This window comes from Oncorhynchus mykiss, chromosome 5 (genome assembly GCF_013265735.2).
Source record: "Oncorhynchus mykiss isolate Arlee chromosome 5, USDA_OmykA_1.1, whole genome shotgun sequence".
Classification (NCBI taxonomy): domain Eukaryota; kingdom Metazoa; phylum Chordata; class Actinopteri; order Salmoniformes; family Salmonidae; genus Oncorhynchus; species Oncorhynchus mykiss.
Window position 1 is genome coordinate 49,641,383 of NC_048569.1, and position 144,179 is coordinate 49,785,561.

The window sequence follows — 144,179 nt, forward strand, 5'->3', positions numbered from 1 at the left end:
CACAGACAGACAGTGACAACAGAGGACGACAAGTATAAGCACAGACAGACAGTGAAAACAGAGGAGGACAAGGAGAAGCACAGACAGACAGTGACAACAGAAGACGACAAGGAGAAGCACAGACAGACAGTGAAAACAGAGGAGGACAAGTAGAAGCACAGACAGACAGTGACAACAGAAGAGGACAAGGAGAAGCACAGACAGACAGTGAAAACAGAGGAGAACACGATAAAGCACAAACAGACGGTGACAACAGAGGAGGACAAGGAGAAGCACAGACAGACAGTGACAACAGAGGACGACAAGGAGAAGCACAGACAGACAGTGACAACAGAGGAGGACAAGGAGAAGCACAGACAGACAGTGAAAACAGAGGAGAACACGATGAAGCACAGACAGACAGTGAAAACAGAGGAGAACACGATGAATCACAGACAGACAGTGACAACAGACGAGGACAAGAAGAAGCACAGACAGACAGTGACAACAGAGGACGACAAGTATAAGCACAGACAGACAGTGAAAACAGAGGAGGACAAGGAGAAGCACAGACAGACAGTGAAAACAGAGGAGAACACGATGAAGCACAGACAGACAGTGACAACAGAGGAGGACAAGGAGAAGCACAGACAGACAGTGAAAACAGAGGAGGACAAGGAGAAGCACAGACAGACAGTGAAAACAGAGGAGGACAAGGAGAAGCACAGACAGACAGTGAAAACAGAGGAGAACACAATTAAGCACAGACAGACAGTGACAACAGAGGAGGACAAGGAGAGGCACAGACAGACAGTGACAACAGAGGAGGAAAAGGGGAAGCACAGACAGACAGTGAAAACAGAGGAGGACAAGGAGAAGCACAGACAGACAGTGACAACAGAGGAGGAAAAGGGGAAGCACAGACAGACAGTGACAACAGAGGAGGACAAGGAGAAGCACAGACAGACAGTGACAACAGAGGAGGACTAGGAGAAGCACAGACAGACAGTGACAACAGAGGAGGACTAGGAGAAGCACAGACAGACAGTGACAACAGAGGAGGACAAGGAGAAGCACAGACAGACAGTGACAACAGAGGAGGACTAGGAGAAGCACAGACAGACAGTGACAACAGAGGAGGACAAGGAGAAGCACAGACAGACAGTGACAACAGAGGACGACAAGGAGAAGCACAGACAGACAGTGAAAACAGAGGAGGACAAGGAGAAGCACAGACAGACAGTGACAACAGAGTATGACAAGGAGAAGCACAGACAGACAGTGACAACAGAGGAGGACAAGGGGAAGCACAGACAGACAGTGACAACAGAGGAGGACTAGGAGAAGCACAGACAGACAGTCACAACAGAGGAGGACAAGGAGAAGCACAGACAGACAGTGACAACAGAGGAGGACAAGGAGAAGCACAGACAGACAGTGAAAACAGAGGAGGACAAGGAGAAGCACAGACAGACAGTGAAAACAGAGGAGAACACGATGAAGCACAGACAGACAGTGACAACAGAGGAGGACAAGGAGAGGCACAGACAGACAGTGACAACAGAGGACGACAAGGAGAAGCACAGACAGACAGTGAAAACAGAGGACAAGGAGAAGCACAGACAGACAGTGACAACAGAGGAGGACAAGGAGAAGCACAGAAAGACAGTGACAACAGAGGAGGAAAAGGGGAAGCACAGACAGACAGTGACAACAGAGGAGGACTAGGAGAAGCACAGACAGACAGTGACAACAGAGGAGGACAAGGAGAAGCACAGACAGACAGTGACAACAGAGGAGGACTAGGAGAAGCACAGACAGACAGTGACAACAGAGGAGGACAAGGAGAAGCACAGACAGACAGTGACAACAGAGGAGGACTAGGAGAAGCACAGACAGACAGTGACAACAGAGGAGGACAAGGAGAAGCACAGACAGACAGTGACAACAGATGAGGACAAGGAGAAGCACAGACAGACAGTGACAACAGAGGAGGACAAGGAGAAGCACAGACAGACAGTGACAACAGAGGAGGACTAGGAGAAGCACAGACAGACAGTGACAACAGAGGAGGACAAGGAGAAGCACAGACAGACAGTGACAACAGAGGAGGACAAGGAGAAGCACAGACAGACAGTGACAACAGAGGAGGACTAGGAGAAGCACAGACAGACAGTGACAACAGAGGAGGACAAGGAGAAGCACAGACAGACAGTGACAACAGAGGAGGACTAGGAGAAGCACAGACAGACAGTGACAACAGAGGAGGACAGGGAGAAGCACAGACAGACAGTGACAACAGAGGACGACAAGGAGAAGCACAGACAGACAGTGAAAACAGAGGAGGACAAGGAGAAGCACAGACAGACAGTGACAACAGATGAGGACAAGGAGAAGCACAGACAGACAGTGACAACAGAGGAGGACAAGGAGAAGCACAGACAGACAGTGACAACAGAGGAGGACTAGGAGAAGCACAGACAGACAGTGACAACAGAGGAGGACAAGGAGAAGCACAGACAGACAGTGACAACAGAGGAGGACAAGGAGAAGCACAGACAGACAGTGACAACAGAGGAGGACTAGGAGAAGCACAGACAGACAGTGACAACAGAGGAGGACAAGGAGAAGCACAGACAGACAGTGACAACAGAGGAGGACAAGGAGAAGCACAGACAGACAGTGACAACAGAGGAGGACTAGGAGAAGCACAGACAGACAGTGACAACAGAGGAGGACAAGGAGAAGCACAGACAGACAGTGACAACAGAGGACGACAAGGAGAAGCACAGACAGACAGTGAAAACAGAGGAGGACAAGGAGAAGCACAGACAGACAGTGACAACAGAGGAGGACAAGGAGAAGCACAGACAGACAGTGACAACAGAGTATGACAAGGAGAAGCACAGACAGACAGTGAAAACAGAGGAGGACAAAGAGAAGCACAGACAGACAGTGACAACAGAGTATGACAAGGAGAAGCACAGACAGACAGTGACAACAGAGGAGGACAAGGGGAAGCACAGACAGACAGTGACAACAGAGGAGGACTAGGAGAAGCACAGACAGACAGTGACAACAGAGGAGGACAAGAAGAAGCACAGACAGACAGTGACAACAGAGGAGGACAAGGAGAAGCACAGACAGACAGTGAAAACAGAGGAGGACAAGGAGAAGCACAGACAGACAGTGAAAACAGAGGAGAACACGATGAAGCACAGACAGACAGTGACAACAGAGGAGGACAAGGAGAGGCACAGACAGACAGTGACAACAGAGGACGACAAGGAGAAGCACAGACAGACAGTGAAAACAGAGGAGGACAAGGAGAAGCACAGACAGACAGTGACAACAGAGGAGGACAAGGAGAAGCACAGACAGACAGTGACAACAGAGGAGGAAAAGGGGAAGCACAGACAGACAGTGACAACAGAGGAGGACTAGGAGAAGCACAGACAGACAGTGACAACAGAGGAGGACAAGGAGAAGCACAGACAGACAGTGACAACAGAGGAGGACTAGGAGAAGCACAGACAGACAGTGACAACAGAGGAGGACAAGGAGAAGCACAGACAGACAGTGACAACAGAGGAGGACTAGGAGAAGCACAGACAGACAGTGACAACAGAGGAGGACAAGGAGAAGCACAGACAGACAGTGACAACAGAGGAGGACAAGGGGAAGCACAAACAGACAGTGACAACAGAGGAGGACAAGGAGAAGCACAGACAGACAGTGACAACAGATGAGGACAAGGAGAAGCACAGACAGACAGTGACAACAGAGGAGGACAAGGAGAAGCACAGACAGACACTGACAACAGAGGAGGACTAGGAGAAGCACAGACAGACAGTGACAACAGAGGAGGACAAGGAGAAGCACAGACAGACAGTGACAACAGAGGAGGACAAGTAGAAGCACAGACAGACAGTGAAAACAGAGGAGGACAAGGAGAAGCACAGACAGACAGTGACAACAGAGGAGGACAAGGAGAAGCACAGACAGACAGTGACAACAGAGGAGGACAAGGGGAAGCACAGACAGACAGTGACAACAGAGGAGGACTAGGAGAAGCACAGACAGACAGTGACAACAGAGGAGGACAAGGAGAAGCACAGACAGACAGTGACAACAGAGGAGGACAAGGAGAAGCACAGACAGACAGTGAAAACAGAGGAGGACAAGGAGAAGCACAGACAGACAGTGAAAACAGAGGAGAACACGATGAAGCACAGACAGACAGTGACAACAGAGGAGGACAAGGAGAGGCACAGACAGACAGTGACAACAGAGGACGACAAGGAGAAGCACAGACAGACAGTGAAAACAGAGGAGGACAAGGAGAAGCACAGACAGACAGTGACAACAGAGGAGGACAAGGAGAAGCACAGACAGACAGTGACAACAGAGGAGGAAAAGGGGAAGCACAGACAGACAGTGACAACAGAGGAGGACTAGGAGAAGCACAGACAGACAGTGACAACAGAGGAGGACAAGGAGAAGCACAGACAGACAGTGACAACAGAGGAGGACTAGGAGAAGCACAGACAGACAGTGACAACAGAGGAGGACAAGGAGAAGCACAGACAGACAGTGACAACAGAGGAGGACAAGGGGAAGCACAGACAGACAGTGACAACAGAGGAGGACTAGGAGAAGCACAGACAGACAGTGACAACAGAGGAGGACAAGAAGAAGCACAGACAGACAGTGACAACAGAGGAGGACAAGGAGAAGCACAGACAGACAGTGAAAACAGAGGAGGACAAGGAGAAGCACAGACAGACAGTGAAAACAGAGGAGGACAAGGAGAAGCACAGACAGACAGTGAAAACAGAGGAGAACACGATGAAGCACAGACAGACAGTGACAACAGAGGAGGACAAGGAGAGGCACAGACAGACAGTGACAACAGAGGACGACAAGGAGAAGCACAGACAGACAGTGAAAACAGAGGAGGACAAGGAGAAGCACAGACAGACAGTGACAACAGAGGAGGACAAGGAGAAGCACAGACAGACAGTGACAACAGAGGAGGAAAAGGGGAAGCACAGACAGACAGTGACAACAGAGGAGGACTAGGAGAAGCACAGACAGACAGTGACAACAGAGGAGGACAAGGAGAAGCACAGACAGACAGTGACAACAGAGGAGGACTAGGAGAAGCACAGACAGACAGTGACAACAGAGGAGGACAAGGAGAAGCACAGACAGACAGTGACAACAGAGGAGGACTAGGAGAAGCACAGACAGACAGTGACAACAGAGTATGACAAGGAGAAGCACAGACAGACAGTGACAACAGAGGAGGACAAGGGGAAGCACAGACAGACAGTGACAACAGAGGAGGACTAGGAGAAGCACAGACAGACAGTGACAACAGAGGAGGACAAGAAGAAGCACAGACAGACAGTGACAACAGAGGAGGACAAGGAGAAGCACAGACAGACAGTGAAAACAGAGGACAAGGAGAAGCACAGACAGACAGTGAAAACAGAGGAGGACAAGGAGAAGCACAGACAGACAGTGAAAACAGAGGAGAACACGATGAAGCACAGACAGACAGTGACAACAGAGGAGGACAAGGAGAGGCACAGACAGACAGTGACAACAGAGGACGACAAGGAGAAGCACAGACAGACAGTGAAAACAGAGGAGGACAAGGAGAAGCACAGACAGACAGTGACAACAGAGGAGGACAAGGAGAAGCACAGACAGACAGTGACAACAGAGGAGGAAAAGGGGAAGCACAGACAGACAGTGACAACAGAGGAGGACTAGGAGAAGCACAGACAGACAGTGACAACAGAGGAGGACAAGGAGAAGCACAGACAGACAGTGACAACAGAGGAGGACTAGGAGAAGCACAGACAGACAGTGACAACAGAGGAGGACAAGGAGAAGCACAGACAGACAGTGACAACAGAGGAGGACTAGGAGAAGCACAGACAGACAGTGACAACAGAGGAGGACAAGGAGAAGCACAGACAGACAGTGACAACAGAGGAGGACAAGGGGAAGCACAGACAGACAGTGACAACAGAGGAGGACAAGGAGAAGCACAGACAGACAGTGACAACAAATGAGGACAAGGAGAAGCACAGACAGACAGTGACAACAGAGGAGGACAAGGAGAAGCACAGACAGACAGTGACAACAGAGGAGGACTAGGAGAAGCACAGACAGACAGTGACAACAGAGGAGGACAAGGAGAAGCACAGACAGACAGTGACAACAGAGGAGGACAAGTAGAAGCACAGACAGACAGTGAAAACAGAGGAGGACAAGGAGAAGCACAGACAGACAGTGACAACAGAGGAGGACAAGGAGAAGCACAGACAGACAGTGACAACAGAGGAGGACAAGGGGAAGCACAGACAGACAGTGACAACAGAGGAGGACTAGGAGAAGCACAGACAGACAGTGACAACAGAGGAGGACAAGGAGAAGCACAGACAGACAGTGACAACAGAGGAGGACAAGGAGAAGCACAGACAGACAGTGAAAACAGAGGAGGACAAGGAGAAGCACAGACAGACAGTGAAAACAGAGGAGAACACGATGAAGCACAGACAGACAGTGACAACAGAGGAGGACAAGGAGAGGCACAGACAGACAGTGACAACAGAGGACGACAAGGAGAAGCACAGACAGACAGTGAAAACAGAGGAGGACAAGGAGAAGCACAGACAGACAGTGACAACAGAGGAGGACAAGGAGAAGCACAGACAGACAGTGACAACAGAGGAGGAAAAGGGGAAGCACAGACAGACAGTGACAACAGAGGAGGACTAGGAGAAGCACAGACAGACAGTGACAACAGAGGAGGACAAGGAGAAGCACAGACAGACAGTGACAACAGAGGAGGACTAGGAGAAGCACAGACAGACAGTGACAACAGAGGAGGACAAGGAGAAGCACAGACAGACAGTGACAACAGAGGAGGACAAGGGGAAGCACAGACAGACAGTGACAACAGAGGAGGACAAGGAGAAGCACAGACAGACAGTGACAACAGATGAGGAGGACAAGGAGAAGCACAGACAGACAGTGACAACAGAGGAGGACAAGGAGAAGCACAGACAGACAGTGACAACAGAGGAGGACTAGGAGAAGCACAGACAGACAGTGACAACAGAGGAGGACAAGGAGAAGCACAGACAGACAGTGACAACAGAGGAGGACAAGGAGAAGCACAGACAGACAGTGACAACAGAGGAGGACTAGGAGAAGCACAGACAGACAGTGACAACAGAGGAGGACAAGGAGAAGCACAGACAGACAGTGACAACAGAGGAGGACTAGGAGAAGCACAGACAGACAGTGACAACAGAGGAGGACAAGAAGAAGCACAGACAGACAGTGACAACAGAGGAGGACAAGGAGAAGCACAGACAGACAGTGAAAACAGAGGAGGACAAGGAGAAGCACAGACAGACAGTGAAAACAGAGGAGAACACGATGAAGCACAGACAGACAGTGACAACAGAGGAGGACAAGGAGAGGCACAGACAGACAGTGACAACAGAGGACGACAAGGAGAAGCACAGACAGACAGTGAAAACAGAGGAGGACAAGGAGAAGCACAGACAGACAGTGACAACAGAGGAGGACAAGGAGAAGCACAGACAGACAGTGACAACAGAGGAGGAAAAGGGGAAGCACAGACAGACAGTGACAACAGAGGAGGACTAGGAGAAGCACAGACAGACAGTGACAACAGAGGAGGACAAGGAGAAGCACAGACAGACAGTGACAACAGAGGAGGACTAGGAAAAGCACAGACAGACAGTGACAACAGAGGAGGACAAGGAGAAGCACAGACAGACAGTGACAACAGAGGAGGACTAGGAGAAGCACAGACAGACAGTGACAACAGAGGAGGACAAGGAGAAGCACAGACAGACAGTGACAACAGAGGAGGACAAGGGGAAGCACAGACAGACAGTGACAACAGAGGAGGACAAGGAGAAGCACAGACAGACAGTGACAACAGATGAGGACAAGGAGAAGCACAGACAGACAGTGACAACAGAGGAGGACAAGGAGAAGCACAGACAGACAGTGACAACAGAGGAGGACTAGGAGAAGCACAGACAGACAGTGACAACAGAGGAGGACAAGGAGAAGCACAGACAGACAGTGACAACAGAGGAGGACTAGGAGAAGCACAGACAGACAATGACAACAGAGGAGGACAGGGAGAAGCACAGACAGACAGTGACAACAGAGGACGACAAGGAGAAGCACAGACAGACAGTGAAAACAGAGGAGGACAAGGAGAAGCACAGACAGACAGTGACAACAGAGGAGGACAAGGAGAAGCACAGACAGACAGTGACAACAGAGTATGACAAGGAGAAGCACAGACAGACAGTGAAAACAGAGGAGGACAAAGAGAAGCACAGACAGACAGTGACAACAGAGTATGACAAGGAGAAGCACAGACAGACAGTGACAACAGAGGAGGACAAGGGGAAGCACAGACAGACAGTGACAACAGAGGAGGACAAGGAGAAGCACAGACAGACAGTGACAACAGAGGAGGACAAGGAGAAGCACAGACAGACAGTGACAACAGAGGAGGACAAGGAGAAGCACAGACAGACAGTGAAAACAGAGGAGGACAAGGAGAAGCACAGACAGACAGTGAAAACAGAGGAGAACACGATGAAGCACAGACAGACAGTGACAACAGAGGAGGACAAGGAGAGGCACAGACAGACAGTGACAACAGAGGACGACAAGGAGAAGCACAGACAGACAGTGAAAACAGAGGAGGACAAGGAGAAGCACAGACAGACAGTGACAACAGAGGAGGACAAGGAGAAGCACAGACAGACAGTGACAACAGAGGAGGAAAAGGGGAAGCACAGACAGACAGTGACAACAGAGGAGGACTAGGAGAAGCACAGACAGACAGTGACAACAGAGGAGGACAAGGAGAAGCACAGACAGACAGTGACAACAGAGGAGGACTAGGAGAAGCACAGACAGACAGTGACAACAGAGGAGGACAAGGAGAAGCACAGACAGACAGTGACAACAGAGGAGGACAAGGGGAAGCACAGACAGACAGTGACAACAGAGGAGGACAAGGAGAAGCACAGACAGACAGTGACAACAGATGAGGACAAGGAGAAGCACAGACAGACAGTGACAACAGAGGAGGACAAGGAGAAGCACAGACAGACAGTGACAACAGAGGAGGACTAGGAGAAGCACAGACAGACAGTGACAACAGAGGAGGACAAGGAGAAGCACAGACAGACAGTGACAACAGAGGAGGACAAGGAGAAGCACAGACAGACAGTGACAACAGAGGAGGACTAGGAGAAGCACAGACAGACAGTGACAACAGAGGAGGACAAGGAGAAGCACAGACAGACAGTGACAACAGAGGAGGACTAGGAGAAGCACAGACAGACAGTGACAACAGAGGAGGACAAGAAGAAGCACAGACAGACAGTGACAACAGAGGAGGACAAGGAGAAGCACAGACAGACAGTGAAAACAGAGGAGGACAAGGAGAAGCACAGACAGACAGTGAAAACAGAGGAGAACACGATGAAGCACAGACAGACAGTGACAACAGAGGAGGACAAGGAGAGGCACAGACAGACAGTGACAACAGAGGACGACAAGGAGAAGCACAGACAGACAGTGAAAACAGAGGAGGACAAGGAGAAGCACAGACAGACAGTGACAACAGAGGAGGACAAGGAGAAGCACAGACAGACAGTGACAACAGAGGAGGAAAAGGGGAAGCACAGACAGACAGTGACAACAGAGGAGGACTAGGAGAAGCACAGACAGACAGTGACAACAGAGGAGGACAAGGAGAAGCACAGACAGACAGTGACAACAGAGGAGGACTAGGAAAAGCACAGACAGACAGTGACAACAGAGGAGGACAAGGAGAAGCACAGACAGACAGTGACAACAGAGGAGGACTAGGAGAAGCACAGACAGACAGTGACAACAGAGGAGGACAAGGAGAAGCACAGACAGACAGTGACAACAGAGGAGGACAAGGGGAAGCACAGACAGACAGTGACAACAGAGGAGGACAAGGAGAAGCACAGACAGACAGTGACAACAGATGAGGACAAGGAGAAGCACAGACAGACAGTGACAACAGAGGAGGACAAGGAGAAGCACAGACAGACAGTGACAACAGAGGAGGACTAGGAGAAGCACAGACAGACAGTGACAACAGAGGAGGACAAGGAGAAGCACAGACAGACAGTGACAACAGAGGAGGACTAGGAGAAGCACAGACAGACAGTGACAACAGAGGAGGACAGGGAGAAGCACAGACAGACAGTGACAACAGAGGACGACAAGGAGAAGCACAGACAGACAGTGAAAACAGAGGAGGACAAGGAGAAGCACAGACAGACAGTGACAACAGAGGAGGACAAGGAGAAGCACAGACAGACAGTGACAACAGAGTATGACAAGGAGAAGCACAGACAGACAGTGAAAACAGAGGAGGACAAAGAGAAGCACAGACAGACAGTGACAACAGAGTATGACAAGGAGAAGCACAGACAGACAGTGACAACAGAGGAGGACAAGGGGAAGCACAGACAGACAGTGACAACAGAGGAGGACTAGGAGAAGCACAGACAGACAGTGACAACAGAGGAGGACAAGAAGAAGCACAGACAGACAGTGACAACAGAGGAGGACAAGGAGAAGCACAGACAGACAGTGAAAACAGAGGAGGACAAGGAGAAGCACAGACAGACAGTGAAAACAGAGGAGAACACGATGAAGCACAGACAGACAGTGACAACAGAGGAGGACAAGGAGAGGCACAGACAGACAGTGACAACAGAGGACGACAAGGAGAAGCACAGACAGACAGTGAAAACAGAGGAGGACAAGGAGAAGCACAGACAGACAGTGACAACAGAGGAGGACAAGGAGAAGCACAGACAGACAGTGACAACAGAGGAGGAAAAGGGGAAGCACAGACAGACAGTGACAACAGAGGAGGACTAGGAGAAGCACAGACAGACAGTGACAACAGAGGAGGACAAGGAGAAGCACAGACAGACAGTGACAACAGAGGAGGACTAGGAGAAGCACAGACAGACAGTGACAACAGAGGAGGACAAGGAGAAGCACAGACAGACAGTGACAACAGAGGAGGACTAGGAGAAGCACAGACAGACAGTGACAACAGAGGAGGACAAGGAGAAGCACAGACAGACAGTGACAACAGAGGAGGACAAGGGGAAGCACAGACAGACAGTGACAACAGAGGAGGACAAGGAGAAGCACAGACAGACAGTGACAACAGATGAGGACAAGGAGAAGCACAGACAGACAGTGACAACAGAGGAGGACAAGGAGAAGCACAGACAGACAGTGACAACAGAGGAGGACTAGGAGAAGCACAGACAGACAGTGACAACAGAGGAGGACAAGGAGAAGCACAGACAGACAGTGACAACAGAGGAGGACAAGTAGAAGCACAGACAGACAGTGAAAACAGAGGAGGACAAGGAGAAGCACAGACAGACAGTGACAACAGAGGAGGACAAGGAGAAGCACAGACAGACAGTGACAACAGAGGAGGACAAGGGGAAGCACAGACAGACAGTGACAACAGAGGAGGACTAGGAGAAGCACAGACAGACAGTGACAACAGAGGAGGACAAGGAGAAGCACAGACAGACAGTGACAACAGAGGAGGACAAGGAGAAGCACAGACAGACAGTGAAAACAGAGGAGGACAAGGAGAAGCACAGACAGACAGTGAAAACAGAGGAGAACACGATGAAGCACAGACAGACAGTGACAACAGAGGAGGACAAGGAGAGGCACAGACAGACAGTGACAACAGAGGACGACAAGGAGAAGCACAGACAGACAGTGAAAACAGAGGAGGACAAGGAGAAGCACAGACAGACAGTGACAACAGAGGAGGACAAGGAGAAGCACAGACAGACAGTGACAACAGAGGAGGAAAAGGGGAAGCACAGACAGACAGTGACAACAGAGGAGGACAAGGAGAAGCACAGAGAGACAGTGACAACAGAGGAGGACAAGGAGAAGCACAGACAGACAGTGACAACAGAGGAGGACTAGGAGAAGCACAGACAGACAGTGACAACAGAGGAGGACAAGGAGAAGCACAGACAGACAGTGACAACAGAGGAGGACTAGGAGAAGCACAGACAGACAGTGACAACAGAGGAGGACAAGGAGAAGCACAGACAGACAGTGACAACAGAGGAGGACAAGGGGAAGCACAGACAGACAGTGACAACAGAGGAGGACAAGGAGAAGCACAGACAGACAGTGACAACAGAGGAGGACTAGGAGAAGCACAGACAGACAGTGACAACAGAGGAGGACAAGGAGAAGCACAGACAGACAGTGACAAAAGAGGAGGACAAGGAGAAGCACAGACAGACAGTGAAAACAAAGGAGAACACGATGAAGCACAGACAGACAGTGAAAACAGAGGAGAACACGATGAATCACAGATAGACAGTGACAACAGAGGAGGACAAGGAGAAGCACAGACAGACAGTGACAACAGAGGACGACAAGGAGAAGCACAGACAGACAGTGAAAACAGAGGAGCACAAGGAGAAACACAGACAGACAGTGAAAACAGAGGAGAACACGATGAAGCACAGACAGACAATGAAAACAGAGGAGAACACGATGAATCACAGACAGACAGTGACAACAGACGAGGACAAGAAGAAGCACAGACAGACAGTGACAACAGAGGACGACAAGTATAAGCACAGACAGACAGTGAAAACAGAGGAGGACAAGGAGAAGCACAGACAGACAGTGACAACAGAGGACGACAAGGAGAAGCACAGACAGACAGTGAAAACAGAGGAGGACAAGGAGAAGCACAGACAGACAGTGACAACAGAGGAGGACAAGGGGAAGCACAGACAGACAGTGACAACAGAGGAGGACAAGGAGAAGCACAGACAGACAGTGACAACAGAGGAGGACTAGGAGAAGCACAGACAGACAGTGACAACAGAGGAGGACAAGGAGAAGCACAGACAGACAGTGACAACAGAGGAGGACAAGGGGAAGCACAGACAGACAGTGACAACAGAGGAGGACAAGGAGAAGCACAGACAGACAGTGACAACAGAGGAGGAAAAGGGGAAGCACAGACAGACAGTGACAACAGAGGAGGACAAGGAGAAGCACAGAGAGACAGTGACAACAGAGGAGGACAAGGAGAAGCACAGACAGACAGTGACAACAGAGGAGGACTAGGAGAAGCACAGACAGACAGTGACAACAGAGGAGGACAAGGAGAAGCACAGACAGACAGTGACAACAGAGGAGGACTAGGAGAAGCACAGACAGACAGTGACAACAGAGGAGGACAAGGAGAAGCACAGACAGACAGTGACAACAGAGGAGGACAAGGGGAAGCACAGACAGACAGTGACAACAGAGGAGGACAAGGAGAAGCACAGACAGACAGTGACAACAGAGGAGGACTAGGAGAAGCACAGACAGACAGTGACAACAGAGGAGGACAAGGAGAAGCACAGACAGACAGTGACAAAAGAGGAGGACAAGGAGAAGCACAGACAGACAGTGAAAACAAAGGAGAACACGATGAAGCACAGACAGACAGTGAAAACAGAGGAGAACACGATGAATCACAGATAGACAGTGACAACAGAGGAGGACAAGGAGAAGCACAGACAGACAGTGACAACAGAGGACGACAAGGAGAAGCACAGACAGACAGTGAAAACAGAGGAGCACAAGGAGAAACACAGACAGACAGTGAAAACAGAGGAGAACACGATGAAGCACAGACAGACAATGAAAACAGAGGAGAACACGATGAATCACAGACAGACAGTGACAACAGACGAGGACAAGAAGAAGCACAGACAGACAGTGACAACAGAGGACGACAAGTATAAGCACAGACAGACAGTGAAAACAGAGGAGGACAAGGAGAAGCACAGACAGACAGTGACAACAGAGGACGACAAGGAGAAGCACAGACAGACAGTGAAAACAGAGGAGGACAAGGAGAAGCACAGACAGACAGTGACAACAGAGGAGGACAAGGGGAAGCACAGACAGACAGTGACAACAGAGGAGGACAAGGAGAAGCACAGACAGACAGTGACAACAGAGGAGGACTAGGAGAAGCACAGACAGACAGTGACAACAGAGGAGGACAAGGAGAAGCACAGACAGACAGTGACAACAGAGGAGGACAAGGGGAAGCACAGACAGACAGTGACAACAGAGGAGGACAAGGAGAAGCACAGACAGACAGTGACAACAGAGGAGGACTAGGAGAAGCACAGACAGACAGTGACAACAGAGGAGGACAAGGAGAAGCACAGACAGACAGTGACAAAAGAGGAGGACAAGGAGAAGCACAGACAGACAGTGAAAACAAAGGAGAACACGATGAAGCACAGACAGACAGTGAAAACAGAGGAGAACACGATGAATCACAGATAGACAGTGACAACAGAGGAGGACAAGGAGAAGCACAGACAGACAGTGACAACAGAGGACGACAAGGAGAAGCACAGACAGACAGTGAAAACAGAGGAGCACAAGGAGAAACACAGACAGACAGTGAAAACAGAGGAGAACACGATGAAGCACAGACAGACAATGAAAACAGAGGAGAACACGATGAATCACAGACAGACAGTGACAACAGACGAGGACAAGAAGAAGCACAGACAGACAGTGACAACAGAGGACGACAAGTATAAGCACAGACAGACAGTGAAAACAGAGGAGGACAAGGAGAAGCACAGACAGACAGTGACAACAGAGGACGACAAGGAGAAGCACAGATAGACAGTGAAAACAGAGGAGGACAAGTAGAAGCACAGACAGACAGTGACAACAGAAGAGGACAAGGAGAAGCACAGACAGACAGTGAAAACAGAGGAGAACACGATAAAGCACAGACAGACAGTGACAACAGAGGACAAGGAGAAGCACAGACAGACAGTGACAACAGAGGAGGACAAGGAGAAGCACAGACAGACAGTGAAAACAGAGGAGAACACGATGAAGCACAGACAGACAGTGAAAACAGAGGAGAACACGATGAATCACAGACAGACAGTGACAACAGACGAGGACAAGAAGAAGCACAGACAGACAGTGACAACAGAGGACGACAAGTATAAGCACAGACAGACAGTGAAAACAGAGGAGGACAAGGAGAAGCACAGACAGACAGTGAAAACAGAGGAGAACACGATGAAGCACAGACAGACAGTGACAACAGAGGAGGACAAGGAGAAGCACAGACAGACAGTGAAAACAGAGGAGGACAAGGAGAAGCACAGACAGACAGTGACAACAGAAGAGGACAATTAGAAGCACGGACAGACAGTGACAACAGAAGAGGACAAGGAGAAGCACAGACAGACAGTGAAAACAGAGGACGACAAGTATAAGCACAGACAGACAGTGACAACAGAAGAGGACAAGGAGAAGCACAGACAGACAGTGACAACAGAGGACGACAAGTATAAGCACAGACAGACAGTGACAACAGAAGAGGACAAGGAGAAGCACAGACAGACAGTGAAAACAGAGGAGAACACGATAAAGCACAGACAGACAGTGACAACAGAGGACGACAAGGAGAAGCACAGACAGACAGTGAAAACAGAGGAGGACAAGGAGAAACACAGACAGACAGTGAAAACAGAGGAGAACACGATGAAGCACAGACAGACAGTGACAACAGAGGAGGACAAGGAGAAGCACAGACAGACAGTGACAACAGATCACATCGTGATCTCCTACTACTATCTAGTGGACGAACTTGGAATCAGACAGAGGATAGATGTACATCAGTGGATAGATAGAGACTTCAGCTTTCTTCTTCTCATAGTTATATCATTCCTGACAGAAAGACAGAAAATAAAGATATGGCACGTTGCATAAGCCCTGCACTTTTAAATGGCTGAGTTCCAATGGGAATATAGACATGTTTAGAGTAAAACATCCAAGATTGTTTAATTATTATTATTATTATTCCTTTTGAAACAGTAATTGATGACATATTTGATCTGAAACCTAGACTTTCAAATCTCTTATTCCCAATGACATTGGGGACCCCCCCCCCCCCCCCCCCCACACACACACACACACAAAACAACACCCAGTTTTGAAAGTAGACTAAATAATACATTGTTTAATTGGAAGAAAGGTGTAGTAGACAGCTTTCTGAACAAAATAAAGCTGAAACTCAAAATGTTGAACGATACGTTTCTCCTTCTTCATAACACTAATGTCCACTGGAGGGAACCGGACACCATGTTCACTTGTTCAGCTCTGCTCTGTGACTTGAGATTTAAATTAAATTAGCAATAAGTGTGAATATAAAACCACTTGTTTTCTAAAAAGTTGAAAGCATTCTGCAAAAGCAATCGTCTTCAAAAAAGAATATTCTATTGTAAGAAATATATATGTCTCTCTTTTTCTCTCCAAACCAAATGTTGACTGAAAACTGATTATGAAGAGTCCTCCAAATCAATAAGAAATGCCCATTGTGCATCTGTGAAGCTATGACACATAACGTGTATGCAACAACACAATACATACATATATCATAGGACATATGACAATTAATGAAATAAGGGATAAGTGTTGATGTAACTATGCAGTTTTATTTCCATAAAATCATTAACGTATGGAGATAAACAACAAATGGACAATTGGTCATGAACATTTGTAAAGTCAGCTGCACAAACTGGAAGAACACTGAAAGAAAGTTATCTAGACAAGGGCTTGGAAACAATAATAAATACAGTGATTAATCCTGGGATGTGATTGTCTTAGCAGAAGTACATATACATAACAGAAGATAATTGTTAAAATAGGGATGCAAATGTCAACATAGAAAACAGGTTGCAGGCAATTTTACATTTTAACATTTCCACTTTCTCTTCAATGGCATCCTTCATTCAGTAAGAGGGGGAATTCTGACCCGAATTAAGAATGCCTAAATGGAACATATAATTCCCCTTTTTCTACACTTTTCTCTTTAAGCATATTCACAACCTATTCAATGCTATTCACAGAAAAGGAGGTGAGACAGAGGTGTGTCTACAGATATTCCGTAGTCAGACCTTGACTTAACTTGCTCATAATTCCACCACTTTAAAAAAACGACAATTATATGTAGAAATAACACCAAAACTCTATGCACTGTAATTTATAAATTGATAAGAGCTATTAATAAGACCTAGGTAAATTAGTCATTAGTTAGGACAAGAGGATTGTAAATATAAATTACAGTTGTTTCAGATCTATTTTATTTTATGATCGTTGGAGACAAATGTGAAACCAGTCATATTTCAGCAAACTGAAAAGCATGTCAACACGACAGGTATTTCGGCCTCTTTTCCACAAGTGAAGTAGAAATAGCTGTATCATTATTCAGAATTTTAATTGTAGGCCTATGGCTTCATCATTTGCAGGAGTTAAATTTGGAGATCCAAGCGGAGGCTGTAGCCTATGGAAACCTGTGTGCACTGATAGTAGAGCAGAACCTACCTAGTTGGTAGGTAAAAAAAAAATGTATAAGTACTTTCCTAACTCTAAATAATATACAAGATCAGAGTATTTTTTTATCTACCAATTGGTGCTGAAAAGGAAAGAAAAATGCATGTATTTACAAGGCTTTTTTTCATTGGTCCCTAACATTCTGAAACATTCTCTCCATAGACAGGTTAGCTGAGAACTTCCCGAAAACCATGTGTTGTTATGAGGTGTTTGACTGTCACGTTTATGCTATGCTATGCTATGCTATGCTAACATGTCAAAAAATTTATTGTGCAACTTTATTCATGTTTTCAATAAACATTGGAGATTCAACATAATTTACATGTTGTCAACAATCTAAGCCAACCCCGTCTGTTTTACCCCATAGTTGTGCATGGGTCAGTTTTGTTGCTAAACAACCAACCCATCTATATGTTCTAGTGAGTCTGTTGAGAAAATTCTAATTAAAGGTACACCAAATTTAAAGGGATGGCTATTGAATAAAAATGTCACTAGAAAATCTGTTGGCCAGCAAGTGGGAGGGTTTTCAGCGGTTGAATTAAATTTATTCAATGCACGCAAGGTAACCTCATCTGCAAAGCCTGTTAAGATCTTATACTTCCCGGTTCTAAACAGTTACTGCATATATTATGACAACATTTTGTGAGGTTTTTGTTTGTTTTGGTGCTTGGCTGTGTTCGTCAGTTTTTTTCCCAGCCTGTTCGAGCACACTTTTTCTTGAGGCAAGCCGAAGTATGCCTTTCGTTGGTGATTGGTCAACATTAGGGATTCTTCAATTAAGTGTTTGTTGGCATTCAACAACAGATGACTAGTCTTCATGCAAAGTTTTTCACTTGAGAAATACTGCACCAAAATCTTAGTTAGATGTAAAATTTTGCGACTAAAACCTCCCTGGCAAAAATGTCAAAATTAATTAAAGATTTCTTGAGCTATCATAATCTTAATTTTGACTATTTTGATGAAGTGTACTGGATATGGCGTCTCAAGAGGAACAAACAGTAATACTGCTAGCATGCTAGTAGATACCATAGACTACCTCTAAGTTCCTTCAAACAAAATGCAGAGACATAAAAATGGTATTCTTGAGTTCATCTGATTCTGGGGAAGTAGTTAAAAGGCTTCATTGCCAAAATCCCAAAGTGTCCCTTTAAGGGAGTATGCAAGCACAGATGTTCACTTCACCTAGTCAACCGAACCTACGCTGCTTATTTGGATACCTTTACACACCTGCACAAGGTAAGTAGGAAAAGTGTACATTTCCTAAGTCAGAACCTAAAAGTAGACCAGAGTAAACCAGATGTATCTTGGTGAATGCAAGCATTTCATTGATGAGGAAAGTACATTATAAAACTTTAATATACTGAGAATGCACAAAAAACACTGACTGGGATGATAATGTAAACCATTGAAGAAGACAAAAAAACTATGTTCATCATCTTGTGGAGAAGAGTCCTCTAGCATATTGGACTTTAATGTCTATGACGCAGCAACAATACATTCAGTAGAAGTCTTTAGTCTTTGCATTGCCTCAGAGGGATGCAAGCCAGCAGCCATCCTCACCATGTTCTCCAATAGACTGAATATGCTCCTTAGCCTTCATCCTCAGAGACACAATACTAGAATTACGAGGATCCAACTCCTCCATAATTAACTTGTCCACGTACCCAGACGCTGAGCACTGGTACGGGGGCGGCGGAGGAGGACACAGAGAACCAATATGCCCGAAACTGGGGGAGTTGAGAAAGGGTGGAGGAGTGTAGCTGGAGGTTCTTTGGAGGCCCTGAGATGGGCTGGTGATGAAGCCGGAAAGGGACTGCAGAGGGGTGGCAGTGGTGGTGGGAGTGCTGAGCCATGGCTCCAGCTGTAGCCCGGAGCCCAGAGACTGGGAGGAGGAGCGGCTGAAGGACAGGAAGGAGGAAGTGTCCTGGAGCTTGATGGAGCTCACCTCCAGCTTTTCCTGGCGACGCCACTTGGCCCGACGGTTCTGGAACCACACCTGGGATGGAATCATCACAACATTCTTTTAAGACATTCTGTAATTCAACATTATGAGAACTGGGGTGATTATACACAGAAACAAGATTCAGGGGCACTTTGACCATATCAGTAAAATATTGAAATACCATACAGATGTAGGATCTTAATTTGAGCGAGTTTGCTACAGCAGGAAATGTATCCTGTAGCAACAGGAAGAATGAATTATTATATGGATTATAATTAACTGTCATTTATGTAGGGTTGATACATTTTTCTTAAGGGAAAATCAAGTCTGAAATTTCAAAGTGGAAATTACAAAGTTCAGAAGGCTTTTTAAACTTCAAATATACATTACAAGTTTTACATTTCCTGCAAAGCAGGAAAGTTCTCCTGCAACATGGTGATGGAATGAAGTTCCTACATCTGCACATGATTTAACCCTAACAATGATAACACTGCTGAAAGGCAGATGAAAGAAAGCTTAATCAGAAAACTTCTCTACTTAGTTCAACCTCTTTGCCAAAATGTACTGTTTATCAACTTAATAAAACTTTGCTGTGTCAAAGAAACTCAATTGCCTATCTCTCCAGATATTAGCACAACAACAGTCTATTGTAAAACTTTGCTTTGGCAGGCTATTTGAAAATATGTAATATCTTTAATGGGAAGATAGCTACTATTTGAATATATGAATGATAACTGTCAACCTTTGTGTAATACATGATCAACTATGATACTGTTAGAAATGAAATGTCTTAAACATAATGATACATCATTGGAATAACTTTAATTATCGAAATAATATCTATACAATGTAAGTATATAGACAGGTCTTGAACTCAATGAGATCTTGCAGATAAAATACATTATTATTTACTTAACATCATTAATGGCTTAGTAGACTCAATTCATAGTTTGAATATAGAATCTTATTGATGATAATTTCAAAGGCTTGAAACAGTTTCAAAGGCTTGAAACTCATAGGTAACAATTATTATATAAAGCCCTGCTCCACAAACTCTCGACATAACTAACATCACTGTTAAGATTTAAAATGCCAAGTCATCAAACCCATTCACATGGTTGGTTAACTCTGGAAACTCATTCGGAGTCTAGAGAATTAGGAGAATCAGCCTTTCATTTCCTTGCATCTTATGTGTGGAATGATAGACAGTACACTTCAAAATGGAGGAATTGGTGTCTCTCGAGCATTTCAAAAGATTAAGGGACCTTTTTTTACCGAAGAATGTATCTGTTTTATTATGATTGTGTTTTGCTTTTGGTGTATTGTTGTGTATAATACCGTGTATTTGATTGTGTATATTGTATTTTGGCGTGTAGTGCTATACATGGCTCATCTAGAAAAGAGACTTTGGTCTCAGCATTGACTTAGTGTCAACATTTATGTAAAAAAAAGGGCTATTATCATCAAATACCGTATGTGACAATTTACTTAATAGTGAAGAAGTTAGGCCTAATATAAATTGCAATAACATATTTTAGTGGTCCTGACATTAGCCTAAGGTTGTAAATTAAAAAGATTAATATTCAACTAAAGACGGTGATTATTTCATGAACCACATTTTATTTAAACTTTATTGATAAGACTCAGACACACAACTTTTGTTAAATGTGTCACAAATAGGATAAGACAATAACTTATGTTGAGCCCATGCTCGAAACATTCATTGATAGACCTCGATGTTTTACTTATTTTACACAGAGTCGAACTTCATACACATTTTCAACAACGGACTCAGTTGCTTGCTCATAATGTACCTGTACTCGGACCTCGGGAAGATGAACTTTGAGCGCGATCTCCTCTCTGCTGTAGACGTCAGGATAGTGCGACTTTTCGAACGCTCTCTCCAGCTCGTGCAGCTGAAAGGTGGTGAACGTGGTCCTATTACGCCGGTGTTTCTTCTTTGGGTTCTCATCAACGGGCAATTTATCCTCCCCTTTAGGTAAGTCAGAACTGACAGAGGCCCCCGAACTGCTGCAGCAGACACCTGAAAAATGCATTGTAGGCTGGATCAATTTATGAACTTCTGAGCTATATTTGCCAACCTTTTACTCTAATTCAAATGGTTACTGGCACACATATGTAGGCCTAAACATGGAATAAATAACTATAAATAGCCTACTGGTATAAAAGATAACATTTTGAATACATTTTGAATCATTTAAAAAAATATTGCCAATGTTACTTACTGTCAAAACATTTTGGGTTGAGTTCTTTCTTCGGGGATGACATAATTCCATTTCCTCTCAGCTCAGCAGGTTTTCCTGATTCATTGTAGGACACAGATTGATGAAACATATTTTCGTCTTTAAATCCCAATATTGCTTCAATACTGTGAACCCTCTTTGCGGCTTGATTTTGGTTATTCCAGGGGCTTCGGACAAAACGTGCAGAAGGCGACAGGCGCTCTTCCATGACTTCGGGAGTTGAACCAAGAAGCCACATTTGATGTATAAAATGTTCTCAAACTAAATTGAAATGACACTGAAAAATACATTTAAACTCCCGAGAAAGTTATATTTAAGAATGCATAACAACATTTTGAAATATAATGAAACACAGACTGTTGACTAACAAATCTGTGTAAGGCATGCATCGCTACTGAGTATAGAGGCCTGACACTCTACGAGAGGTCTTGTCATATAGAGGAGGCTGTATCTTCTGGGGTTTATAAAGTAGTCCCCCCGGTAAGACCCCCGTGTCCCTCAGTCCATGTGACAGTACCCACCTCTCCACTAGACACGTCAAAAGAAGAATGTCACGTTCGATTTGACCCAGCCCTGCGGTTTGGGGGTAACTACATTGTCCTCATTGAACCAATGCAGCAATGCAGAGCTAGACTAACTGGTAGACTACTCTAACTCCTCCCCAAGACAAGTATTCTGCTGTGCTTGTCAGTCAGTCAGTGTTGGTTTATAAACCCCCTTACATAAATCTTAAAACCATCTTTCCCTCCATCTCCAGATGTCATGTGCTGCATCCCAAATGGCAAATCCCTATTCCCTATATAGTGCAATACTTTTGACCATGGGGCCATAGCATTCTGTTCAAAAGTAGTGCTCCATGTAGGTGATAGGGTGTCATTTGGGATGCAACATGCTTATGGTGGCCTGTAAAATTAGCTGGTGGGGTAGAAGAGAATGGTTTAAGGTGTCAGAACAAAATCATAATTATAAATCACAGTATCACAATTCCAGAAGTTTACATATACTAAATAGACTCTGCCTTAATTAAAACAGCTTGGAAAATTCCATCTAATGATGTAATGGATTTAGAAGCTTCTGATAGGCCAATGGACATCATTTGAGTCAATTGGAGGTGTACCTGTGGATGTATTTCAAGGCCTACCTTCAAATTCAGTGCCTCCTTGCTTGACATCATGAGAAAATCCAAATAAAATCAGCCAAGACCTCGGGAAAAAAATTGTAGACCTCCACAAGTCTGGTTCATCCTTGGGATCAATTTCCAAACGCCTAAAGGTGCCACGTTCATCTGTACAAACAATAGTACTCAAGTATAAACACCATGGCACCATGCAGTCATTATACCGCTCAGGTAGGAGACGCGTTCTGTCTCATAGAGATGAACGTACTTTGGTGCGAAAAGTGCAAATCAATCCCAGAACATCAGCAAAGGACCTTGTGAAGATGCTGGAGGAAACAGGTACCAAAGTATCTATATCCATAGTAAAATGAGTCCTATATCAACATAACCAGAAAGGCCGTTCAGCAAAGAAGAAGCCACTGCTCAAAAACCGCCATAGAAAAGCCAGACATGGGGATAAAGATGAGACTTTTTGGAGAAATATCCTCTGGTCTGATGAAACAAAAATAGAACTGTTTGGCCATAATGACCATTGTTATGTTTGGGGGAAAAAGGGGGAGGCTTGCAAGCCGATGAACACATCCCAACAGTGAAGCACGGGGGTGGCAGCATCAAGTTGTGGGGGTGCTTTGCTGCAGGAGGGATTGGTGCACTTCACAAAATAGATGGCAACATGAGGAAGGAAATGTATGTGAATATATTGAAGCAGCATCTCAAGACATCAGTCAGGAAATTAAAGTTTTTTTCTCAAATGGGTCTTCAAATGGACATTGACCCCAAGTATACTTCCAAAGTTGTGGCAAAATGGCTTAAGGACAACAAAGTCAAGGTTGGAGTGAACATCACAAAGCCCTGACCTCAATCCTATAGAACATTTGTGGGCAGAACTGAAAAAGCTTGTGCGAGCAAGGAGGCCAACAAACCTGACTCAGTTACACCAGCTCTGTCAGGAGGAATGGGCCAAAATTCACCCCAATTATTGTGGGAAGCTTGTGGAAGGCAACACGAAACGTTGACCCAAGTTAAACAATTTAAAGGCAATGCTACCAAATACTAATTGAGTGTATGTAAACTTCTGACTCACTGGGAATGTGATGAAAGAAAGAAAAGCTGAAATAAATCATTCTCTCTACTATTATTCTGACATTTCACATTCTTAAATGAAGTGGTGATCAAAACTGACCTAAGAGGATATTTACACTAGGATTAAATGTCAGGAATTTTGAAAAACTAAGTTTAAATGTATTTGGCTAACGTGTATGTAAACCTCTGACTTCAACTGTACATAGCAAATTGTTAAATAGTTATTGATAGGCCTTTTGGCAGCTTACAAACTTTCTCAGAGAGGTAGTTTACATATTCATGATTAAATATTCAATTCAAAACTCTTTAGTTGTCATTAAATGTATTCATTTTTTAGATTTATCTTAACTATGCCCACTTGTTCTGTGAAGGCCAAATAAATAAATAATGAGCAAAAAAAAAAACATTGCTCATAATTTTCTTTGACTTTACAGTCTACAAACATTCAATAATTATTTTACAAAATGAGTTAAACTAAGCAATGAAAACACAAGTTATTATAGTATGTGACTAGTAACAGCTATAAACATCTATAGGCATAGCTGTTCTCCATTTAAGGCCTAATCCAGTCTCGATAATTGGACCTAAAATCCTTATAACGATTTAGCATTTCCCAATTGCTGAAAGTGACATTATCCTCTGTTGGCCATTGGTCCAATAGGCACTACACAAGGAAGCAGAGCTGGATGTGGTATGTTGAGAACTATAGTACAGCTATAGGATCCTCAATTGAGGCAGTTTGCTACAGCAGGAAAATTATCCTGCAGCAACAGGAAATGTGGGTTATAAGTAGTCAACATTTTTGTAGATGTTGATATATTTTTCATAAAGGGAAATCAAGTCGGAATTTTGAAAATGGAAACTTTTACAAACTTCAGAAGCCTTTTTTAAACCTCAAATACGTTACACGTTTTTAATATCCTGCATTGCAGGAACGTTCTCCTGCAACAGGGTGATCAAATTAAGATCCTACATCTGTAATCACAATGAAGCTTGTAATTTCAAACACAACGGTTATAACACAAATCTATTTTTTAGTTTCTATCTTTTTAGATTTTGTATTTTTTTAATTTAGGGGATGGATATTGGATATAAAAAGGGTTCTTTGACTCTTGACTCATTAGCATATTTGTAGTTTACAATATGAGTTACAATATCCAGGGCTGGGTGCAACTTCATTCAACTCCATTTAGTCAATTCATGTCATGCATTTTAACTGAATTCAAGAACTGGAAGAAAGATCATCAATGGGTCTATTGTTCGCAGTTTAGGGGATGGGTACATTGTTGTGCCTTTGCCTTTGACATTGCTCTGTCTGATGAAAAAATACATGAGATAATAGAAAAAAATACAGTTGCAAAGCAAAAATTATTCAAAGAATCGGCAGTTTACCCCATCACCTAGCTCAAACACAAAAAAAATGTTTACCATTTAACCTTTCTGGCGCAGGGGTCCCGCTTAGCGACCCACCTCGACAACATCCGGTGAAATTGCAGAGCACCAATTCAAAATACAGAAAACGTAATATTAAATCTTCATGATAATACAAGTGTCATACATGATTCTTTAGCACAGAATCTTGGCAATCTAACCGCATCGTCAGATTTCAAAAAGGCTTTACGGCAAAAGCACAGCATTCAATTATCTGAGGTCAGCGCTCCACAACAGCACATTATCCAAACAAGCACAGGCGTCACAAAATCCCAAATAGCAATAAAATAAGTGACTTACCTTTGAAGATCTTCCTCGCAATCACAAGAGTCCCAGAAACACAATGAATGGTTGTTTTGTTCGATAAATTCCTATATCCCAAATAGTCCGTTTAGTAGGCATCATTGAGTTCAGTAATCCACCCGTTCAGAATGCAGACATAGGAGTTCCAAAAGTTACCAGTACATTTTATCCAAACAAATCAAACAATGTTTCTAATTCATTATTAGGTACTCTAATATCTAAATAAATGATAAAATTTCATACGGAGCAAACTATTTTCAATAGGACAGGAATGGAACGCAGCGCGCTCCCTCGGTCATGCGCACAATAAGACGAGTTTTGCCATGGAACTTTCTGAGGATAAACAACTATTCCTCATTGGTTTTTCAGAATTCAAGCCTGAAACTATGTAAACATTTTTTTTTACATCTAGTGGAAGTCATAGGAACTGCAATTTGGGAGGCGGAAGTCTTTGGTTTCAATAGTTTAAGCTTGGAATTGGCTGGCAGGTCAACAGAACAAAAAATGGTCCTCGCGTTTTCGTCTGACAAATGTGTTATGCTATGTGTTATACAGACATAATTTTAGAGTGTTTTCTATCCAATACTACCATGCATATGCAAATCCTAGCTTCTGGGCCTGAGTAACAGGCAGTTTACTTTGGACACCTCAGTCATCCAAAATTCTAAATACTGCCCCCTATCACTAAAATTGATGATCTTTCACAATGGCATTTTGTCCGAGAAAACATCAGCTATGTGATTTTTATAATACCGTAGAATGTCACTCCACCATTCTGTGGATTCCTGTCTAGTTTTGTTACTAACGGAGTCCAATCTAAATCATTTAAGAGAGTCTGAGACATGTAGTTAACCTGATGCGATGGGACAACCACCTCATCAACCTTGATCCTATTAACTGCTAATCTTTAACCACCAAATTCCCAATCCATGGCATTGTGAACATTAGACTCACTTGAAATTCTTCAACCGGCTTAACTAGCACCTAACAATAGTTGCTAAATAATCTCGAATTATACTGAACATAAATATAAACGCAACATGCAACAATTTCAAAGATTGTACTGAGTTACTGCTCAAATAAGGAAATCAGTCAAATAAATTAATTCGTTAGGCCCTAATCTATGAATTTCACATGACTGGATAGGGGCGCAGCCATGGGTGGGCCTAGGATGGCATAGGGGCACTGGGGAGCCAGGCCCAGCCAATCAGAATGAGTTTTCTCCCACAAAAAGGGCTTTATTACATACAGAAATACTCCTCAGTTTTATCAGCTGTCCTGCTGGCTGGTCTCAGACTATCCCGCAGGTGATGAAGGCAGATGCAGAGGTCCTGGGCTGACGTGGTTACATGTGGTCTGCAGTTGTGAGGCCGGTTGGTCGTACTGCCAAATTCTCTAAAACGATGTTGGAGGAGGTTTATGGTAGAGAAATGAACATTCAGTTCTGTGGCATACAGCTCTGGTGGACATCCCTGCAGTCAGCATGCCAATTGCACACTCCCACAAAACTTGAGACATCTGTGGTATTGTGTTGTGTGACAAAACTACACATTTTAGAGTGGCCTTTTATTGTCCCCAGCACAAGGTGCACCTGTATAATGATCATGCTGTTTAACTTATTTGGGACTGGGGGGGCAGTATTGAGTAGCTTGTATAAAAGGTGTCCAGAGTAAACCGCCTGCTACTCAGGCCTAAAAGCTAGAATATGCATATAATTTGTAGATTTGGATAGAAAACACTCTGAAGTTTCTACAACTGTTTGAATGATGTCTGTGAGTATAACAGAACTCATATGGCAGGCATAAACTTGAGAAAAATCCAACCAGGAAGTGGGAAATCGGAGGTTTGTAGCATGAGTTGATCAAGCGAGCCCACGTGAGAGCGACCTGTGTTCCATTGCATTTCCAAAGACAAAGGAATTCTCCAGTTGGAACATTACTGAAGATATATGTTAAAAACATCCTAAAGATCGATTCTATACACCGTTTGACTTTATCGAACAAAACAAACATTTGTTGTGGAACTGGGATTCCTGGGAGTGCATTCTGATGAAGATCATCAAAGGTAAGTGAATATTTATAATGCTATTTATAATGCTATACAGATGCACCTATTTCTGACTTCTGTTGACTCCACAACATGGCGGATATCTGTATGGCTTGTTTTTGTGTCTGAGCGCTGTCTCAGATTATTTCATGGTGTGCTTTTTCAGTAAAGTTTTTTTTAAATCTGACACAGCGGTTGCAAGAGGTCAACCTCTCTGGCGCAGGCGTTCCGCTAGCAACCCACTTCGACAACATCCGGTGAACCTGATTAGCGCCAAATTCGAAATACAGAAATAGTCATAATAAAAATTCAAAAAATACAAGGGTTATACATCTTTTTAATCCAGCCGCTTTGTCAGATTTCAAAATGGCTTTACGGCGAAAGCATACCATGCGATTATCTGAGGACAGCGCCCCGCTTACAAAAGCATACAAACATTTTCCAACCAAGTAGAGGAGTCACGAAAGTCAGAAATAGCGATAAATGAATCACTTACCTTTGAAGGTCTTCATCTGGTTGCAGTCACAAGATTCCCAGCTCCACAATAAACGTTTGTTTTGTTCGATAAAGTCCCTCTTCAGATCACAAAAAAATCAGTTTTGTTGGCGCGTTGTGTTCAGTAATCCACTGGCTTAAAGGCAGTCAAAACATGCAGACGAATACATCCTAATAGTACCGGTAAAGTTTGTTGAAAATTGTCAAACGATGTTTATAGTTAATCCTCAGGTTGTCAATTGTCTAAATAATTGACAATATTTCAACCGGACAATAGCGTATTCAATAGAAAGGAAAAACAACGAAGGTTGCACACTCGGTCACACGTTGAAACCAGCACTGCATGCTTCCTCAGTCCACTGACAGAAAGGTCTCATTCTTCTTCATTTTTCAGAAAATAAGCCTGAAACAATGTCTAAAGACTGTTGACATCTAGTGGAAGCCATGGGAACTGCAATCTGGGTCCTAAACATTAGAAACTCAATAGGCATTCAATTGAAAACTACCCACATAAAAAAAATCACACTTCCTGAATTGATTTTCCTCAGGTTTTCGTCTGCCGTATCAGTTCTGTTATACTCACAGACATGATTGTAACAGTTTTGGAAACTTTAGAGTGTTTTATATCCACATCTAAATAAATGCATATCCTAGCTTGTGGGCCTGAGTAACAGGACACGCTTCTCATCCAGACGTCGAAATACTGCCTCCAAGCCATAAGAAGTTAAACATTATTATTGCACACAAGGTAACTTATTATTTGACTTGTTAAAACCTCTTAAAGCTAGCGGGCAGAATTTTCACTTTTGGATAAATAGCGTGCCCAATTTCAACTTCCTGCTACTCATGCCAAGAATATAAGATATGCATATTATTCATAGATTTGGATAGAAAACACCCTGAAGTTTCTAAAACTGTTTGAATGATGTCTGTGAGTATAACAGAACTTATGTAGCAGGCAAAACCCAGAGGACTAACTGTTCAGATTTTTTTTGTTCCCCATCTCTCTTCCCTATATTGTCTTTGCCATTGGGAATTTAATAGCAACCTACTTTCAGTTCCTACCGCTTCCACACGATGTTGCCAGTGTTTGGAATATGGCTGAGGTTAATCCTTTGTTTTAGCAGGAAGTAGGCCAACTCGGAACAGGGGGACACTTTTCTGAGTTGCACAAGATGTGAAGAGCAGAGCTTTTTTCTTTTCGTTCATGTATTGAATACAGATTGCCCCGTCTACAATTTGATCGATTATTAACGTTTAAAAATACCTAACGTTGTATTACAAAAGTAGTTTGAAATATTTTGGCAAAGTTTATAGGCAACTTTTGAAATATTTTGTAGTGACGTTGCATTTTTCTAAGCTGTTTTTTTATGGATCAAACGGGCTTTATAAATGGACATTTTCGATATATATGGACAGAATGAATCGTACAAAAGGACCAATTGTGATGTTTATGGGACATATTGGAGTGCCAACAAAAGAAGCTCGTCAAAGGTAATGCATATTTTATATTTTATTTCAGCGTTTTGTGTAACGCCTGATACGCTAGCTGCTTTGTTTACTGCTGGTGAGGATGGCTGCAGGCTATCAGATAATAGCTTCTTATGCTTTCGCCGAAAATCATTTTAAAAATCTGACATGTTGGCTGGATTCACAACGAATGTAGCTTTAATTGAGTATCTTACATGTGTGATTTAATGAATGTTTGAATTTTATAGCATTTTATTTGAATCTGGCGCTCTGCATTTCCCCTGGCAATTGCCCAGTTAAGACGCTAGCGTCTCCCCTATCCTCAAGAGGTTTTAAGCAGATTTTTACTCCTAATTTAGGCTTGCTATAACAAATGGGTTGAATACTTTTCAGCTTTGAATTATTTTTAATTAAAACACAACAAAAAATTCTAACATAATTCATCTTTGGCAATATGGGTTATTGTGTGTAATCCAGTGACAAACATCTCAATTTAATTCATTTTAAATTCAGGCTGTAATGCAACAACATTTGGAAAAAGTCAAGGGGTGTAAATACTTTCTGAATACACTGATACAGTAGTTGTAGTAAGATGCCTGTTACTCACTAGCTAATCTGATGCTTGCCTTGGCCTCTAAATAGACAGGATTGTATTTGGAAGTTTACAACTGTTTTGGTCTCTCTCTCTACAGAGCAAACAAGAAACAGGAAAGTAGTAGGTTCAGACTGTCTGTCTCACTTGCTTATCAAATGTCTGCATTGGTCTTTTAGTGGGAGCAGGAGTCTCACTAGATAACGATATCTGACTCGCTAATGTAACATGTCTATTGTTTCTCCAACAGAGCGAGTCGGACAAGAACATTACTTTAATATCTGTATTGGTCTATACCAGGGCTCTTCAACCCTGTTCCTGGAGAGATACCATCCGTTATGTTTTCACTCCAACCCTAATCTAGCTCACATGACTCTAATAATTATCTGGTTCATAAGATTAATAAGGTTAGAGACAAATGGGATTGGAAAAAACCTAAAGGAGGGTAGCTCTTGTCATGACTTTCCTTCCTGGGTGAGGATCAAAGAGAGCCCCCCCTCTCTCCCACCAGAGAGGAAGAGGGGCAGTGGAGCCGGTTCTAGGACTTTAACAAACAATCGGAAACTTTCTCTCTCTCTTGCATTTGTAGTGTTGAGACTGGAATGTCTGAGTGTTACGACAGAGAATCTATCCTGTGTGTGTGTTTATGTAATTCTGTGTGATTATTTAGTTAGTTAGTAAATAAATAATTAAGCCAATTTGTGTATAGTTGAATCATCATTTAGACTACGGTTTGCGCAGATTTGAAGTCAACGACGTTCAGAATGAGACTGATATGAGGTAATAATAATAATTAATGGATGACTGGTATGATAACGACATATTCTAGAGTTAATTAAGGAAACGGTAACTCATTAAATAAACTTTTTCGTGGTGCCCCAAGATTGCTAATGAGTTAATTGTTACATGAATAATTTAATCATGTAATAAGTATACATAGTTAATTGATTTGATAAAATAACCATCATCACCTTAATGATAGTCACAAACACTCTCAAGGAGCAGTTTTAGAGAGCCTTGGGTCCGGTTTCCAGATAACGATGGAACTTGGGCTGATGAGTGTTTTAACAATATATCTTATCTACACCGGCCGAAGATGTAACATGCGTTTCCTAAAACAACACGCAGAGAGAACATTTGCTAAGTGCTTCCTTGAGGCATGTGTCAATAATGATAGTATCAAAAGAAAGGCAACACTGCGCTTGAGTCAGCTTCCTCCATTCAAATATTACCTTATCATTATAATTATTCCACAATACTTATGATGGATCAGCAGCTAGAGAGATATTATCACCTATGGCTGTAAATATTGAGGAGGCTTATTCTAATACTTACCCTGTAATAATGCACTGAATCAATATTTATACATGTTAGGCTACACTTCATGAAATATATTGAGGAAAAACATTTGACAGTAGCCAAATATCTAAATAAATGACACTCACTTGATTGAACATTAAATTGATTTCAATATCATTTAAATATCAAACTTGATCTCATAGTTTCACTTTGGGATTCTCCAAACATTAGGAAGATCTTTCTAATATTGAGTTGAACAGCCTCGATTTGTCAGGACTCTACACAGTGTTGAAAGCATTCCACAGGGATGCTGGCTTATGTTGACTCCAATGCTTCCCACAGTTGTGTCAAGTTGGCTGGGTGTCCTTTGAGTGGTGGACCATTCTTGATACACACAGGAAACTGTTGAGCATGGAAAACCCATGCTGCGACTCTAGGGGCAGTATTTTCATTTTTGGAAAAAAAACGTTCCCGTTTTAGACGGGATATTTTGTCAGGACAAGATGCTAGAATATGCACATAACTGACAGCTTTGGATAGACAACACTCTAACGTTTCCAAAACTGTAAAGATATTGTCTGTGAGTATAACAGAACTGATGTTGCAGGCGAAAGCCTGAGAAAAATCCAATCCGGAAGTGCCCCATATTTTGAAAGCGCTGCGTTCCAATGAGTCCCTATTGAGCTGTGAATGTTCTATCAACGAGCTTACGCTTTCTACGTATTCCCCAAGGTGTCTACAGCATTGTGACGTAGTTTTACGCATTCATGTTGAAGAATACCCGTAGGGGGCTACATTGCGCAAGTGGTCACATGATGCTCCCTTCGAAAACCTTGCGTAAAGTACAGAGGTAGCCATTATTCCAATCGCTTCTACTGAGAAACCAATTGTCCAGGTGGATATATTATGGAATAGATATGTGAAAAACACCTTGAGGATTGATTCTAAACAACGTTTGCCATGTTTCTGTCGATATTATGGGGCTAATTTTGAATATTTTTCGGTGTTGTTGTGACCGCAATTTCCGGTCAATTTCTCAGCCAAACATGAAGAACAAACGGAGCTATTTCGCCTACAAAAATAATATTTTGGGAAAAAATGAACTTTGGCTATCTACCTGGGAGTCTCGTGAGTGAAAACATCCGAAGTTCATCAAAGGTAAACGATTTAATTTGATTGCTTTTCTGATTTTTGTGACAAGGTTGCCTGCTGCTAACAAGGCATAATGCTATGCTACGCTATCGATAAACTTACACAAATGCTTGTCTAGCTTTGGCTGTAAAGCATATTTTGAAAATCTGAGATGACAGGGTGATTGACAAAAGGCTAAACTGTGTTCCAATATATTTCACTTGTGATTTTCATGAATAGGAATATTTTCGAGGAAGATTTATGTCAGTTGCGTTATGCTAATTAGTGTCAGATGATGACAACGGTCCCGTTCATGGGATGGGGTGTCACTAGAGGTTAACTAGGCAAGTCAGTTAAGAACAAATTCTTATTTGCGATGACGGCCTACACCGGCCGAACCCGGACATTTGTGCTCTACCCTATGGGACTACCATTCATGGCCGGGTTGTGATACAGCCTGGATTCGAACCAGGGTGTCTGTAGTGATGCCTCTAGCACTGAGATGCAGTGCTTTGGAGTGCTGTGCCACTCGGGAGCCTACAATACACAATCCATGTCTCAAATGTTTCAGGGCTTAAAAATCACACTTTAAGCTGTCTCCTCCCCTTCATCTACTTGATTGGAGTGGATTTTAACAAGTGATATCAATCATGGAAAGAGCAGGTGTTCTTAATGTTTTGTACACTCAGTGTATACAGAAAGTATTCAGACCCCTTAACTTTTTCCACATTTTGTTACATTACAACCTTATTCTAAAATACTCCTTTTTTAGGCAAACAGAACCTAAAGACTCTGAGACCATGAGAAACAAGATTATTTTGTCTGATGAAACCAATATTGAACTCTTTGGCCTGAATGCGAAGCTTCACATCTGGAGGAAACCTGCCACCATCCCTACGGTGAAACATGGTGGTGGCAGCATCATGCTTTGGAGATGTTTCTCAGCAGCAGGTACTGGGAGACTAGTCAGGATCGAGCAATAGATGAACGGACAATGTACAGAGCGATCCTTGATGAAATCTTCTCCAGAGTTCTCAGGACCACAGACTGGGGCTAAGGTTCACCTTCCAACAGGACAATGACCCTAAGCACAGAGCCAAGTCAACGCAGGATTGGCTTCGGGAAAAGTCTCTGAATGTCCTTCAGTGGCCAAGCAAGAGCCCGGACTTGAACCCGATCGAACATCTCTGAATGTCTGAAAATAGCTGTGCAGCAAGCTCCCCATCCAACCTGGCAAAGCTTGAGAGGATCTGCAGAGAAGGATGGGAGAAACTACCCAAATGCAGGTGTGCTTAGCTTGTAGCCTCATACCAAAGAAGACGCAAGGCTGTAATTGCTGCCAAAGGTTCTTCAACAAAGTCCTGAGTAAAGAGTCTGAATACTTATGTAAATGTGATATTTAAGTTTTTTTATTTTCAATGAATTTGCAAACATTTCTTAAAACCTGTTTTTGCTTTGTCATTATTCGGTATTGTGTGTAGATTGATGAGGATAAAAAAAACAATTTAGTCCATATTAGAAAAACACGGAACCCAAACCGGCTGCGCGCATGCGCCATTGTGCGCCATCGTGCATAAATGTATTTTGTCCCCCTACACCAAACGCGATCACGACACGCAGGTTAAAATATCAAAACAAACTCTGAACCAATTACATTAATTTGGGAACAGGTCGAAATGCATCAAACATTTATGGCAATTTAGCTAGTTAGCTTGCACTTGCTATCTAATTTGTCCTGTTTAGCTAGCTTGCTGTTGCTAGCTAATTTGCCCTGGGATATAAACATTGAGTTGTTATTTTACCTGAAATGCACATGGTCCTCTACTCCGAAAATTCATCAATTTCTAGTCATCTCTCCTCCTTCCAGGCTTTTTCTTTGAACTTATATGGTGATTGGCATCTAAACTTTCATTTTATTACTACACCAACCAGCAACACAGTTCGTCTTTCATTCACTCACGTGGGTATAACCAATGAGGAGATGGCACGTGGGTACCTGCTTCTATAAACTAATGAGGAGATGAGAGAGGCAGGACTTGCAGCATGATCTGCATAAGAAATAGAAAGGAGTTCTATTTTAGCCCTTGGCAACGCAGACGCTCGTTGACGCTCGCGAGCAGTGTGGGTGCAATAATTGAACAACATAGATTTCTAAATGTATTATGCAATGCTAGTGCACGCGATGCGAGCTGTGGGGTCAGCCTATAAGGCTGTAATGTATCAAAATGTGGAAAATGTTAAGGGGTCTGAATACTTTCCAAATGCACTGTAGGCCTATAGTTTATACTGTAGTATCGGCTTTGTATCTTTTAATGCAGTCGTCTCTGTTTTCATTAAATCTTTTGCTTGTTTGTAATAATTGCAAAGTCATTGGCAACTTAACATTGATCTAAAATTGACCCTAGAAATAGTACTGTTGGGAGATCTGGAGAGACTGGGTCAGTCAATTACTAATATACTAATACTCCTAGTAAAAGTATTTATCTTCAACTCACAATCTGTCGATTCTATTTGATTAGATAGATTGAAATTGTGTGTTAAACATCACAGCATAGATGAAAGATGTACACACGTACTCAAATTTGTTGGTACCATTACAGCTCAATGAAATAATGCTTAATTCCTCCTGAAAAGTGATGAAATTAAAAGCTATTTTATCATGTATACTTGCATGCCATTGGTATGTCATGGAATAAAGCAAAGAAGCTGTGAAAAGAGATGAGTTACTGCTTATTCTACAAAGATATTCTAAAATGTCCTGGACACATTTGTTGGTACCCCTTAGAAAATATAATAAATAATTTGATTATAGTGATATATCAACCTATTTAGTTTATTTAATTAGTATCACACATGCCTCCAATCTTTAACTAGTCATTCAGTCTATTTAAATGGAGAAAAGTAGTCGCTGTGCTGTTTGGTATCATTGTGTGCACCACACTGAACACGGACCAGAGAAAGCAAAGGAGAGATTTGTCTGAGGAGATCAGAAAGAAAATAATAGACAAGCATGGTAAAGGTAAAGGCTACAAGACCATCTCCAAGCAGCTTGATGTTCCTGTGACAACAGTTGCAAATATTATTATGAAGTTAAGGTCCATGGAACTGAAGGCAACCTCCCTGGGCGCGGCCGCAAGAGGAAAATCGACCCCCGATTGAACAGAAGGATAGTGCGAATGGTAGAAAAAGAACCAAGGATAACTCCCAAAAAGATACAAGCTGAACTCCAAGGAGAAGGTACGTCAGTTTCTGACCATCTGTCACTTTTTGAGCGAAAGTGGGCTCCATGGAAGAAGACCCAGGAGGACTCCCCTTTTGAAAGAAAAACATAAAATCGCCAGACTTTGAAATTTATACAATGCATATTGACAATCCACAATCCTTCTGAGAGAATGCCCTTTGTACAGATGAATCAAAACTGGAGCTTTTTGGCAAGTCACATCAGCTCTACGTTCATAGTCACCAAGATGACATAGCAGTCAGACGTCTTTTGTCCTCGTCTTTTCGTGTCCCGTATATATATATATATATTTACAACTTTCTTCGCATACCTTTTTATATATATTTTTTTATTTTCCATAAACTCATCTTCAAAACACTCTACTGCAACCCGCCTCACCAATTTATATATATTTTTTAAAGAAAGTGTTATTTACCTCAAATCTGTAATCCTACATAGAAGCTAACCAGAAGCTAGCCAGAAGCTAACCAGAAGCTAACCAGAAGCTAGCCAGAAGCTAACCAGAAGCTAGCCAGAAGCTAACCAGAAGCTAGCCTGAAGCTAACCAGAAGTTAGTTAGCTTCTTTACTGGCTAATCGTTAGTATTCAGCTAACCACTGTCTGTGGTCATCAGCTATCCTTTAGCTTGAAAATCTATCGCCAGTTTTGTACGGCGCGACTCGGAACATACCGGACCTATTTTTCTCTCCATGTCCCCTGATTTCATCCGCAAGCTCTGGACATTTATACCTGGATATCGCAGCTAGCTAGCTGTTATCCGTGTGACTATCGGCTTACGTCGATTCCGGAGAAAACATCAATTATTCCGGAGCTAGCCAGCTGAAGAGTTCTATCAGTCACTCCTGGGCTACATCACCTATCCGGACCCGTTTTACTGCCAACGCAGAGCCCCACCGGGTCTTCACAACTGGACTACCAACGTTATTTGCCCGATGGAGTTATCCAACTGGCTCCTCCGTCGCGACGTTACCTGAACGCCCATCTGCGGATTGGATTGGATTTTTTTTGCGGATTGGATTGATCCCCTCTACCACACGGAACCCCACTAATCCTACCGACGGAAATTCACGAGGTGGCTAAAAACAGACCTCCATCCTATGCTAGCTTGCTACCTATGGCCCGACTAGCTGTCTGAATCGCCGTGACCCCAACCAACCTCACTACTCACCACCTCTCTAAAAACAAGTCTCTCACCGTTGCCGCCTGCTATAGACCACCCTCTCCCCCCAGCTGTGCTCTGGACACCATATGTGATCTGATTGCCCCCCATCTATCTTCAGAGCTCGTGCTGCTAGGCGACCTAAACTGCAACATGCTTAACACCCCAGCCATCCTACAATCTAAGCTTGATTCCCTCAATCTCACACAAATTATCAATGAACCTACCAGGTACCTCCCCAAAGCCGTAAACACGGGCACCCTCATAGATATCATCCTAACCAACCTGCCCTCTAAATACACCTCTGCTGTCTTCAACCAAGATCTCAGCGATCACTGCCTCATTGCCTGCATCCGAAATGGGTCAGCGGTCAAACGACCTCCACTCATCAATGTCGAACGCTCCCTGAAACACTTCAGCGAGCAGGCCTTTCTAATCGACCTGGCCGGGGTATCCTGGAAGGATATTGATCTCATCCCATCAGTAGAGTATGCCTGGTTATTTTTTTTAAATGCCTTCCTAACCATCTTAAATGAGCATGCCCCATTCAAGAAATTTAGAACCAGGAACAGATATAGCCCTTGGTTCTCCCCAGACCTGACTGCCCTTAACCAACACAAAAACATCCTATGGCGTTCTGCATTAGCATCGAACAGCCCCCGTGATATGCAACTGTTCAGGGAAGCTAGAAACCATTATACACATGCAGTTAGAAAAGCCAAGGCTAGCTTTTTCAAGCAGAAATGTGCTTCCTGCAACACTAACTCAAGAAAGTTATGGGACACTGTAAAGTCCATGGAGATTAAGAACACCTCCTCCCAGCTTCCCCTGCACTGAAGACAGGAAACACTGTCACCACTGATAAATCCACTATAATTGAGAATATCAATAAGCATTATTCTACTGCTAGCCATGCTTTCCACCTGGCTACTCCTACCCCGGTCAACAGCACTGCACCCCCCACAGCAACTTGCCCAAGTTTTTCCCATTTCTCCTTCTCCCAAATCCAGTCCGCTGATGTTCTGAAAGAGCTGCAAAATCTGGACCCCTACAAATCAGCCGGGCTAGACAATCTGGAACCTTTCTTTCTTTCTAAAATTATCTGCCGAAATTGTTGGGGGGACACTCTTGACCCAAACTGCTACAGACCTATATCTATCCTACCATGCCTTTCTAAGGTCTTCGAAAGCCAAGTCAACAAACAGATTACCGACCATTTCGAATCTCACCATACCTTCTCTGCTATGCAATCTGGTTTCAGAGCTGGTCATGGGTGCACCTCAGCCACGCTCAAGGACCTAAACGATATCTTAACCGCCATCGATAAGAAACATTACTGTGCAGCCGTATTCATTGATCTGGCCAAGGCTTTCGACTCTGTCAATCACCACATCCTCATCGGCAGACTCGACAGCCTTGATTTCTCAAATGATTGCCTCGCCTGGTTCACCAACTACTTCTCTGATAGAGTTCAGTGTGTCAAATCGGAGGGTCTGCTGTCCGGACCTCTGCCAGTCTCTATGGGGGTGCCACAGGGTTCAATTCTTGGACAGACTCTCTTCTCTGTATACATCAATGAGGTCGCTCTTGCTGCTGGTGAGTCTCTGATCCACCTCTACGCAGACGACACCATTCTGTATACTTCTGGCCCTTCTTTGGACACTGTGTTAACTTAACAACCCTCCAGGCAAGCTTCAATGCCATACAACTCTCCTTCCGTGACCTCCAATTGCTCTTAAATACAAGCCCGCCTGTCCAACATCACTACTCTGGACGGCTCTGACTTAGAATACGTGGACAACTACAAATACTTAGGTGTCTGGTTAGACTGTAAACTCTCCTTCCAGACCCATATCAAACATCTCCAATCCAAAGTTAAATCTAGAATTGGCTTCCTATTTCGCAACAAAGCATCCTTCACTCATGCTGCCAAACATACCCTTGTAAAACTGACCATCCTACCAATCCTCGACTTTGGCGATGTCATTTACAAAATAGCCTCCAATACCCTACTCAACAAATTGGATGCAGTCTATCACAGTGCAATCCGTTTTGTCACCAAAGCCCCATATACTACCCACCATTGCGACCTGTACGCTCTCGTTGGCTGGCCCTCGCTTCATACTCGTTGCCAAACCCACTGGCTCCATGTCATCTACAAGACCCTGCTAGGTAAAGTCCCCCCTTATCTCAGCTCGCTGGTCACCATTGCATCTCCCACCTGTAGCACACGCTCCAGCAGGTATCTCTCTAGTCACCCCCAAAACCAATTCTTTCTTTGGCTGCCTCTCCATCCAGTTCTCTGCTGCCAATGACTGGAACGAACTACAAAAATCTCTGAAACTGGAAACACTTATCTCCCTCACTAGCTTTAAGCACCAACTGTCAGAGCAGCTCACAGATTACTGCACCTGTACATAGCCCATCTATAATTTAGCCCAAACAACTACCTCTTTCCCTACTGTATTGTATTTATTTATTTATTTTGCTCCTTTGCACCCCATTATTTTTATTTCTACTTTGCACATTCTCCCATTGCAAATCTACCATTCCAGTGTTTTACTTGCTATATTGTATTTACTTTGCCACCATGGCCTGTTTGCCTTTACCTCCCTTATCTCACCTCATTTGCTCACATTGTATATAGACTTGTTTATACTGTATTAATGACTGTATGTTTGTTTTACTCCATGTGTAACTCTGTGTCGTTGTATGTGTCGAACTGCTTTGCTTTATCTTGGCCAGGTCGCAATTGTAAATGAGAACTTGTTCTCAACTTGCCTACCTGGTTAAATAAAGGTGAAATAAAAATAAATTAAATAAAAATAGCGCCGGAGGACCTGCTGGAACAATGTCTGTGACCTGGAGAGTGCTAGGCAGACCAGAGTGAGCGATAAAATGGCAGGATTTGGCAAATCTGAAACCATTAGATGGGGGAAGATCAGTAACAAAATCTACGGACAGATGGAACCAAGGTCGCTGAGTCACGGGAAGGGGAAGGAGTTTCCCTGCTGGAGCAAGCCTGGGGATTTGGTTTGGGCACATACGGAGCAGGAGTTGATGTAGAGGGTGACATCCTGCGCCAATATGGGCCACCAGTACTTTGCGGAGATAGATTGAATGGTGCGGGTATTACATGGGGTGTCCAGTGGCTAGGGATGTGTGCACCCAGTTCAACAGCTGATCCCTTACCTCTGTGGGGATGTAGGTGTGCTCTGGAGGGCAGGATGCAGGTGCGGGTTCCTTCTCCAGAGCCTGGCGGATGTCCACGTCTACATCCCAAAGCATGAGGGCAATGATTCGAGAGGATGGAATGATTGGCGCACTCAGGACAGCAACCTCTCTCGAATTGTGGAGATGGGACAGGGCATCGGCTTTGATGTTCGTTGAACCTGGGCGATATGACAGGGTGAAGTTGAATCTAGTGAACAAAAGGGCTGACCTTGCTTGGCGCAACTTCAGCCGCCTCGCTGTCCGTATGTACTCAGGTTCCGATGGTCAGTCAGGATGAGAATCTGTCGATATTATGGAGCTAATTTGGAATATTTTTCGCTGTTTTCGTGACTGCAATTTCCGGGCGATTTCTCAGCCAAAGGTGAGCTATTTCGCCAACAAAAATAATATTTTGGGAAAAAATGAACTTTGGCTATCTACCTGGGAGTCTCGTGAGTGAAAACATCCGAAGTTCATCGAAGGTAAACGATTTAATTTGATTGCTTTTCTGATTTTCGTGACAAGGTTGCCTGCTGCTAGCAAGGCATAATGCTATGCTAGTCTATGATAAACTTACACAAATGCTTGTCTAGCTTTGGCTGTAAAGCATATTTTGAAAATCTGAGATGACAGGGTGATTAACAAAAGGCTAAGCTGTGTTCCAATATATTTCACTTGTGATTTTCATGAATAGGAAGATTTTCTAGGAAGATTTATGTCCGTTGCGTTATGCTAATTAGTGTCAGGCGATGAGAGTCACAAGAAGATAATTATTAGTCTGGATCAGTAAATCTATGATTAGTGACATGTTACACCAATATATGAGGTATTTTGTGAGTTGAAACGAAGTAGCCTACTTGACAAATGAGGCCACCAAGTTGATGTTCCTTGATCAAATAATAACAGTGTAGAACCACTACAACTCCATCATGAAAAGTTCTCATAGGTTGGCTGGTTTGAAATCAAATCTGTTATTTGCCAGTACCAGACAGAAAACTAATTTGTTAGCTAACATTAGCTAGCTTGTAAACCAAGCTAGCTAGCATTAAATATAACGTATTATTGTCATTACTTAACGTTATTTATGCATGTATTATTTGTCTGCTAGCCACCTGATCATGGCATGTCAAAGACATTCAAATTTCTCTTCTTTTGAAAAATTCTGAATGAAGAATTTAGTAATGTACTGGGGGAGAAAAAGGCATACAACATGACTGTCAAAAAGAAGGAAGACAGATGGGCCATTTTATGCAACAGATTTAATAGAGCGACACGGATTAAAGAAGCAGATGAAGGCGTGCTTGAAAAACTTAAACGCAAAACCAAAAAAGGATGCAGCAGAGGAGAGGCGGGGGCTATTTCAGACCGGAGGGGGGCCTCCATCCAAGGGAATTGATACTCTCGCCCGGAAGATATGTGAAATGATTCCCCAGCAGTTCACCCCTGTCCTTCACCCCTATGATGACCAAAGACAACTCGACCCACTAATTTTTAGTAAGCTTAAACAACCGGTAAATATCTAGGACTATAATGCACGTTACAACTAACGTCAATGCTATTTCACTACAATGTTACTGTTACTGTTACTGTCACGTTACAGCATGTTGCGTAACATCATTCATACTTAGACTGTGCAAATCATAAGCCCCAATTCAATTGTTGTACAAAATGGGCATGTAAATAGCCTACTAATATTGAGTTAATTTTCTTTCTTTCCTTTCCTTTAGTTAAGCTGACACCCTGTGCCGTGGAGAAACAGTAGTGCCTGGGTCTTGCACCAGCAGCAAAAACAGCTGACAGGCCAAGCAAACGCCCCAGAACTGACATGAACCAAGCTCATATTGATGTTTTGGAGCTGTAGAGAGAGAAAAATCTACTGCAGATTGCTGTCCTGAATTTACAAAAAGATCTACTGTAAATTCAGAAACTCCTTCAGGGAAACAAATGGCCACTGTGTAAAGAATGCTGATCTTTTTATTTATTTAAACAATTATTTATTAAAACAATCCTTTCCCAAGCAATTGGTGTCCTCCAGTCTTGTCCCCACTCTTGTGTTCTGGTGCTTCCAGTTCCACCCTGTTTTGATTTGAGAATAACAAGGTCTTAATAATACATTTTAATACAGAGAGCCTAATTAGGAATTGTACGTGTCTATCAAAATATAATATAACTTTTTACATGTTACTAATGTTACATTGTACAGAATTTAGGCTATAAAATGGTTCTCAAACAAGGGTCTCCTCACAGAATTCCCATTTGCATTGGCAACATGTTGCAGCTGGCCGTCTTCTGCATTCTCCTCAGGTAGGTCCTCCTCAGTCTCTTGACAAAGTTATGCAGAACAGCCACTGCAATAATGATTGTCAGTGTAGTGTCCATCTATGTGCGGAGGCCCTGTAGGCACGAGAAGCTTTTTGTTCCATACTCCAAAAACGGTCTCCCTGAGACATCTTGCCAGCATATGAGAGGGGTTGCATTCTCTCTCTTCAGGTGTCTGGGGGTTTTAAAGGGGCATGCTAAGGTACCCACGACAGGCGTATCCATTGTCACCTAGTAGGTGTCATCACAGACAGCCTGCACATGGATGGAGCAGTAACCTTCCCGATTACGGAATAGTTATCCATTATCGCCACCAGGGTTGGGAATAGGAATGTGTGTACAGTCTATTGCCCCTAGTACACCTGGAAATCAAGCTCTCCTGTAAAATCTATAGGATTGAACATTATGTACTGATTCTTTAGACCGGCAATAGCACTGGACACTGACTACAAACTTGCAGACGGTTGACTTGTGGAATCCAAAAAGGTCCCCATCCACCATCTGGAAACATCGAATTGCATAGAACCGTAGGGTCACCAGAAACTGAAGTAGCTGGGGTACAGCCTTGTTCCTATCACTCCCATGCTTAATGTTTGGTCTAACCTTTCTTTCCAGTTGCATTACAGAGTCCTTGGAGAAGAGGCATCTCCTTTAACTCATCATTATCAAAACATTTGACAAGATTTAACCTATAATTATTCTCTGAGGAACTCTGTTGTTTTGGTCTCTTCACAGTAGATATCCTGCCATTTGATCAGTTAAACCACAAGTGGCAGTTTAGAATTAATCTCCAATCTAAATATATATATTGTTTTTATTGAGCAACAGGTTTAAAATTGATCTAGGTTTAAAGTGAAAACTAAACTTTAGATTTAGTTTAACTAGGATTAATTTAAAACTAGATTTAAAATGTTGTGCAACAAGATTAATAGATTAACCTTGATTTAACCCAGTTTAAGTGTTAATCCATGTTAGTGAAACCAACCCTTAGAGTAGTATGCACATGGATACAATTTATGTTGGTTACCTTGGCGTTGGGACAGGATGGCACCCATGCCCACTTCTGAGGCATCCACCTCCTTAACAAAGGGCAGCTTACATGCTGAACAGACCGGACATGTTGCGTGCTCGAGGATTGCAAAGTAAATGTAGAAATCCATGTTATTCAATTATTTCACCCACACTGCTTGTGCGTGCCAACGAGCGTCAGCGTTGCCAAGGGCTAAAATAGAAGTCATTCCTATTTCTGACGCAGATCGCCCTGTAAGTCCTGCCTCTCCCATCTCCTCTTTGGTTTATAGAAGCAGGTACCCACGTGCCATCTCCTCATTGGTTATACCCACGTGGGTGATTGAAAGATGAACTGTTTTGTCGGTCGTTGTGGTAATACTATGAAAGTTTAGATGCCAATCACCATATAAGTTCAAAGATGAAAAAGCCTGTAAGGAGGAGAAATGACTATAAACGATTCGGTTAACCGTTTTTATGTGTGGATTAATTGTCAGAGTAGAGGACCTTGTGAATTTCAGGTAAAATAACAATCTAATGTTTATATCCCAGGGCAAATTAGCTAGCAACAACAAGCTAGCTAAATAGGACAAATTAGCTAGCCTGTGCAAGCTAGCTAGCTAAATTGCCATACATGTTTAAGGCTTTTCTACCTGTCCCCAAATTAATGTAATTGGTTCAGAGTTTGTTTTGATATTTTAATCTGCGTGTTGTGATCGCGTTTGGTGTGATTGGACAAAATACATTTATGCACGATTTGCACATGTGCAGCCTGTTTGGGTTCTGTGTTAGGATCTGGGTGTTTCAGCTACGGGGTGGAGGTGAAACGCCCCTTCAGTAGTCAGAAGGCCTCATTGGCTGCAGGACTCCACACCAATTTACGGGGACCGCCCTTGAGGTGAGAGGAGAGGCGATAGAGCTGAAGTTGTTTATGAAGCTGCAGTAGAATTTGGCAAACCTCAAACTTCTGTAGTCCCTTTATGGTGGATGGTAGTGGCCATGACCTAACCACCTCAAACTTCCTCTCATCCATCACCACTCCCTGCGGGATGATCCAGTATCCCAGGAAAGAGATAGCAACCTGATAGAACTGGCACTTCTCTGCTTTGACATATAGGTGGTTCTCCGGGAGGAGTCCCAGGACTACCCGGACGTGGGCGACGTAATTCTCGAAAGTGGCCGAGTAGTCCAGGATATTGTCGATATACACAACTACCTGGCGCCTGAGCTTGTCTCAGAACACCTGGCTAATCCATAAGGTATCACCAAGTGCTCGTAGTGCCCAGACAATGTGCTGAAGGCTGTTTTCAATTCAACCCCCTCCCAGATGTGGATCAGTTTATAGACACTCCGCAGGTCCAGTTTAGTAAAAAAAACGGGCCCCGCAGAGCTGTTCGATGGCAGCCGGCACAAACAGGAGAGGGTAGGGGTAGTTGGTGGTGATGGAATTGAAGCCTCTGTAATCGATGCACGGATGTAGACCTCCGTCCATATTGGCCACGAAGAAGAAGCCTGCCAATGCAGGGGAGGTGGATAAGTGGATGAAACCCTGTTGGAGAGCTTCATGAATGTACTCCTCCATGGCCTCGGTTTCAGCCACAACAGAGGGTAGACATGGCTAAGTGGAGGGTGCAGAATCTGCAAGCAGGCCGATGGCACAGTCCCAAGGGAAATGACGGGGGAGACAGGTGGTTCTGGTATTGGAGAAAACCTCCCAGAGATCCTGGTTAACCTCTGGGATGTCAGGCTGGAGGGCAACCACAGGACTCTCAACCAATGTGGAACCACAGGGTAAGGGAAAGCAGGTCTTCCGAAATCCGGGTGGCCAGGCGATGATTTTCATCCTCAACCAGGAGATGGTGGGTTCATGAAGTTGGAGCCACGGGAGGCAAAGGATGACTTTGTGTACGGTGCATTGAAAATGAGGAAGACTTTCTTGGTGCAGGGGTCCCACGGTGAGGGTGAGTGGTGCTGTGATGTGTGTGATTATCCAAGGCTTGGACAAGGAGAGGAGAGCGGGTACGAGAGGATGTTCAGGAAGGAGACGAGGGCCTGGTCGTTGAAATTCCCCATGGCACCGGAGTCCACTAGAGGGACAGCCAGTCAGTGAAATGGAAACCAGGAAGGGTTTGGCGGAAAGCAATGATGATGGAATACTCAAGCCTACCCCGGGAGCCAGATGATCACGGGGCTGCCCCTCTGTCCCTGTGGAACCTGGGTTGGGACGCACCGGACACCGCTGAAGCTGATGCCCCTCCTGGCCACAATAGGAACAGAGCCCCAGCTGTGTGAACAGAGCCAAGAATCTCTCGTTGGAACCCAGCTCCTCTACCCCTCTCCCAGACGGCCGTATCCCACTCTAACACCCTTGAACCTCTTGTGTTGTGGGCTCCCGTCTGATGGAGGAAAGAGAGGGAGCACTGAAGTAAGAAGCCACGGCATTGGTATGGAGTCCCATCATACTTGTCCAGGTGGGACAGTCAGGCATCGCTGACCTGGGTGGACTGCTGGGTAGGCTGGGGGGGCTGGCTCACTGGGATGACTTGTTGTAGGAAGCCAACCGCTAATTGGAGGTGAATTCTCTCAGGTGGTATCGATGCTATGGAGGACGCGGAGGACCTCTTCAACAGCCACACCCAGATGCGCTAGCTGATTGTGGTGTTTGTGGAGTAGGTGTCCCTGTTCGTCGACAATCTAGGAGATGTCTTCCTCTTCTGCTGCTTCCATAATATGTGAGGCAGTATTCTGTAATGTATACACTAGGAGTCAGGAAGCAGGTGCAGAAGGTAAGTTTAAGAAAAGGCAGATAAACAAAACAGGAGAAGCACACTGAACGTGAACAAAACCAATACTGCCTTATGACTGAGGCTACTGAGGGCTAAAGAATTGGAGAGTAATCAATGTGATGAAGAGGTCCAGGTGTGTGTAACGATGGGGAGCACGTGTACATAATGATGATTGCCAGGACCGGTGGTTAGGAGACCGGTGACATTGTGCGCAGGAGCAGGGGAGCGGGACTAGGCATAGCACCTGAGCAAGTTCTGTTTGACTCTAAAAACATAACCGAGAAGAATGGGATAAGTGATGCATTTAATAATCATTTTATCTCGGCAAGCTTTTTATTTGACAGAAACTTTGGTGTGGGTGACCCTGGTTAGTCAATCGACCTCAATCCGTAACATTTCAAAAACGTTGAAGTTTCTTCAAGTGCAGTCACAAAAACCATCAAGCGCTATGATGAAACTGGTTCTCATGAGGACCGCCACAGGAAAGGAAGACCCAGAGTTACCTCTGCTGCAGACAAGTTCATTAGAGTTACCAGCCTCTGAAACTGCTGCCCAAATAAATGCTTCACAGAGTTCAAGAAACAGACACATCTCAACATCAACTCTTCAGAAGAGACTGTGTGAATCAGGCCTTCATGGTTGAATTGCTGTAAATAAACAAACTACTACAGGACACTGATAATAATAAGAGACTTGCTTGGGCCAAGAAACATGAGCAATAGACATTAGGCCGGTGGAAATCTGTCTTTTGGTCTGATGAGTCCAAATGTGAGATTTTTGGTTCCACCCGCCGGGTCTTTGTAAGATTCAGAGTAGGTGAACGGATGATCCCCGCATGTGTGGTTCCCATCATGAAGCATGTAGAAGGAGGTGTGATGATGTGGTGGTGCTTTGCTGGTGACAATGTCAGTTATTTATTTAGAATTTATGGTACACTTAACCAGCATGGCTATCACAGCATTCTGCAGCGATACGCATTCTTGTTTGCCCTTAGTGGGACTATCATTTGTTTTCAACAGGACAATTTGACCAAGAAGGACAAGAAGGAGAGTGATGGAGTGCTGCATTAGATGACCTGGCCTCCACAATCTCCTGACCAAAACCTAATTGAGATGGTTTGGGATGAGTTGGACCGCAGAGTGAAGGAAAAGCAGCCAACAAGTACTCAGCATATGTGGGAACTCCTGCAAGACTGTTGGAAAAGCATTGTAGGTGAAGCTGGTTGAGAGAATGCCAAGAGTGTGCAAAGCTGTCTTCAAGGAAATGTGGCTACTTTGAAGAATCTCAAACATAAGATATATTTGTATTTTTGGTTACTACATGATTCCATCGTTTTTCATCGTTTTGATGTGTTCACTATTATTCTACAATGTAGAAAATAGTACAAATAAAGAAAAACCCTGGAATGAGTATGTGTGTCCAAACTTTGTCTGGTACTGTACATGAGTCGGGTTTTAGACCAGGTCATAGCACAATCTCTGCTGCATCCCTAGTTATAAATGATGTGGTTAACGGTATGGATAAGAGGCAACATTGTGCTTCCCTCTTCATTGACCTGTGAAAGGCTTTCGATACTGTTGATCCCTCACTGCTAATTCAGAGGCTTTCCTCAATTGACCTAGACCAGGCTGCATGTAATTGCTTATAAATGACTTGACAGATAGAACTCAATGTACTGTATATATACTGATGGTGTTGCAAGGGGTCGATTCTGGATCCTGTACTTTTTACTGTTTGTAACCTGCACCTGTATGCCGATGATACTGTTGTGTACGCTATTGCCTCAACGGTTGACCAGGCTTTATCTTTATCTGCCTTCATTATATTCCAGAAAGAAATTATTGACCTGAAATTAGTACTGAATGCAGGTAAAACTATGTATACAATATTCAGACCCTTTAACTTTTCCCACATTTTGTTACATTACCGCCTTATTCTAAAATGTATTACATTTTATTTTTTCAGCATCAATCTACACACAGTACCCCATGATGGCAAAGCTAAAAATTTGGACAAATTTATTAAAAAAAACAACTGAAATATCACATTTCCATAAGTATTCAGACCCATTACTCAGTACTTTGTTAAAGCACCTTTGGCAGCAATTACAGCCCCAAGTCTTCTTGGGGAAGACGCGACAAGCCTGGCACACCTGAATTTGGGGAGTTTCTCCCATTCTTCTCTGCAAATCTTCTCAAGCGCTGTCAGGTTGGATGGGGAGCGTCACTGCACAGCTATTTCCAGGTCTCTCCAGAGATGTTCGAATGGGTTCAAGTCCGGGCTCTGGCTGGGCCACTCAAGGATCTTCAGAGGTAATCCACTTATACATTGTCTTGGCTGTGTGCTTAGGGTCGTTTTCCCGTTGGAATGTCCTGAGCGGATCTCTCTGTACTTTGCTCCGTTCATCTTTCCCTTGATCCTGACTGCTCTTACAGTGCCTGCCGCTGAAAAACATCCCCAAAGCATGATGTTGCCACCACCATGTTTCACCGTAGGGATGGTGCCAGGTTTCGTCCAGATGTGACGCTTCTCATTCAGGCCAAAGAGTTCAATCTTGATTTCATCAGACCGGAGAAGTTTGTTTCTCATTGCCTAAGTGTCCTTTAGGGCCCTTTAGGCAAACTCTAAGCGCGCTGTCATGTGTCTTTTACTGAGGAGTGGATTCTGTATGGCCACTGTACCATAAAGGCCTGATTGGTGGAGTGCTGCAGCGATGGTTGTCCTTCTGGAAGGTTCTCCCATCTCCACAAAGGATCTCTGGAGCTCTATCAGTGATTGATTACCTCCCTGACCAAGACAAGACCTTTCTCCTCCGATTACTCAGTTTGGCCGTGGCGGCCAGCTCTAGGAAGAGTCTTGGCGGTTCCAAACTTCTTCCATTTAAGAATGATGGATGCCACTGTGACCTTCAATGCTGCAGAAAGTGTTTGCTACCCTTCCCCAGTTCTGTGCCTCAATGCAATCCTGTCTCGGGAGTCTACAGGCATTTCCTTCAACCTCGTGGCTTGGTTTTTGCTCTGACATGCATTGTCAACTGTGGGTGCCTATATAGACAAGAGTGTACCTTTCCATATCATGTCCAATCAATTGAATTTACCGCAGGTGGACACCAATCAGGTTGTAGGAACATCTCAAGGATGATCAATGGAACAGGATGTACCTGAGCTCAATTTCGAGTTTCATAGCAAAGGGTCTGAATGCTTATATAAATAAGGTATATCTGTTTTAAATTTTTTATACATTTGTTTTGTGTGTAGAATGATGATGATAAACATTTGTTTAATACATTTTAGAATAAGGCTGTAACATTACATAATGTGGAAAAAGTCAAGGGGCCTGAATACCTTCCGAATGTACTGTATGTTGTTTTAAATTTTAATTTTTTTATTTAACCTTTATTTAACTAGGCAAGTCAGTTAAGAACAAATTCTTATTTACAATGATGGCCTACCGGGGAACACTGGGTTAACTGCCTTGTTCAAGGGCAGAACAACAGATTAACCCTTTGCATTCTGTTACTCGCAAATATTGAGTATCAGAATGTCATGGCAGTTCTCTAAAGCACCTAAAAATAAGTCTGATTTAAGCATATGTACTTTGGATGGTGACCATATTGATCGTGTCTCTGCTTACAAATATCTGGGCATCTGGATAGATGAAATGCTGTCTGTTAAAAAGCATATTGGTGAGTTAGTTAAGAAACTGAGAATAAAACTGGGCTTCTTCCATAGAAATAGGTCCTGCTTCTTGCTAAATAAATGGAAAGCAGATTATTCAGTTGACGTTCCTATCGGTCCTAGACTATGGCGACATCATCTATATGAATGCAGGTGCCACTTCGTTAAAGCCGTTAGATGCAGTTTATCATAGCACACAGCGCTTTTATTAAGGGCAACATATAGAACTCATCACTGCATTCTCTACCAGAAAGTTGGTTGGCCCTCTTTGATGTCTTGTAGGTTGGTACGTTGCTATGTTTTCATTTATAAAGCCCTTTTACAAAAAGTCCCACTGTATCTAACATCTTTACTGAACTTTGGACATACGAGTTACCACACCTGGTCTTAGAGATGGCTAACTCTGGAAATTCCTTTGGTCTCTGAATTAGGTAAATCAGCTTTTAGTTTTCTTGCACCTTAGTTACTCAAATATCTTAAAAATGCTCTTAAATTTGATGTTCTGGTGCCTTTAGGGCAGGTATTCTCAAACTGGGTTATGCATACCCCCAGGGGTACACGCAATAACAATGTGATTCACATAAAAAAAAAAAAATTGAAAAAAAAAATACAAATTCTTCACATTTTCAAACAGTAAATTTTTATTTTTGGAGTTTTGAGCGAGAATAAACACAACTTTCGAGTAGTAAGACGTATAAAAGCAACATATACCATTAATATGAAGGGGCTAGAAGCATCTTATAGGGTGAGCTACCATATGGCTGTGACAATTCTGGGGGAAAAGGCCCCAAAAAATATGCAGACGTCTTCATCAAACAACACTGTTTCACGACGCATCAGTGACATGGCAGGAGATGTTTTGAAACAATTACTGCTTCGCATACAAGCCAGTGAATTAAATGCGTTACAGATTGATGAGTCAACAGACGTGGCGGGCCTGGCACAACTCCTGGTATATGTCCGTTATGTTTATGGGGGGTCAATTAAGGAAGACATCCTCTTCTGCAAACCATTGGAAACCAGGACAACATGAGAGGATATTGTTAATAAAGTACTGGATAGCTTTGTGATATCAAATGGACTTTGGTGGTCAAGATGTGTTGGTATATGCACTGATGGCGCAAAAGCCATGACAGGGAGACATAGTGGAGTGGCAATGCACGTACAAGCAGTTGCTCCCGACGCCACTTGGGTACACTAAAAATGGTTAACTTTGTTAAAGCAAGGCCCCTGAACTCTGGTGTATTTTCTGCATTATCCAATGATATGGGCAGCAACCATGTAACACTTTTACAACATACACAAGTGCGCTGGTTATCAAGGGGCAAAGTATTGACACGTTTCTTTTAATTGAGAGACGAGCATAAAGTTTTCTTTACTGACCATATTTTTCACTTGTTTGTCCACTTGCATGATGACGAGTTTCTCACACCACTGGCCTGTCTGGTGATGTTTTTTCTCCCCTGAATGATCTGAATCTAGGATTACAGGGACTCTCCGCAACTATATTCAATGTGCAGGACAAAAATTGAAGCTATGACTAAGAAATTGGAGCTCTTATCTGTCTGCATTAAGAAGGACAACACACAGGTATTTCCATCATTATATGATTTTGTTTGTGTGCAAATGAACTCAAGCTTACGGACAATGTCAAATGTGATATAGCGACGCACCTGAGTGAGCTGGGTGCGCATCTACGCAGGTACTGTCCTAAAATGGATGACACAAACAACTGGATTCTTTATCCATTTCTTGCCCTGCCTCCAGTCCACTTACCAATATCTGAACAAGAGAGCCTCATCGAAATTGCAACAAGAAGTTCTGTGAAAGTTTAATTTAATCAAAAGCCACTGCCAGATTTCTGGATAGGGAAAATGTGGATAGGGCTGCGTTCTCAGTTTCTTGGTAAATAGTGGTGTAGAGACACTGATGCCCTTTGCAACTACGTACCTATGTGAGAGTGGATTCTCAGCCTTCACTAGCATGAAAACTAAATACAGGCACAGACTGTGTGTGGAAAATTATTTAAGACTGAGTCTCTCTCCAATACAACCCAACATTGCAGAGTTATGTGCATCCCTTCAAGCACACCATTCTCATGAACCTGGGGTGAGTTATTCACAATTTTTGATGAACAAATAAGGTTTTATATGTAAGATGGCTAAATAAAGAGCAAAATTATTGATTATTATTATATTATTATAATAGTATAATAGTATGCAGCTGGAGGTTGAATGTTTGAAGGTGTACAAAATGTTTGGGAACCACTGCTCTAGGGCAATACAGAAAGCTGATTGAGGACCTTTATTACTGATGCATGTGTTTGTTTTTTGTGACCTTGTTTTTCTTTCTGCTTGAATTTTGTATTTATATTTTGATGTGTGTATTTTCTGTAATGTATGATTCACTAATAAAATAAAATTTAAATAAATAAAATAAATACAAAATAAAAATCACACTGGATGAAACCTGATCCTCTAAATAAGGCACTGGTTACATTGTAAAAACATCGAGAAACAGAATCGTTGTTAACATTGTGAAATAAATGAAGACACATACCAGGCTACAATGTATAATTTATCTAAGGATACAATGTAATTTAGTTGCGTTCTGTGATGTACAAGCAAGCTGCAACCGTTCATATTATACCTCAGTGGCCGCAACTCGGTGGTGTCTAAGATTCAACCAGTAAGAAAGCGCCCTGTTGGCTCAACAGGCATTCACGTCACCCTCTCTGTTTCAATGCTACGTAAGCAGTGATACCAAAAGATGGCGGTGTCCATAGGAAGGTGTCTGGCTGCTGATGCTTGTTTATTAATATTAGCTTTAACATTTCACCACAGTAATGCCGATAATATCGTTGCATCGACTGAAGAAGCTCCACACCGTCGATTTGAATACAAGTACAGTTTCAAGGGACCGCACCTGTCTCAAACCGACGGGATTATTCCTTTTTGGGTGCACAGTGGAAGTAAGTTTCAGTTAGATTGGCTAGGCAGTTGCTTACTGTTGTCAATTATCATAACCTATAAATAGGTGTATTGGAAAATCAGCTGCGATAGCTATTTTGCCACTCTAGCCAGCGATTGTAGCTATTTTGCATGTAGGGGATACATTTGACACGTTTGTCGTAGCTATCCGGCTACTGCCTGCTGTAGAGAACTTCTGTAGGGGGACCAGTTCATTGTTGTGTAGAGAAGTTCTCGACTGTGCAGACTTGGCTTGCTACAGTTTCTAAAGAGTGGCCTGATATCAAACTCGCTTCAACATGTCATGGCCGTTAAATAGCCAGCAGCTTTAGAATACTGTAGAGAAACAGGAGAAGCGACAGGTACATGCACCGTCAGGCAATATGCGACTCTTTTCCAGAGTGACTTACAGTTAGTGAATTCATCTTAAGATGGATAGCTAGTTGGGACAACCACATCACAGGTTTAGTAACTACACTTTCCCTCCATAAACTAGTTCTCAGTAAAGTCAGAGCTAGAAAGGGGGAGGGGTATTTTTAAATACTCTTTGAAGAGGTAGGGTTTCAGGCGCTTGCCTGCCAGTGTAACGGATGTGAAACGGCTAGCTTAGTTAGCGTGGGCGCTAAATAGCGTTTCAATCAGTGACGTCACTTGCTCTGAGACCTTGAAGTAGTAGTTCCCCTTGCTCTGCAAGGGCCGCGGCTTTTGTGGAGCGATGCTTCGAGGGTGACTGTTGATGTGTGCAGAAAATCCCTAGTTCGCGCCCGGGTATGGGCGAGGGACGGTCTAAAATTATACTGTTACACCAGCTGGCTAAATCACCCAAACCGCAAAGTAGACCATCTGTATACCTGCCAGCCTACATTTCTTTTTAGCTGACACTTAATAGTTCAGTTGGTTCCTTTCAGCAATACCGAGTATTGCAAACAAAGAGACATGGATTACTTGCACACAATCTGGAATGCTAACATTCCTCTTGTTAGTCCAAGTTTTTCATTTATCCTTGCAACACACAACCACCCACATGCTACAGCAGGCAGGTTTCACAATACCTAATATTTGAGAGCGCATTTGAAGTTGACGAGCATTGCATTTCTTTCCTATTGAAGTGGCCTGCTTGTCCCCTAGTCTGGCATGGTTTTGTGTAACGTAAAGTGTTAACAAATCAGTGTCTCTAAAAACCGTGCAAAGGTCCAGCTGATGACGCACCCAGATTTAAGTCCATTTTACCATGGTGCCTTTGTCTTATCAGTATAGGCTGTAGTGAGATGGCATGTGGCTCTACACATGTACAATTGTCATTTAGAATTTGGTCACACCAAATAAGTGTAGGCAAAGGTCCATATGCCAAAGCCTGGTTGCACTAGGCTAGTTGTTATTACCCATATTTCTACTTTCCAATGCCATATCTGTCTTGGCTAGACAATAAAGCCTAACACGAGCGAGGTAATTTGGATATAGCATGATCTTGTTTCTAGCCATAAGCCTGACAAGCATGGCGTAACATTGCAATGTTAACAATACTAGGCCTATTATAATGTCTCTCTGTCCTTTACATAGGAGGCTTTCAGATACATTAATGTTACTGACAGAGAGCCTTGGACATAATCCCAGGAGCACACCTATTAAGGTGTACATGGGCTGAACACACATTTATGTTCCTAACCTCGGGCTTTGTAAGAAAATTAACCTCCTGGTCAATTGTTTGCCCTGAGCCAATGAGCTACTGTTTTCTCCATATGTAGTTACACTATAGAGTTAAACAAGTATTTCTGGACCTTCACAGAGTGAGTTTTCAGTTTCTGTACAGTTTAAATTCAGGAACATTTTGAATGCATGAGAAGCTACATTTTTTTTTTGTCAGTTAGGATTTGCCAGTATGAATTCATTGAACATTAACTAGAATGTACCCCTCCCAACCCTTTAAACTATCAACCTTGTATTCCAGATGCCATCCCCAGTGCCGACCAGGTCCGTATCACCCCCTCTCTCAGGAGTCAGAAGGGCTCAGTCTGGGCCAAAAACACGGTCAACTTTGACCACTGGGAGGCTGAGGTGACCTTTCGTGTGTCTGGACGGGGGAGGATGGGAGCCGACGGCCTCGTAAGAACTGAATAACACCTCCTTTCTATGGTTTCCATACACTGACTTTTTCCACTGCTGAGCTGAACTGTACTCGGCTGGTTACAACTCTACCATAGTTGCTGGAACCTCCTTCCTTTGACTCTAGACCAGGGATGGGCAACTGATGGTGGTCGGGGACCACAAAAAACAAAACTCATGAGGCCACAGTGGCCCGTGGGTCTGCTTACCCACATTCATACCCCACCTTGCGAGAAAAACACTTGAGAAAGTGTTTGGATTTTTTTTATTTCCTGCAAATCAACACTTTGCCATGGGGTGGAGGCACATGTTTGCAGTTTTTAATATGGTAACTGATGATCAATGGGCCCCACACCGGTCGGTAGTTCGATCATGCTTACTACGAGTTTTCATAGCTGGCCACTAGACTAACTTACCAATCAAAATGTTTTTTGCTGACACGGGCTAATTAAGTGACTGCTGATGCACAATGAAATGCACCTTGTGTATTCGATGATTCTACCGCTCAACAGTAAATTGAGAGTTAGTGCCCATCTCTGCTTTAGACCTTTTCACACTACATGCTGTAGCTGATCAAGCTGTATTTTACAGGCCTGGTTACGCATCCACCTTAGTTGCTAGAACAATGCTAGAAAGGACAATGTGAAAAGAGCCAGTTAAATATCAGGGCCAGCACTAGGATAAGACAGTAATTGTCTAATTGACATTTATGGATGAAGACCATCATGAAAATTAAATAACTGTTCTAAACATTTTAATAATAAATATATCAACTTCATTTAAGTTGACAAACTTTACCCAAAAGCAGTACAGTAAACATAAGCCTGGTTAATTAAACAGCCTCTATTAGGAAAGAGGAGACAACTAGCCAGTTTTAGAAATATGTTTTGTGGAACAAACAGCTGACTGAAGACAGCCAGGTATTCAAAAATACGAGACTTGCAGTTGAGTGGTCTGGTTTCAGATATAGTGGTATGGTTTCTACCCTCTGCTACAGTTAATTAATTATTTCTAGACTGATAAAGGATGGTGTGAAAAGGTTATTTCTGTCCATTGAGACATAGACCTATGTTATGGTGGCTGTTGTGCTAGTAGAGGATGTGGAGTTGTACTGACCTACCGGCTCAGACTTCAGGTTAATAACCATGTTTTACCTCTTTCGTCCCTGTCCCTGTGTGGCTCAGTTGGTGAGAGCGTTGTGCTAGTAACTCCAAGGTCGTGTGTTCAATTCCTACTTTATGCTGTGACTGTACTTTACATCTTACTGTATCTATTGTCCCCATGTTTATCTGTCTGCCCCTTTGCTGCTCTACTGTTACATATAGTTATAAAAAAATAAAAAATAAACGCACACCTATTTAGGCGAGGTGCTGGCTAGCGGAGTAGAAAACTTGAAAATAAAAGAGCCGCACACTCTAGGAGCTCAGATGCAAAAATTTAATTACCAACGTTTCGACAGCCAAGCTGTCTTCATCAGGGTATAATCACAAACACTGCGGGATGACTCTTTAATGTAGTGTCAAAAGACACAGGTGTCTGTAATCATGGCCAAGAGTGGCCTAATATCATTGGTTAATTATCAAATATTACAATGTCATACAAAGAACAGCATACAAACAATGGATAGGATACGATCATAAATTCATTTGACTACACAAGCTTACAAACAATTACAATGGAAAAGTCACAATAATCACAAGATAGTTATTTAGACAGTTACAGTGCCTTGCGAAAGTATTCGGCCCCCTTGAACTTTGCAACCTTTTGCCACATTTCAGGCTTCAAACATAAAGATATAAAACTGTATTTTTTTGTGAAGAATCAACAACAAGTGGGACACAATCATGAAGTGGAACGACATTTATTGGATATTTAACTTTTTTAACAAATCAAAAACGGAAAAATTGGGCGTGCAAAATTATTCAGCCCCCTTAAGTTAATACTTTGTAGCGCCACCTTTTGCTGCGATTACAGCTGTAAGTCGCTTGGGGTATGTCTCCATCAGTTTTGCACATCGGGAGACTGACATTTTTTCCCATTCCTCCTTGCAAAACAGCTCGAGCTCAGTGAGGTTGGATGGAGAGCATTTGTGAACAGCAGTTTTCAGTTCTTTCCACAGATTCTCGATTGGATTCAGGTCTGGACTTTGACTTGGCCATTCTAACACCTGGATATGTTTATTTTTGAACCATTCCATTGTAGATTTTGCTTTATGTTTTGGATCATTGTCTTGTTGGAAGACATCTCCGTCCCAGTCTCAGGTCTTTTGCAGACTCCATCAGGTTTTCTTCCAGAATGGTCCTGTATTTGGCTCCATCCATCTTCCCATCAATTTTAACCATCTTCCCTGTCCCTGCTGAAGAAAAGCAGGCCCAAACCATGATGCTGCCACCACCTGTAATGACGTTCGTCTGTACGAGAGGCGGACCAAAGCGCAGCGTGGTTGTTTTGATTCATGTTTTTAATAAATAACTTCACATGAACAAACTAACAAAAACAAGAAATGTGAAAACGCAAAACAGTCCTATCCTGTGACAACAAACACAGTGACAGGAACAATCACCCACAAACACACAGTGACACCCAGGCTACCTAAGTATGATTCTCAATCAGAGACAACTAATGACACCTGCCTCTGATTGAGAACCATACTAGGCCGAAACATAGAAATACCCAAATCATAGAAAAACAAACATAGACTGCCCACCCAACTCACGCCCTGACCATACGAACTACATACAAAACAAAGGAAATAGAGGTCAGAACGTGACAGTACCCCCCCCCCAAAGGTGCGGACTCCGGCCGCAAAACCTTGACCTATAGGGGAGGGTCTGGGTGGGCGTCTGTCCGCGGTGGCGGCTCTGGCGCGGGACGCGGACCCCACTTCACCATTGTCTTAGTCCGCCTTATTGTCCGCCTCCGTGGCTTTCTCACCATGGCCACCCTTCTCAATGACCCCACTGGACAGAGGGGCTGCTTGGGACAGAGGGGCAGCTCGGGACAGAGATGAAGCAGCTGCTCGGGACAGAGGGACAACTGCTCGGGACAGAGGGGCGGCAGAAGCTTGGGACAGAGGGGCGATAGCAGCTCGGGACAGAGGGACGATAACTGCTCGGGACAGAGGGGCGGCAGCTGCTCGGGACAGAGCCCCTGGCTTACTGGCGGCCCCTGGCTGACTGGCGGCCCCTGGCTTACTGGCGGCCCCTGGCTGACTGGCGGCACTGGCGGCCCCTGGCTTACTGGCGGCCCCTGGCTGACTGGCGGCCCCTGGCTGACTGGCGGCACTGGCGGCCCCTGGCTTACTGGCGGCCCCTGGCTGACTGGCGGCACTGGCGGCCCCTGGCTGACTGGCGGCATTGGCGGCCCCTGGCAGACGGGCGGCACTGGCGGCTCCTGGCAGACCGGCGGCACTGGCGGCTCCTGGCAGACAGGCGGCACTGGCGGGGCTGGGCAGACGGGCGGCACTGGCGGCGCTGGGCAGACGGGCGGCACTGGCGGCGCTGGGCAGACGGGCGGCACTGGCGGCACTGGAGAGGAGGAAGGCTCTGGAAGCGCCGGACTGAGTAGCTCTTGTAGCGCCGAACAGGCGGGAGACTCCGGCAGCGCTGGACAGGAGGAAGGCTCTGGTAGCGCCGGAGAGGCGGGAGACTCCGGCAGCGCTGGAGAGGAGGGAGCCCCTGTAAGGATGGGCCGGAGAGACAGCCTGGTACGGGGGGCTGCCACCGGAGGGCTGGTGCGTGGAGGTGGTGACGGATAGACCGGGCCGTGCAGGCGCACTGGAGCTCTTGAGCACCGAGCCTGCCCAACTTCACCCGGTTGAATGGTCCCGGTCGCCCTGCCAGTGCGGCGAGGTGGAATAGCCCGCACTGGGCTATGCAGGCGAACCGGGGACACCGTGCGCAAGGCTGGTGCCATGTAAGCCGGCCCAAGGAGACGCACTGGAGACCAGATGCGTAGAGCCGGCTTCATGGCACTTGGCTCGATGCCCACTCTAGCCCGGCCGATACGCGGAGCTGGAATGTACCGCACCGGGCTGTGCACCCGCACTGGGGACACCATGCGCTCCACAGCATAACACGGTGCCTGCCCGGTCTCTCTAGCCCCCCGGTAACCACAGGAAGTTGGCTCAGGTCTCCTACCTGGCGTAGCCATACTCCCTGTTAGCCCCCCCCCCCAAGAAATTTTTGGGGCTGACTCTCAGGCTTCCATCCACGACGCCGCGCTGCCTCCTCATACCGGCGCCTCTCCGCTTTCGCCGCCTCCCATTCTTCCTTGGGGCGGCGATATTCTCCTGGCTGAGCCCAGGGTCCTTTACCATCCAAATCTTCCTCCCATGTCCATTTCTCCAAATAGTGCAGCCTCTCCCACTGCTGCTGCTGCTGCTCCTGTTGCTGCTGCCTCTGTTGCTTCTCCTGCTGCTCCTCTTGCCGTTGCCCGTTACCACGCCGCTTGGTCCTGTTGGGGTGGGTGATTCTGTAATGACGTTCGTCTGTACGAGAGGCGGACCAAAGCGCAGCGTGGTTGTTTTGATTAATGTTTTTAATAAATAACTTCACATGAACAAACTAACAAAAACAAGAAATGTGAAAACGCAAAACAGTCCTATCCTGTGACAACAAACACAGTGACAGGAACAATCACCCACAAACACACAGTGACACCCAGGCTACCTAAGTATGATTCTCAATCAGAGACAACTAATGACACCTGCCTCTGATTGAGAACCATACTAGGCCGAAACATAGAAATACCCAAATCATAGAAAAACAAACAGACTGCCCACCCAACTCACGCCCTGACCATACTAACTACATACAAAACAAAGGAAATAGAGGGCAGAACGTGACACCACCATGTTTGACAGTGGGGATGGTGTGTTCAGCTGTGTTGCTTTTACGCCAAACATAACGTTTTGCATTGTTGCCAAAAAGTTCAATTTTGGTTTCATCTGACCAGAGCACCTTCTTCCACATGTTTGGTGTGTCTCCCAGGTGGCTTGTGGCAAACTTTAACCGACACTTTTTATGGATATCTTTAAGAAATGGCTTTCTTCTTGCCACTCTTCCATAAAGGCCAGATTTGTGCAATATACGACTGATTGTTTCCTATGGACAGAGTCTCCCACCTCAGCTGTAGATCTCTGCAGTTCATCCAGAGTGATCATGGGCCTCTTGGCTGCATCTCTGATCAGTCTTCTCCTTGTATGAGCTGAAAGTTTAGAGGGACGGCCAGGTCTTGGTAGATTTGCAGTGGTCTGATACTCCTTCCATTTCAATATTATCGCTTGCACAGTGCTCCTTGGGATGTTTAAAGCTTGGGAAATCTTTTTGTATCCAAATCCGGCTTTACACTTCTTTACAACAGTATCTCGGACCTGCCTGGTGTGTTCCTTGTTCTTCATGATGCTCTCTGCGCTTTTAACGGACCTCTGAGACTATCACAGTGCAGGTGCATTTATACGGAGACTTGATTACACACAGGTGGATTGTATTTATCATCATTAGTCATTTAGGTCAACATTGGATCATTCAGAGATCCTCACTGAACTTCTGGAGAGAGTTTGCTGCACTGAAAGTAAAGGGGCTGAATAATTTTGCACGCCCAATTTTTCAGTTTTTGATTTGTTAAAAAAGTTTGAAATGGGGGGGATCACGTGACCCTTGAACGAGATGGCCGCATGAACTAAGAGCTCCGCACAAGTAGTTTCCAATTCCTAATCTTACCTCCACTCCAAGTTCACACTCATTTAGCTTTAGTAAGAAAAAGTCATGGCGGCTACAAAAGGCGACACTACAGGTGACATTTTTACCCGGACTCGAGTATTAGCGACGGAAAAAGCCTCCAAGAAGAAGCTAGCTTCAGAAAAAACTAGCGCCATTAGCCAGGAGCAAGAGAACCCGCTCCCCCACGAGGCACAACGAATGCCAACCTCGCACTCTGTCGAAGACAACCTTTCTGAGTTGAGATCCCAACGTACAGAACTAAACACTAAATTATATGCCATTAATTCTAAGCTAAGTGCGATAGGGGGCAAGGTGACAATCCTGGAAAACACTTTGCCTGACATCAACAACAAGATGTCCAGGCGCCCCGCGTTTATGGTTGAGGCAGAGGGGCGAATCCTATCCCTGGAAAACTTATTGACAGATGCCATGGAAACAATAGCACATGCTAAAAAGAAAATCGAGCATCTGGAAGAGAAAACAGAGGACCTGGAAAACAGGGGGCGAAGGAATAATTGTGTTCTATTCAATCTGGGCGAAAAAGAAGAGGGAAACATGCCACTGATCCGCTACCTCCAAGACAAACTTCCCGAGTGGCTCCACCTGCCCACCAACAGGCCCATAGAACTTGAGAGAGCTCACCGAGCACTGAGGCCCCCACCAGCAGACAGACAACCACCGCGCCCAATCACCATACGTTTCCTGAGATTCACCGACAAGGAACGAGTCCTACAGGCGGCGAAAAACAACACCATCACAGTGGGAAACGCCAAACTCGCTTTACACCAGGACCTGTCAGCTGGAATACGCCGAAAGCGCCAAGAATTTGACGAAGTGAAGAAATACTCCATTGACCGAGGCATCTTCAGGGGATTCAAATACCCAAACGAGCTCAGGATTCTTCACCAAGGAGCCTTGCGACACTTCAAAACTCCCGAAGAGGCAAAACGTTTTTTGAAAGACAATCCTGGCCAATGAGAAACAGACCAATGACTAAATGCGATTAATGCCATTACTAAAGGAGGTAAGACGACATATAGCCGATATCCAGAGATCCACCCCCTAAATGTCATTATAGCCGTCCAATTTATATTTATTGTCCTTTAACTGAGAGGGATGGGCTGTATAGCCTAACCTAGGCCTACTAATGTTTCAGCCTACTTTTATTTCCCTGTTTTTTTGTTGTTGCTATTATTACCTGGGGTTCCCTATGTCCCTTGGGGGAGGCATATGTAGGCTGGGCTATTGATTTTATTTTTCTCCCCTCTTTTACTGTGGTCTGGACGAGGGCAACTGTGTTATTTACTCAATGCGGGGTGGAGAGGATGAGGCATTTCTTTGGTGGGGAGAGGGAGACGTTGTGCGTTGCTAACTGTTCCCGGTTTTTGTTTTATTCGGAACACAGAATTGAGACTGAGCGGGGGGGTAATAGATCCAACGGGATGTGTCGAGTTGTTTGGGAACTCGGCTGGGGTGTTCAGAGATTATTATTTTATGTACACCATTTATTTTCCTTTTATGTGAACGCAGCTGTAATTACTATCCACTTTTACCCAGCGATGACTTGCACTAAAGTTCGATTACTGCTCGATGACGATGATTAGTACCTTAAATCTATTGACATGGAACTGCCATGGTCTAGGGCATGCAATAAAACGAAAAAAGATACTATGTGCTCTAAAAAAGGAAAAAGCAGACATTGCGCTATTACAAGAGACACACCTCTGTGATGCTGAACATGCCAAACTCCGCAGAGCTTGGGTGGGACAGGTGTATTTCTCATCTTTCAAATCAAACAGTAGCGGCACAGCCATACTTATCCATAAAAATTTTCCATTCATAATTGACAAAAACATATCTGATCCGGAGGGGAGATTTATTTTGATAACTGGGTCACTATATGGTCAACCAATTACTATATTAAACATATACGCCCCTAACACAGATACTCCTGCCTTCATGTCAAAAATTATAACCCTGTTCAATGAGCATTGTGTCTCCTTTGGCGTGGTGGCCGGAGATTTTAATTGTACCCTTAACCCAACCCTAGACAAATCATCTCAAGTCCCCACCACAAATCCTAGATCTGCAAAGATGTTGAACTCTCTTACTAAAGAGATGGGACTGATAGATATCTGGAGAGAGAATAATAGCTCATCTATGGACTATACATACTACTCTAATGTCCATAACACCTACTACCGTATAGATTACATTTTTATCCCAAAGAGTTTCATAAATTCAGCCACATGTACAATCGGACCCATAGCACTTTCAGATCACGCCTTTGTCCACCTCTGCTTTGACCTCTGCAAAAACATCCCGAGGTCAAAGAGCTGGAAATTCAACACCTCCATGCTATCAAATGACGAGTTCCATACATTGGTAACTACATGGATAGACAACTACACACAAGACAATAAAGACTCTCCTGTTTCTCCGGCCACAATGTGGGACGCTGCTAAAGCCACACTAAGAGGTCATCTAATTGCATATGCTTCCTCTAAGAAAAAAGCAATGGAAGCACACAGGCTAGATCTTGAGAGGGAGCTGGAATGCTGTGAAAAAATACATAAACAATCCCTAGACAGCACCTCCTGGAGTCATCTTAAAGCAGCCAAAGCCAAACTGAATTTGGACTACACTCGGGAGATAAAAAAAAAGTTTTCTTTACTAAACAGAAATACCATGAGTATAGCAATAGGCCCAGTAGATTGCTTGCTTCCCAATTAAAAAAGGAGCAGTCAGAGCGTACAATCATGGCTATCCGAACAGCAGAGGACGAGGTCACATATGACCCAAAAAATATCAATTTAACTTTTCATGATTTTTACTGCAAACTATATACCTCTGAGAGAAAACACACAGAGGCAGAACTCTACTCTTTCCTAGAGGGAATCTCGCTACCTAAACTATCAGAGACCGACCAGGAAGATCTCAACTCCCCCTTCACTCCTGAGGAGATCCTGGAGGCAATTACCTCCATGCCACCTAATAAGTCCCCAGGCCCAGATGGATTCCCCAGAGAGTTCTACAAAGCTTTTTGGCCCCAGCTCAGCCCTATCTTCATGCCAATGCTGGAGGATTTCTGCAAAAACTGAGTTCTCCCAGACTCAATGCACACAGCTCGCATTACAGTGTTGCTAAAAAAGGACAAGGACCCCCTATCCTGCTCGTCCTTCCGGCCCATAAGCTTGTTGGATTTCGACTATAAAATAATTACCAAATTGCTCGCCAAAAGACTAAACACTCTTCTTCCCAAAATAATAAAAGCGGACCAAACTGGATTTATTAGAGACAGATACTCTTCTGATAACATTCGCCGTCTTTTTGATATTATTGATCAAGTAAACGCACAAAAGACCCCTGTCCTGCTGGCTTCACTGGATGCTGAGAAGGCGTTTGACAGGATGGAGTGGAGCTTTCGGTTTTCAGTCTTAGAAAAGTTCAATATGGGCCCAAATTTTATTAAATGGATCAAATCACTATACTCTCATCCAAATGCCATGGTGACTACTAATGGACTGAACTCTGACAGATTCCCTCTGAAACGGGGCACAAGACAAGGGTGCTCGCTGTCCCCGCTGCTCTACTTGTTGGGGGCGGAGCCTCTGGCAGAGCTGATAAGGAGCAATCCAAGTATTATGGGTGTTTCTGCAGGTGGCCTGCAGCACAAGATTTCGCTTTACGCGGATGATGTCTTGCTCTACATATCCAACCCTGAGAAATCCCTCCCTCTCATTTTAGACACAATTGCTCAGTATGGCAAGTTTTCAGGTTATAAGATCAATTTTAACAAATCCACTGTCTGCCCTCTCAATATTACACTCACCAGCTCTATGAAGACACACGGGTTTCAATACCTCGGGATCTTCATAACACCAGATCTGAATAGCCTTTTTAAGGAAAATTATCTTCCACTCCTGGATCGAATCAAGAACGATCTCCAAACCTGGATCTCCCTCCCAATTAGCTTAGTAGGAAGAATGAATGTAATCCGTATGAACGTCCTCCCTAGACTAAACTACTTATTTCAGATGCTCCCATGCTATCTCCCAGTTTCCTTCTTCAAAACAACTAACCAAAGCATCACCAAATTTATATGGGGCAATAAAAAACCTAGGATCAAGTTTTCCACTTTATCAAAACCTGAATCTAAAGGTGGTCTTGCCCTTCCCTCCCTTCAACAGTACTACTGGTCTGCCCAAATCCGCAACATGCTAACATGGATCACAAACAGACAATAGTCAACTTGGATTCAGATAGAAGCCCAATCCTGTGGTTCATTGCCCTTAAGCTCAATTATATTCATTAATAACTTTAGTGAAGTGGGCAACATAGCCAAAACCTTTGCGATTTACAGCACCCTACTAGCGTGGAGGGACTGTAAGAAATACCTGGGCATTTCCTCCCAAATATGTTCTCACTCGCCTATAGTAGGCAACCCAGACTTGCCAAAAGCCCTGAGGGATGCCAACTTTAATCTTTGGCATACTCTAGGAATCAGGACCTTTTCAGACCTATTTCATCAGAAAACCACTACACTGAAATCCTTTCAAGAGCTCTGCAGTGAATTCGATGTGCCAAGATCCCATTTTTTAAAAATATCTTCAAATTAGACATGTAATTTCCTCATTTACCTCCAAGAGGAGGTTTAGAACTCAGTTGAATGAAGTTGAAACCCTTCTTGTCACAGCACAATCCATTAAAGGCTAAATATCTTACATCTATAGACTCCTTTCTGAGAAAGGAAGCTCCTCCTTTACTCCTTTGAAAATAATCTGGGAAAAGGACCTTGGTCTGACTATCAGTGATGAGTTATGGGCGGAGGTTTGCGACAGGGTATACTGCTCCTCTACCAGTGTAAAAATGAAAGAATCTAATTACAAATTTTTGTACAAATTTTATTATACTCCTTTGAGACTCCATAGAATGAAAACCGATATGTCTCCTAACTGTAAAAGATGTACCTCTGAAAGTGGAACCTATATATGTATTTTGGAGCTGTAGGGAGATCTATACATACTGCTGCACAGAAAATACTAGAGGTACAGTTTGATATGACCCCGTGTATCTATCTCCTTAATGCCCAGCAGGACTTCGTTCTTGATCCTGACAGAGAAAATTTGCTTATGACTATTACATACTTTGCTAAGAAATGTATTCTTCTATTGTGGGCCTCTAATACCCCTCCTACATTTAAAATGTGGATTGACCAGATTGTTGACTTTCTTCCTCTTGAAAAGCTCACTTATGACCTCCACAAGAGACAGCCCAAGTTTGATAGACTCTGGTCTCCACTATTCAACTATATTTCAAACTGGACAGAGTGAACGAGGTGACTAGGGAAATGCGCAGATACATGTTGTGTAAGGTACTGTAAAACCTAAAAACGAATTATTGGCCCGTTGTCTCAGCGAATGCTTGAAATAGCTGATAAGAACCTTGATAGTGCTGCTGCAAGTGTTATATGTTTTTTTTTTTTGTGTGTTTTTATTTTAATTTAGTTTTTGAGTACGTGTGTGTGTGTGTGTGTGTATGTATATGTGCGTATGTACGTACGTATGTATGTATGTGTATATATATATATATATGTACCAAGGAAAATATATAGATTAAGAAAAATAAATGCTTTTGACTTTATCATTCATTTTAATTGTATTTTTATTTTTTCAAAAGTATTATTATTAATTTTTTAAAAATGTTTTTAAAGCCTGTCACATTTGTGAATGTGGAATGTGTTTTGTTGGTTGATTGAAAAACAAGAAAACTTAATAAAACTTAAATTGAAAAAAAAAAAAAGTTTGAAATATCCAATAAATGTCGTTCCACTTCATGATTGTGTCCCACTTGTTGTTGATTCTTCACAAAAAAATACAGTTTTATATCTTTATGTTTGAAGCCTGAAATGTGGCAAAAGGTCGCAAAGTTCAAGGGGGCCGAATACTTTCGCAAGGCACTGTAAACAAGTATTTTTGGACCTTCAGTGTCTCCATGTCTTAATGTTTGTCTGTCCCTCTAATAGGCGATATGGTTCACCACTGCACAAGGCCTAGATGGTCCTGTCTATGGAGCTGCTGACAACTGGAACGGCATCGGAATCTTCTTTGATTCCTTTGACAACGATGGGAAGGTTGGTGGCCATATTAATTATATATTCATAAAATACAAAATATAATGCATTCATTTACTTAATCATAGGTAAAGTCAAGTGTATATAATATACCTTTAATATTAAATTACTACAATGCGAATTATAGGAATAATAGATTGATACTATACACACTTGGATACAAAAACTGTTTTCATACTTTCAAGTGGTATGCCTAGATCTGATGAGGACATATGCTGGGATTGGATAAAATAAACCCAAATGACCTTCATAACATAGATTAGGTATATTAATGTTTCACTGTTTGTTTTAGAAAAATAACCCTGCTGTGCTGGTGGTGGGAAACAACGGCAAACTTGTTTATGATCACCCAAAGTAAGTCAACATTTCCTTCCCTCACTGACATCACAAAAGGAAAATGTAAACAATTTAAAGAAGATTAGAAAATATTACACAGTACATTTGTGGTTGGAGATTATAGTCCTGTCTCTTCCTAATCTCCCTTGACAGTGAAAGCTTTAAATCACTTCTCTGTGCCAGTTGATCTAGGCCTATGTCTTAGTGTTCTGTTTTGTCACTGCTGAAAATGCCGTTTACAATAATAGGACATTTGAAATGACATTTTCCTTAATTTCTCAAATCTCCAAACCATTTACCTTTGGAAATGTTATTTGTTTGATCACACTGTATATGGAGCATTTTATCCTCTGCACTTGCTTTTCGTGCTGCTATCATGCATGTGTATTTCATACTTTATTTGGATCGACGTTGGCCTTTGTTCTTTTGTATTATTGTTGATGCTTGTGGGGACCAATTAATTTATCTTGAAATATACTGTATTAAGTACTACTATATTAATATGGTGTTCAGTTTTAGTGTCTAAACAGGATGTTTTTTTTTGCAGCGATGGCACGACTCAAGCCCTGGGAACATGCTTAAGAGACTTTCGTAATAAACCCTATCCTGTCAGAGCCAAAATAACATACTACAAGAAGACACTAACGGTAGGACAATATTCAATCAACGTTCTCAAATAATCTCTCTTCCTTGTTCTCATCGATACCACTGTCTATACTCTGATCTCTGCCTTTTACTCTGTTTTTCTCCACATCAACAGAGACATGGATACTGAACAGTTTTGCATTATGCACAAAAAAATAGCCTCATCTTTTTATATTGGGCATTTATTTCAATTGATTGCCTTAATTGATGTGCTGTCGTCTGTCCCCTCAGGTGCTGATCAACAATGGTTTCACACCAGATAAGGAAGACTATGAGTTCTGTACCAAGGTGGACAACATGATCATTCCTCAGGAGGGCTACTTTGGCATCTCAGCTGCCACGGGTGGTCTAGCAGGTGGTACTTGGTAACAATTTAATTAAGGCCTGCAGGTGTAATGCATTATGTGGTTGTAATGCATTATTAAACTTGCCAAAAGCACGTTTGTCTGTCATTCCTTTCTAATTAGATTTGACTCTTCTGTGAACATTGATTTAACTGATTTTTGTCACATTAGGATTATTATTGTCAGGCTAAATTTCAGCTAAACCCAGGTTATGGAAAAGTGACAAGAAATTTTTATAAAGTTCATTTACTGCATTTCCTCAATTTAAAACATGTCATGCAATTTAAAAGCATAAATTAACTCCAGCCTTTATCACCTTGGCTTGTATAGTTTCATGTCAAGTCAAACAGCATCTACAGCCATCTTTTGAGAGACGTTTTGCTGTTCACTGCAGAGCTGTGTCGATGTGCTTTTCACAGTCCTCAAGCCAGCCAGCTGGGAAAACATCCCCCCCCCCCCTGCTCAGGGCTAACCGCATTGTCCTAAAGCCAGCCTGCTAATACCGCTACACTGTATTTGCTTTTTAATCGGAATTGGAACGATTTTCATAGCCTATTTTAAATTGTTGGTGTTGAACTTGGATATGGCGACTGCCATACCCAATTGATGCCCTTGCTTAACGTTGCATCATGATACTTCATGTTTAATGCATTTTTTTCCGTCTTCCAGATGACCATGATGTCCTGTCCTTCTTGACGTTCAGACTATCAGAACCTGGCCAAGAACTGGTAACTAGATTTTCTTAGTTATACCTCTCAGAGCTGGTAACTCATTTTATTTTCTACCACTCCCAGTCCTTAGTTATACCAATCTCCAGTAATATTTAATTGGAAGAAGATCTGAGTGAAATTGTGTGGGTATTTCAATAGGGGAATGATAAAGTATGATGTAAGTAAGGGGCCTCGGTCTCTACGGTGTGGGTTCAGAGTGGTTGTTTTCTATCCCATTGAAGCCTGCACCTGAAGCAGAGATGCCCAAGGAGGAGCAGGACAAGTACCAGGAGGAATTTGAGAACTTTCAGCAGGAGCTGGACAAAAAGAAAGAGGACTATCAGAAGGAGCATCCGGAAGTCCAGAGAGAACCCAGTTAGTTTCACTCAATAAAATGTGTTATACTTTTTTGGCTATGCTTTTATATTGAGACTAATATACTTATTTAATATTGATGTTATTATTCAATAGTTTGGTCAATTAAATGTAACTAAAGAGAGATGCACGCTATATAAGCTCTCCGTAATTTATTGGTTATAACACCACATTTTCGGCATCAGTGCCTTCCCTCTTCAGGATGAAGAATGCACTGAAGCCGAAATGTGGTTCACCCAATAAATTACTGGGAGCATATATATATATATATATATATATATATATATATATATATATATATATATTAGTGCCTTGCGAAAGTATTCGGCCCCCTTGAACTTTGTGACCTTTTGCCACATTTCAGGCTTCAAACATAAAGATATAAAACTGTATTTTTTGTGAAGAATCAACAACAAGTGGGACACAATCATGAAGTGGAACGACATTTATTGGATATTTCAAACCTTTTTAACAAATCAAAAACTGAAAAATTGGGCGTGCAAAATTATTCAGCCCCTTTACTTTCAGTGCAGCAAACTCTCTCCAGAAGTTCAGTGAGGATCTCTGAATGATCCAATGTTGACCTAAATGACTAATGATGATAAATACAATCCACCTGTGTGTAATCAAGTCTCCGTATAAATGCACCTGCACTGTGATAGTTTCAGAGGTCCGTTAAAAGCGCAGAGAGCATCATGAAGAACAAGGAACACACCAGGCAGGTCCGAGATACTGCTGTGAAGAAGTTTAAAGCCGGATTTGGATACAAAAAGATTTCCCAAGCTTTAAACATCCCAAGGAGCACTGTGCAAGCGATAATATTGAAATGGAAGGAGTATCAGACCACTGCAAATCTACCAAGACCTGGCCGTCCCTCTAAACTTTCAGCTCATACAAGGAGAAGACTGATCAGAGATGCAGCCAAGAGGCCCATGATCACTCTGGATGAACTGCAGAGATCTACAGCTGAGGTGGGAGACTCTGTCCATAGGACAACAATCAGTCGTATATTGCACAAATCTGGCCTTTATGGAAGAGTGGCAAGAAGAAAGCCATTTCTTAAAGATATCCATAAAAAGTGTTGTTTAAAGTTTGCCACAAGCCACCTGGGAGACACACCAAACATGTGGAAGAAGGTGCTCTGGTCAGATGAAACCAAAATTGAACTTTTTGGCAACAATGCAAAACGTTATGTTTGGCGTAAAAGCAACACAGCTGAACACACCATCCCCACTGTCAAACATGGTGGTGGCAGCATCATGGTTTGGGCCTGCTTTTCTTCAGCAGGGACAGGGAAGATGGTTAAAATTGATGGGAAGATGGATGGAGCCAAATACAGGACCATTCTGGAAGAAAACCTGATGGAGTCTGCAAAAGACCTGAGACTGGGACGGAGATTTGTCTTCCAACAAGACAATGATCCAAAACATAAAGCAAAATCTACAATGGAATGGTTCAAAAATAAACATATCCAGGTGTTAGAATGGCCAAGTCAAAGTCCAGACCTGAATCCAATTGAGAATCTGTGGAAAGAACTGAAAACTGCTGTTCACAAATGCTCTCCATCCAACCTCACTGAGCTCGAGCTGTTTTGCAAGGAGGAATGGGAAAAAGTTTCAGTCTCTCGATGTGCAAAACTGATAGAGACATACCCCAAGCGACTTACAGCTGTAATCACAGCAAAAGGTGGCGCTACAAAGTATTAACTTAAGGTGGCTGAATAATTTTGCACGCCCAATTTTTCAGTTTTTGATTTGTTAAAAAAGTTTGAAATATCCAATAAATGTCGTTCCACTTCATGATTGTGTCCTACTTGTTGTTGATTCTTCACAAAAAAATACAGTTTTATATCTTTATGTTTGAAGCCTGAAATGTGGCAAAAGGTCGCAAAGTTCAAGGGGGCCGAATACTTTCGCAAGGCACTGTATATATACATACACACAGAGAGAGAGTTGAAGTCAGAAGTTTACATGCACCTTTGCTAAATGCATTTAAACTCAGTTTCACAATTCCGAGTACAAATTCCCTGTCTTAGGTCAGTTAGGGTCACCACTTTAAGAATGTGAAATGTCAATAGTACGGAGTGATTTATTTCAGCTGTAGGTTTTTTTATTACATTCCCAGTGGGTCAGAAGTTTACATACTCAATTAATATTTGGTAGCGTTGCCTTTAAATTGTTTAATTTGGGTCAAACGTTTCGGGTAGCCTTCCACAAGCTTCCCACAATAAGTTGGGTGAATTTTGGCCCATTCCTCCTGACAGAGCTGGTGTAACTGAGTCAGGTTTGTAGGCCTCCTTGCTTGCACACGCTTTTTCAATTCTGCCTATACATTGTCTATAAGATTGAAGTCAAGACTTTGTGATGGCCACTCCAATACCTTGACTTTGTTGTCCTTAAGCCAACTTTGGAAGTATGCTTGGGGTTATTGTCCATTTGGAAGACCCATTTGCGACCAAGCTTTAACTTCCTGGCTGATTTCTTGATGTTGCTTCAATATATAAACATAGTTTTCCTACCTCATGATGCCATCTATTTTGTGAAGTGCACCAGTCCCTCCTGCAGCAAAGCACCCCCACAACATGATGCTGCCACCCCCTGTGCTTCACGGTTGGGATGGTGTTCTTTGGCTTGCAAGCCTCCCCCTTTTTCTCTAAACATAATAATGGTCATTATGGCCAAACAGTTCTATTTTTTGTTTCATCAGACCAGACTATCTTTGTCCCCATGTGCAGTTGCAAACTGTAGTCTGGCTTTTTTATGGTGGTTTTGGAGCAGTGGCTTCTTCCTTGCTGAGCTGCCTTTCAGGTTTTGTCGATATAGGTCTCATTTTACTGTGGATATAAGTTTCTACCGGTTTCCTCCAGCATCTTCACAAGGTCCTTTGCTGTTGTTTTGGGATTGATTTGCACTTTTCGCACCAAAGTACGTTCATCTCTAGGACACCGAACGTGTCTCCTTCCTGAGCAGAATGATGGCTGCGTGGTCCCATGGTGTTTGTACTTGCATACTATTGTTTGTACAGATGAACGTGGTACCTTCAGGCGTTTGGAAATTGCTCCCAAGGATGAACCAGACTTGTGGAGGTCTACAATTATTTTACTGAGGTCTTGGCTGATTTATTTTGATTTTCACATGATGTCAAGCAAAGTGGCACTGAGTTTTGAAGGTAGGCCTTGAAATACAGGTACACCTCCAATTGACTCAAATGTTGTCAATTAGCCTATCGGAAGCTTCTAAAGCCATGACATCTATTTCTGGAATTTTCCCAGTTGTTTAAAGGCACGGTCAACTTAGTGTATGTAAACTTCTGACCCACTGGATTTGTGACACCATGATTTATAAATGAAATAATCTGTCTGTAAACAATTGTTCACAAAATTACTTGTCATGCACAAAGTAGATGTCCTAACCTACTTGCAGAACTTCAGTTTGTTAACAAGACATTTGTGGAGTGGTTGAAAACAAGTTGATGACTCCATCCTAAGTGTTAATGATTCCGTCCTAGGTGTATGTAAACTTCTGACTTCAACTGCGTGTGTGTGACTCTTTATAGCCTACAGTTTACACAGTTGGTCAGCACAACTTAAATATAAATAACAGAAAACAAATTAAGTCTAATGCAGGTTATTGGTTACTTTGTACATACTAGATGCTACCAATGGATGCTAGGTTGTCAAGATGCTAAAACTTGATGCAACAGGTGTGTCCTGTTCCTTGTTAAGTTGAGGACATGTACGAGAGTGTCAACGACAGGGAGATCCACCAGGTGTTTGAGGGTCAGAACCAGATCCACCTGGAGATCAAACAGCTTCACCGTCAGCTGGCCATGATCCTCGACGAACAGAACCGCTATGTTTCTGTGGTTACAGACGAGTTATCCAAACGCCAAGTGGAGTTGGTGGGACAGGTAGGAAGTTTGATTGTACGCTCGTGCGCACAGACATTTACATTATGCACACAATTACAACTACCTACTGCTCTGACAGATGCCTTGCATCAAGGAGGGAAGGTTTCATTCATTAGTACCATTGCAGACTATACCACGAACCTCAGACGTTTACTCTGTTTTGTTCACCTCAATATAGCCATTAACTTTGCTAGACTTGAACTGAAATAGGTGCTGGTAATAATGGTGTATGCCGGTCCTGTTTATATTTAGGTGCAGGTACTCTGCAGGAAATACTTTTGTGCTAATATTCTATAAAAGGTGCAGTAACTCGAGCAGAAAATCTTGAGGTGTTGGTACTCTGCTCCAGTTAGCTCATGCCCAAGTCGAGCACAGGCCATGGACATAGTGCCTTCAGAAACTATTCACAACCCTAGACTTTTTCCACATTTTGTTACAAAGTGAAATTAAAAATGATTTTTTTGTTAACAATCTGCACAAAATACTGTAATGTAAAAGCGGAGGAAAAATTCTAGCATTTAAAAAAAAAAATGCATGAAAAATAAAACACTAATATACGTATTTTGATTATATAAGTATTGAACCCCTTGAGTCAATACATGTTAGAACCACCTTTGGCAGTGATTACACATGTGACTCTTTCTGGGTAAGTATCGAAGAGCTTTACACACCTGGATTGTACAACATTTTCCCATTTTATTATTTTAAAAATTCTTCAAGCTCTGTCAAATTAGTTGTTGATCATTGCAACCATGTTCAGGTCTTATAGATTTTCAAGGAGATTTAAGTCAAAACTAATTCAGGAACATGCACTGTATTCTTGGAAAGCAACTCCTGTACAAAGCAGACTGGACAAGGTTTTCCTCTAGGATTTTACCTGTGCTTAGGTCATGATGCATCCACTACTAAGCTTGAAAATATGGAGAGTGATACTCAGTAATGTGTTGTATTGGATGTGCCCCAAAGAAAGCACTTTGTATTCAGGAAAAGTGCAACTCATTTGCTGCATTTTTTTTGCAGTATTACTTTAATGCCTTGTTGCAAACAGTATGCATGTTTTGGGATATTTTTATTCTGTACAGGCTTCCTTTTCACTCTGTCAATTAGGTTAGTATTGTGGATATCTACAATGTTGTTGATACATCCTTGGGAGAGAACTTCCACAGCCATTAAACTCCCAACTCTTTTAAAGTCACCATGGTGACATCCCTGGGCGGTTTCCTTCCTCTCCGGCAACTGAGTTAGGAAGCACGCCTGTATCAAATCGTATTTGTCACATGCGCCGAATACATTAGGTGTAGACCCTACAGTGAAATGTTTACTTACAAGTCCTTAACCAACAATGCAGTTTTTTTTTTTTACATTAAAAAAATAAATAAAAGTAACAAATAATTAAAGAGCAGCGGTAAAATAACCGTAGCGAGACTATATAACTCTTAGGTCTGGGCTTCACAGGATAAGGTCACGGTTGGCTTGTGGGGTATCTTTCGTTTATTTGGCGTGGGCTACGGCCACGTGTAAAGTTGGGTTAATAAACCATAAATTTGTAAACTCAAGCCTCAGTCTGGACAATTGTTCCTTTATGATTTAGTCAGGTCATTACATTACATCCCGTCAGTAGAGGATGCATGTTTTTTTTTTAAATGCCTTCCTCACCATCTTAATTAAGCATGCCCCATTCAAGAAATGTAGAATCAGGAGCAGATATAGGCCTTGGTTCTCTCCAGACCTGACTTCCCTTAACCAACACAAAAACATCCTATGGCGTTCTGCATTAGCATCGAACAGCCCCCGTGATATGCAACTTTTCAGGGAAGATAGAAACCAATATACACAGGCAGTTAGAAAAGCCAAGGCTAGCTTTTTCAAGCAGAAATGTGCTTCCTGCAACACAAACTCAAAGTTCTGGGACACTGTAAAGGCCATGGAGAATAAGAACACCACCTCCCACTGCACTGAAGATAGGAAACCCTGTCACCACCGATAAATCCACTATAATTGAGAATTTCAATAAGCATTTTTCTACAGCTGGCCATGCTTTCCACCTGGCTACCCCTACCCCGGTCAACAGCACTGCACCCCCCACAGCAGCTTGCCCAAGTTTTCCCCATTTCTCCTTCTCCCAAATCCACTCCGCTGATGTTCTGAAAGAGCTGCAAAATCTGGACCCCTACAAATCAGCCGGGCTAGACAATCTGGACCCTTTCTTTCTAAAATGATCTGCCGAAATTGTTTCCACCCCTATTACTAGCCTGTACAACCTCTCCTTCATGTCGTCTGAGATTCCCAAAGATTGGAAAGCAGCTGCGGTCATCCCCCTCTTCAAACGGGGGGGTCACTCTGGGGGACACTCATGAACCAAACTGCTATAGACCGAAATCTATCCAACCCTGCCTTTCTAATGTCTTTGAAAGCCAAGTCAACAAACGGATTACCGACCATTTCGAATCCCACCATACCTTCTATGCAATCTGGTTTCAGAGCTGGTCATGGGTGCACCTCAGCTACGCTCAAGGTCCTAAACGATATCTTAAACGCCATCGATAAGAAACAATACTGTGCAGCCATATTCATTGACCTAGCCAAGGCTTTTGACCCTGTCAATCACCACATCCTCATCGGCAGACTCAATAGCCTTGGTTTCTCAAATGATTGCCTCGCCTGGTTCACCAACTACTTCTCTGATAGAGTTCAGTGTGTCAAATCGGAGGGTCTGTTGTCCGGGCCTCTGGCAGTCTCTATGGGGGTGCCACAGGGTTTAATTCTGGGACCGATTCTCTTCTCTGTATACATCAATGATGTCTCTCTTGCTGCTGGTGAGTCTCTGATCCACCTCTACGCAGATGACACCATTCTGTATACTTCTGGCCCTTCTTTGGACACTGTGTTAACAACCCTCCAGGCGAGCTTCAATGCCATACAACTCTCCATCCGTGGCCTCCAATTGCTCTGAAATTTAAAAAAAAAAAAAAATGCACGCTCTTCAACCGATCGCTGCCTGCACCTGCCCGCCTGTCCAACATCACTACTCTGGACGGCTCTGACTTAGAATATGTGGACAACTACAAATACCTAGGTGTCTGGTTAAACTGTAAACTCTCCTTCCAGACTCACATCAAACATCTCCAATCCAAATTTAAATCTAGAATCAGCTTCCTATTTCGCAACAAAGCATCCTTCACTCATGCTGTCAAATCTACCCTTGTAAAACTGACCATCCTACCAATCCTCGACTTCGGCGATGTCATTTACAAAATAGCCTCCAATACCCTACTCAACAAATTGGATGCAGTCTATCAGAGTGCCATCAGTTTTGTCACCATAGCCCCATATACTACCCACTGTGACCTGTACACTCTCGTTGGCTGGCCCTTGCTTAATACTCGTCGCCAAATCCACTGGCTCCATGTCATCTACAAGACCCTGCTAGGTAAAGTCCCCCCTTATCTCAGCTCGCTGGTCACCATAGCAGCACCCACCTGTAGCACGCACTCCAGCGGATATATCTCTCTGGTCACCCCCGAAACCCATTCTTCCTTTGGCCACCTCTCCTTCCAGTTCTCTGCTGCCAATGACTGCAACAAACTACAAAAATCTCTGAAACTGGAAACGCTTATCTCCCTCACTAGCTTTAAGCACCAGCTGTCAGAGCAGCTCACAGATTACTGCACCTGTACATATCCCATCTATAATTTAGCCCAAACAACTACCTGTCTCCCTACTGTGTTTATTTGTTTATTTATTTTGCTCCTTTGCACCCCATTTTTTCTCTCTACTTTGCACATTCTTCCACTGCAAATCAACCATTCCAATGTTTTACTTGCTATATTGTATTTACTTCGCCACCATGGCCTTTTTTTACCTTTACCTCCCTTATCTCACCTCACTTGCTCACATTGTATATAGACTTATTTTTTCTACTGTATTATTGACTGTATGTTTGTTTTACTCCATGTGTAACTCTGTGTCGTTGTATCTGTCGAACTGCTTTGCTTTATCTTTGCCAGGTCGCAATTGTTAATGAGAACTTGTTCTCAACTTGCCTACCTGGTTAAATAAAGGTGAAATAAAAAATATACATGAGGTACAGAGTCGGTGTGCAGGGGCACTAGTTAGTCCAGGTAATTGAGGTAATATGTACATGTAGAGTTATTAAAGTGACTGCATAGATAACAGAGTAGCAGCAGTATAAAAGGGAGGGGGAGTGGGCAATGCAAATAATCTGGGTAGCCATTTGAAGAGGAGTCTTATGGCTTGGGGGTAGAAGCTGTTTAGAAGCCTCTTGGACCTAGACTTTGTAGTGACTGGGTGTATTGATACGCCATCCAAAGTGTGATTAACTTCTTCACTATGCCCAAAGGGAAATATTTTTACAAGTCTACCAGCAGGTACCCTTCTTTCCAAGGCATTGGAAAACCTCCCTGTTAGTGGTTGAATCTGTGTTTTGAAATTCACTGCTCGACTGAGGGACCATACAAATATCTGTATGTGTGGGGTAGAGAGATGAGGTGGTCATTCAAAAATAATTTATATAACTATTATTGCACACAGTGAGCAAATGCAATTTATTTATCCCACCTGGCCAACATCCTGTGAAACTGCAGAGCGTGAAATTCAAACTACAGAATTATAAATATTTAACTTTCATAAAATCACAAGTGTAATACATCAAAATAAATCTTAACTTGTTAATCCAGCCGCTGTGTCAGATTTCAAAAAGGCTTTACGGCGAAAGCACACCATGCGATTATCTGAGGACAGCGCCCCGCATACAAAAGCATAAAACATATTTCAACCAGGCAGGTGCCTGAAAGTCAGAAATAGCGATATAATAAATGCCTTACATTTGATCATCTGTTGGCACTAAAAGGTCCCAGAACATCATAAATGGTCCTTTTGTTCGATAATGTCCTTCATAGCCATAAAAACTCAGTTTAGCTGGCGTGCTTCAGGCAGTAATTAACCCAGTTTCCCTCCATTATTAATGCATATAAAATTATTCCCAAACGTTACTAATAAACTTTTCCAAACAAGTCAAACAACATTTATAATCAAACCTTAGGTACCCTAATACTTAAATTGTATTGTTTATTTAAGACTGAGAATCATTTGTCTTTACCGATGAAAAATACAAAAGAACCCTCTCTCTTTCACGTGCTTGGAAACACTACAGCCAAAATGGGAGCCACCTAGAAAACCTAACATTTCTGGCTCATTTTTCCAAAAACCAGCATGAAACTCTTTCTAAAGACTTGACAACTAGTGGAAGCCCTAGGAACTGCAATCTGGGAGGATTTCACCTTATAATAAAAGTGACAGCCATTGCTGTGGTAGGCTGTTTTTTGGAGGGAACGGTTTGTCCTCGGGGTTTCGCCTGCCATATCAGTTCTGTTATACTCTCAGACATACTTTTAACAGTTTAGAAACTTTAGTGTTTTCATTCCAAATCTACCAATTATATGCATATCCTAGCTTCTGGGCCTGAGTAACAGGCAGTTTACTTTGGGCACGCTTTTCATCCGGACGTGAAAATACTGCCCCCTACCCAAGAGAGGTTAAGCACATTTTTACTCCTGAACTTATTTAGGCTTAGGGTCGAAATAGGGTTGTTTTACACATGTTCTACTGCAGCGCCGTCTTGTATCGGTCTTTGTCTTTGGTCTTTTCCTGTGTAAATAGCCAGTCTTTTTCGCAATCTCATTTTAGCCCACCAAACTACCTCATCCCCATATTATTTTTGCTCCTTTGCACCCCAAGCATCTCTACTTGCACGTTCATCTTCTGCACATCTATCACTCCAGTGTTTAGTTGCTAAATTGTAATTATTTTGCCACTATAGCATATTTATTGCCTTACCTCCCTAATCTTACAACATTTGCACACACAGTATTTATACTTTTCTATTTGTATTATCCCAAATGTAATTCGGTTTTTGTTGCACTGCTTTGCTTTATCTTGGCCAGGTCGCAGTTGTAAATGAGAACTTGTTCTCAACTGGCATACCTGGTTAAATAAAGGTGAAATAACATGTTTCCTGAACTTTTTTGCCATGGGTTTTGGTAAGAAGCTAACGAGGTTCAGACTACATAATCTCATTTTCAATCATATTCTGCTTCCACATTTTAGCATTTCCTTTTTTATTCATTTGTAAAAACATAATTATACTTTGACATTATGGGGTGGTGGGTGTGTTTTTGTCACTGGCCTACACAACTCGATTTAGTTAATTGATACGTTTTAATACATTTTAAAACAAAATGTGAAAAGTCAAGGGGTATGAATACTTTCTGAAGGCACTGTATGTATGCCAGTTTTATTACTAAAAAGGAAAGATGCCTTTACTCAAACATCTTTCAGTAATCTATCCTTAGGTATAAAACATTTATTAATTTAATTGTTTATCGTCTTTAGGCTCCTAGTCAAGAAATGGGTGCAGTGGTCGCAACACAACAGGAGATACTGAGAAACCTGAACGAGTTGAGGTAAGTGCAGTAGCATAGACCATTGTTTTGTTTTGTTTTGTTTGTCTGTATTTGTTTATCACCTTCAATGCTGCAGAAATGTTTTGGTACCTTTCCCCAGATCTGTGCCTCGACACAATCCTGTCTCGGAACTCTAGGACAATTCCTTTGACCTCGTTGCTTAGTTTTTGCTCTGTAGTGCACTGTCAAATGTGGGACCTTATATAGACTGGTGTGTGCCTCTCCAAATCATTTCCAATCCATTCAATTTACCACAGACTCCAATCAAGTTGTATAAACAACAAGGATCATCAATGGAAACAGGATGCGGCTGAGCTCAATTTCGAGTCTTATAACAATGGGTCTGAATACTTACTGAATACTTATGTAAATAAAATAAATTAAGTGAGCCATCTGGCTACACAAACTTGGTGTTGATGGGGAGTGCGAAGAAACAGACAACCAGTAGTCGTTGAGAGGGGAGCTGCGCAGCACAGTGGAGAAAGTGAGAAAGATTGCGAGTCACTTTCGCAAGTCAGGGGTACGTGATGACAAGCTACAGGGGTAGGCTATGTAAAGGAAGAGTTTGGTAAATAACTCCAGATGAAATTGGACTGCAGTACACTGGAATGTCTGGCAGATATGGTAGATGTTGTGTGTAGCACAATGCTGTTTGCATTGGCATGGCAGAAGAATCCATCACTTGCAGCCATTTCTGCTTGAATTTCTTGTCAGCTTCAGGTAAGACTGCATAGTTCTAAGACGTTTTGCTAGTAAAACCCCCGTGCTCTTGCTGAAGCCCCTTCTCTGTACTTACCTCCCAAGTGTTTGGAGTGTAGGCCAGCCTGCATGTTGGATCAATCAACTTGTCAAACCGCCTGTAGGCTAAATTGTATTTTACGCTTGCAGATTTAGCGTTCTGCCTTGTGGCATTACTTTTAGTGAAGCTCTACTACACAGTCAACATTTTTTGAATTACTAAAAGTAGGTAGGCCTACTTAACCGTTAGCTCAAAAGCTGGTGCCAATTTTATTCCCATAGACCTACTAACTGCATTTCAAGGTCATGTGTACAGTTTCAGCACAAACAATAAAGTAAATATGTTGTAATAGTCCAACAGTGCGCACACTCAGCCACTCTGAGCGTTGGATCGTTGATCATGCAGGTAGTTAGAGTAGAGAAGGCCATGCGAAAGCAGATTTAGACATTGCATATAAGTTAAGTTCCATTTCATGTCATATAAATACATTTACTGGTTTCTCAGTTATTATCCCGGGAAACCAGAGTTGGTTTGGCCAGACAATCTCAGTAATCCGGTTCCCACTTTAAACCCTAGTATTCACCCCCCTGAGTAAATGCATGTTAACACCTTTGGCAGCATTTATAGCTGTGAGTCTTTTTCTGTAAATCTAAGAGCTTTGAACACCTGGATTGTGCAATATTTGCCTATTATTCTTTAAAAAATGATTTGAGCTTTATCAAGTTGGTGGTTGATCATTGCTAGACAGCCATTTTCAAGTCTTGCCATAGATTTTCAAGCAGATTTAAGTCTGAATAAACTATATCTAGACCATTTATGAACATTCAATTTTGTCTTGATAAGCAGTGTAGATTTGGCCTTGTGTTTTAGGTTATTGTCCTGCTGAAAGGTGAATTCATCTCCCACTGTCTGTTGAAAAGCTGAATCAGGTTTTCAGTTTAAACTCTATACAGTCCTTGCTGATGACGAGCATACCCATATGATGCAGCCACCACCATGCTTGAAAATAAGAAGTGGTACTCGGCCATGTGTTGTTGGATTTGCCCCAAACATAACACTTTGTATTCAGGACAAAAAGTACATTTCTTTGTCACATTTTGTGCAGTGCTCCTTTATTGTTGTTGCAAACAGGATGAATGTTTTTGAATGTTTTATTCTGTAAAGGTTTCCTTTTTTACTCATTTAGGTTAGTATTGTTGAGTAACTACCATGTTGTTGATCCATGCATAGTTTTCTCATATCACAGTCATTAAATGTTGTAGCTGTGTTTTAAATTCACTGTTGTCCTCATGGTGAAATCACTGAGTGGTTCCCTTCCTCGGTCAGTTGACAATCTTTGTAGTGACTGAGTGTGTTGGTACACCATCCAAAGCCTAATTAATAACTTTAACATGCTCAAACAGATATTCATTGTCTGCTTTTAATTATTTTCAACCATCTACCAATCGGTACCCTTCTTGTCAAAGCATTGGGAAACCTCTTTTATTTTATTTTAGTCTGTGCTAGATATTCACTATTTGACTGAGGGACCTTACAATTATCTGAATGTGTTTGGTACAATCATACAGTAGTCATTCAAAAATCATGTTAACCACTAATATTGCACACATTGAGTCCATACAATTTATGTGATCTGCTAAGCAAAGTTCTACTCATGAACTTATTTAGGCTTCCCATAAAAGGGTTTGAATATGTATTGACTAAATATTTTTGATTCATTAAACCCCCCCCCCCCCCCCCCCCCAAAAGAAAAAAACAGAACGTTTTTACTTTGACATTATGGGGTATTTTGTGGAGGTCAGTGAACACTTAGCTCCATACTCTACATTTGGGAGTGTTACTGCTTACTTGAAACTGTCCCTATTCTTTAGCTACCTCTGTTATTTGACAAGATCATGTTTCTGATTAAATTACATTTGTTATGTATTACTAGCAGGAGGGGTACGTCCTTTCCTTTTAATATTGTCTAGAAGCAATTTAAGATGATTACAAAGCCAAAAATACTGTCAAATGAAAGCAATTGGAAGGCTATAAGTATCAAGCTCTCGAGGGAACTGCGACATCAAGAAAGCAATCAGAAGGAGCCCGTGTTTTGTATCTGTGTATGAAGGATGTATTTTAAAGACTGATGTCTAATACTTTGAGGACAAATGGTGCTAAAATGTGGCCTTTTCTTGCAGCCATCCCAGGGCCACATGGCACAGAGCACACAGAGCTGATGGACAGTCATACAGTATAAGACGTTTGTATAAACAAAATCTAATTTGTTTCTCAAATTACAAAATATCTCCCTTGAAAGTAAGTGAACATTTTATTAAACCATGCATATAATCTTTATCTCATCCAAGTGACCAATTTATGAAAAAGCCCTTCTCAGATCAGAGAACATAATTTAACAGAGACTACAGTAAAATAAAGACATATCTTAATTATTGTCTATAGAAAGGGGTCACGAATTTAAAGAGGTCATAATCTACCTGAATATAATCTAATACAGCTCAATCACCTGTTACTGCATTATAGATTATAGGCCAGATGTGCATCTATACTATATTTGTAAACATTTATGTAAATCAAATTATGCTACAGAAACTATCATGAGTCTTTACAAGTATTTTCACATCCGGATGAAAAGCATGCCCAAAGTAAACTGTCTGCTACTCAGGCCCAGAAGCTAGGATATGCATGTAAATAGTAGATTTGGATAGAAAACACTCTGAAGTTTCTACAACTGTTAGAATAATGTCTGTGAGTATAACATAACTGATTTGGCAGGCGAAACCCAGAGCACAATCCATCCAGGGGAAAAAAATAGAGGTCACTGTTTTCCAGTGGTTTTCTATGGGAGACCTGATTTATTAGGGCCCATATTGCAGTTCCTATGGCTTCCACTAGATGTCAAGTCTTTAGAAATTGTTTGATGTTTTTCTTTTGAGAAAAGCCTCTGAAGGGCTTTAGTTGCGCGTGAACTGGAGCGCACTTTACTGTTTCTAATACCGGATAAAAACGTGTTCTGTCTTTATATTTGATTGTTTATTTACATTTTAGGATACCGGAGGTTGGATTAGGAACGTTGTTTGAAATGTTTGGACCAAGTTTACAGGTGATTTATTAGATACTTTGTAGTCATTTTGGAACCGGTGTATTTCTGAATCAAACGCCCCAAATAAATGGACATTTTGGGGAATATAAAGAAGTAATTTATCGAACAAACAACCATTCATTGTGTCATTGAGACATTTAAGATTGCAAAAAGAAGACCTTCAAAAGTAAGGCATTTATAATATGGCTATTTCTGACTTTTGTGTCGCACCTGCCTGGTTGAAATATGTTTTTCATGTGTTTGTATGCGGGGCTCTGTCCTCCGATAATTGCATGTTTTGCTTTCGCCGTAAAGCCTTTTTGAAATCTGACAGCGGCTGGATTAACAAGAAGCTAAGATTTATTTTGATGTATTACGCTTGTATTTTTGAAGGTTGCATATTGATATTTTTGTAGTTTGAATTTGGCGCGCTACAATTTCACTGGATGTTGTCAAATCAATCTCGTTATCGGGATTCGCGCCTAAGAGATACATAAGAGGTTATAGGCCAGATGTGCATCTATACTGTATTTGTAAACATTTATTATGTCAATCAAATTATGCTACAGAAACTATCACGATGAGCCCATACATTGATCAATAATAATCCTATATCCCCTGATTCAATCAAGCAATTATTGTCACATTTATGTATTACTACATTATAGTTAATAAGCCAGATATAGTTTTGCCTAAAATAAATATATCTGGACACCCCTTAAAAATATGTGGATCCAGCTATTTCTTCCCTGCTAGACCTGCCCCGGTCAACTAAGGGCTATTATTGTGAAGTGGTACTGTCTAGGAGCCACAACGGCTCAGCCACGAAGTGGTAGGCCAAACAAGCTCATAGAACAGGACCGCTGAGTTCCGAAGTGTGTAGGGTAAAACAATCGTTTTCTCAGTATGGAACATTTTGATTGACCTCGACAAGTCTGGTTCATCCTTGGGAGCAATTTCCAAACGCCTGAAGGTCCCACGTTCATCTGTACAAACACCATGGGACCACGCAGCCGTCATTCCGCTCAGGAAGGAGACACGTTCCGTCTCCTAGAGATGAACGTACTTTGGTGCGAGAAGTGCAAATCAATCCAAGAACAACAGCAAAGGACCTTGTGAAGACGCTGGAGGAAATGGGTACAAAAGTATCTATATCCACAGTATAACGAGTCATATATCAACATAACCTGAAAGGCCGCTCAGCAAGGAAGAAGCCACTGCTCCAAAACCACCATTAAAAAAGCCAGACTATGGTTTGCAACTGCACATGGGGACAAAGATTGTACTTTTTGGAGAAATGTTTTCTGGTCTGATGAAACAAAAATAGAACTGTTTGGCCATAATGACCATTGTTATGTTAGGAGGAAAAGGGGGAGGCTTGCAAGCCCAAGAACAAATTCCCAACCGTGAAGCATGGGGGTTGCAGCTTCATGTTGTGGGAGTGCTTTGCTGCAGGAGGGACTGGTGCACTTCAAAATAGATGGTATCAATGGAAGGAAAATTATGTGGATGTATTGAAGCAACATCAAGACATCAGTCAGGAGGTTAAAGCTTGGTTGAAAATGGGTCTTCCAAATGAAGAATGACCCCAAGTATACTTCCAAAGTTGTGGCAAAATGGCTTAAGGACAAATTCAAGGTATTGGAGTGGCCATCACAAAGCCCTAACCTCAATCCTATTGAAAATGTGTGAGCAGAACTCAAAAAGCTTGTGCGAGCAAGGAGGCCTACAAACCTAACTCAGTTACACGAGCTCTGTCAGGAGGACTGGGCCAAAATTCACCCAATTTATTGTGAAAGGCTACCCGGAAAGTTTGACCCAAGTTAAACAATTTACATGCAATGCTATCAAATACTAATTGGGTGTATGTAAACTTCTGACCCACTGGGAATGTGATGAAAGAAATTAAATTGGAAATCATTCTCTGTACTATTTATTCTGATGATTCACATTCTTAAAATAAAGTGGTGATCCTAACTGACCTAAGACAGGGATTTTTTACTAGGATTAAATGTCAGTAATTGTGAAACTGAGTTTAAATGTATTTGGCTAAGGTGTATGTAAACTTCCGACTTCAACTGTACCTACATGCATACACTACCGTTCACAATTTTGGTGTCCTTGTTTTTGACACTGTCCATTTTAAATAACATCAAATTGATTGGATATACAGTGTAGACATTGTTAATGTTGTTAATTACTATTGTAGCTGTATTTCAATGGACAAAAAATTGCTTTTCTTTCAAAAATGAGGACATTTTCTAAGTGACCCCAAACTTTTGAACCATTAATATGGAGTTGGTCCCCCCTTTTCTGCTATAACAGCCTCCACTCTTCTGGGAAGGCTTTCCACTACATGTTGGAACATTGCTGTTGGGTCTTGCTTCCATTCAGCCGCAAGCATTAGTGAGGTCAGGCACTGTCAATGTTTGTTCCATAGAGATTACATGGCTGTGTGCTCGGTTTTATACACCTGTCAGCAACAGGTGTGGCTGAAATAGCCGAATCCACTAATTTGAAGGGGTGTCTCCATACTTTTGTGTGTTTGACATATGTATCTAAAAGCATAATTAAGATTTTATTTTTTTATAATTTTTTTAAGTTGGCATATGACATTTTTCTTACTCAGGCCTCATTTTTATACTCCATAATGTTTAATCTGTAGGTGCTACAAAGCAGCAATTATTGTCATGACGCTTTACCGCTTGTACTGTAATGAGTATTTTGATTTCAAGAGAAACATTTTTTACTTTTGAATAATGACAAATCAACATGAATATTTGAAAAAACACAATTTTGGATGTGGTAAATTGTTCTGTACAGTCGTGGCAAAAAGTTGTGAGAATGACACAAATATACATTTTCAAAGTCTGCTCCCTCAGTTTGTATGATGGCAATTTGCATATACTCCAGAATGTTATGTAGAGTGATCAGATGAATTGCAATTAATTGCAAAGTCCCTCTGCCATGCAAATGAACTGAATCTCCAAAAAACATTTCTACTCATTTCAGCCCTGCTACAAAAGGACCAGCTGACATCATGATTCTCTAGTTAACACAAGTGTGAGTGTTGACGAGGACAAGGCTGGAGATCACTCTGCCATGCTGATATGAGTTCGAATAACAGACTGGAAGCTTCAAAAGGAGCGTGGTGCTTTGAATCATTGTTCTTCCTATGTCAATCATGGTTACCTGCAAGGAAACGCATGCCATCATCATTGCTTTGCACAAAAAGGGCTTCACAGGCAAGGATTTTGCTGCCAGAAAGATTGCACTTAAATCAACCATTTATCGGATCATCAAGAACTTCAAGAGCAGTTCAATTGTTGTGATGAAGGCTTCAGGGCGCCCAAGAAAGTCCACCAAGCGCCAGGGCAGTCTCCTAAAGTTGATTTCAGCTGTGGGATCGGGGAACCACCAGTACAGAGCCTGCTCGGGAATGGGAGCAGGCAGGTGTGAGTGCATCTGCACGCACAGTGAGGCGAAGACCTTTGGAGGATGGCCTGGTGTCAAGAAGGGCAGCAAAGAAGCCACTTCACTCCAGGAAAAACATCAAGGACAGACTGATATTCTGCAGAAGGGACAAAGATTGGACTGCTGAGGACTGGGGTAAAGTCACTTCCTCTGAATCCCCTTTCCGGTGGTTTGGGGCGTCCGGAGAAGATAAGGTGAGCGCTACCATCACTCCTGTGTCATGCCAACAGTAAAGCATCCTGAGACCAGTCATGTGTGGAGTTGCTTCTCAGCCAAGGGAGTGGGCTCACTCACAATTTTCCCTAAGAACACAGCCATGAATAAAGAATAGTACCAACACATCCTCGGAGAGAAACTTCTTCCAACCATCCAGGAACAGTTTGGTGATGAACAATGCCTTTCCCAGCATGACGGAAATTACAAAAGTGATAACTAAGTGGCTCGGGGAACAAAACATCCATATTTTTGGTCCATGGCCAGGAAACTCCCCAGAGTATTGCAGAGGTCTTGAAAAAGAAGGGTCAACACTGCAAATATTGAGTCTTTGCATCAACTTCATGTAATTGTCAATAAAAGCCTTTGACACTTATGGCATACTTGTAATTTTACTTCAGTATTCCATATTAACATCTGACAATTATCTAAAGACACTGAGGCAGCAGACTTTGAAAATTAATATTTGTCATTCTCAAAATTTTGGCCACGACTATACTGTTAACATAATATACTGTACAAGCATATAAAAGTTCCAGAGTGGAATCTGTTAGTTTAAGAATTATGATCCAATTTGAATTCAAAATGCTCGATCTGCTGGTGATTTGCAGGATGTGCAAATGATACAAGTAAAATGAGGGCTGTAGTTTGTTACATTTGCCTTCTATGCCAATTTCTCTGTATAAAATGGTCCTTAACTTTAAACTAGCAGAGATCCCACTCTCGAACTGTGACATGCCCATAGACTATATTATGTTCAACAATATATGGAAGCATTTGCCTAATCAATTTTTTTTAATATATATACAGTCGTGGCCAAAAGTTTTGAATGACGCACATTCATTTTCACAGTTTGCTGCTTCAGTGTCTTTGGGTATTTTTCTCAGATGTTACAATTCTTCAAAAGGACTATTCTATATATTCAATTTTGTGAATCTCCCGAATCAGTCTTTTTTTTTGTCCTGGTTTTGAATGGAATCACTCCATGGGATTAATTTAGCAATCATGTCCTTTTTTATTGGATGATTAGATTTTGTTTCAACTTTAAGGATAAATTGCCTTTTGTTAGCTAAATAGAAGATCCAAAAGATGAATTTGGACAATTCACTGTAATATTAAGATTATAAATTGTTCATTTACAGTACATTTGCAGTAATTTCTTATCTCTGGAGAGGACTTTTGGCTGGACTTAATAAAACAAACTGCAGGAAGCCCACACTATCATTTAAAGTAGTTTCCGGGTTGCCTGTTGTGACACCGATTTGTGCCACTGCCTTCAGAGCTCATATCCCAGTATTGGCGATGGTTAGAATCCAGACCTCTTGCCCTTCTATCTCTCCTACCAACTTTCCTGTCACCCTCTCGCTGTCCAAAATAGTTTGTTAAATCTGTACAGATGTCTCATTTGTGAGTGAGCAAGGATGTATGAAAGAGTTCTGTGTGTGCTGTACAATAATCGGGAATGTGTGTTATCTGTGTTGGCTCAGCGTCTCTGCCTCATCTTCCTATTTTTAATCCAGATAAGTGGTCTGGGCATTGTTCACAGACAACGGTCCAATATCTTTAGTGTCATCATGGTTAAACCTGCCTTTATGTCTGGGTCACACATTAACGTCTTCACACACTATCATAATGTAGGGAAAAGCCAAACATTTCTTACCTTATTGGAAAGATTGAATAATTTCCAAGCTTTCATTTAATCATTCTTTTTACTCCAAATTCACATGTTTCATTTGGGATAATTTACATATACAAAGATATTAAAATATTCAATGACCTTCATTCTATATCAAACTGAAATCCTATTGATTCCATTTCTGGTTTAATGTTGTTAGATCTTGTTAATGTTGTCAGATCTTATTTACCATGGGCTATGGATTTCTTCGCTACCCTTTCTGGTGCGCTGTTGTGAGATGAGATGTAGAAAATGGCTAAATCTTTTTTTTGTTCTATTCTATGCATTCTTCTACTGCAGCATCAGCTGTGTTCAACAGATATACGTGACACTGTTTTTTTTCTCCTCAGAAACTCTTTCCATGAGTCTCTGAAGCAGATCGGCGCCACTCAGCACCAAGCCAACCCAGTGAGCATGGGGACATATAAGACGGTGCAACACTTCAGCGAAATCCAGGAACATCTACACGTGGTCAAGAGGAACATCGAACACCTTATCACACGCAATGGGGTCTGTTAATAACTTATCTTACAGTAAACCGCTGTAAAAACCACATCAAGTCTCAACAAATGAATTTGGAAAGAGCATTGGATTTGTGTTTTTACTCTTTGTTTTGTAATGCATGTAGAGCCCCAGTGAAAATCAGGGAGAGAAATGCCCTGACTCTCCTAAAATGCCTTCCTGTCTGGGTACTATTCACTTCTTGGTCTTTGTGGTCATCCAATCAGTCCTGTTCTTCAGCTACATCGTGTACAAGTAAGAATGAGATCTTGTTTTCACTTTATTAGCTTTGGTAATTCAAAATTGTAGTTACATTTTTGTTTCTCACAATTCAATCTCTATTTTCTTGTTTCTTCTCCTGCCTACAGGAGTCAACAAGAAGCAGCAGCAAAGAAATTCTTTTGAGGAAACATTATCATCGATATCATGATATGTAAATGAGGGACTGTTAATTTTGCTGTTTTATGTTTTTGAATTTGTAAATTATTGTACTCAAATGAGATTTTGTTTGAGAAGTTTCTTTTTTTTTTATTTGATCTGATATTTTTAATGTGGTATGTGAATGAATGAGCGAGTGGGAAATGTTAAGATTCCAAATATGGCAAAATACTGTACAGAATATATTACAAGTCATTGGATGATATTAGATTTTTTTATTTATTTTTGACAAGTGCCCACCCCCAGAAGACAGACAAACCACTGTCTGCCAATTCACATAGTTTGGAAAACTGTGAATTTAATAAATGCGCAATTTTGTATTAATGCTGCTATGTTGAATTAAACCCAGTGGGTGTCTTCTTGAGTGGTTGTAACATGCCAAAAGACTGACTTTGTCTTTCTTCTCGAGCAATTTACATAAGCTGCAAAATGCCAGTTTATTTTTTGTTTTTCTCTTTCTTGTTCCTGAATGTTATCTTGTTTACATATTGGTGCTCTTCTATTAAAAAGTAGCCGAATAGTACAATTTTTACCTGAAAGTTTAGTATTGGTAGCATGATCAGAGATCTGTTTTGGTTGTCTTTTCACTCGCGAAATGTGACATTGTGTTTGTGCCATCTTGCACCTTGTAACTCATCTGGGACCAGGCTATCATCCTGGCTTTTTTGATCAGGAACTCTTTGAGACATTAGCTAAATGCTTGACTTAGTGCTTAGTCTGGTCAAGGATTGGTCTGAGAAAGTGACTACAGTGTGAGGCACGGTAGGCTGGTGTCCAGCTATAATATTCTGACAGGACAGAAAACATGCTGGACACATGCTCAACCTTAGTGATAAGAGAACAACACGTGTATGTCGCCTAGATATTGGAGTAGTATCTACAGTATCTACTATCTATTAGTATCTACAACTAATAATGTGATTTAAACCTGTATTTAAATACTTTTGGCTTTGAATCCAACACATTAACACCTAACATTTCTGGTGTCTAGTACATCCTTGAAACTTTTTTTTAACCTTTATCCATGAAGTCCAATTGATGTCAGAATACAATGCATGTCTTTTACAAGGGAGACTTGGAAATGTCACTGATTTTCGCTTGGATCTGAGACCAGGGGTTTTTCACGAAGCAGGGTCCATGATTCCACTCGCTAACTTATTCAAAAAAATGTGACTTTAAATTGACATGGTATAATTGACTCGACAACCAATATCTCTAATTACTGTTGTAATGCACTCCTGAAAGCAAATATCGTCCTTCAGCTGTAACAATACCACTTGGCAATGTATCAACATAGATTGGATAGTGATGTCCCTTTATGTAAATAATTGGCAACATTGTATTTGAGTCAACACTGATCGGTAGGCATACAGATTATTGCATATCAGTCATAACAGCAGTAAGCATATTTCAACAAATCCCCCCTTGTAGTCTTAACATTCTGTATAATCCCCTTGTCCTAAGGGTAAAAAATGACCTGCCTTCACTAAACCCCTAACCATACCACTAAGACCGCACTCAGTCAGCTGTATAAGGAAATAAGAAAACAGGAAACCACTCACCCAGAAGCGGCGCTCCTTGTGGCCAGAGACTTTAATGCAGGGAAACTTAAATCAGTTCTACCAAATTTCTGTCAACATGTTAAATGTGCAACCAGAGCGAAAAAATTCTAGATCATCTGTACTCCACACACACAGAGATGCATACAAAGCTCTCCCTCGCCCTCCATTTTGTAAATCCGACCACAACTATCCTCCTGATTCCTGCTTACAGGCAAAAATTAAAGCAGGAACCACCAGTGACTCGGTCTAAAAATAAAGTGGTCAGATGAAGCAGATGCTAAACTACAGGACTGTGTTGCTATCACAGACTGGAACATGTTCCGGGATTCTTCCGATGGCATTGAGGAGTACACCACATCAGTCACTGGCTTTATCAATTGTGACTGTACGTACATACCCCAACCAGAAGCCATGGATTACAGGCAACATTTGCACTGAGCTGAAGGGTAGAGCTGCCGCTTTCAAGGTGAGGGACTCTATAACCCAGAAGCTTACAAGAATTCCTGCTATGCCCTGGGACGAACCATCAAACATGCAAAGCGTCAATACAGGGCTAAGTCTGAATCATACTACACCGGCTCCGACGCTTGTCTTATGTGGCAGGGCTTGCCTGCCCGGTGACACGAGCCTACCAGACGAGCTAAATCACTACTATGCTTGCTTCGAGGCAAGCAACACTGAGGCATGCATGAGAGTTCCGGACGACTGTGTGATCACGCTCTCCATAGCCGACGTGAGTAAGACCTTTAAACAGGTCAACATACACAAGGCTGCAGGGCCAGACGGATTACCAAGACTATCCCAGAAACCCTAGACCCACTCCAATTTGCATACCGCCCAAACAGATCCACAGATGATGCAATCTCTATTGCACTCCACACTGCCCTTTCTCACCTGGACGAAATGAATATGTAAGAATGCTGTTCATTGATTACAGCTCAGCATTCAACACCACAGTACCCTCCAAGCTCATCATCAAGCTGGAGGCCCTGGGTCTCAGCCCCTTCCTGTGCAGCTGGGTCCTGGACTTTCTGACGGGCCGCCCTCAGATGGTGAAGGTAGGAAACAACATCTCCACTTCATTGACCCTCAACACTGGGGCCCCACAAGGGTGTGTGCTTAGCCCAAATGTGGATTGTGAAAGCACAATGAATTCCATTGTGTCTCAAATGGCACCCTATTCCATGTATAGTGCACTGCCATTTGGGACAGCTAATGATCTCTCATCAGACCATATTGTCACGTCATAAAAAAGGCAATTACATTTTTTTCACACCCAGGAAAGCTAAGTTAGCTGCCTCCCCTGGCTCCCCTGCCACAGCACAATCAATGGCCAACACAACAGCGGAGCTATAGAAAAAGGCAAATGTTATACAATTATCTTTATCCCTATAGAATTACCTACCAATTATAAATATAATATTTTGTTATGTTAATGATCTGTATGCAGTTATGTATTTTCTGTTCTCTAAAGTTTTTTTCATGTTTGCATATAAAGGATGTTTTCTTTTCTGTTTGCATATCATCTCTTTCCAGCCACTCCAATGGCAATCTAAGAAGCATGGGGTTAATCTGAATCTATCAAAGGTCATTGGTGATTGCATAGTCTTAACGTGCAGGGGGGATTGGTGTCTCTTGGATTGGTGTAAGCATTGGTTTTACACCAGTTCACTTCCTTTAAATAGATAAAGGTAAGTGAACAAGTGCACACTTAAGGCAGAAGGGTTGAGGAATGGGAAGTATACAAGTGCACACTTAAGGCAGAAGACTTGAGGAATGTGGTGCCTTTCAAATCGGCCTTCCAAATACTTTGAGTGTTTGAATGAGCATGTCTGTAGTGCTAGATGAGCGGGGTTTGCACTTTTGGGACTATTCAATTGGGTTCCATCGTGCCAGGCTTTCTCAATCAAGCACAGCTGAGTATTACATTTTCTTTAAATAGTACTTGAGTCCCAGGTCTGCTAGATAAACAAGCTGATCATCCTCGTCCCCCTCCAGCCATCAGCCCTCAGCTCAGGCAGGGTATAAATGTAACTCTCTAGTAGATATGCCACATGGGAGGGGCCAACCTTTCTTAAGTAATGGGATTACTAGCAATGGGCGGGTGGAAGCAACATACAGTATGTGACGTCTGCACCAACCAACTGACAGAAGAACAAGAATGTTTTGGGATCTTGAAATTCCAAAATATTACCGTGACCTTTGCATGGTGCTGTACACCAATACTGCCATTGATTGAACATGTCTCATAATCAATATGAATCCATAAAGCTGTGTGTTATAAAAATAGAATGCGGACAACCAGGCCACCTGCCTCTTAGCATGGTGTCGCTGTGGTGAGGTTTAATCCAGATTACGACCGGGCGTAAAAAAAAAAATGTTGGTGTCTGCTCCCTAGCCGTGATTGCGTCCTTCACTACAAATCCAAGCAGCAGGACAGGTTAGCTAGACATACAGGATCCTTTTGGAATTAACCAACCGCTAAGAATCCCAACCCTTCAGTAGTGACCATAGGGAAGAAACTAGTATTATTTACAATAATATAATATCTACAGTGGGGCAAAAAAGTATTTAGTCAGCCACCAATTGTGCAAGTTCTCACACTTAAAAAGATGAGAGAGGCCTGCAATTGTCATCATAGGTACACTTCAACTATGACAGACAAAATTAGGGAAAAAATCCAGAAAATCACATTGTAGGATTTTTTATGAATTTATTTGCAAATTATGGTGGAAAATGTTTGGTCACCTACAAACAAGCAAGATTTCTGGCTCTCACAGATCTGTAACTTTTCCTTTAAGAGGCTCCTCTGTCCTCCACTCGTTACCTGTATTAATGGCACCTGTTTGAACTTGTTATCAGTATAAAAGACACCTGTCCACAACCTCAAACAGTCACACTCCAAACTCCACTATGGCCAAGACCAAAGAGCTGTCAAAGGACACCAGAAACAAAATTGTAGACCTGCACAAAGGCTGGGAAGACTGAATCTGCAATAGGTAAGCAGCTTAGTTTGAAGAAATCAACTGTGGGAGCAATTATTAGGAAATGGAAGACATACAAAACCACTGATAATCTCCCTCAATCTGGGATTCCACGCAAGATCTCACCCCATGGGGTCAAAATGATCACAAGAACGGTGAGCAAAAATCCCAGAACCACACGGGGGGACCTAGTGAATGACCTGCAGAGAGCTGGGACCAAAGTAACAAAGCCTACCATCAGGAAGGGCATTGAAGATGAAAAGTGGCTGGGTCTTTCAGCATGACAATGATCCCAAACACACCGCCCGGGCAACGAAGGAGTGGCTTTGTAAGAAGCATTTCAAGGTCCTGGAGTGGCCTAGCCAGTCTCCAGATCTCAACCCCATAGAAAATCTTTGGAGGGAGTTGAATGTCTGCGTTGCCCAGCAACATCCCCAAAACATCACTGCTCTAGAGGAGATCTGCATGGAGGAATGGGCCAAAATACCAGCAACAGTGTGTGAAAACCTTGTGAAGACTTACAGAAAACGTTTGACCTCTGTCATTGCCAACAAAGGGTATATAACAAAGTATTGAGATAAACTTTTGTTATTGACCAAATACTTATTTTCCACCATTATTTGCAAATAAATTCATAAAAAATCCTATAATGTGATTTTCTGGATTTTTTTTCTCATTTTGTCTATCATAGTTGAAGTGTACCTATGATGAAAATTACAGGCCTCTCTCATCTTTTTAAGTGGGAGAACTTGCACAATTGGTTGCTGACTAAATACTTTTTTGCCCCACTGTATATCCAAGTCAAGGGCAGCAAGATGTTCCTAATCAAGACAATGATGCCTAACCCACTGGCTGGTTTGAATCCTATGCGTGGAGGAGAGGAGGATGTGGAGGCGGCACCTGCCGACCCAGCCAAAGCAGCAGGGATGACACGCGAAGAGAATGAGGAGAACCAAAAACAGTTGGTGGAGGATAAGTAAGTAAACTGCCCTGTCGCCGAAACTCCATTTTGTTTTGCTGTTGTTGTTGGATCATGGAAAGCAGAGAACATGGCTGGATAATCCTACATAATGACACCATCACCACCACTATTCCATCTGACCTTGGCTAGCACCATGCAGGAATTCTGCACCTTCCTATTTTTTTACATACCAGTCAAAAGTTTGGACACACCTACTCATTCCATGTTTTTTACTTTATTTTTTTTAAACGATTTTCTGACATTGTAGAATAATAGTGACGACATCAAAACTGTGAAATAACACATATGGAATCATGTAGTAACCAAAAAAGTGACAAATCAAAATATATCTGAGATTCTTCAATGTAGCCACCCTTTGCCTTGATAACAGCTTTGCTAAACACTTTTTTGTTTACTACATGATTCCATATGTGTTATCTAATAGATTTGATGTCTTCACTATTATGCTACAATGTCAAAAATAGTAAAAATAAAGATAAACCCTTGAATGAGTATGTGTGTCCAACCTTCTGTTGTTGAATATTCTAGTTTTCTAATGTATCTACATGTATTCCCGTTGTTACAGTTTATTGTTATTTTGGTTCATTTGACTTATTTCTTGATGGTTTAGTCATTCAAGGTTAGAATGGAGACCCAAACTCAAACTGGAGTTTTTTTTAGCATATTCTTTCTGTAAAAATACATGCTTGTTTTTTGTGTTCCAAGTCACCCCAGTCCCTTTCAACCACAACCACCAGTACACAATTAATCTCTGATCATTGATCCTCTGCTGTGTTGTCAACAATATTGTTGTTGACGCCCAACTGTCTAACCAACATTGAATCTGTCTAACACACAAATGGATCAGCACTAAAATAAAGTAAAACAAATCTGCAAAATAGTCTTAGATTAGATTTTCTTTGGCTACTATCCTATTTAGTTCCTGAACTACTAAGACCATAGGTGGAATTTTCAGAATGGCTGCCAAATTTGACCCATGATGATTTAACTGCGATGGTGTAGGAGGCACTTTGATGTTGAAGTGAAAAATAATAGATCTAATGCCATCTTATTAAAGCTTGGTCAATCTAAAATAATTTCAGGACTCTGTCAACTTTACTCCTCCATAAACACAGTATCAGACAGGAATAATTCTCATTCACATTTACATTTTAGTCATTTAGCAGACGCTCTTATCCAGAACGATTTACAGGAGCAATTAGGTGCCTTGCTCAAAGACACATCAAATCACATCAAATCAAATGTATTTATATAGCCCTTCGTACATCAGCTGATATCTCAAAGTGCTGTACAGAAACCCAGCCTAAAACCCCAAACAGCAAGCAATGCAGGTGTAGAGGCACGGTGGCTAGGAAAAACTACCTAGAAAGGCCAAACCTAGAGAGGATCCAGGCTATGTGGAGTGGCAGTCCTTTTCTGGCTGTGCCGGGTGGAGATTGTAACAGAACATGGCCAAGATGTTCAAATGTTCATAAATGACCAGCATGGTCAAATAATAATAATCACAGGCAGAACAGTTGAATTTGGAGCAGCAGCACGGCCAGGTGGACTGGGGACAGCAAGGAGTCATCATGTCAGGTAGTCCTGAGGCATGGTCCTATGGCTCAGGTCCTCCGAGAGAGAGAAAGAAATAGAGAATTAGAGAGCATACTTAAATTCACACAGGACACCGGATAGGACATGAGAAGTACTCCAGATATAACAAACTGACCCTAGCCCCCCGACACATAAACTACTGCAGCATAAATAATGGAGGCTGAGACAGGAGGGGTCAGGAGACACTGTGGCTCCATCCGAGGACTCCCCCAGGGCCAAACAGGAAGGATATAACCCCACCCACTATGCCAAAGCACAGCCCCACACCACTAGAGGGATATCTTCAACCACCAACTTACCATCCTGAGACAAGGCCGAGTATTGCCCACAAAGTTCTCCGCCACGGCACAACCCAAAGGGGGTCGCCAAACCAGACAGACAGGAAGATCACATCAGTGACTCATCCCACTCAAGTGACGCACCCCTCCTAGGGACGGTATGAAAGAGCCCTAGTAAGCCAGTGACTCAGCCCCTGTAATAGGGTTAGAGGGAAAGAATCCCAGTAGAAAGAGGGGAACCAACCAGGCGGTTCGTTGCTCCAGAGCCTTTCCGTTCACCTTCACACTCCTGTTCCAGACTACACTCAATCATATGACCCACTGAAGAGATGAGTCTTCAGTAAAGACTTAAAGGTTGAGACCGAGTTTGCGTCTCTCACATGGGTAGGCAGACCATTCCATAAAAATGGAGCTCTATAGGAGAAAGCCCTGCCTCCAGCTGTTTGCTTAGAAATTCTAGGGACAATTAGGAGGCCGTAGCGTACGTGTAAGTATGTACGGCAGGACCAAATCAGAGAGATAGGTAGGAGCAAGCCCATGTAATGCTTTGTAGGTTAGCAGTAAAACCTTGAAATCAGCCCTTGCCTTGACAGGAAGCCAGTGTAGGGAGGCTAGCACTGGAGTAATATGATCAAATGTTTTGGTTCTAGTCAGGATTCTAGCAGCCGTATTTAGCACTAACTGAAGTTTATTTAGTGCTTTATCCAGGTAGCCGGAAAGTAGAGCATTGCAGTAGTCTAATCTGGAAGTGACAAAAGCATGGATTAATTTTTCTGCATAATTTTTGGACAGAAAGTTTCTGATTTTTGCAATGTTACGTAGATGGAAAAAAGCTGTCCTTGAAACAGTCTTGATATGTTCTTCAAAAGAGAGATCAGGGTCCAGAGTAACGCCGAGGTCCTTCACAGTTTTATTTGAGACGACTGTACAACCATTAAGATGAATTGTCAGATTCAACAGAAGATCTCTTTGTTTCTTGGGACCTAGAACAAGCATCTCTGTTTTGTCCGAGTTTAAAAGTAGAAAGTTTGCAGCCATCCACTTCCTTATGTCTGAAACACGTGCTTCTAGTGTGACAGGTTAAAGGAAATATTCATAGCCTGTTATACATTAAAAAGTATTAGTAAGTTCATAGTATGTGAGGATCTTAAAACATCTAACCTTAAAAAGATGCATTCAGTATTAGTTGATAGAGATTGATAACATTCATATAATTGTGTTAAAGTTCAAATCCGTCAAGCGTACAAAGGGTAGGAATTGTGAGTAATGTGTAAACGTTATATTGATTACTTTATTTTGTGGTGCCTAAAAGTGTTAATCTGTGATCTACGGAATGCTCTTAATCTATGAGCCTGAGATCGATTGCTCTGGTCTCCACCCATATTCCTGGGGAAATCGCGGCCTTTTCTCATTTCAACTAAAAGTTGAATTGAGAAAACAACACCGTATCACTCTCGTGATTATTTCTCGCCTGTTTTCAGGTACGTTATTGATGATAAAAAAGAGTAATTTAAATGTAATAACTCACTAACATGTCAAGAGTGTTTGAGGTGTGTCTTAGTAACATCTTGAGGAAGTTAGAGTTAAGTTTGAAGAGAGTAATATGAGCCCTGCTCGGTTGTAGCATTGCAAGAGTTAGTGTTATGCTGTGGCTTTGTGGGGTGTTTGTCCTAGTCCTCAATCTGGCCCTATCCCTCAACCTGGCCAACTAATAATCCTCTTTAATTGGCTAGGGTAAACAGTTCCATTTCCACAGTGACCAGTGAGGTTGGAACAAACTGGCCAAGAAAGGGATTCCCATGACCCTTAGCCTAATGTCAATACAATAATGAATTGACCATGCACCGTATCTCATTGTTCAACACATATTGATATGGTCTGGGTTGTGTAAAGCCATAATAATGAAACAAGAGGAAAGTGGTGTAAATGTTGGTTTAATAAATTATTGTATCGGAGTCATAGTGTGCGCCTTAAAAAAACAGGAAGAAAGCAAGCAGCCATTTGCCTATAACACAGTAACCCTACAAAAATCTATGATAGCAGCAGTAACCGTACTATAACACAGTAATCATACACAAATCTATGATAGCAGCCAGTCATCCTCCATGTTCTAATTTCAAATGATGGAAGCAGCATATGATTGACAGTGAGATTATGTAGCCTGACACCTCATTAGCTTCTTACCTAAACCCATCTCATGGTTAACCCATGGCACAAAAGGTCAGGAAACATTTTATTTTATTTGTATTTCACCTTTATTTAATCAGGTAGGACAGTTGAGAACAAGTTCTCATTTAAAATTGCGACCTGGCCAAGATAAAATAAAGCAGTGAGACAAAAACAACAACATACATGGGATAAACAAATGTACAGTCAATAACACAATAGAGAAATCTGTATACAGTGTGTGCAAAATGAAGTAAGGAGGTAAGGCAATAAATAGGCCAATAGTGGCAAAGTAATTACAATTTAGCCATTTACACTGTTGTAAGGGTCAACATCCATAAGCCCTGCATCCTCTGAACTTTAGGTGTTGTTCTACAGTATGGGATTACAATGTATTTGCATGATAGCTATAGAATGTTAGCCATGTTCCACCATCCTGATCGAGTGCTGGTGGATCACGCAAATATAATGTACCTTTGGTTAAAACAAGATAATGTCCAAACCATTATTGTGTTTGAATGCACAGTAAACAAACATACAGTTGAAGTCGGACGTTTACATACACCTAAGCATCAGTATAGAGACAGCTCAGACATGAGAGGTATGTGGCAGGGTCTACAGTCAATCACAGACTATAGAAGGAAAACCAGCCCCATCGCAGACCAGGACCAAGACAGACTAAAGAACTTATTTGCTCGCTTTGAGGACACTACAGTGCCACTGAGTGCACTCCCCCCCCCCCCCCCCCCCCCCCCCCCCTTTTTCCTCCAGACATAACTATGGTTATTATGGCCAAACAGTTCTATTTTTGTTTCATCAGACCAGAGGACGATCTTTGTCCCCATGTGCAGTTGCAAACCGTAGTCTGGCTTTTTTATGGAGGTTTTGGAGCAGTGGCTTCTTCCTTGCTGAGCGGCCTTTCAGAGTGTGATGATATATGACTCGTTTTACTGTGGATATAGATACTTTGTCCCTGTTTCCTCCAGTGTCTTCACAAGGTCCTTTGCTGTTGTTCTGGGATTGATTTGCACTTTTCACACTGAAGTACGTTCATCTTTAAGAGAGAACGCGTCTCCTTCCTGAGTGGTATGAAGGCTGCATGGTCCCATGGTGTTTATACTTGCATACTATTGTTTGTACAGATGAACTTGGTACCTTCAGGCGTTTGGAAATTGCTCCCAAGGATGAACCAGACTTGTGGGGGTCTACAATTATTTTACTGAGGTCTTGGCTGATTTATTTTGATTTTCACATGATGTCAAGCAAAGTGGCACTGAGTTTTGAAGGTAGGCCTTGAAATACATCCACAGGTACACCGCCAATTGACTCAATTGATGTCAATTAGCCTATCAGAAGCTTCTAAGGCTATGACATAATTTTCGGGAATTTTCCAAACAGTTTAAAGGCACAGTCAACTTAGTGTATGTAAACTTCTGACCCACTGGAACTGTCATACCGTGAATTATAAGTTAAATAATTTAATTTAATTAAATTTGTCTGTAAACAATTTTGGGAAAAATGACTTGTGTCATGCGCAAAGTATATTTCCTATCCGACTTGCCAAAACTATAGTTTGTTAACAATTATTTTGCGGAGTGGTTGAAAAACTAGTTTTAATGCCTCCAACCTAAGTGTATGTTAACTTCTGACTTCAACTGTAGTATATACATGCATACTGTACATACATACAGTTATCCATGACCTGATCATGCTAGATATCAATTAATTAATCAATCAATCAGTCATTCATTAATTTTCTCTGTTTTTCAGGATGGAGAGAGAAGCAGACTTCTTACACAAGAAGGCTGAGCGGGCAACTCTGAGGGTGTGCCTAAGAGACAAGTACAGGCTCCCAAAGGTGAGAGCCTATTCCCTGCCACCATACAACCTTATGTAGTTACCTCCTTGGTCACTCTGTAGAGTCTCAGAAATCCAAGACCTTGGAGCAGCATAAGCTAGGAAATGGCAAGGTCTGGGGAGGATGTTGGATTCTCTTGGACATAAAGCTGCAATATGTAATTTTTTTGGGGCAACCTGATCAAATTCACCAAAAAATGGGAGTTATTGATCTGTCATTCTCATTGAAAACAAGTCTAGAAAGCTGTAAAACCGTTCTCTGTGTGCTATTTCTTTTACCTTCAGTTTGTTAAAGTACTCCAATTTCAAATGAAAATGCTATATTTTTGGTTATTGGTCATATATTTCACAGGGGGTTGGATGGAACAATGATTCTCTGCACTATACTTGCTTGTTTTGTCACATAAACTGAAATTAACCAAAGTATTCACATTTTAGTAAACAGGAAATGGCGGAGTGATTTCTGCACAGTGTACCATTAACCTTTCTGATCTCCCCATCCCGGATCCGGGATCGTGAATACAGACTCAAGCTCATTACCATAACGCAACGTTAACTATTCATGAAAATCGCAAATGAAATGAAATAAATATGCTAGCTCTCAAGCTTAGCCTTTTGTTAACAACACTGTCATCTCAGATTTTCAAAATATGCTTCTCAACCATTGCAAAACAAGCATTTGTGTAACAGTATTGATGGCTAACGTAGCATTTAGCATTAGCATTCAGCTGGCAACATTTACACAAAAAAACAGAAAAGCATTCAAATAAAATCATTTACCTTTGAAGAACTTCAGATGTTTTCAATGAGGAGACTCTCAGATAGCAAATGTTCAGTTTTTCCTGAAAGATTATTTGTTTAGGACAAATCGCTCCGTTTTCTGCGTCACGTTTAGCTATGAAAAAACCCCTGTATCCAGGATTGTGTAAATCTATCAGCAAGCTCATTAGCATAACACAACGTTAACTATTTATGAAAATCGCAAATGAAATGAAATAAATATGCCATCTCTCAAGCTTAGCCTTTTGTAAACAACACTGTCATCTCAGATTTTCAAAATATGCTTCTCAACCATAGGAAAACAATAATTTGTGTAAAAGTAGCTAGCTAGCGTTAGCATTTAGCGTTAGCATTTAGCGTTAGCATTAGCGTTAGCATCCAGCACGCAACATTAACAAAAACATAAAAGCCTTCAAATAAAATCATTTACCTTTGAAGAACTTCTGATGTTTTCAATGAGGATACTCTCAGTTAGATAGCAGATGCTCAGTTTTTCCAAAAAGATTCCTTGTGTATTAGAAATAGCTCCGTTTTATACATCACATTTGGCTACCAAAAAAAATCTGAAAATTCAGTCCTCAAAACGCGAACTTTTTTCCAAATTAACTCCATAATATCGACTGAAAACATGGCAAACGTTGTTTAGAATCAATCATCAAGGTGTTTTTCACATATCTCTTCATTGATACATCGTTCTTGGACACATGCTTTCTCCCCTGAATCAAATGGTAAAGTAGAAGCAGCTGGCAATTGCGCACCGAATTCGACGCAGGACACCAGGCGAACACTTGGAAAATGTAGTCTCTTATGGTCAATCTTCCAATGATATGCCTACAAATACGTCACAATGCTGCTAAGACCTTGGGCGAACGACAGAAAGTGTAGGCTCATTCCTTGCGCAATCACAGCCATATAAGGAGACAATGGAAAACAGAGCTTCAGAAATTCTGCTAATTCCTGGTTGATGCATCATCTTGGTTTCGCCTGTAGAATGAGTTCTGGGGCACTTACAGACAAAATCTTTGCAGATTCTGAAACTTCAGAGTGTTTTCTTTCCAAAACTGTCAAGAATATGCATAGTCGAGCATCTTTTCGTGACAAAATATCGCGCTTAAAACTGGAACGTTTTTTATCCAAAAATGAAATAGCGCCCCTAGAGCTCTAACAGGTTAAAAGTAACAACAACAACAAAAAAATCCAGGGAGGGTTCTCTTCAGACTGACAAATCTCTTCAGACAGACAAGTCGGATGTGTGACGCACATCCGATTTCCAACTCGTCCCCTCTGTCCCAACTGACGCCAGAACCTCTACAGACATGTAAGACCATAGGAACATTGAGGGAGGTAACTTATCTGTCTAAACAGAATAAGTTTGGGTCAATTCTGTTTCCATTCAGTTCTGGAAGTAAACCCGAATTCTGCATTGTTTTATGTGTTTACATAAGGAAAAGGAAATTAGTGAAAAAGCAAACAAGTGACAGTTAAATGCTCAGGTGCAGAGGCCTTGGGATTGAGATTATGTTGTCTTAAATTGTATGTAAATTGAAATTTTGACAGAATTTAAATGGAATTGACACCAACCCTATTCCATGGTGAACACCTCAATGGTTAAACATGACCTCCAGTAGCTGTTGAGTCACGAAAGTCAGAAATAGCGATAAAGTAATCACTTACCTTTGAAGATCTGGTTGCAGTCACAAGATTCCCAGCTCCACAATAAATGTTTGTCTTGTTCGATAAAGTCAGTTTTTAGATCCCCAAAAATCTGTTTTGTTGGCACATGTCCAGTAATCCACTGGCTCAAAGGCAGTCAAAACATGCAGGCGAATACATCCTAATAGTACCGGTAAAGTTTGTTGAAAAATGTCAAATGATGTTTATAGTTAATCCTCAGGTTGTCAGTTGTCTTAATAATTGATACTATTTCAACCGGACGATAGCGTATTCAATAGAAAGGAAAAACAACGAAGGGTGCACACTCGGTCACACGTTGAAACCAGCACTGCATGCTTCCTCAGTCCACTGACAGAAAGGTCTCGTTCTTCTTCATTTTTCAGAAAACAAGCCTGAAACAATGTCTAAAGACTGTTGACATCTAGTGGAAGCCATGGGAACTGCAATATGGGTCCTAACCCATTAGAAACTCAATAGGCATTCAATTGAAAACTACCCATATAAAAGAAAATCACACTTCCTGGATTGATTTTCCTCAGGTTTTTGCCTGCCGTATCAGTTCTGTTATACTCACAGACATGATTTTAACAGTTTTGGAAACTTTAGAGTGTTTTATATCCACATCTACCAATTATATGCATATCCTAGCTTGTGGGCCTGAGTAACAGGGCACGCTTCTCATCCAGACGTTGAAATACTGCCTCCAAGCCATAAGAAGTTAAACTCCCTGTTCAAAGATTGATTTAAGTCCTGTCAATCACACAGCATTATCTGATTTAGGAACTTGCAGTGTGCCATGCTTTTGTGAAAGACAATTGTCATCTTTAACAGCATTGGTTTGATCCTTTTTGGTAGTGTAAAGCCACATTAGTACTTGTGCAGATTCATTGACAGTGTGAAGAAGGCAAAGATTGCACACATAAATATCATGACCACGACGTGATTTGAACACGCTACCATTGCGCCACGAGGTCTAGTTAAGTTTGCAACTTTGGAGGGGATGCCTAGCTCAGATTTCGATGACTCTATCATTTGGAATGGAGGCCTGGTTCTCTGGGGAAATGTTCCATCTGAAAATGCCCCCTCGTCAGCACGTGCCTCTGCCCGGCAGGTTAGGTGTTTGAAAATAAGCAAATGCAGAGCCAGGATAGCTCAGTCGGTGGAGCATCAGACATTTAATCTGAGGTTCCAGGGTTCAAGTCACTTTTTGGGTGTTGCATTACTGTTCACCTTCCTTCAGTAGGCAGCCTTTCTATATTTGCATTTTCTATGACATGTTCACCTGTGGGCAATACACTCCCAGAGCCAAAACAGCTTAGTCTGAAGATTTTTGATCTGAACCTCCAGGTTTAAACTCCCTGTTCGAAGACTGATTTAAGTCTGTCAATCACAGAGCATCATCTGATTTAGAAATTTGCAGTGTGCCAGGCGTTTGTGAGAGACAATTGTCATCTTTAGCAGCATTGTTTTGGTCGTTTTTGTGCATGCTTGGTACTCTAAAGGCACATTGGTACTTGTGCTGATTCATTGACTTCGCTGTGTAAAGAAGGCAGAGATTGCGCACATAAAAACAATGACCATGACATGATTTGAACACACAACCTTCTGATCTGGAGTAGGACGCGCTACCATTGCGCCACGAGGTCTTGTTTAATTTGCATCTTTGGAGGGGATGCTTAGCTCAGATTTCGATGACTCTATCATTTGGAATGGAGGCCTGGTTCTCTGGGGAAATGTTCCATCTGACAATGCCCACTCGTCAGCACGTGCCTCTGCCCGGCAGGTTAGGTGTATGAAAACAAGCAAATGCAGAGCTAGGATAGCTCAGTCAGTAGAGCCTCAGACTTTAAAAACCTCTTAAAGCTAGGGGATTTTCACTTTTGGATAAATAACTTCCTGCTACTCATGCCAAGAAATAAAATATATGTTATTATTCATAGATTTGGATAGAAAACACTCTGAAGTTTCTAAAACGGTTTGAATCATGTCTGTGAGTATAACAGAACGTATGTAGCAGGCAAAACCCCGAGGACTAACTGTTCAGATTTCTTTTTTCCCCATCTCTCTTCCCTATATTGTCTTTGCCATTGGAAATTTAATAGACATATACTTTCAGTTCCAACATCTTCCACACGATGTCGCCAGTATTTGGAATATGGCTGAGGTTATTTCTTTGTCTTAGCAGGAAGTAGGCCAACTCGGAACGGGGGACTCTTTTGTGAGTTGCACAAGACGTGTAGAGTTTTTTTCTTTTCATTCATAATTTGATCGATTATTAACGTTTAAAAATAGCTAACGTTGTATTACAAAAGTAGTTTGAAATATTTTGGCAAAGTTTATAGGCATCTTTGAAAATATTTTGTAGTGAATTTGCGTTTTTCGAAGCTGTTTTTTATGGATCAAACGGGCTTTATAAATGGAAATGTTCGATATATATGGACGGAGTAATCGTACAAAAGGACCAATTGTGATGTTTATGGGACATATAGGAGTGCCAAAAAAAAAAAGCTTGTCAAAGGTAATGCATATTTTATATTTTATTTCAGCGTTTTGTGTAGAGCCTGCTACGCTAGCTCTTTTGTTTACTACTGGTTCAGATGGGTGCATGCTATCAGAAAATAGCTTCTAATGCTTTCGGCGAAAAGCATTTTAAAATCTGACATGTTGGCTGGATTCACAACGAGTATAGCTTTAATTGAGTATCTTACATGTGTGATTTAATGAAAGTTTGAATTTTATAGCATTTTATTTGAATCTGGCACTCTGCATTTCCCCTGGCAATTGGCCAGTTGAGACGCTAGCGTTTCCCTATCCTCAAGAGGTTTTAAGGAGAAGTTGATCTAAAATTCCATGCATAATACTTGTATATTTTATCAATGTTTATTATGAGTATTTCTGTAAATTGATGTGGCTCTCTGCAAAATCACCGGATATTTTGGAACTACTGAACATAATGTGCCAATGTAAACAGAGATTTTTGGATATAAATATGAACTTTATTGAACAAAACATACATGTGTTGTGTAACATGAAATCCTATGAGTGTCATCTGATGAAGATCATCAAAGGTTAGTGATTAATTTTATCTCTATTTCTGCTTTTTTTTACTCCTCTCTTTGGCTGGAAAAATGGCTGTGTTTTTCTGTGACTAGGTGCTGACCTAACATAATCCTTTGGTGTGCTTTTGCACACTGTGGCTGGATTTACAACAAGTTCATCTTTAAAATGGTGTAAAATACTTGTATGTTTGAGGAATTTTAATTATGGGAATTCTGTTGTTTTGAATTTGGCCCCCTGCAATTTCACTGGCTGTTGGCAAGGTGGGACGCTACCATCCCACATATTCCAGAGAAGTTAATCAGCCTCTTCATATACCACACCTGTCAGGGGATGGATTATCTTGGCAAAGGATAAATGCTCACTAACAGGGATGTAAACACATTTGTGCATAACACATTTTTGAGAAATAAACTTTCTGTGCATATGGAACATTTCAGGGATCTTTTATTTCAGATCATAAAACATTGTTCAGTATTTCTGTTCAGTATAATTGTAGACCCATTTCTTCATTCAGCCTCTTATGGTATGTTAATGTATGTCACGTCTGCTCCTGCTCCTGCCCTCCAGCTTACGACGTCACAAAATTACTAACCACCGGTCCTGGGATTTATCATTACGCACACCTGGCACTAATCATTACACGCACCTGTGAATCATTATGATTCACACCTAGACTCCATTACCTTCATAATTTCCTCCCCTTTATATGTCACTCTCCCAAGTTCACTCACCAGTTTGTATTGTTCTTGTGTATTGGCTTACTGCCTTATGTTAGTGTTGTGTTCTTGGTTTTGTTGTTTTATTAAAACGTTTCACCTGCACCTGCTTCCAACTCACCGCCCATCATTACAATGTAATTCAAATATTAGGTGGTGTGTTAGTGTAATTTAGTTTTAACATTCTGTATACTCCCCTTGTCCTAAGGGTAAAACATGACGCGCCTTCACTAAACCCCTAAAATAAAGCAGATTAATTTAATGTTAAACCCCAAGTTTATTTCATATGAAGAAACAACCTGTCATTCATCACAAACTTTGTGACAATCTTGGTTTTCCCTCTTCACAATGCAGAAAGAGTGCATTTAATCAGTGGACACCACTCATTTTTATCACAACACACCTGTCATTGTTTTCTTTACTAAACTAGAGGTTTATTATTATTATTATTGCTAAAGGTACTGCATAGGTGTAAACATGTTTTTTTTAGCAAGAGATAGCACTTGTATAGCCTAAGAAATTAGCAGAAATGTGCAGAAAGTAGTTTTGAATGCATTTTATTGAAGCGAAACAATAACCGTCTTTTTTGGCAACATAGTGATATATTCATATATTCTGTACATTGAGGAATTCAACTACAAAATACTACACAAGGTGTACTACACAAGGAGTATAAACAATAAATAAGAATAAAATAAGATAATAGATACAAAACAAAATTGTGAAGAACATAAATCAATCAACTCTAATTAGCACACGTAGGACAGTATGCAAGTGTGTGTGCATGGACTTTGCAGATGTATTTCTCACATGTGCAGCACATAGTATTTGTTTTACAGTCCTTCTTTGGGGGGCAGAACTGGCATTACCTCCTCTTGCCTGCCACAGTTGCAGCCTCAGGTGGATCAGGACAAGATTCAGTTCCCTGTACAGCTTTCACAAGCGCTGCAGAGGCTGCTGTGTGGGGGAGGCGCTCCCTTCTTTGAATGTGTGGGGTTACAAGTGCCTTTCCCAGCTGCTCCAGGAACACCCTCCTCTGGTTCCACTTATCAGGCATCCAGGTAGAATTGATCTTGTTCCATATCATGAAGGTATTGTATGAGGACACATCAATGATGTTATGAAAGATGACCAGGAGTCAGCGGGCAGTCATTCTTCGGCAATTGTAAGTTCTAATCACCTTGTCCAGGCTGTCCACGCCTCCATTGTTGTGGTTGTAGTCCAGGATGATGGCTGGCTTCCTGTCCTCACGATCATTGTTTTGTGCAGTGTGCTCAGGTGGACCACATTCTTGTTCCTCTTTGGGAGGTAAGAAACTAGAGTGGTGGTGGGGGTGAGGAAAACTTTGATGAGAAGGCCTCTCCCCCTTGTTGCGAGGAGTGCAGGGGGAGCTCAGGTTTGTTCTTTCTAACTGTGTCAACCATGGTTGAGGAGCTGCTGGCTGAGTTCATAAGAGGTGAAGAAATTGTCACACGTGACACTGTGCCTCCTCAGTCCATCTGTCACATCAAGCACAACCTGAATCATCTGGTTCTTCTCCGGGCCTCCACTGGTCGGCTTCCCTGTGTCATGTCTCTGACTTTCCATTATTTGTGAAGACTGTTATTTTATCAATTTAATGCTCTATATATCTTTAGAGGCTTCTTAGATTGATGACTCATGACATGTAAGTACGGTTTTGTATTTAATTGTAACTTAGAACAACATTCTCTAATGCACCTGGCTTAACCTCTCGGGGATCGTTCGGGACGCTAGCGTCCCACCTCGAAAACAGCCAGTGAAAGTGCAGGGCGCCAAAATCAAAACAACAGAAATCTCATAATTAAAATTCCTCAACCATACAAGCATTTTACAACATTTTAAAGATACACTTCTCGTTAATCCAACCGTAGTGTCCGATTTCAAAAAGGCTTTTCGGCAAAAGCAGAACATATGTTAGGTCAACAACTAGTCACAGAAAGCATTCAGACATTTTCCAACCAAAGAGAGGTGTCACAAAAAGCAGAAATATAGATAAAATGAATCACTAACCTTTGACGAACTTCATCAGATTACACTCCCAGGACTCAATGTTACACAATACATGTATGTTTTGTTCGATCAAGTTCATAATTATATCAATAAACCTCAGTTTACATTGGCGTCATGTTTAGAAATTCCTCCAAAACATCCAGAGAAATTGCAGAGAGCCACATCAAATAACAGAAATGCTCATCATAAACTTTGATGAAAGATACATGTTTTACATGGAATTAAAGATAAACTTGTTCTTAACTTCTTTGGGGTACCCCCCCCCCCCCCCCCCCTTCTTCTCAATTTCCGGCTAAAGACATACCCTAATCTAACTGCCTGTAGCTCAGGCCCGGAAGCAAGGGTATGCATATTCCTGGTATCATTGGTATTTTGTGGAAATGTGAATTGAATGTAGGAGAATATAACACAATAGATCTGGTAGAAGAAAATACAAGGAAATAAATATACGTTTTCTGTTTTTTTATTGTTGCTGCATCATCTTTCAAATGACCAAGAACAGACAAACATACAGATAGGATGCTGGGGGTGATTTTAATGAAGAACATAAGATGGCAACAATAGGTGAGCAAAGTTTTAGACAGATAACTTCAAAAATGAGCGAGCAAGACCACTCTTCGACTGGTCTTCGAATGTATAACCATTACATGTTGCCGTTTACTTCAGCTCATTGGCTATCTTCCAAGCTAGACGTCAAGATAATCAGTGGTCATTGGGCCAAAATACAGTCAATCAACAATAGACCGGTACTACCATTGGTGCGCAATGAGGTCATTGATTGGTGTCTTCAAATCGGTTTGTTTTGGTCAATCGGTCCTGGGAAAAGAACCATCATGTATGGTTGTGTTAGCAACAACCAGAGGATTGCAATGAAACCAACCATGACAGGATAAACGTTTGTTTAGTGTGTGTAATTACCACGAACGCTTCGTCCAAAGTCGAATGAGACGGAAATCCCGACACAAGCTGTTTACAAATGTTATCAAACATAACAAACATTTACTGTGTAGTTAGGACACTTGGCATTGCCACCAGAAGAAGATCTTCAAAGGTAAGCGATGTATTTCATTGTTATTTCTGACTTTCGTGACGCTAATGCTTGGTTGGAAAATGCTAGTAATACTTGTGTGTGTGGGGAGCTGTCCTCAGAAAATCGCATGGTTTGCTTTCGCAATAAAGCCTTTTTGAAATCTGACACAGCGGCTGGATTAGTAAGATGTTCATCTTTTAAATGATGTAAGATACATGTATTTCCAAGAATGTTTACTATAACAAATGGTGTATTTAGAATGTTAGATTTTCGCCTGGTGGGCTGTTAGTGTTGGCCTGGTGGGACGTCACCTACCCTAGAGAGGTTAATGCAACCACTGTGTCAGATTTCAAAAAAGCTTTACGGCAAAAGCACAATATTCAATAATCTGAGAACAGCGTTCAGCCACAAAAGCAAGCCATATAGTTACCCGCCAAATTGTGGAGTCAACAAAAGTCATAAATAGCATTATAAATCTTCACTTACCTTTGCTGATCTTCATCAGAATGCACTCCCAGGTATCCCACTTCCACAAGAAATGTTTGTTTTGTTCGATTACGTCCATATTTATGTCCAAATACAATACTGCCCCCCTGTCACCAAGAAATTAAATCTGGGGTAATTCTCCTGTGTTATCCTGTGTCCTGTGTGAAGTATGCTCTCTCCTCTCTCTTCTCTCTCGCTCGCTTGCCTAGGACCTGAGCCCTAGGACCATGCCTCAGGACTACCTGGCCTGATGACTCCTTGCTGTCCCCAGCCCACCTGGCCATACTGCTGCTCCAGTTTCAACTGTTCTGCCTTCGGCTATGGAACCCTGACCTGTTCACCGGATGTGCTATCTGTCCCAGACCTGCTGTTTTCAACTCTCTTAGAGACAACAGGAGCTTTTTTAAGGGGGTGATAAGTTTTTGAAAAAATGTTCACTTTTTCAAAATTTTACTTTTGGATGTTGACTTGAATGTTACATTTGCAATATGAAAAACCACAGTGGAGCGCACTCGCCATCTGTTGGAATTTTAAAGTGTTACACTTGGCATTTGACATATTGCATTTGCAATCAACTTTGAATGAAACAATGCCGAATTGAGTGGTATTGGACACCGTGTATATGGTTTGTCCAGTGCCAATGACTTCCCATTCCATATTTATGTCCAAATACCTCTGTTTTGTTTGTGTGTTTTAGTTCACAATTCCAAAGACACAATACGCGAGCGCAAAATCCAGACAAAGTCAAGAGTTCTATTACAGTTTGTAGAAACATGTCAAACGATGTTTACAATAAATCCTTAGGGTCTTTTTATAATAAATCTTCAATAATATTCCAACCGGACAATAGGGTATTCATTACAGAGGAAAAAGAAGGCACGGCGCGCCCGCGTGACCGCGCAGTAAACAACTGATTGGCCACAGCCTGGTCCACTTGTTGAAACAGCTCTTATTCGACCCTCTTCCACAATAGAAGCCTCAAACAACTTTCTAAAGACTGTTGACATCTGCTGGAAGCCTTGGGAAGTGCAATCTGGCCCCATAGACACAGCATATGGAATAGGCAATCACTTACATGAAACTACAAACCTCAGATTTCCCACTTCCTGGTTGGATTTGTCTCAGGTTTTCACCAGCCATATGAGTTATGTTATACTCACATACATCATTCAAACAGGTTTAGAAACTTCATAGTGTTTTCTACCCAATACTACTAATAATATGCATATATTAGCATCTGGGACAGAGTAGGAGACAGTTTACTCTGGGCACCTTATTCATCCATGCTACTCAATACCCCTGTCATCAAGAAGTTAAGCTACCTGAAGCTTTCTTAAATCATGGTTATATAGGCAGACATAGGAAATGGCTACAGATAGCGGAAAGCAAACCCCTATCTTGAGTCAATATTGCCATCTATTGGAAAACATAAATATACCAGGTTACAACAATATGTAATTATTATTGCGTGATTAAACTAATCATGTCAAATTTAATTAACTAGGAAGTCGGGGGGCAACACGGGAAAATGTTTATAGAGTCTATTTCCCGAATCGACTCGAAAGAAATGTTCCTGTCTTATCGAATACAGTCTTCTATTAATGAACTATTACCTCATCAGCTCTTTTTCTAAACGTCGTAAAATTCTTGGCTATCTGCACAAACCCAGACTTTACTATGAATCATCCATACACCAATTGCTCAATTATTTATTTGCTAACTAATTAAACAATTACAGAATATACAATACATAATAATGGGATTGTGATGCTGCTGCTCCCTCAACTCTATGTTTATTCAAATAACAATCTGACTCTGTGTTAAAGCTTCCACTTTCTTATAAAAAAAATACCATCCCTAGTGGACTTAACAAAAACAGTGTGGTTTTAACACGATAGATTCAGAGAGAAGAGAAAGGGGTTTTGGAAGGAAGACTAAGGAACATGGCTCTATCGGACCTGGGAAGCTATTCTCACATAAATATATATGCCACTAACGAGCGCTCATTTGGAAAAGTAATGGATTGTATTTGCGTGAAGCTGGCTTCAATAGTTGAGCTGGGGATGTGAGGCTCTGGTTTGCCCAGTCAAAGTCCCCATCGTCCGTTGTTCCAGGTTGTTATGTGAGAGGTTCACGTGGTCTGAAAGGTTCATCTCACTCTGGAGATTCGTCCACGTCAGTCAGTGTTCTCGTACTAGATCTACACATTTGTTCAGCTGCAGTCTGATATATGCTCTTTTAGTATGCACTTCTTCTTTGGGTGATCAATAGATCAGAGTTCAAATCATTTCATGTGTGGAGCAAGCTCTCTCATTTCTTGACCTAAAGCCCTTTTCAACGTGAAGGACCATTCCATCCCTTTATTTGGAACTGAGGTGACTTTTCGTCATCGGGGCTTTCATAGAAATGTAGAAAAGGGGTTGGTTCATCATTTCCAACCAATGTCTATTCACTTGGGCATGGCCGCATCAATTTACTTATGAAAACAATTCTCTCATTTAGAAGACTAAATATCACATTACATCATTTTTCTTGTAGTTTCATCGTTAATCATTCATTTTATACAATAATTAGATGCAAGCCTCATAACTGAGGAACCTGTATAAACAGAGTTAGGGTAATGTGGCTGTATTGTCTTTCATGAGGTCTGTGGTGGTTTATTTCTTATTATCAAATTAGGAGAGACAAACTTATCACACAAGTCAGAGTTATACTTAAACTACATCTTTAACTCATGTTCTCTGGAATGTCTCTTTAGGTTTTATCACCCAAAGACATCCTCTGTCAGTGTTATCTCATAGAGGCCCATCCTCAGTAGAACACACACACAATAGTTAACAGAATGCTCTATGTTGTCGAATAAAACAACCATTATAATGAATACAAGCATTATAACATAATCTTGCAATTTCCCTGTCATGTCACAAACAATAAATAAAACGGACCAGGTCGTAGCGGGCTTCTCCACCGACTGTTTCCACATTCTCCAGAATAGGAATATTGTTCAATTCTCAAATTCTGGGATGTAGTAGAATTTGGCGGAAGAGTTCCTTTGTTCTACTGTCTCTCTCTCCCATACTGCATAGTCAGGGAGACGAGTCTCCGCAAGGAATTTACGACGTGGTTGTAAAGTTGTAAAACTGCCCCCCCCTCTCACCTCCTAACAGGAAGGGGGGAAGTTGTTCACATCTCTTCTAGCCAATTCACTGAAAGGGCTAGCGTCATGACACCTGTGTAGACTTGCATCTTCCAAGCGTAGCTGGATTGTGCGTCACAGGCCACCCATATCTTGATGCCATACTTTGCTGGCTTGCTGGGCATATACTGCCGGAAAGGGCAGTAACCTTTTGACAAAAGAGATTACTATCAGTAATTAGCATTAGTGTCACATAAAACTATCACATATATCAATGATATTACAGCAATACATCATAAGAAGAACAGTGAAAATCACCTCTGAATGGAACCAGTTGCTCATCCACTGTACCTTCATTCACTGTTAGTTATTGACATTTTGTGCTGCCATCCTGCCCTGGTTGTCATATGGTGACAAGAACCATGTCATTTTTCTGTTCTTTGACAAAAATGTCTGTCTTTCATCTTGGGGGCTTTCTTCCCCATCTTCTTCTTCAGATACCTTCTCTTCTAAATGTTTGTTCTCTTGTTCGTCCTGGACATTTGAAAAGATCAGATCTACGACCTGTTGGGCACTGAAACGTGCACTCATGGCTTCAGCAAAGAGAGAAATGGGGGGCTGTCATCTGCAGCACCTTTATAGCCCCCGACTGCATTTCAAATTAGTATACAATGCTTTCAAGAAATGTTAATTTTGTCTGAAATGTTGTTTATTTTGTCTGAAATGTTGTTTATTTTGTCAGTGAACTTGAGTCATGTGTGGGGTCGTGGAGGGGAGATGCTGTACATGCACAATACAGTTTTAGTTTTGTCTGAGTTCAATCAGTAGCACACAATCTCAATTCCTCATTGTGTGTTTGTGTCTTCGTGGTTTTTGTGGTTTGTAAATTATTTTATAACTGTCGTGTTAAAAATGACCATAAGACAATCTTTGTACCCTGGTGATGTACAGCTTTCATGGAAATATGAACAATGGCGATGTTTCACCTTTTCTAATGTTGGGGGTCACTCTAGGAAAAATAGAATTTAGGGGGTTTTCTCTGCTGTTAAACATAGTGGCGGGTCATTTTAGACCATGAAAACAACACAAGGGTTAACACCTAATCTGAGTTCCATAATCTGTGTGTTTGATTGACTGTGTTCCAGAAGGAGTTTTCATCCAACTGTGTCTATAATATCACACATTAGGAATACAAGTATTTGTAGAAGGCTTTGGATCTGTAAACAAATATAAACTTTGAGCAATAATGGTAATAGTCGGTTGGTTGTTTTTTTACAAGTCAGTCGTTTTATTAGTCAATGGCTTCCACATGTATTATTCTAACTGTACAACATACATTTACATTTAGTATACTGTATATATGCTATAATAATCCAGAATCCTCAACATTAGCACTTCAGTGTTAGTGTCAGCCAATGTTAATGTTTGAGTATGGAATGAAGACAACATATTTTTTTCAAACGAGGATTTGTGCAAAACTGCAAATATTTGTCTCTTTCAGGCTTGTTGTTTTAGATTAACATTGATGGAGGGGATTTTGAAAGTTGTACAATCGTGTGTGTGGATGAGGATATGCAACAGAATGCACATTGTCAGTTGCATTTGGTCTGTATAGAGTGTAAGAAAAGTGGCCAAGTTCACTATTATTTCTTCATTAATTAATGAGAAAATGTATTAGTTAATTAAGTCATTATCCCAGATTAAATAAAAAGAATAACACGAGAAGGACAGAGGGGGAGCAACAATCTAAAACAATTTATTCATACAACAAATGACCTATCCAGCAAATTTAGGGAACACATCAAAACAGACCATTCACACAAGAGGTTGTTAGGAAGTGAATTTCCAACAAGACCCTCTGCCATTGGACATACATCTCCAGGGATCTTTCACAGCTTGGGTGGTGGTGAGAATGAGAGAAGGACCCAGACAGGCTCAATCAAAACACTCAAAGGAGACTTTGAAAGATCTCAGATACTCATTTTAAACCCAGGTCTGCTGCATGGTGAAGACTCAAAACTCTTGGACTGTTCGGAGCGAATCCTAACTTCCACATAAGCCAAGTCTATATAACAAAAATAATTACTTAAGTGGAAGTTAATAAGTTTCACCCCTGATCAGTGAACTGAAATATTACATTTTATTTGATTTACATGACAGAGAAGCATTTCTCCTCTGCCTTGGTTTTCATAGTTAAGGCCTTCTCATTGAGCTGGTCCATGTCCATGTTCTGGAGGTTTTGAATGCCACCCAAGATGGAGTCTTTGTCTTCTTCCTCCGTGGCATCCTCGTCCACCATCTTGAGCAGCTCCTTGGGTAAGTCCACATCGTCTCCGGCCATTGCGAGCATGTTATCGTCCTGCTCGTTCTAGAAAGAGTACAGACAAATTCATATAGTCGATTATTTTATAAATTATAATATTATTATGAGTCAGGATATTAGCAAGTAAGACACAGAGATCATGTTCTCGTCCTGCTTGTGTAACGGATGTCACGCTGCTTGCTTAGAAAGTACCGCTTTCTCCTTATTTGGGTCTCACCGAGGCTTGAACCCAGGACCTCTGCCTTATTAGCACTCGTTACCACCCTCCCAAAGGGACTCACTTGACAGAAAAGGCTAGCTATTCAGTGGCACAAGTGGGGACAATTCAGGCTGAGAAGTAAGTTTCACAGATCCTCATGTGCTACACTCGCTCTGTGGAGGAAGAAACAAATATAAAGCTTAAAATAGATGCTTGCTAAGTGTTAGATTAGCTAGTGAGACATCCTACTAGCTACATTCCTCTGTATAGTCCAGGGCCCGGTTTACCAAAAGCATCTTAAGGCTGTGTTCATTGTTAGAACCTTCGGAGCATCGTTACATCTCTGAGCTGTTTCCCAAAACCATCGTTATTAACGTTGCACCTGAAAATGCTCGTAATCTAACTCCTGCCTCAGACCACTCGTAGAACAGCTAAGTGCATCATTAGATGCTTTTTTGCTCTCCCAACATCACTTTATACACAGAAGATCTCCACTAAACATTAAATCATTATTACCTGTCTCTCCATGACCACCGATAACTTCACAACGAAGTTGACTATAAATACGAAGTTGCCAGTGTATTTTCTTATTTTTTTATTGAATGTTTAAAACATACAATATACTTGCAGTGAAGGCGCTCAACAACTACATCACATTAGTCATCTAACAGACTCCCCTCCAGAGCGACACACAGAAGCAACCAGGGTCAATGCCCTGCTCAAGGGCACGTCGACAGATCTCAAAAACGGGGACCCGAACCAGTGAACCATCAGCCACCGGCCCAAGCTCCCAACCGACAACCCTCCAAGATCACCCCCACAGTTCCCCCAAGAGCTGCCCCTCAACCATCCGAGACCACCCCACAGCCCCCCCCCAAGAAAAAATATTTAATTCCGTCCCCCCCAACACACCAACAAACAACAAAATGAACAAAAGACAGAAAGACAAAGGCAAAGGAAAACAGTAAACAACAGTGCAGAAAACAAACAAAGACATCAAGGACAACAAAAATCATAACAGCAAGGCCAACTGAATATGTTTGAGTGCATGTATAGCACTATTTACCTGTGTGTGTGTCTGTGTATGTGCACACGTGTGCATTTGAATGAGAGTGTGTGTATATGCATGTGTACAAACACCTGCACGGCATCAGCCTCAGGCAAAAGGAGGTTTCTGGGGGCAATAAAATAGCATCAAGGTATAATGTACAGACAAAGGAATGGTAGGATGTGAATACAGTGGAGGTAAACCTAGGTACTGAGTGATGAAGAGAGAGATATTGTCTCCAGAAACATAATTGAAACCAGGAGATGTCATTGCATGTGTGGGTGGTGGAACTAATAGGTTGGATAAGGTATACTGAGCAGGACTAGAGGCTCTACAGTGAAATAAGCCAATAAACACTAACCAGAACAGCAATGGACAAGGCATATTGACATTAAGGAAAGGCATGCTTAGTCGAGTGATCAAAAGGGTCCAGTGAGTAGAGAGGTTGGTTGGGGGTCACGGCGATTTAGACAGCTAGCCAGGCCATCGGTAGCAAGCTAGCATAGGATGGAGGTCTGTTATTAGCCACCTCTTGCAGTAGAGTAGATTAGTGGGGTTCCGTGTGGTAGAAGGGATTAATCCAAATCACACACAAAAAAACAACAACAATAGATATGGTTATAGAGGCCCAAGAAGAAAAATAATAATAACAATAAAAAATAATAAAAAATTGTCCAATTGTCTATTCAGATAAGAGCCGATAAGACAGCTAACGGTTAGCGGGCCGCAGATTTGGGCCGGATAACTCCTTCGGGTAGATAACGTCGGCAGTCCAGTTGTGAAGGCCCGGTGGGGCCCGTGTAGGCAGTAAAACGGGTCCGGAAAGGTGATTGTAGCCCAGGAGTGATTGATGGAACTCTTCAGCTGGCTACCTCCGGAAAAATGTATGTTTGCTCCCGAATCGACGAAAGCCGATAGTCATACGGATAGCAGCTAGCTAGCTGTGAGATCCAGGTATGAATGTCCAGAGTTAGCGGTTGAAATCCAGGGACATGGAGAGAAAAATTGGTCCGGTATGTTCCGTTCCGAGCCGTGCTGCGCCGTACAAAACTCGCGAGTGGTTAGCTGAATACTGAATACTAACGATTAGCCAGTAAAGAAGCTAACTAGCTTCTGATTAGCTTCTGATTAGCTTCTGGATTAGCTTCTGGCTAGCTCCTGGCTAGCTTCTGGCTAGTTTCTGGATTACAGATTTGAGGTGAATAATACTTTTTTTATAAATATAAATTGGTGAGGCGGGTTGCAGGAGAGTGTTTTGAAGATGAGTTTATGGAAAATAAAAAAATACATATCAAAAGGTATGTGAAAAAAGTTGTAAATATATATATATATATATGGGACACAATACAAGGACAAAAGACGTCTGAACTGCTATGCCATCTTGGAATGAAGGCTATGGCCTTCCGGAGGACATCGTCTCTCACCATGGCTCACAATCACTGGTATGGAGAAGCTGAGGGCCACGGCCTGCCTCATATCCGGGTACCGCACTCATTCCAACGAGCAGCTGGAGAGGACCAACCAGGAGCTGGGGAGGTTCCTTAGGAGTCACTGCTAGGACCGGCAAGGGGAGTTTGCCCGGTTCCTTCCCTGGGCGGAGTTAGCCCAGAACTCACTTCGCCACTCCTCCACCGGGGTGTCTCCCTTCCAGTGCGTCCTGGAATACTAGCCGGCCCTGGCCCCATGGACCCGGAGCCAGACCGAAGCCCCTGCGGTGGACGAGTTGTTCCGGTACAAAGAACGCTGCCCAGGTGAGGCTCCAACGTGCGGTCCACTTCCAGAAGGAGCTGGCAGACCACCACCGCAGTGAGGTTCCCGTGTTCCATCCTGGTGATCGTGTCTGTCTTTCCACCAAGAACCTCTCTCTCCACCCGTTCACGTTCAGTATCCGTCTTCTGTTTTGTTAATCTGCCTCTTCTTATCATTAAATGTATATTCTGCACATACTTCCGGACTCCCAGCATATACGTTATATCAGGCAGGGAAGAAGAGGAATTTGTAAGCTTCAGTGCATTTACTGTTTTCCAAAATTTAGAAGGATCCCCAGCAGAGTCAGATATAGAGCTTGAAAAGGAGCTTGATTTAGCTTTCTGAATTGAGATAGTACATATGTTTCTCAATTGTCTGAAAGATTGCCAGTCCACTACAGAGTCAGTTTTCCTTGCGTTGGCCCAGGCCTGATTTCTCATCTGAATGAGGTCAGATAACTCTGAAGTTAACAAAGGGTCTGATCTATCTTTGACTCTGAATGGTTTAAAAGCGGTGTGTTTATTTGCCATAGGAATAATATGGAGGATACTTTTTCTATAGCCAACTAAGGGTCAGGAATACAGGAGACAGTGGCTAAATCAGAGTAGAACATGTCATGTAATGTTTACATCTGTTGCCATTTGTGACCAGTGGCGTGTATTCATGGATGCCAAAGGAAGCCAAGCCTGTTGGGGGAGGTTTATGACCCCCCAAAATATCTTTCCCCTTTTCTCTCTCTACTTCATAGAGTTGACTTTTGCAAAGCCTTTGTAACATAGAGTCTGGTAACATCAAAAGGTGGGAAACGGAACCATATTTCGGTAATCCAACCAGTTGAGAATATGCGTTGGTGCTTAATATGATCTCAGATCAATTGTTGTCTGAGACATTACTACTAATGACAGGATGACAAACTGTATCTTGGAAAGTCGACACATTCTAGTTATCAGATTCACATGGAATTGTTGTGCAATTTAAATGTTTAAATATGAAACTATTTGTGAAAAGATTAAATGTAATTTTAGCTTCTTAAATGAGAGAACGGTTTGTCATAGAGAAACTCTGCTCACTCAGAGGCCCCGTCCAAGTGAACAGACATTGGTTGTAAACTATGAAACATTCCCTTCTCTTCACCCCCGATATAAGCCCGTTGACGAAAGTCCAACTTTGTGTTCCGAGGACGTGAGGACGACGGTCCTACGTTAAAATGGCTCAGATAATAACGAAATTAGCATTGTGTTCAATGAGAAGGTGACGATCGACACGTCGAAAGGATGAATTTCAACTATACCAGCCAGAATATAGCACAAGCTTAAAAGTATGGCAAATTTGAATGAACTTTGAACTCTTATTCACTCCAGAAGTGATACCTCCTAGCCTTTGAATTAGCAGCAGCCGCTGTAAACGTGGGCTAGGAAAGGACGGACAACGTATCCAGTCTAACACACAACGATACTACAACGTAACCAGTTTACCACCAGAGACATTCTTCAGAGGACAAGAGATCCCAGCTGGGCAACCCCGCCTTGCATCTACAACCAACCTATTGAAAAGCAGCTCAGAGTAAATATTCCTTGCATTGTCCTTTTCCAAATGGGCGGTTATTTAGAATGCATAGGATTCTGTATTTACAATAGCCTTTGTTCTTCAGTCTTTCCGCTCTTTCATTCAAAATCTAACCCCCTTACTATGTGTAACCAGCCGTCATATCTGTTCCATCCACTAGGGAAGTTTTCCTTTATGACATCATTTGTAATCAATTAAAGATCCATTCTGTGTAGATGTAATTCTGTGTAATTTTTAGGTATTTAAGTTAATAAATAATTAAACCAAATGTTGTATTGCTGATTCAACTTGTTAGCCAGGGTATGTGAAGATAACCAAGAATTTACAACGTTCAGATGAGACTGAATAAGGTGACTGCTATTGAGGCAAAAGATTATCAGGTATTTAAGAGTTTATTCGGAAGATAACAGCTCTATAAACATTATTTCGTGGTGCCCCGACTTTCTAGTTAATTACATTTACTTGATTAGCTTAATCAGATAATATTAATTACGGATAAATTGTTTTATAGAACAGCATGTCATGTCACATAATCCGGCATAGCCAAAAACACAACACCAGGCTTCCCCAAAAAATATACTAGGAAAAATAAAATAATGTGTCTTTCGTCTCTCTGTAATTTTCATTAAATTGTTGCATATTGTTGTGTTGTTGTCCTCAGGTGGCTAGCTAGCTAGCTAAAAGGGCCCCTTTCCTAAATTTGCCATGGATGGAGATAGGGATTTGGACTTGTGGTTATACTTAAAGGCCTTTTTTCACTTTTACATCATAATATAAACAATGTGTTGCTCTCTGGGCTCAATAGGGGGGTAAATTCCATCAAATTCAGAAGGTAAACAGAGCAATTCAATAGGTAGCTGACATGTCTGTGCTAAGACTGCGAGAAAAAGACATGACGTGAGCCACCCTTCCAACACCAGTTATAGAAGGTAATGATGACAAGTATCTCGTACGTTGGTTACAGTGTAGAGGGTTTTTAGCGTCAAAAAGCGAGTCTAAGAAATGTTTAGTGACAAGGTTAGCTAGTTAATTATACTGGTACCATAGCTAGCTGAAGTTATCTAACTGATTTCACTATTGACAGCTTACTAGCTAACTTTACCAATGAACGGTTGTCTTCTCACTCAACCTACCAGTTGTCCAACACAAATTTGCAAATTGAACATTATGTAATTCTGTCTTATACACAGGTACAATGTTATAAACTTTCAGAACAAACACAAATAGCCTCGCTAAGTGTTCTGTTTGTGGTATTTCAGAGTGAGGGATCTTCATAAGTGGCCTGTCCCTCTGCATTATTGATCCAGATAAGGAGACAAGCTACCCCAATGCCAAGGACAGCATTACAGACTACAAAGGGAAGCACAGCCGAGAGCTGCCCGGTGACACAAGCCTACCAGACGAGCTAAACAACTTCTATGCTTGCTTCGAGGTAAGTAACACTGAAACATGCATGAGAGCACCAGCTGTTCTGCAAGACTGTGTGATCACGCTCGCCGCAGCCTATGTGAGAAAGACCTTTTAAACAGGTCAACATTCGCAGGGCCAGACGGATTACCAGGACTTGTACTGCGAGCATGCTCTGACCAACTGGCAAGAGTCTTCACTGACATTTTCAACCTCTCCCTGTCCGAGTCTGTAATACCAACATGTTTCAAGCAGACCACCATAGTCCCTGTGCCCAAGAACACAAAGGTAACCTGCCTAAATGACTACCGCCCCATGGCACTCACATCTGTAGCCATGTAGTGCTTTGAAAGGCTGGTAATGGCTCACATCAACACCATCATCCCAGAAACACTAGACCCACTCCAATTTGCATACCGCCAAAACAGATCCACAGATGATACAATCTTTATTGCACTCCACACTGCCGTTTCCCACCTGGACAAAAGGAACACCTATGTGAGAATGCTATTCATTGACTACAGCTCAGCATTCAACACCATAGTGCCCTCAGAGCTCATCAACAAGCTAAGGACCCTGGGACTAAACACCTTCCTCTGCAACTGGATCCTGGACTTCTTGATGGGCCGCCCCCAGGTGGTAAGGGTTGGTAACAACACATCCGCCAAGCTGATCCTCAACACAGGGGTCCCTCAGGGGTGCGTGCTCAGTCCCTTCCTGTACTCCCTGTTCACTCATGACAGCATGGCCAGACACGACTCCAACACCATCATTAAATTGATCACCGGTAACGACGAGACAGCCTATAGGGAGGAGGCTAGAGACCTGGCTGTGTGGTGCCAGGACAACAACCTCTCTCTCAACGCGATCAAGACAAAGGAGATGATTGTGGACTACAGAAAAAAGAGGAGCGAGCACGCCCCCATTCTCATCGACAGGGCTGCAGTGGAGCAGGTTGAGCAGGTAGAGAGCTTCAAGTTCCTTGGAGTTCACATCACCAATAAACTAACATGGTCCAAGCACACCAAGACAGTTGTGAAGAGGGCACAACACAACCTATTCCCCCCCAGGAGACTGGAGAGATTTGGCATGGGTCCTCAGATCCTCAAAAGGTTCTACAGCTGCACCCTCGAGAGCATTCTGACTGGTTGCATCACTGCCTGGTATGGCAACTGCTTGGCCTCCGACCGAAAGTCACTACAGAGGGCAATGTGAACGGCCCAGTAAATCACTGGGGCCAAGCTTCCCGCCATCCAGGACCTCTATACCAGGCGGTGTCAGAGGAAGGCCCTAAACATTTCAAAGACTCCAGCCACCCTAGTCATAGACTGTTCTCTGCTACTGCCCGGCAAGCGTTATTGGAGCACCAAGTCTAGGTCCAAAAGGCTTCTAAACAGATTCTACCCCCAAGCCATAAGACTCCTGAACTTCTAGTCAAATGGCTACCCAGACTATTTGCACTGTCCCCCCCCCAAACCCCTTCTTTATACCACTGCTATTCTCTGTTGTCATCTATGCATAGTCATTTAATAACTCCACCTACATGTACAATCTACCTCAACTAACCGGTACCCCCACACATTGACTCGGTACCCACCCATATATTGTCTCGCTATTGTTATTTTACTGCTGCTCTCTTATTCTTAACCATATTTTTTTTAAACTGCCTTGTTAGTTAGGGGCTTGTAAGTAAGCATTTCACTGTCAGGTCACCTGTTGTATTTGGCGCAATGTGACTAACATAATTTGATTTGATAATCTCATCCTTGCCCCAACATGGGGTGAAACCTGATACCTGCACATCAACACACCCAAACTCATGAAAGTCACATTTGCTAGAATGCTTTTTTGAGGTGCAATACATGGCATGACTTCATGAATGTGTAGCAAAACATTTTAGTGACCCCCCTCTTGACAGCGAGATACATTTTTTAAGTTTTAAGTTTTAGAGGTCATTTTGTGCAGTTCTACTTAATTGTCCTCTCCGCCCAAGAAAAGATAACTGTTTCACAGCAAATTTCCTACAATTCAAAAAATTTTGCGATAGGCAGGAGAGAAATGTTTTCAGTTTTTAATATGATATCTGACTAACAAACTAAATCAGGGCTGGCCGGTAATTCAACCATGAATACAAGTTTAGATGGCTGGCCGCTAAACTAATTTAGCAATCTAAACATTTTTGCCGACATGGGCTAACTGACTGACTGACATAACAAGAGATAAACTGCTAATTATTTTCACATGGTATACCTGTACCAAGGTAATATCACAGTACCAAAACCTAATGATACTTATATCAACATTTTAGAATACCGTAGTACCATTTCATATGATACTACCAACTTTTTCAGCCCTACCGTTCTAAAGAACCTGCAGACGCCTGTTATAAAATGTTTATAAAGTCTGTTTTGTTTATAAATTCAGTTGAATTTAAGCAACAGCCACTAATCTATTGTATGTGAAGGTCCAATAATATCCATTTCACTTTCATGTACATATCATATCACATGTGGCAGCTGTAATCAGCTAGCCTCATCTCCTACCAGCCCTCACTCACCTGCTTCTCTCTGTCCACATCTATTCCTCCTTCAGTTAAAAAATGATAATATATAGAGCCAAATGGCTGCAAAAAGGTTGAATGTACTGTATGCATTGTTAGGATCTTAAGAAAATCCATATGTAAATTGTTAGGATCGTAAGAAAAGCCATGCATGAAATCTGTAAACGTATAAACACTATGTTACTACGAGTATGAATTAACATTTACACGTTTAATTCTTACTTTTCACCACCCTTTACTCAGTTAGAGATATTTTGTCAGGAATGTGGCATCTGTAAAGGACATGAACCAAAGGTAGCTAGTTGAAGTCAGCTAGTCAATCATATCTAGCCCAGACATTACAGTTGCTTTGCAACTTCTGGTTTCATTTCCAAAATAAAAGTCTTGAGCTTGATTTCCAACGGTATTCGATAACGAGGTTATACCATTAGATGGCGTAGTATAGGCTTGGGCCTTCAGGAAATGACTTGTGTGAGAATGATATTATTAAGACACAGAATAATCTTGTCTAGAATAATTGCCTGAGCTGTAAAATAGAAAGTAAATATGATTTAGGCCTATTCCACTATCTAAATATGCCATGCTGTTGTGTGTTATTTAGTGGCCATATAATTGCATAGTTTATTTTTATAGCCGCGTGGGGCTACTGTGGTGATCATGTAACCCAATGAATCACACTTTTTCCACTACAGCATGGGCATATCTCTGGGTGACGTGGACATCCCCATGCATGCAACTTTTCCAAATATGACTAATACAATATTACACCATCCCATTATCTGGGCTCTTGTCTGCAATCATAACCAGTAGTATATTCCAGGAATAATGAAACACACTAATAATAGATGTTTGGTGAATCTATGAATTATGTATGACCACTGGATTCTTTGTAGAATATTTTGAAATTGTCACGCCCTGACCAGAGTTTGCTTTGTATGTTTATATATTTTGTTTGGTCAGGGTGTGATCTGAGTGGGCATTCTATGTTGTATGTCTAGTTTGTCTATTTCTATGTTTGGCCTGATATGGTTCTCAATCAGAGGCAGGTGTTACCCATTGTCTCTGATTGGGAACCACATTTAGGTAGCCTGTTTTGTGTTGGGTTTTGTGGGTGGTTGTTTCCTGTCTTCTGTCTTTGTGTCTATGCACCAGATAGGACTGTTTCGGTTTTTCACATTTGATGTTTTGGTATTATGTAGTGTTCACGTTTATGGTCTTTATTAAACATGTTGAACATTAACCACGCTGCGCTTTGGTCCGATCCTTCATCCACAGAAACTCCGTGACAGAACCACCCACCACAACAAGACCAAGCAGCGTGGTAACAGGCAGCAGCAGTAGAGGCAGCAGGAGAGGCAGCAATATTTAGAGAAATTGACTTGGGAGGAAATCCTAGACGGGAGAGGACCCTAGGCACAGCCAGGGGAATATCGCCACCACAAGGCAGAGCTGGAGGCAGCGAAGGTGGAGGCGCTGGTATGAGGAGGCAGCACTGCGGCGCGGATGGAAGCCCGAGAGTCAGCCCCAAAAATGTATTGGGGGGCACACAGGGAGTGTGGGTAAGCCAGGTAGGAGACCTGTGGCAACTTTCTGTGCTTACCGGAGAGCGAGAGGGACCGGGCAGGCACCGTGTTATGCTGTGGAGCGCACGGTGTCTCCAGTGCGGGTGCATAGCCCGGTGCGGTACATTCCAGCTCCTTGTATCGGCCGGGCTAGAGTGGGCATCGAGCCAGGTAAGGTTGGGCAGGCTCGGTGCTCAAGAGCTCCAGTGCACCTGCACGGTCCGGTCTATCCAATACCACCTCCAGGCACCAGCCCTCCGGTGGAAGCCCCCCGCACCAGGCTGTCTCTCCGTCCTTTGTCTACAGGTGCTCCCGCCTATCCAGCACTGCTATAGCCTTCCTCCACCCGTCCGGAGCCGCCAGAGTCTCCCGCCCGTCCGGAGCCGCCAGAGTCTCCCGCCCGTCCGGAGCCGCCAGAGTCTCCCGCCCGTCCGGAGCCGCCAGAGTCTCCCGCCCGTCCGGAGCCGCCAGAGTCTCCCGCCCGTCCGGAGCCGCCAGAGTCTCCCGCCCGTCCGGAGCCGCCAGAGTCTCCCGCCCGTCCGGAGCCGCCAGAGTCTCCCGCCCGTCCGGAGCCGCCAGAGTCTCCCGCCCGTCCGGAGCCGCCAGAGTCTCCCGCCCGCCCGCCAGGATCCGCCAGAGCCGTCAACCAGCCTGAGCTACCCCTCAGTCCTGAGCTACCCCTCAGTCCGGAGGAGTTTTAGTCCAGTGGGGACCTTTAGTAGAGTTGCCAGTCCTAGGTTGGCAGCGAGGGTCGCCGTTCCTAGGAGGAGACTAAAGCGGACAAAGACTATGGTGGAGTGGGGTCCACGTCCTGCGCCCTGCCGCCACCGCGGAAAGATGCCCACCCAGACCCTCCCCTATAGGTTCAGGTTTTGCGGCCTGAGTCCGCACCTTGGGGGGGGTTACTGTCACGCCCTGACCATAGTTTGCTTTGTATGTTTTATCTGGTCAGGGTGTGATCTGAGTGGGCTTTCTATGTTGTATGTCTAGTTTGTCTATTTCTATGTTTGGCCTGATATGGTTCTCAATCAGAGGCAGGTGTTAGTCATTGTCTCTGATTGGGAACCATATTTAGGTAGCCTGTTTTGTGTTGGGTTTTGTGGGTGGTTGTTTCCTGTCTTCTGTCTTTGTGTCTTTGCACCAGATAAGACTGTTTCGGTTTTTCACATTTGTTGTTTTGGTATTTTGTAGTGTTCACGTTTATGGTCTTCATTAAACATGTTGAACTCTAACCACGCTGCGCTTTGGTCCGATCCTTCGTCCACAGAAGAAAACCGTGACAGAAATATATTTCATCACTCAAAATTTTGCCAAGCATATTTTGTAGGAGTGGTTAATATGAATTAAAAATTATTTGACATGATTTATATAAATCGGCCATGAACATATGGACTTTGAAATGAACAAAGGAGAGGTTTTGGGCTACGTCTGGCATAAGCTTATTCCCACACTTAGGTTTTAGGTAGTCTAGGCTATTCCCTCCATCACGACACTGGTGCCCAGTTGAAAAGCTTGTGATCTCCATGCAGCACCATGCGCCTTAGGAAAAGCACCCCTCCACCCTTCCACCCCCTCCAGAAGACGCCCTTCTGGAGGCATGCAGCCATAGAGTCATTATACCCTAATATAGGACTATTTGCCTACTAGCCCATGATGCGTGCAACTCATTCCAACATATTTGAACATGTCATCCATTCTGTCATGTGTCTGAGTTGCAATAGGGACTAAATCAAAGAGAATTGTCACGTTATGACCTTTATCTTCCTTTAGTATGGTCAGGGCGTGAGTTGGGTTGGGCAGTCTATGTTTTGTGTTTCTATGTTTTTCTATTTCTGTGTTCGGCCTAGTATGGTTCTCAATCAAAGGCAGGTGTCGTTATAGCAACTTGCGTTGCACAACCCCATCACGCAGAAGCTATATCCATATCAACAAATGAGACAAAACAACATATTGATCAAGTCTTGGCTACAACCTGTCCTGAGCAAAATAGCCAAAGGGTCCCAAACGGTCAAGACTATCTATACCCTATTCTTATTGCCAGATCTGTTTTGCCTATCAGCCACTGAATGCGCTTCTTTAACTATTTGGTTTAAAATATATTTAGAGGCTATATTTAGAGGCCTGTGAGCTAGAGTCTCTTTTTAATGGGAGGCCTACAATAAAAACAGTTATAAAACACAAATAGAGTTCTAAAATTGTTCCGCAAGACACCAGTATCCAAAATGATATCCTAATTTTGCAAAGCCTACAAGTTGAACACCTATTTTGTTATTTGGATAGGCCTAAATAAAACATTGAATTATTAAAGTGATTGGCTAAAGAACTTTGGAGAATTTAGATAAACCCAGGCTACCTAAGTAGCTGCCTCCAGCTCTGCTTTGGGGCAGCAATATTCCCCTGGCTGTGCCCAGGGTCCTCTCCCGTCTAGGATTTCGTCCCAAGTCCATGAGTCCTGTGTCTTCGGCCGCTGTTGCTGCTGCCCATTACCACACCGCTTGGTCCTCTGTCGGTGGGTGTTTCTGTAACAGCAGATTTCCTCCTCTTCGTCTAAAGAGGAGTAAGGATCGGACCAAGATGCGGCGGGGTAAGTGTTCATGATGTTTATTTTAAAGACATAAACTGAACATTAAAATACAAAAACAATAAACGTGAACAAACCGAAACAGTACCGTGTGGCGACAAACACAGACACGGAATCAAACACCCACAAACACCCACACACCAACAGTGAAACCCAGACTACCTAAGAATGATTCTCAATCAGAGACAACTAAGCAAGTCAACGAAGCAAGTCTCTTTTTATTGGTGTTATTTAGTAGTGGTTTGTTTGCAGCAATTCGATCATGAAGGCCTGATTCTCCTCTGAACAGTTAATGTTGAGATGTGTCTGTTACTTGAACTCTATGAAGCATTAATTTGGGCTGAAATTTCTGAGGCTAAAAACTCGAATGAACTTGTGCTCAGCAGCAGAGGTAACTCTGGGTCTTCCATTCCTGTGGCAGTCCTCATGAGAGCCAATTTCATTAAAGCACTTGATGGTTTTTGCGACTGCAGAAACTTTAACATTTCTTGAAATTTTCAGTATTGACTGACCTTCATGTCTTAAAGTAATGATTGATTGTCGTTTCCCTTTCCTTATTTGAGCTGTTCTTGCCATAATATTGACATTGTATTTTACCAAATAGGGCTTTCTTCTGTATACCCCTCTACCCTGTCACAACACAACTGATTGGCTGAAACGCATTAAGGAAAGAAACTCCACCAATTAACTTTTTAGGCTCATCTGTTAATTGAAGTTTATTCCAGGTGACTACCTCATGAAGCTGTTTGAGAGAATGCCAAGAGTGTGCAAAGCTGCCATCAAGGCAAAGGGTGGTTATTTGACGAATCTCAAATATATTTAGATTTTTTTAAAGCCTGTCTATCACCCTCAGCATAAACTGCCTTCTTCCTATCAAGTAGTGATTTTAGATGTTTTGATGCCCAAGGCTTATTGAAGATTTTACAGGTTTTAGTAGGCACGACTGACTCAACACAGAAGTTTACATAGTCTGAAACATCTGTGAGTTCATCAAGATCAGAGCTGCTGTCCTCAAATACCTCCCACATAGTATAGTCAAAACACCCCTGGAGACCAAATACCTCCCACATAGTACAGTCAAAACACCCCTGGAGACAAGTGTTACTGTTGTCATTCCAGATCTGGACAGATTTAACTGTGGGTTTCTCTCTCTCTAGGATCCAACAGTAGGTTGGCCTGAGGTAGACCACATTGTGGTCTGATGTCCCCGGGGGAGGTCTGGTGGTGGCAGAAAACGCATTTGGTATTGTCCCATAGCACAAGTCAAGAGTCCTATTTTTCCTAGTGTGACATTTCACATACGGGTGGTATGTGCGCAGGACTTTGTGCAATGTACAGTGAATTACAAGTGAAATAATGTAAACAATTGTTGGAAGAATTACTTGTGACATGCACAAAGTAGATGTCCTAACCAACTTGCCAAAACTATAGTATAACAAGAAATGTGTGTAGTGTAGTGGTTGAAAACGAGTTTTAATGACTCCAACCTAAGTGTATGTAAACTTCCGACTTCAACTGTATTAATTTGGGTTGGGGCCGATTGTGGCTAAAAACACTATCAATTGGAATATTTAACATGTGGAAAGGGGAAAAATAATTATTATTTGTTTTTCACAAACTAGCAGGATGGGCTATTAGCTGAACAATAGACTTTTCAACGTTTACGAAATAATTGTTTAATAGCCTCCCCTCCTCCCCCAACCTGCAACAAATCCTGTGAGGAGCCGCCAATAACTGTCAGACACTTTGAGTGTACCCATGCTTAGGATTAAGATGGGAAGGTTAAGACAATGGAGTCACAATAATGCAGAGGGTCTACCGCTCTCAATCAACTATGGGACCAGCTCAAGCATTGTAGCTACGCTGCTTAGGCAAAACACAAGCGGTCTGAAGCAGATCATAAGGTTGGTCAAATAAAATTGCAATTTAAGCTAATGCCAGGGAAAAGATCAAAAGACATCTAGCCAGCTAGTTAAAACCGGTTTGGGCTAGAGGGCAGCATTTTCACTTTTGGATGAAAAGCGTGCCCAGAGTAAACTGCCTCCTACTCAGTCCCAGATGCTAATATATGCATATTATTAGTAGTATTGGATAGGAAACACTCAGACATTTCTAATACTGTTTGAATGATGTCTGTGAGTGTAAAAGAACTCATACGGCAGACAAAAACCTGAGAAAAAATCCAAACAGGAAGTGGGAAATCTGAGGTTTGTAGTTTTTCAACTCAGCCCCCATTGAAGATACATTGGCATATTGGTTATGTTACACTTCCTAAGGCTTCCACTAGATGTCAACCGTCTCTAGAACGTTGTTTGATGTTTCTACTATGAAGGGGGGCTGAATGAGAGGGGAATGAGTCAGAGGTCTGCCAGCAGTCACGAGCTCAGTCACGCGCATTTACATGAGAGGTTGCTCCCGTTCCATTGCTTTTCTACAGACAATGGAATTCTCAGTTTGGAACATTATTGATCATTTATGATAACATCCTAAAGATTGATTCTATCCATCGTTTGATTCTATCCATCGTTTGATATGTTTCTTCGACCTGTAATATAACTTTTTATATATAAAGTTAAAGTTTTTGTCCAGAATGAGCGTTTGGATATGTATACCAAACGCGCTATCAAACGGAGGTATTTGGACATAAGTAACGGACATTATCGAACAAAACAAACATTTATTGTGGACCTGGGATTCCTGGAGTGCTTTCTGATGAAGATCCTCAAAGGTAAGGGAATATTTATCATGTCATTTCTTGTTTATGTTGACGCCAACAAGGCTGCTATTGTGACTATTTCTTCTGAGCGCGTCTCAGATTATTATTATTATTATTGCATGGTTTGCTTACTCCGTAAAGTTTTTTTGAAATCAGACACAGGGGTTGCATTAAGGAGAGGTATATCTATAGTTCCATGTGTATAACTTGTATTATCATCAACATTTATGATGAGTATTTCTGTTGAATGATGTGGCTATGCAAAATCACTGGTTGTTTTTGGAACTAGTGAATGTAACGCGCCAATGTAAACTCATATTTTGATAAATATGAACTTTATCAAATAAAACATACATGTATTGTGTAACATGAAGTCATATGGGGCGGCAGGGTAGCCTAGTGGTTAGAGCGTTGGACTAGTAACCGGAAGGTTGCGAGTTCAAACCCCCGAGCTGACAAGGTACAAATCTGTCGTTCTGCCCCTGAACAGGCAGTTAACCCACTGTTCCCAGGCCGTCATTGAAAATAAGAATTTGTTCTTAACTGACTTGCCTGGTTAAATAAAGGTAAAATAAAAAAATAAAAAAAAAAATATGAGTGTCATCTGATGAAGATCATCAAAGGTTAGTGATTCATTTTTTCTCTATTTGTGCTTTTGGGACTCCTCTTTGGCTGGGAAAATGGCTGTTTTTATTGTGGTTTGGGGGTCACCTAACATAATCGTTTGTGGTGCTTTCTCCGTAAAGCCTATTTGAAATCAGACACTGTGGTGGGATTAACAACAAGACTACCTTTAAAACGGTGTAAGATACATGTATGTTTGAGGAGTTTTAATTATGAGATATTTGATGTTTTGAATTTGGCGCCCTGCACTTTCACTGGCTGTTGTCATCTCATCCCGTTAACGGGACTGCAGCCATAAGAAGTTAACCCTTTGCTACCCTTGTGCTCTGAAACTGTGGGTTGGGTGCAGGAATGTAGCGAACAGGTCGATGGCGATGTACTTTACAGTTATTTTGACCACAGTGGTTATTGGAGTCATGGTTTCGTGGTAGAAATCGTTGTTGTGCATCATCTCTCAATACTCCAATACCTGATAATGCACCTAACTGCATCTAACTGGAGTGAGTGTTCCTGGTCAAACTTCAAAACTGAAATTTCAGGGCTCTTAGCGTTGCGTGCTTTTGATGACTGAGTTGTAAGATAGGCAAACCAACGTGGGCTGTAGGGGCCCAAGTAGGTAATTAAGGTGGGATACATGTTCGACAGAAACATTTGTTTGAATGGTAACAGCTCTTCCATTCCTGTGAGTAAGCTGAACGAAGCCTATGATAGCAAGCTTGAGGGTGTTCATTCCGAGCTTGTTTGATGGTGTTAGCCAGTGAGCTGTCGTGTTTGCGAATTTCAGAACCACTGAATTCTAATTTCAAAGCTGTGGCAAGTTTAGCGTAGTCGTTTAGCACGTCTTGCTGTTGTAGACTAATTAAACTTGTCACATGTCTATTCGACGTTCACTTCAACAGGTAAAGACTGTCAGAACCCTTAGTGTTTGGGTAGCCATCCAATGCGTGCTCTGTCAGCTAGGAACAGCTCAGTGTCGTCTGGCTGACCTGGAATGGGATCAAATGTGGGGAATATTCTTTACAAGTTTGTCAAGGCGTTCACGTGCCAAGCGGGCAAAGAGGGTTGGCTTCATCCTGTGGGAAATTGGGGCCGAAAGGGCTAGAGCAGAAGCTAAGTGGCGCCACATTACTCAGTGTCGAATGGCCAAGAGGAGAAGACTGAGGGACATGAGGGCTGTATAGTCTGAAACCTTCTACCGTCTAAACTCCTTTGAGTACCGAGTTCCAGTTGCTTGGTTTTTGGTAAGTGATAAATCAATGATAATGATTAATCATACTGAGATAAGCTATTTGGGAATTAAACTTTAATTAACCAAAGGTTGGTTCATCTAGGTTAATATTGAAAAGTTTAAAATGTCTAATTGAATTGTAAAAACCTGAAAAGGTGCGTTCGACAATTGAACTTATTAAATTGAATGAGACGATGTCCAATCAATTGGTATTGGCTGGATTATCATAAGTGTTACCAGTAGTTTAACTGTGACTGTGAGGGTACATTCACCACCACTTATCCCTAACGCTGAAGCCACGTGGGAGTCCTGTGAAAGCGGGACTTCTGTCAGGACTGGGTAGTACCGGGGGTTGTACTCAATGTGCTTTGCAAAAGCAAAGTTTATTGATTAATCAAGTTAAATTGAATTAGACGACGATATCGATTCAGGTTGGATATGATACCAGTAAACACTTGTTTTAAACATGATACACGATGTGTCAGACATAATTCTTAAAAAAAAATGTTTTACTGCCGATTCTACAAACAGGGGTCACTGATAGCAGAAAGCTGAAATCAAACAGAAGTACAGAGGGGCGGGACTTGCGTCACCCAGACGGAGGAATTTCAACATGACACAGGAAAGAAAATGGCTGCTCTCCCTTTGTTAGCTTTAGCATCTCGTGCACAGCTAGCAGTTCTTATCTTGTTCCAAGCACGCAACAGGATCATTTATACTACGGGGAGGGGGTTTAATAGTGACTTCTGCTCTTCAACCCATTCGGCATTCTTCTTTGCTAGTACGATCTTACCGGAACTCACGGTAATTGTAGAATTGGATACGCCTGTGGCCTACCCATGCTATCTAAGCACGTCAGACCGATAATCCCCCGGGCCCGGTCAACTAACAGATCTATTGTCAAATTTCTAACATTGCTGGATCTATAGCCCTCGGTCTAGAAATGAATACTGACCGACTCACTCGCTCTTAAGATACTAGTGACAGAACTAGCATGTTTGGCCCAACGCTCTATTCTCCAAATTTAACAACTCATACTACTGACTGTCAGGGAAACCACACGGAAACCTCCATGTATTGTTCAAATGGCAACACGCACACGTCAACAAGTCCAGTCTATGGCTCCCATGTTGTATAACAATCTGGGTGCATAATGTAATCTGCTTTTCAATTTTACATAGGTTTAAAGATGAACTTCTTGTTAAACCAACCAGTGTCATATTTATATAATGCTTTTCGGCGAAAGCATACCTAGCCCAGAACATACCTAGCCCAGAACATAGCCCAGCAGACAAATTATTACAAACAGTAACCAGCCAAGCAGAAGCGTTACAAAACTCAGAAATAGAGATCAAATTAATCCCTTGCCTTTGATGATCTTCATATGGTGGCAATCAGAAGACATTCATTTACTCAATAAATGTTCCTTTTGTTCGATGAAGTCTCTTTATATCCCAAAACCTTCAGTATTCCACAGGCTCAAACTCAGTCAAAACAATCAGACAAAAATCCAAATTGTATCCGTAGAGTTCATAGAAACATGTCATACGATGTTTATATTCAATCCTCAGGTTGTTTTTTAGCCTAAATTATCTATAATATTTCAACCAGACAATAACGTCGTCAGTTTAAAAGGTAAACAAGAAATGCACATGCGTCTGAAAAAACTCTGCGACACGTTAGCGTCCACTCGTTCAGACTGGTCTTACGCTCTCATTTATAAGAATACAAGCCTGAAATTATTTCTAAAGACTGTGGAAGGCATAGGAACTGCAAATGTAGTCCTAAGTCAATGGATACTGTAATGGCATTGAATAGAAAACAAACAAACAAAAAAAAAACTACTTCCTGAATGGATTTTTCTCAGGTTTTCACCTGCTAAATCAGTTCTGTTATTCTCACAGACACTATTTTAACAATTTTGGAAACTTTAGAGTGTTTTCTATCCAAATTTACCAGTTATATGCATATCATATTTTCCGGGCCCGAGTAGCAGGCCGTTTAATTTGGGCATGCTTTTCATCCACAATTCTGAATGCTGCCCTACCCTGGAGAGAGGTTAAAGAGTTACAATTTCCTGAATGTAACGCTCTTCAATATTTTCTCATCCTATCGATTACAGTCACTTAATGTATTATTACCTCATCAGTTGTATTCTGAATGTTGTAAACCCTTGGATATCTGCACGAACCCTAGCATAAATTTTGAAACAGCAATATACAAATTGGCTTAATTATTGATTTATTTATTAATAACGAAATATTCACACAGAATTACATAATGATACACAGAAAATACGCTAGTGGGCAAAACCGATATGATGGCTTGGTAGACAAAGGAAAGGGGACATAATAAAGATTGGGAGAACAAAATGGACCAACTACATACACACAGTTGAATACATTCATCGTAAATATGGCTATTTAGCACCCTAACAACCGCTGCTTTGGATTTTAGAGATGCAATGTACATATTTAAGCTTGTATGTCGTTGCTGTCTCTCCGTTGAAAACACTTGATCAGTCTGTGGAGAATAGTTCATCAGAGTCTCTGGTTGTTTGGTCACTGTGTCCTTTGTAGCTCTGTTGTAATGGATACATCAGTCTTACGAATGGGCTTTGCATAGGGAAATGTTCTTGAGAATGGATCTTTCAGAGTACCATTCGATCGGTTGGGTTTAGCAGAATAAAGTACTTAACAATGCACACACACTCACAAAATACATAATTACATTTATTTCCAAATGAGCAGTGTTGTGATGGTTCTATGGGGAATGGCTGTGATGGTTGTATGGGGAACTTGTTTATGGCTCTAATACTTCATAAGTGTCAAAGGAAAGGAAACAAAAAGGAATGAAAGCATAAACAAAATGTAGTTATCACACCTTAAGAAAAAAGAGCCTACTTCCTTCCTCCCCATCGGGGGATTGAACCCCGGTCTCCTGTCTGCACAACACAGGGATTCTTTAGCTAAATATTGCAGTACAGCGCCATATTTTCCGTTCTAACAGAAACCAAGAGGGTTATTCAATTTTCATGGAATAGAAACATCATAATATTAATCAAATTAATTAATCAAGTCCCAGTCTATGTTGGATACCTACTAATTTCAGGATTTCTTTATTTTTACTATTTTCTACATTGTAGAATAATAGTCAAGACATCACAACTATGAAATAACACTGGTGTCCTGCATGCCCTGCATTCTGTAGTACAGACTTGGCCTGCTCTCCCTTATGTAAGGAATTAGGCACTTTCCCATGTTTACTACAGTATGTACTGTAGACTGCACAATAGTCTAATAAACAAATAAACACATTTCATTAATAAAATAATGATTTAAAAAATTGTCTTTCAAAATGCAGATGTTAATTTAGTTATGGCTCCTACTATGGGAATAAATATCACAGATTTACAGAAATATTGGAACAAAGTTGTCTAATGAAGGAAAACAATTTAGAATCCTCCAATCTTGTAGCCTACTCCCAACTGTCACGTTGTACAGCGCAATATTTTCCTTTCCATCCTAACGAAACCCTGATGGTTTAGTTTTTCATTTCTCTGAATAGAAACACCATAATATTAATCAAATTAATTAAGATACATTTCTTAAACTCAATCCCATACACTATGTTATTACAACAAAGATTTTAAATTCTCTGGTAATGCCAATACAGAATATTATCAAATGCTTCTCAAAGATGCCCTCTGAGGCTGAAAATGGCAATAACTTGCAGTAACAGAAAAAATGTCTGACAATTTTAAAGACGCGCCGCAGAATGCTGCTGCACCACGCAAGGTGTGCCGCAGTTTGAAGCAAATTTTAACGGAGGAACCATTTTACCTTTGGTTATGTTGTTGTGGCTTTGGCAGTTGATGCCTAATTACTGACCTTCATGCCTCATCTGATTATTGTTCTGTGTTTACTTTATTTATGGATTAAATACATTTTCTTATTCCACTACTCAGTGTGGTTTCCCATTCTTAAAATCTTGAGCCAGGTAGTAACAAGTGGGAGCTCGTCCGGTATCTCTGTGGAGTTACTCCCTGGAATTTGTATTTGTTTAGTAGCATTTGCTAACTGGTTAATGTGGTATTTCAAAGTAAATTGCTTTGTGATTATTGTTTGACTAACCCTCTGTCTATGGGGTTATGTTGTGGGCACTATTTTGATTACATGTACAAAGTATTTGTGACATTTGGATACTGCCTGTTGCTACTTTCTTTGGTTACACGCCTGTGGTTGGTGTGGAAGTGTTGGTTTGAAAGGACAACAGTTTATCTCATCCCCTGTCCGGGGTTGGAGATCATGCCTTGCTTGTTGTTGGGACATCAGGTTAGTGTTTGTGCGGCGTTAGCAGTGAGAGATTGTTGGGGTAGCATGGATTGGCTACCTGGACACTTGTCTTCTCCCCTGGTAGGTAGGTTTAGTGACGTGTGTCCCTTACGACACACGTTGAGCAGTGTTCGCTCTTCGTTATTTTTGTGTGGTGACCATGGCTGGAGCAGTTGTCTCGGGAACACATCCGTGGCTCAGAGGGGTAACCAGCTTGCTGGGAGATGTTTCTGTGACAGCAGGCTAAAGTGCATAAATACTCACCACCAGTAACTGCATGAAGACTAGGGTTGAGCTATTAGTAGGTCTTGAGGAAGCTCCATTTGTTTAATTTTCTCTTCTGTGGTTGACACTGTTTCTGTGTACTCAATTGTGGTGAGGGCAGGTTGTAGTTCATCCGTGGGTGGGTTGGTTGATTGATTGATGCAGTGTAGCCTACCTTTTATCTTTTCCCCTCAACATTCATCATGTTTTTATTTGATCCTTTTTAACTAGGCAAGTCAGTTAAGAACAAATTCCTATTTACAATGTCAGCCTAGGAACAGTGGGTTAACTGCCCTGTTCAGGGGGTACCTTGTTAGCTCAGGGATTCAATCTAGCAACCTTTTGGTTACTGACCCAACGCTCTAGGCAATCTGCCGCCCCAGGGTGTGGACAATGTTTTGGCGGCTATGTTGTCACGTGTGCCCTTTCCTTAGCCATCCTGTTTAATACTGTGTTGTCTGTTCTCCGACAATTTGGTCTCCCCTCTCTTCCTCTTCTTTTCTAATTTTGCATCCAGGCACCATGGTTGCTGAAGCTGGAGGTAAGTGGTGAACCTGGGTGGTTGGATGTCCAGGGAGCACAAGTACATTTGTATTTTTTATTGCTTGTGTTTATTAAAGCATTTTGGGGTTTTGGGAGGTCCCCGTTTTTAATGGGTGGGGTGTGACAGCCCCTCCCTGCTCCGTCTACTGGGTTTTGCTGTGCTTACTTCCTGCAGGAGATTGGTAGGTGGAGTAGGAGAGGTGGGTGGAGTTGGGAGGGTCATCAGTGCTGATGGTGCACACTTGTGAAAGCTCAGCTGTGGCATAAAGCCACTGTTTCCCCATTCAGCAAGAGATTCCACTCTCCATGCTTACCTTTGGTTGTGGCTTTGGCAGTTGGCACCTAATTTTCTGACCTTCATGTCTCATCTGATTATTGTGAGTGTTTACTTTATTTATGGAATAAATACATTTGTTATTCCTTTACTCAGTGCGTGGTTCCCATTGTTTGTTACAATCTTGAGCGAAGTTCTAACAAAGACCTTAACCACCAACTGTTTGGACCTATTGTAGAAGATTTGATGGTACTGCAGGTCTCCTGGAAGGACATGGTTGTGGTGTTACCAATTTACACTTTTTGTGGAAATGACATAATGCAGCACGGCTTTGTTGGTAAAGGTGTCAACCGATTGGGACATAAGTGTTGAGACGGACTAGTGTATTGTTTAGGCACATTGGGAGCTGCCTTTGAGAGGAAAGATCAATCGACAAAGTGAATGGGCTGGGGTGGGAGGCTGCAGAAGGTGTGAAAAATCTTAGGAGGGCACTTATTATGGGGTATGTATTGTTGTGTATGGGAGATTGAGGAGAAATGGCACCTTTCAATCGTTCTCATACACAACAATACATTTACTTTGTCGAAGCAAATCCAAAAAAACTTAATTTCAAAGACCTATCTGTAAATCTCCCCCAGCCCATGGACTTTACCAGATCATTGTCAATAGTAGCAGGGGATTTTTGTAGATGTGTCTTTGTATTGTGTTTTGAGAATATGCAGAGAGAATGAGTGGTTGTGTCATTACTGTTGTAGTCTGGATTTTATACCTTTCAGTGTCCCTTTATTGCTTTTGTCCCACAATCTTATTGCGCTCCGTAACCGCAAGGTGTCCCCTTCTCCCTCATGCTTGTGTACCCAAAATGCTTCTTTGGTGTAGTTTTCACTAGGCATGTGGAAGGACTCCAAATAACCTGAGTTTTACAAAGAGAAGAGGTGACCAGGGTTAGAGTAAATTGATTACATACTCGAAGGTACTCTGTGGTCCTCAGGCTACATCTAACCACCTGTAACCCCACAACACAAACCCATACAAGCACTACCCGGTTCATGATTATGCCATTCTTACTGTAAATTGAGCTATCTTAGCCGTTAGCTTGTAAATATGTTTGACAACTTACCTTCACCTCGTGCAGAGCTAGGGGTTGGATAGAATCTGTGGAATCAGATTATGCACCACCTATAAAAAAAACACATAATTTAACCATCCCACTAATTGTATTGATCTCTATCAGACAGGCTAGCTTAACACACCTAACAAGGACATTTCAATATTGTCAGATTGCTGTTAGCTAGTTAGCGTCACTAAATTGGCAGCAAGATTGCTAGCCAGCTGAGAAACAACTCACCAACCATAGACAATTTATACACATTCATCATTACTACCAGCACACCAAGAGTTAGCTATATCAACAATTCTAATTGTAGTAACAGAGTGTTTTCCCGACAAGGGTGGAATAGATGGCAACCAGATTGAGTTACTTATTTGCTTATGTTAGTCAAAGATAGAATCAACAGACAAACATGTTTACTCTGACTACCATGGCATAAGGGAAATGTATTGACTGTCTGCAAAAGATGGCTAGCTATATGGTTTAGCTGAGTTCAACACAGGACTGTAACGTTCAGCTAACGTTACCTCTAATCGATAATCTTCAGTTATGTTGTAAAGGGAGAAGAAGATGGTATTGCATCACTTCTCAGCTGTCATCTAAATGGATTACCAATCTGTTCAACCTGAAATTCCCTTTGATAATCCGTTCATCGTAAGCATCGATCTTGATAGCCGCAAACCACTGGCAACATCAGGGTAAATCTCTGGTAGGTAGAACGGTAAAATAACTCATTTGTTTGTTTTTAGCACAGCCAGACAGACCACCACACGGGCAACATTAGTGGGAAAAAAAATGCCTAGAGAAGTTCTGAGATGACTGTTATGGTCATTCGAAGTAACGACTGTAAACTCACCTTCCAGACTCACATTAACCAGTTGCATCTCTAGGGGCGCTATTTCATTTTTGGATAAAAAACGTTCCCGTTTTAAGCGCGATATTTTGTCACGAAAAGATGCTCGACTATGAAACTCTGAAGTTTCAGAATCTGCAAAGATTTTGTCTGTAAGTGCCCCAGAACTCATTCTACAGGTGAAACCAAGATGATACGTCAAACAGGAAATGAGCAGAATTTCTGAAGCTCTGTTTTCTAATGTCTCCTTATATGGCTGTGAATGCGACAGGAATAAGCTTAGACCTTCTGCCGTTTCCCCAAGATGTCGGCAGCATTGTGACGTATTTGTAGGCATATCATTGGAAGATTGGCCATAAGAGACTACATTTTCCAGGGGTCCGCCCGGTGTCCTTTGTCTAAATTTGTGCGTGATCTTCAGGTGCGGGCATTTTCTCCTGGGATTCAGGAGAGAAAGCACACTTCCACGAACGATATATCATCGAAGAGATATGTGAAAAACACCTTGAGGATTGATTCTAAACAACGTTTGCCATGTTTTCAGTCGATATTATGGAGTTAATTTGGAAAAAAGTTCGCGTTTTGAGGACTGAATTTTCTGTTTTTTTTGGTAGCCAAATGTGATGTACAAAACTGAGCTATTTCTAATACACAGAATCTTTTTGGAAAAACTGAGCATCTGCTATCTAACTGAGAGTCTCCTCATTGAAAACATCTGAAGTTCTTCAAAGGTAAATGATTTTATTTGAAGGCTTTTATGTTTTTGTTGAAATGTTGCGTGCTGGATGCTAACGCTAATGCTAACGCTAAATGCTAACGCTAAATGCTAACGCTAGCTAGCTACTTTTACACAAATGATTGTTTTCCTATGGTTGAGAAGCATATTTTGAAAATCTGAGATGACAGTGTTGTTTACAAAAGGCTAAGCTTGAGAGATGGCATATTTATTTCATTTCATTTGCGATTTTCATGAATAGTTAACGTTGTGTTATGCTAATGAGCTTGCTGATAGATTTACACAATCCTGGATACAGGGGTTTTTTCATAGCTAAACGTGACGCAGAAAACGGAGCGATTTGTCCTAAACAAATAATCTTTCAGGAAAAACTAAACATTTGATATCTGAGAGTCTCCTCATTGAAAACATCTGAAGTTCTTCAAAGGTAAATGATTTTATTTGAATGCTTTTCTGTTTTTTTGTGTAAATGTTGCCAGCTGAATGCTAATGCTAAATGCTACGCTAAATGCTACGTTAGCCATCAATACTGTTACACAAATGCTTGTTTTGCAATGGTTGAGAAGCATATTTTGAAAATCTGAGATGACAGTGTTGTTAACAAAAGGCTAAGCTTGAGAGCTAGCATATTTATTTCATTTCATTTGCGATTTTCATGAATAGTTAACGTTGCGTTATGGTAATGAGCTTGAGTCTGTATTCACGATCCCGGATCCGGGATGGGGAGATCAGAAAGGTTAAGCATCTCCAATCCAAAATTAAATCTAGAATCACCTTCCTATTTCGCAAACAAAGCATCCTTCACTCATGCTGCCAAACATAACCTTGTAAAACTGACTATCCTACCAATCCTCGACTTCGGCGATGTCATTTACAAAATAGCCTCCAACACTCTACTCAGCAAATTGGATGCAGTCTATCAGAGTGCCATCTGTTTTGTCACCAAAGCCCCATATACTACCCACCACTGCGACCTGTATGCTCTCGTTGGCTGGTCCTTGCTACATATTTGTCGCCAAAGCCACTGGCTCCAGGTCCTCTAAGTCTTTGCTAGGTAAAGCTCTGCCTTATCTCAGCTCACTGGTCACCATAGCAACACCCACCCATGCTCCAGCATGTATATTTCACTGGTCATCCCCAAAACCAACACTTACTTTGGCCGCCTTTCCTTCCTGCCAATGATTGGAACGAATTGCAAAAATCACTGAAGCTGGAGACATATCTCCCGTACTAACTTTAAGCATCAGCTGTCAGAGCAGCATTAGTATTAGGGATGGTCATAAAAAAGATACTGTTTGTGTACTCAAGTACTCGGAATGGGGGGATTTTTTTTCCCCACACAAGGGCAAGGAAAAAATTTGCAATTTATCATAACCATATCATGGCTCAGGCTAAGACTCAGATGCAGACACAGGAGGCGGATACTAAGAGTCCCAGAGTGTTTTTTTTTACAGTACAGGCATATTCCACCCACACGAGTTGCTGGCTCCAGATGGTGGGATTGGTGGAGACGAGGCAACGAAGAGTCGTCTCCAGGTCCTGATTGGCTAATTCTGACTGGCCGTTAGACTGGGGCTGAAAATCAGAGAACAGGCTAGCCGACGACACAATTAGGGTGCAGAACACCTTCCAGAACTGTGATGAGAACTGAGGACCGCAATTGGAGACCATGTCAACCGGAAGTCCATGGATCTGGAAGCCGTGCTGCACAATGAACTGGGCTGTGTCCTTAGCTGAGGGCAACTTAAGAAGGGGGATAAAATTGGTGACTTTGGAAAACCTATCCACCACTGTAAGGATGATGCTGTTGCCATTTGACGGGGGGAGTTCCGTGACGACGTCCAAGGATATGGGACCAAGGGTGATAAGGAACAGGGAGTGGTTGGAGGCCAGCCGGAACTTGCTACGGAGTCTTGTTCTACGCACACACAGTGCAGGCGGCAACGAACGCGGAAACCTCAGGAACCATTTTTTTATTTTTTTTTATTTCACCTTTATTTAACCAGGTAGGCTAGTTGAGAACAAGTTCTCATTTGCAACTGCGACCTGGCCAAGATAAGGCATAGCAGTGTGAACAGACAACACAGAGTTACACATGGAGTAAACAATTAAAGTCAATAACACAGTAGAAAAACAAAGGGGGGAGTCTATATACAATGTGTGCAAAAGGCATGAGGTAG

General features: G+C 42.1%; 3 protein-coding genes across 4 annotated transcripts; 2 read left to right on the forward strand and 1 right to left on the reverse strand.

The window, feature by feature from the left end:
* Positions 1–16,603: 16,603 nt before the first annotated feature.
* On the reverse strand, positions 16,604–22,200 carry LOC110523994 (retinal homeobox protein Rx3-like). Its single transcript, XM_021603239.2, has 3 exons — positions 21,745–22,200; positions 21,313–21,542; positions 16,604–19,552 (listed from the first exon to the last, which is right to left on the reverse strand). The coding sequence occupies exons 1-3, from the start codon at positions 21,998–22,000 to the stop codon at positions 19,085–19,087; spliced, it is 954 nt and encodes a 317-aa protein (XP_021458914.2). The 5' UTR covers positions 22,001–22,200; the 3' UTR covers positions 16,604–19,084.
* Positions 22,201–52,840: 30,640 nt separating this feature from the next.
* LOC110523995 (protein ERGIC-53) lies at positions 52,841–91,163 on the forward strand. Of its 2 annotated transcripts, XM_036977753.1 has the most exons (13): positions 52,851–53,103; positions 55,050–55,204; positions 66,953–67,060; positions 67,353–67,414; positions 67,944–68,043; positions 68,273–68,396; positions 69,055–69,113; positions 69,338–69,470; positions 73,195–73,379; positions 79,791–79,861; positions 89,395–89,554; positions 89,673–89,800; positions 89,914–91,163. In XM_036977753.1, the coding sequence occupies exons 1-13, from the start codon at positions 52,902–52,904 to the stop codon at positions 89,948–89,950; spliced, it is 1,524 nt and encodes a 507-aa protein (XP_036833648.1). In that variant the 5' UTR covers positions 52,851–52,901; the 3' UTR covers positions 89,951–91,163. The 2 variants fall into 2 exon arrangements, with proteins under 2 accessions (XP_036833649.1, XP_036833648.1); XM_036977754.1 differs by lacking the exons at positions 89,395–89,554; positions 89,673–89,800; positions 89,914–91,163 and adding an exon at positions 82,781–83,237 and having other exon boundaries at positions 52,841–53,103.
* Positions 91,164–95,263: 4,100 nt separating this feature from the next.
* Positions 95,264–101,448, forward strand: LOC110522958 (complexin-4). Its single transcript, XM_021601391.2, has 2 exons — positions 95,264–95,505; positions 101,322–101,448. The coding sequence occupies exons 1-2, from the start codon at positions 95,345–95,347 to the stop codon at positions 101,446–101,448; spliced, it is 288 nt and encodes a 95-aa protein (XP_021457066.2). The 5' UTR covers positions 95,264–95,344.
* Positions 101,449–144,179: the final 42,731 nt, after the last annotated feature.

Excerpts from the sequence above, each read along its gene's own strand:
- LOC110522958 (XM_021601391.2), top strand. The coding sequence starts at position 95,345 with ATGTTCCTAATCAAGACAATGATGCCTAACCCACTGGCTGGTTTGAAT. Across the intron at positions 95,506-101,321 it reads AAACAGTTGGTGGAGGATAA|GATGGAGAGAGAAGCAGACT; the intron begins GTAAGTAAACTG and ends TCTGTTTTTCAG.
- LOC110523994 (XM_021603239.2), bottom strand. The coding sequence starts at position 22,000 with ATGTGGCTTCTTGGTTCAACTCCCGAAGTCATGGAAGAGCGCCTGTCG. Across the intron at positions 21,543-21,744 it reads CAACCCAAAATGTTTTGACA|GTGTCTGCTGCAGCAGTTCG; the intron begins GTAAGTAACATT and ends TGCATTTTTCAG. Across the intron at positions 19,553-21,312 it reads TTCCCGAGGTCCGAGTACAG|GTGTGGTTCCAGAACCGTCG; the intron begins GTACATTATGAG and ends ATTCCATCCCAG.
- LOC110523995 (XM_036977753.1), top strand. The coding sequence starts at position 52,902 with ATGGCGGTGTCCATAGGAAGGTGTCTGGCTGCTGATGCTTGTTTATTA. Across the intron at positions 69,114-69,337 it reads CAGAACCTGGCCAAGAACTG|CCTGCACCTGAAGCAGAGAT; the intron begins GTAACTAGATTT and ends ATCCCATTGAAG. Across the intron at positions 79,862-89,394 it reads AGAAACCTGAACGAGTTGAG|AAACTCTTTCCATGAGTCTC; the intron begins GTAAGTGCAGTA and ends TTTTCTCCTCAG.